Below are 129,749 nucleotides of genomic sequence, written 5' to 3'. Positions count from 1 at the left end.
CCACCATAAGAAAGAGACTGAGCAAAAATGGCCTGATTTAAAAACATGATTTCCAGATTTCCAAGACGAAAAACGCTGCTTAGCAAAAAGAACATAAAGGCTCATCTCCGTTTTGCCAGAAAACATCTTGATGATCCCCAAGACGTTTGGGAAAATACTCTGTGGACTGACGAGACAAAAGTTGAACTTTTTGGAAGGTGTGTGTCCCATTACATCTGGTGTTAAAGTAACACAGCATTTCAGAAAAAGAACATCATACCAACAGTAATATATGGTGGTGGTAGTGTGATGGTCTGGGGCTGTTTTGCTGCTTCAGGACCTGGACTTGCTGTGATAAATGGAACCATTAATTCAGCTGTCTACCAAAAAATCCTGAAGGACAATGTCCGGCCATCTGTTCGTGACCTCAAGCTGAAGCGAACTTGGGTTCTGCAGCAGGACAATGATCCAAAACACACCAGCAAATCCACCTCTGAATGGCTGAAGAAAAACAAAATGAAGACTTTGGAGTGGCCTAGTCAAAGTCCTGACCTGAATCCTATTGAGATGCTGTGGCATGACCTTAAAAAGGCGGTTCATGCTCGAAAACCCTCCAATGTGGCTGAATTACAACAATTCTGCCAAGATGAGTGGGCCAAAATTCCTCCACAGCACTGTAACAGACTCATTGCAAGTTATCTTGCAAGTTATGTTGCTGCTAAGGGTGGTCCAACCAGTTATTAGGTTTATGGGGCAAGCACTTTTTCACACAGGGCCATGTGGGTTTGGATTTTGTTTTCCCTTCACAATAAAAAAAACTTAATTCAAAAACTGCATGTTGTGTTTACTTGTTATCTTTCATTAATATTTAAATTTGTTTGATCTGAAACATTAAAGTGTGACAAACATGCAAGAAAATAAAAATAAAAATCAGGAAGGGGGCCAACACTTTTTCACACCACAGTATGTATATATTTTACATTTGTTTTACATTACATTTTTACAATTTTACAGTTAAAAGGAATCTGAAGCACTGAATAAAGCGGGAGTTACGCAAATATTTCCACATCGTGACGAAGACATGTGGGGGCGTGTTTGAATGAGCCGTTTTAGGGGGGGCGTGGCAGAGTCTTAACTTTGATAAAGAATATCTCTTTGGTTTTGAGATTTTAGTTTTTGCAACTTCAGGGATCTTATCTATGCACAATCAGCTTGTAACACTCCGAAGAGAAAGCAAAACTTAAAATCGCATCATATGACCCCTTTAAATCATTTTGCAGGCTAAAATAGCATGCAAATATGGTGCACTAATCAGCATCTGCTAGTAAACTCAGCAAAAAGAGAAACGTCCCTTTTTCAGGACTGTGTATTTCAACAATAATGTTGTAAAAATCCAAATAACTTTACAGATCTTCATTGTAAAGGGTTTAAACAATGTTTTCCATGCATGTTCAATTAACCATAATCAACATCTCACAGCAAGAACTGACAAATCTGGTCCAGTCCATGAGGAGGAGCTGCACTGCAGTACTTCAAGCAGCTGGTGGGCCACACCAGATACTGACTGGTACTTTTGATTTTGAGCCTCCCTTCATTCAGGGACACATTTCTGTTAGTCACATGTCTGTGAAACATTTTTAGTTTATGTCTTCTGGTGTTGACTCTTTTAGTGTTCATACAAATATTTACACATTAAGTTTACTGAAAGTAAAAACAGTTGAAAGTCAGAGGACGTTTCTTTTTTTGCTGAGTTTATTTGTTCTCCCTGCCCTAATCCAATCAGCATAAACATACCATTTTGATACTTCATTACCATAAAGATATAGAGAATTTCACATCTCCGGTATTTCTGATCACTAACAATGGCTACAACTTCAAAGAATGCGGCAGGGGCACCAAGAGTGATTACAAACAAAAGGTGATAGCCTGAGTTATCATGATGCAGAAAAATCATCTTCACCGTATGTAGTGTCCAGTACTTTACTTTTTAATGTGATGTTATGGCAAGACCGGTTCAGCGGATCTAAAAGAGATTTTTAAATTTACATCTCCACATCTGAAATTACATATAGAAGCATGAAACATACAGACTTATCTTACACAGATCTTTATACAGTGCGTTTATGTGTGTTTTTGTATCTCTGTGAGGTTGTGACCTGGTTTTCACCCCTTTTTTTTATTAAATGATAATAGTGTGACTTGAATGCAGTCTGGACTCAGGTAGACCTGTTCCTGGTAGTTCATCAGACATGAATGCCTGGGACATAACTGCAGGTTCCCTTTTATACCAATGTCTGTTGAACTGAAGTAGGTGCGGGTTCATTGTCACTGACTGGGCATTAAATGTTGCTGATTTCTTCTGAGTACTCCAGTCTCAAATTTGAATAAGCTATGGCCGTAGTGTTAGATCATTCTCTTCCATTTCCAATCCTTGACCTTCACGATCGCCATGGAAAGCCATTTTGCAGTGTGCACACTAGTGCTGCATCCTCTTTCAAGTTTTCACTTTACTAATCCTAGTTCACAAATGCAAATAGGTTGGAGCCCTTTAGCATCTTAATCACACCCATTTCACTTGATTTATCACCATTTTTACATAGGACTCAGTCACCACAAATGCTTTAGAACTATACTGCCTTTCTTTAAAAGTAGTCATAGCTATGAATTGTCCAGTGCAAAATACGCCTGTGCTCTCAAGTTTCAAATTGACATTTTTGAGTTGTGGCTTGTACTTCAAAACAGAGGTTCTCAGAAATTAGACTTATGTCAGCGTCTGAATCCATTTCAAAGTCTATGTGTGTTCCTTGAATCTAGATTGTGACTACTCATCCTCCACTTTTAGCATCAATGTGAGTTAACAAACGAAGGAAGTGTGTTATGTTGCGGCATTCCTGGGGTTTGCTGGCATCATGGGCGTGGGTTCTAACTGCAGCAAAGTGACCCTTTTCCTGCATTTTCAGCACTCCACACTATTTTGGCTGTACACACATCCCCTTTTCCATGATTTCTTCTTCATATTTTACATCCCCACTTAGTTACATGCTCAGTGTGGTTTAGGTTTGAGCCACAGTGCTGTCTCCCTCCTTCTCTGTGTAGCATCTGGACCTATCAGACACACACCTATTTGTTATATTTAACAAATAATCTCTAACACCCCCTCACCCAAACAACAAGCCAACTATAGCCCCATTTCCACCGCAGGAACTTTCCCCAAAAACTAGGGACTTTGGGCTCGGACTCGGTGTGTTTCCACTGCAGGAACCAGGATCTAAATAAAGTTCCGGGTAAAAATTTGCCCCTCAGAAAGTCCCTGCTTGCGAGGTAGTACCTTTTCAAAGGTCCGGAACTTTTTGGGGTGGGACTTTGGTGCTGAACATGCTGATTGGTTGAGTTCACCCAGCATAGTATTTCAACCACCATTTATTCGCATATTTTTTTAATTTTTTTTTATATATATATAAATATTACTGTTATTGTCATGAAATGTAGTTTTAAAAGTATTTCAGCCGAGAATGTAGTTATTTAAAACTCAAATCTGCGGTTTATATATAAAGCGCCTATTTGGAAATGTGTGTTGCTGATTTCGGAGATGTGAGATCCATGCAATCAGCGGGTGTTCAGTGCTCATGTTTCCCGACGAGAGCAGCTTCAGCTCGGCTAGTCCTTCTGACATTTGCCGCTGGCTCTGATGTCTCTGTGGTGGTTAAACATAAGGTATAATTTGTTTTGGGTAAATCTAACAGGTAATCTTTGGTCTTTATTCTATTATTCTATTAATCTATTAATATGTTAAAATGAAAAGAGGCAATACTGTTTGATTATAATATTTTGTTTCATTGTAATATATGTAGGCTACATTCCCTGAACTACATTTCTGCGGCTATTAATATGTTTAAATGAAAACGAAAAGATGCAGTGGTGTTTGATATCATATTTCGTCTAAATACAGTAACGAAAATTGCAGTAGCCAAGTCGAGCTGACTGATGTTATCAATTACGCTGCTGTGTTCAGAATTACCGTACTTGCGTCGTCCAGTCCCCGGGAGTTCACACTCCCAAGTCGAATTCGTGAAGTCTGAAATTTGCGTAGCCTACTTGGTATTGAGAAACGCGTGCAGACCTTTGTCACCAGACTATTTGCCTATTCTTCATGGTACTTTAAACTGCGATGGAAACGCAGCCAGCAATAGGTCTTGGGGGAAAAAGTTCCTGGGACAAATTGTTCCAGGTAATTTTGGTGGAAAAGTGGCTTATGAGGGTCTATGGACCCTTCCCCCGAAATGCATCTAACACTTCAGAAAAGCAGAACAGGCCTCAGGTTTCATGGCAACCAAAGACAAATAATCTGATAACATCAGTTTTATTGCTCAAAGGAATGCAGGCAGAACAACTCTCACTACGTTTTGCCTATAGGAAAGACATTATGCCCATAAAAATGGACTCTTCTCTAATTAATTCATAGAAAATCCTTTCTTTGAGTGAACATACAGCCTTCAGGTCATTGTGTATATTATAACTCTCTTGTATAGTGTACTGTACTGTAATTTGCATTGTATTTTGTTTTATGCATGCTTTATGAGTGAAGTACTAGTTAATGTAACCCGACCTATATCGTGTCTCCTATCAAATTAATGCTCATTTAAAGATGCACACTTTGGTGTACACCACCTCCTCATAGAATGCCATGTGAGTTTGTAATATTAATCAGAGTATAGACTGCCATTCGAACCATGCTCTCAGACAAAGGGTCATAGAACCCAGGCACGTGCAGAAGGGGGGGGGGGGGGGGTGCTTTGGGGGCTTGAGCCCCTGCCCTTGTTCAAAATTATACAAAAGTGCCCCTCTCGGATAAATAGCAATGATATTGTGGTCAATAAAACAAAATGCATTTGAATTCTAATTAACATGACAATTTGTAGGAAAAGTAACTAATCGCTCAAAAGTCGTAAAATTCCAGTTTAGTTTTTACATGTCAATCTGAGGCCTAGCTATGGGTTGCGTGCATTTTGCTCGACTGAATGATATTTATGGAAGCAGAAGAATGCCAATAGTTTTTGAAACATAAAGCATGCTGAATTCCACAAATCGAAAAAAAAAATGCATTGCAATTAACAGTGCTTGCATTTTAATGCCTTGTATTTCCAGGGCGTTTTTAGGTCCTGAAATTGAACATAGTTGTTTATTTAAACTGTGAATATTTCAATTCTAAATATTTCACACACATTTTCATAATTAAAAAATAAATAATTCATATTCACCTTACAGAATTCACTTCCAAAATATTCAGTCTAATTTCTGTCATTTTATTTCACTTTCCGAATTCGCTGCCACAAATTCTGTGGTTAAAATTCTGCAGAAAATTCAGCGTTGCACATCCGGGACCCGCAGGAATAGCAGTAGAGCACTGATGCATGATCTCCAGCTGATGTCAGCCGCTCACCAGCAGGTGGCGCAATCGGCTGTTGATGAAGGCCATTCATTCACAAAAACTGATTTGCAGAAATGGAGCAAGCGCTAAGTAGAAGTTTTGATTATTTTTAATACTTTAGTTCGGTTGCTTGGTTTCTGTAACTTTGTATCATGGCTTGTGTGACTGTGCTGTAATACTGGGGTTCCCCGTCACACTCCAGCATTCCCCGATGACGCGTAACCGCCTCAGTGATACAACTAATACAGTGATACAAGACCTCAGATCTCAGAACACTTTACTGATGATTATGCCAACTATATACAGGCAAGCAGATGAGGTCAGAAGAACGCAACGCGCTGCATTTTTGTTGCTTTCCCTTACCAGTGATCTATAGAGTCGACAGTCCTACAAATATATCAATAACACGATTAGTTTTAACAGTAAGCAACCACTTTATATCGACATTAAAAAAGGAGTTCAAAACTGCCTAGGTGTATTGTTGCTGCAAATGTAGACCAGAGAAAGCATTGACGCACGCGCTTTCGCACGTAAGGGGCCATCTGACAATTCCACCGACTGGGTTAAACCGTCCAATGTATTTAAATTCAAATTACTTAACATTTAAAATAACACACTTTCAAACTGTAAAGCTTGTATTGCTCATAGTGATTTATTACAGATGAGATTGTGCCAATACCGCCCTTTTTATATATGTACAGTACACAATTATTTACATATAAAAAAAAAATCCCTGGAAAGATTTTTTATTTTTTTTTCTCATCTTCCAACAGTAGTACGTTGCTAGGTACAAAACTGACTTACTACAGGTTAGATTTTGCCAATATCTCCCTTATGGTATGAACAGTACACAAATATATTTTTTGAAAAAACTACATAAGGGTTTTTCATGTTCCACAGGTTATAGTGGGTTGACATTTTGCCAATATCTCCCTTACTGTATGTACAATTTACAATTATTTAAAACAAAAACAAAAAAAAATCAGTAAGAACCCAAAAAAGGAATTGTTCATGTTCCAAAGGTTGTAGTATAAAATATCGATGAACATTAAGGGAGGTGTTTTCAAAATTTCACCTATAGTAAATCAGTCTAGTCACTAGGAATGTACTACAAACTTTGGAGAAAAAAAAAAAGCTTTGTGAATTACAGTAATTTCTTAAGAATAATTATGTAAGAACTCTACTCTGGGTCACTGCAGCTTTCTTCGTCTGTCGAGTGGATTAGCAACAAGCGCTTGGAATAGACAACAACACTCCAGATGTAAGCACAAGTGGTTTATTGTTCTCTACATCTTCAACAGTTAACCGTGAACGGTCTGTTAACTGCAGTTTCAGCAAGGGCTGAAACTCTGGTGAGCAATTGTTGAGGAAGGTGGAGACAAAGAGGCAGTCAGGCTCATTTTCCTCTAATGCGAATCCACCTAAGTGAATCCACGCATCTTTAAACCTCTTAAAGAAAACGGGCACGGGTTCTTTCTTTTCCTGTTTACAGTTAGTCACATGTGAAAGGTCCCGATTAGCGTGTCTCTCCTCTATAAGAAATTTAGTCAGCTGCTTCTGGAGGGTGGCTAAAGCGTCAGGGTTGTCTCGCCAGAAAAAATAAATTCTACTCGCGGTCCTCTTAGCGCTCGAGGGTTTTTTACTCTCCCCGTCTTCTTCCTCATCCTCTACCGCCCTTGTATGGGACTCGTCATTGTCTGCGTGTAGACAGGGAACTACATCGAGTAAGCGCGTTTCATCGTACTTATTGCCCATTTTTGACATGATTATAAACTTATAATCGGCACCAGTAAATTGGCTGTGGCGCGACAATTTTATCAACATTTCCACGAAGTGTAATGGTTTGTCCACTTCTGGTAACATGCTCAAAATATCTTTTAAAGTCGAGACGGACGGCGGAGTTATCTCTATATGGCCCTGCCGTTTTGCTATCCACAAATGAGCTTCATTTATTTTCTCAACGGGTGCTGACGGGGACGCGGGGGCGCGCGCGGACGTAAGAGGCGCGGGCACGCTAGGCGCGGGTGCAGGGTAAAACGGCGGCGCGCATGGCGGGAATGAGGAAATAGACGGTAATTCTGGATAGAGTTTAGTTGCTTTTGTCAATTTGGTTTTCTGCAAATTCGACTCAGCCTCGACTAACAATTGTTTCTCGCTCTTCCCCTTAGGCTTTTTTGGCACGACATTCTTGACCGATTTCGGCAGCGAAATGCCTTGTTTATCATTCCACACAGTTTGCATCTTCAACCAAACATCATACCCGTCTTTCATATACTTTTGATCCCAATCAGGGTCGCCCTCGCCCTTATATGTCAATCGAAAGGCTTGTGCCATATGATTTGGGTCAAAAGAACCCGTTCGCGGATATGTAGGATACATCCCATTGGCTTCGGTCCACCCCGCCAAATTATCTACCCAGAGATTTGTATAAAACCCCCAACTACATCTATTCATCCAATCATTTGGTGTTTCGCCAGGAGTTGGTTTAGGATAGGTGGTTCCCATGACAGATATTAGCCTCCCCACAAGACAGACCGAAACTCGTGACGATCCACACTTTCACTTTTGATTTCGTTTTCTATTTGTTTAGCGCGCTCTTCCCAGCTTCTCGCTGAGGGTATTCCTGCGTCAGTCCACAGATAGTCAAACTATACTTTGTCTTATCCGACTACGCATCAAAACAATAATGTCACTAATCAGGTAGTCAACCAAACTTGTCTTACCTGATCAGAGACATCACGTCGGGGTCACCAAATTGTAAGAACTCTACTCTGGGTCACTGCAGCTTTCTTCGTCTGTCGAGTGGATTAGCAACAAGCGCTTGGAATAGACAACAACACTCCAGATGTAAGCACAAGTGGTTTATTGTTCTCTACTACTAAAGAAGGGGCAATCCCATCTTTTATACATCACACTCACATAAGCCTTCATGTAGGCGTGTTCATACAAAATTAAGAAGCACTTCTATACACGGTATGGAAGAATACAGATAGTCCAGAGCAGCTGGATGAGAGAATAAACAAAAAGAAGAGAGTGCAGCCGCATCCAACTGGTTCCCTGCCGACAGACAACCCTGAAAAAGGCAGATAACACACAGGAGAAAACATTCTTATCTAGAACTAACTCTTTCTAACTCTTAACTGAAGTAAACTGCAAAACTATTAACTCAAGGAAACTGCACTGCAAAACACATTAATTCTTATAAATTATATACTGCATGTACAGTGAGGAAGATGTTGGGAAAATTTCAACTGTAGTAAGTCAGTCTGGTTACTAGTAACACAACATTTGGAGCAGGAAAATTACATTTTGGTGAATTACTGTAATTATTTCTTAAATATTTGTGTAGTGTACATACTTAGGGAAAGTATTGTCTAAGGTGAGATACTTGCAATATTTATTTAGTCAGTTTGAGTAACTTGTTCATTTAATGTAAACATGTTTGAATAAATAATTTGAACAAATTATTGAAATTTAATAATTGCATTTAAATTAAATAAATTATTACTTCGGTTTGTACTGTGAGATAAATGTGCAGACGGTCCCTAAAGCAGCCTAGGCGAATATCAAACCTAAAACTACGCGCTTGGTTTTCTGTGGGAGAAAAAAAGTTTGGTGAAACTTGTTGGTTGTGGGGCTTATATTCTAGGCTCATCTGCTTAAATGTACATAATATACAGTAACAAATTTGATTAATTAGATGCTGAATTTAATCATCACTGAGGCAACAAACCACATTAAGTGTTTTCTTTATGGGAAATTAACCCGCGGTTTTGCGCGTTCAGTAGCTTGCGTTCATATCCTCATCTGTTTGCATGATCAGTAAGATCTGAGTTTGGTCTTTTAATAGGCTTGTTTGAGATGAGCAAAATCTGCATCACCATTGATCACCGCGAGATGCATGCCAGTTAGAAAAGTGTCCGAGTTTTTTTTACTTTTATTTTTTTATTATTAAACATATAACATTCACAGGGGAAATAGTCAAAGCAATAAAATACATACACAGCCAGAATACAAAACAGTAAATACCTAAATAATAGTAATAATAAAAAAGAAATATAAAGAGAAAAACAAATAAATAGTTACCATAAACACATTTTAAAATAAATAAAAGGTGTCCGAGTTACTCCGCCTTGTTCTGATGTCATGCTGAAGTGTGCCAAAAAACTCTCGGGACGATGAGGCGGCTGTGGGTTTGCTCTCCACCGACTGTGCTCAAAAAAAAAGTAAAGTAAAGTAAAGTCGTGACGTATTGTCAAGTATGGTGACCCATACTCGAAATTGGTGCTCTGCGTTTAACCCATCCAAGTGCACACACACAGCAGTGAGTAGGGAACAAATGCACACACACACACACACCGTGAACACACACCTGGAGCAGTGGGCAGCCATGCTGTGGCGCCCGGGGAGCAGTTGGGGGTTCGGTGCCTTGCTCAAGGGCACCTCAGTCGTGGTATTGAGGGTGGAGAGAGCGCTGTACATTCACTCCCCCCACCTACAATCCCTGCCGGCCGGGGACTCGAACCCGCAACCTTTCCATTACGAGTCCGACTCTCTAACCATTAGGCCATGATGGGAAAAAGCATGATGGGAAACGACTGACTGAGACACAGCTCATTTGTTCACACAACTGTGATGCTGCGTTCTCTACTAAAATGTTTTATTTATTTTATTTTTTTATCTGATTTCTTGTGATTGTGTATTTTAAATTATTCTTGAATATTCCCAAACACTATGACAGTGCGATCTCTGTGTGAGATGTTATTGTTGTCATATTTCTATAAAAATTTGTATTAAAGTAGAAATGGATGATAAATACGCCTTTCTTTCGTATGGGATTAAATAGCAAGCACTTTGAGTGTCTTGTTCATTATATCTATATAGTTATAAAAACAACAGAATTGAAAATATATCACGTTTATCAGCAGCACAGCACATGAGTGAGAATAACGCGATATCCGCGATGATCTCAAACAAGCCTAATAATAGCTGTCATTGCTACGCGTTTTCTTTAACCGATTTCTGAGGAAAATAGCGTGAAACCTTGCGCGTTAGTTCATATTCTACATCTGCTTGCCTGTATATAGTTGGCATAATCATCAGTAAAGTGTTCTGAGATCTGAGGTCTTGTATCACTGTATTAGTTGTATCACTGAGGCGCGTTACGCGTCATCGGGGAATGCTGGAGTGTGACGGGGAACCCCAGTATTACAGCACAGTCACACAAGCCATGATACAAAGTTACAGAAACTAAGCAACCGAAATAAAGAATTAAAAATAATAAAAACTTCTACTTAGAGCTTGCTCCATTTCTGCAAATCAGTTTTTGTGAATGAATGGCCTTCATCAACAGCCGATTGTGCCACCTGCTGGTGAGTGGCTGACATCAGCTGGAGATCATGCATCGGTGCTCTACTTCTATTCCTGCGGGTCCCGGATGTGCAACGCCGAATTTTCTGCCGAATTTTAACCACAGAGTTTGTGGCAGCGAATTCGGAAAGTGAAATAAAATGACCGAAATTTGCCTGTCGAATATTATACATCGCATTTTTAAACAGACTGAATATTTTGGAAGTGAATTCTGTAAGGTGAATATGAATTATTGAATTTTTTATTATGAAAATGTGTGTGAAATATTTAGAATTGAAATATTCACAGTTTAAATAAACAACTATGTTCAATTTCAGGACCTAAATATGCAAGCCCTGGAAATACAAGGCATTAAAATGCAAGCACTCTTAATTGCAATGCATCTTTTTTTTCGATTTGTGGAATTCAGCATGCTTTGTAACTATTGGCATTCTTCTGCTTCCATAGATATTCCACAGTCTGTTCGGAAACCATAGCCTCTCAAGCCATATATGGTTCTTTCAGTGAGTGCCTTTGAGTCGACGGAAGGAAAAAATAAACCAAACAATATTTGAAACATTTTTCATCAATAATCAACGCTAGTATGTCGATTTATTTAAAAATCCATATATTATATATTTTAGAATATTACATAATTCATCAATGCCCATTAGTCATGTAGTTATAATACACCAACCAATCATGATCTGGCACAAGAAGTTCAAATTTCATTGGACAATATGTGAAGTGGAGCGGTTATTTTCCGTTCTTATTCATAAATTGGTTGAAAATTACATGGGACCGACGAGCTTATTTGCTACATCTGTGATGGGATTTTTTCCCTGATGCGTGATGTCCACGAGCTTGTTTTTGAGTGAAAAAAGAAAAATGGTATTTGTTCCCCTCATGCTTTAAAAGCAAAAACTCCAAAGTATAAAAGTCGAGTGTTATCAAAGATAATATTTTGGTCAGTAATTTGAATAATAATTAATATGACAACATACACAAAACAGTTACAAATCACACAAAAGTAAAAAATAAAATAAAATCCTATTTATTTTTATCTGCTGTCATACAGTTTGTCAGTTTACTCTTATTTATGTACTGAATTTTGATTTATCAGAGTTTGTTAAATGAAATCCAGGTGGCACCTGCAGGCTGTTAGGTCAAGAACACACTGAGTTTAGAAAATAATGCAACAAATAGGAACTACTCCATAGTGATGATATATATATATATATATATATATATATATATATATATATATATATATATATATATATTTGAGCCACCGAAGAAGCCTCTGCATGTCAATGTATATCATACTCCCTTTAAAAGCCACAAGATCATCTTATTATTTTCATGACAATAAAACTTTTAACTAAAAAAAAAGAAAATAAAGAAGTTGATTACTTCAATAAAATGAAAATAAATAAATGCATGCTTAAAAAAAATAAAAAAAACTTTTGCTGCTATTGAAGTGGAAAACGGTTAAGGTTAGGAGCAGGTTTGGTGATATGGTTAGTTGTAAGGGTGGGTCAGACTAAGTGTAATTATAGATGTAACTACAGAAATAATTACAAATGTGATTACAGGATGGGGTTTTCAAATATAAGTACAATGCAAAAACATGTATGTACATTTGTATTAAATGATTAATTTAAATTTAAGTACATAGTTAAGGACACTTAATATAAAGTGGGTCCATGTGTTATCGTTTAAAATCCATAAACTCTCTAGACCAATCACAGCAGCCAGGTCCTAAAATTTATATGATTCCAGGAATTCTTCTTATCAGGAAATTAATAAATATAATATTCTATAATTCCTTTACCAAGGTTATTGGTGTTTCCCAGTCATGGCGTCTGAGTTTCTGGTGCACCCCTGCTGCTGCTCTCTCTCTCTGTCTCTCACTCTCTGTAATCCTCTTACATTAAGCCACAAGAGGCGGAGCAAGTCTCACTCTGCGTGTTTAGTTGCTCTGGGGTTTATTTTGAGTGGAGCAATACAAGCAGTCACTGTGGAAATGCAGCAGAACAGAGTCATGATGATTTTGTCTATAAAGGTGGATGTATTGATGCGCAGAGAGTGACAGATGTCATGTCTTATCTCAGGTGCTCAGAAACGGCGCTTTTGCTCTTCACATTAGTGCAACTCACTGCAGGTACAGTTTCTGCTTTTCCAGTTCACTCTGTACTCTATTAAACATGTTTTTAGACCAAAAAGTGGAAGAATATTTGTGACTGCAACAGCTTTATTTACAGTTGCAGCTTTATTTACTGAGTTCATAGTCATAATAATATGTTGTCTAATCTTCTTACTGTATTTAGATGACGTTACACTCCTGTGAACCTAATGACCGCCTCATTCTGCTATGATTATGCTTAACTTACTTTTTTTTAGACGGACTCTGAGCATTATGTAATGAACTGGTTAAAGTCAAAAGATCAGACCAGTGCCTGGTGAAACAGGTGTTCACAGGTGCGTCCAGATCACTTAAAAGTAGAGACTCTGGTGTTTACTTAGGAAAACACATCTCTAAAGGCTAATTTACACTGCTCTGACTGACACTTACCAAGGGGACTTGCTTTTATTGACTGAACATGTTTAATCTGCATGTATAATGAAGTGATGTTCTGTAATCTGGTGATTGTCTGCATTGGTTAGCATCTGTCGGTACAGTGTGAATTAGCTCTAAGAAAGCATTTACTATTCACAGACATGAGTAAATGGCCAAATACTGTATGCTATTTTTATTTCAGTGCAGCTGGAATGAGAAGCAGCAGAAATACATGAAAAGAGTTGTTTGAACTTTGTGAGGCAAAGTGTTTGTGAATGTTTAATCTAAGTACTCAGGTGTTTCAATATAGATTGCCATATAAATGAAGATTAAGATAGCATTAATAATAATTACAATAATGTAGTGTAAATTACCATCATATTTCTTGTTTGTTTGCCTTCTGCAGTTTGTCAAGCCCAAAACAGGCAAAATGAGGAGCTAAACAAAAAAGCATGGCATGGTGCACCAGATTCATGATTTGGCAGGCTTTAAGTTTCATTGCAGTAAGCAGTAGTGTTGTCAAGATATTTCATAAAACACTGTGCAGCTCCTTGATTTCAAATTTGGTAATTAGTTAAATGAAAGCTCTTTGAGATATCAACAAGTTTTTAGCATTTTACCAGCATGGTGTGATAATGATCTGTGTAAAATTGGGTGAAGGTTGCACAAACAGTCTAGGAGTTTCAAACAGAGCCCTGGAGCCCTAACATGCCTGGATGATCTTGCGGGGAGAAATACATGTAACAGTCTTAGCACGGTTATTGCCACATAAACATTTGATTTGTTTCGATTAGCAAAATACAATCAACAGCATATCTCACAAATGAGCAGACGCAAATGACCACAGTAAGTCTTGGTAACCCTAAGAAAGAACAGTATTGTGAAAAGTATTGTAATCTGCATAATTTATTCATGTTGCATAGTTTTGTTGGAGTATTGATACTATTATCCACAGATTCAAAATCTTGGAAAGGAAAGGATTTCTTTGCAGCTATTTAAGATTCTTTCTGTGTTCAAATCATGTTTGGATGGCAGAAACAGTGCTTCTGTTGCCAAAGGCTTGTCACGTATTCTCAATAATAATCTTGACAACAAATTCAAAGATTCAAAATAAAGATGCAAAAAATCATTTTGCTTACATGAGAGAGCTGAAAATCCTTTGACTTGATATGCCATACCGAATGTAAAGAGTTTGTTTCATGATTTTGGTTAAACTATTAATAAGTTATCAGTCGTGCATTATTCTGTGCTCTGCTGAAACTCATTACAGGTTATCAGTCTATGAAGTATACCAAGTTTCATCTCAATATGCCAAAGCATTGTGGAGATACAGCCTCATATCCACTTTGGCATGCTTGCCAAATTTGTTAAAGCAATAAATGAGAATGGTTTGGTCAAAAAACCTCTTGATACATTTTTGGCAGGATTGTCTGAAGATGATCTTAGTTCATTTTCATGAAAATTCGACAAACTATCTAGGACTAGTTTGAAAAAAAAAATATATATATATATGTTATATGAAACATTACGTCAAATTAATCATTTAGCAGTCACTTTTATTTAAAGTGACATAAATGAGGACCATCAAAAGAGAAATAAGTGCAACTCTGAGCTGTTGGTGGCATTATAGGGCTTGAGACAGAGACTCCAAACTTGCTATAGTTAGGTTATGGTTAATGATCAGACTGTCCACTGTGTGCTTATAACTTTACTATAAACAGTTCTATAGGCTGCCATAGACTGAAGAGCAGGAAAAAGAAGAACACTAACAATAACAATAACAATAGGTGCGTACGGAACTTCTGTGCTTGGACGCTAATAATTTGCTCAAAGATAGATACTCAAAGCATTTTACATTGTCTTTTAAATTGTCACAGCATTAACCTTGTGTTGATACTTACATTCTTAGAGGCTGCACTGATTCTCTTGATTTGTCCTGCCTTAATTGCCCAAACCCAGACTTACATAACAGAATAATAGTTAAACACCAAAACTCCCATGACCATGGCTTTTAGTTTAGTGGTTAGTGATCCAAACTCCTGAATCTGAAGATAAGAATTTGGTTCTTAGGGGCTGTTGCATTGCATTGTAACTATTAAATTGTAAAGCTTTACTTAACCTCTCCTTTGGGATTTATAAAGCACATTTGTTTATCCCAGATAATATACCTTCACATAAAATGCAATAGAAGATATTTGAATGCTTGATTTTGCACATTTCAACTAAATATAGTGATGTCTTCTAGATTCAGAGTGTTTATAATTTGTTCCCTGTTTAATGTTTCAGTTGAGGTATTCATCATAGTGTATTATAAATGGAGACGTGCTTCATATTTATAATTCTGTAGTTGATTTAACTCCTTTTTTAGATATTAGAGCTATGAAAGGTAACTTCAGAATGCAGTTATATGCTGCTGTTGTCACATACTGAACAGTACCTAGAGTTATGTACAAATATTTGAAATATACTCCCCTTTTAGTTTTAGTGAGCATATTTCAGATAGCATCATCAGATTTATGAGCTTGTTTTCAAGAGTAGGCTACATCTGAGTTTTTTTGGAGAAAGAGCAGCTTCAGTTAGATGGGGTGGTTGTGTTAGTGTTGTATTTGACATCTCTTTGATGAATGAACTGGTTAACTGGTATATTAGAGCAACAATTTTGTAACAGAAGTTCTGTCTAAAATAAAGTATACATTCCGAAAGACTATATGGTAGTGCTAATTTTGTCACAATACAGTTTAAAGTTCCTCTACATCTCAACAATTATATTAGAAATAAATACATCTATATTAGGGGGAAAAAAGTTTTTTCTTTCTTTTACAGTTATTAAGAATTATATTATATCAGTCCTCCTAGATTACATTTGTAAACCTTCGGTTGAAAAGAAAGACCTTAGAAAGAGGCAGCGCACACACATACAGCCATGCAGGTGTGTTACAGACAGCCTTAGATTATACTAAGCTGCATTATAGAGCTTTTCGCTGCAGTCTGAGAGTAAGAACTTGCTTACATAACCTAAAAACCTCCTGTCACATAGCACAAATAGCAACTGGCCATGGGTTCTAAAAGTATATAGGTTAACAAGATTACTTATGTATTCCACTGGTTTGTTTAAGGTTGTTTGTTGTTAGGCAATATCAAGACAATACTTACAAGCTACTTTGTACTCACTGATCATGGTGTTTGGGTTTTGGACACAATGTCAAAAGGCTCAAAATTTTATCATCTCTCATTATTAAGTTATTTTAAAAACTAAAATTATAATGAAAAAATAATAATTTAGATATAAAACACAGAACCCCCAAAAAAATCAGACATTCCAAAGAGGCGTGTAAAGGGCGGGTTTTATTGAAGCGCTGCTGAGCTTCTGGCCCAACGGTGGGGAGACAGCATGATTGTGGGCTCGGTGCTACAGGTCTGGGTCTATTACCCCACCTGGCACATTAAAAGCACTGGATCACACTGGCCTGGCAGTGGAAAAGCAGCTAATGAATGCTAGTACTTGAGGGACATTACTAGCCTGTTGTTTCAAATTAAATTATCCTGTGGCTAGGAGATTTTGTAACTTAAATGATTGTGCCCTGGCTTCTTTGTGGCAAATGAAACTCTAAAGTAAGTTGTCCACATAGAATGACTTATCTATGCTTCCTCAGACACATTCACCAGGGTGACGACTTTCCATTCGTATATTTGTGGGGGGACTGATCTCGGGCGAGGAATTGTAAGAGGCAGTCCTCTGGTAGTTGTCGCACCGTATGAAACATGCCTCTAATGTCACCACTCAACATTAAACATGGAACCTTAGGAAGACAGACATCAGAGAAGGTCCTATTATGGGACCAGGGAGTAGCAACTGGATGAGATTATTTTCTCCATGTTGGAATAAACAGTTGACGATGACTCTGTTCTTGCCATATTTTGTCATATTTCCACCTGGTAGGCTGCTGCTTGTGGATCTCTGACTAGCCACCGCTCTATTCTTGTAAGACAGGGCAGAGAGGTATTTGAGAAGACTGGTTGGAGAGTCATGTTTCATTCATAACGAGGGTGTGGCATTTCTGGCTTCTCCATCTACCATAACTCTAGTAGTCTTGGATTCGAGCAGTGAAATGGCCTCTTGGGGCCCTATTTTAACGATCTAAGCGCATGGTCTAAAGCACATGGCACAGGTGCACTTAGGGTGTTTCCGAATCCACTTTTGCTAGTATAACAACAGGAAAAACGGTCTGCGCTCCCGGCGCATGGTCTAAAAGCGTTGTCCCTATTCTCTTAATGAGTAATGGATGTGTTTTTGGGCATAGCGTGCAATAAATAAGAGTCTCATCTCCCATTCCCTTTAAGAGCGAGTTGCGCTCGTGCCATGGCGGATTCGCTATTTAAACGGCAGAATTTTATGCGAAGCTGAAATTTGTGTGAAGCTGTCATTTTAGTTTTTTTTTAGTTTTAGTCACGTTCATACTTTTTTTTAGTCTAGCCAAGTTTCAGTCAACTAAAAGTCTGAGCATTTTAGTCTTATTTTAGTCAGAATTAACCATGACTATTTTCGTCTAGTTTTAGTTGACGAAAACTGATGACATTTTAGTCCCGTTTTAGTCGACGAAAACTGATGACATTTAGTCTCGTTTTAGTCAATGAAAATTGTATTTTAGTCTCTTTTTAGTAGTGCAATTCTATTTAACCTAGTCAATATACAGTAGTATAAGTACCTAGTGCAGACGAAACCCATTTAAAACAAGGTTATCTTATTATATTATTGTTACCTTATAGACTCAAGAATACATCCATTCCAGACAAGGAAGACGCTCTGATTTGAATTTGCAGCATTTATTTTACCAACCAAACACGTTAACATGTTTGTTGTCGTCTTCTAAATAATGCCGCGAGTGGGGCTTGAGGAAGTGACGTCGCCTGCGTCTGCGCAGTGCGACCTGATACAGCCCCAGAAGTGAGACACAGGAAACAGAAATACTGCAAAATAATAATGGGAGCGTTCGACGTGAAGCGGCGCTGCACAGAATGATCAGTGTATGACATCAAAGTACCGCGAGAGAGATAAGAGAGCAGACGGATCCTTATGCTTTCTAATCGCTCTCGCAGTACTTTGATGTCTAAACTGATCATTCTGCGCAGCGCTGCTTCAAGTCGAACGTGCATAATAATAACGCAACTAAACGAGACGAAATAACATTGTAACATTTATTTTCGTCTCGTTTTGGTCAACGAAAATGAAGAGACATTTTAGCATAATTTTTATTTTGTAAACCACATTTAGTCTCATTTTTATGTCAACAATATTGCATTATACATTTAATTATAGTCATCATCACATGACCGGCATTTACGTTGCACCTCGTCTCGTTTTCGTCACGTGATAAAGGTTCGTTGACGACGATATTTAGTCATAATTTTCGTTGATGAAAGCAACACTACCTGTGTGTAATAAGCAAAGTGAATGCGTGTTGTGGACCCGCCCAGAGGCGCATTTTCTACTAACGCACTCTTTAAATAACAACAAAAATATTGCACCATTGACTTTAGACTTTAGACCAGGTTTGAGTTGGTCTATGGCGCAGTCTATTTTCAGTTCCTCAAAATAGAGCCAACAATGCGCCTGAACACACCTCTTTTTTAGACCCATGGGCGCACAAATGGGCACAAATGCATTTGCTATTTAAACAACGCGGCGCAGGACGGGAAAATGAGAACTGCATCGAGCTGAAACTAGCAAAAACACTTGCGCCATGCCTTGTGCCGCATTGCGCCAGGTGTATGATGTCTTGCTTCAAGTGAGGAATGACTTTCTTTCGGTTGTAAGGGAGCACATCTAGTTGCATTCTCTCAACTTGTCTGTACAGGTCAGTATATGAGCCTGGAGTAGCCAAACTAGCTGGGAAGGTGATGCTTAATGTCTTGAGTAGTACTTGGTGGTTTAACCTAGATGCATCTTGATGGTGGCAGTGTTGTTAAGTGCTATGGTGGCAGTGCTAGATGGACTGGCATATGGGGTAATAAGGTGAGGATAATCCAACCCAGTAAAGGAGGAGTGGTTGGATGGCTTCATTCTGTGGCAGCTGTGTACTTTTAGGTTTTGTCTGACTGTATGTAGGATGAGGTCTTCTAGTTGACCAGTCAATCCGGCTGCCGAATAAAGGAAGACAGTGTGGTCGGACTGAGCATCCAATTGGGCATAAGTCTCTAAGCAGTGATTGCCGTTTCTAAAGAGTACTGTAGAGATCTTCAACAAAACTTGTCAGCTGCTGTCAAACCCATCTTAGTACAGCACGTCTATGGCAGTGTTCATGAAGCAGCTCTCAGAATATCCGACCTTAGGCATCCTTGTGATGACTCGATTTTTAATCTCATGGAGTGTTAGGTAGATTGTTCAAGAGTTTGGGAGCTAAATAGGAAAAAGGATCTGCTGTCTGCAGTTGATTTGGTAAGTTGATTTGATTGTTGAGCATTCTGTTCACAATAAGTATCTTTGTACCTACATGTCAACTAACTCTCATTAGAGTATTATTAGACTGTCTGCTTAATATCTGTGAATTATTTATTGTGATGGTCACCCACATTCTACTGACTATAAGTAACTTTGCAAGTACATGTCATCTTATTCCAACCCTAACCCTACAGGTCTACAAATACTCTACTAACACTCTAATGAGAGTTAGTAGATATGTAAAATAAATATTACTTAGTCAACAGAATGTGTTAAAGGGACCATCAAAATAAAGTGAAAGCATTGATTTTGATATTCTAGGTATTATAAAATGGCCAGACTTGGGAGATCATAGCGGACATGAAGGAATATAATGCAATAAAAGCATGCTCAAATACTGAGGTGCTAAACCATTCAGGGCTTTATAGGTAATTTGCAAGATTTTAAAATGAATACGATGTTTAATAGGGAGCCAGTGCAGTGTTGACAGAACTGGGCTAGTATGGTAATATTTGTTGGATCTAGTAAGAACTCTATCTGCTGCAGTTTGAACCAGAGCAACCACCCAATAGAGCATTACAATAATCTAACCTTGAGGTCATGAATGCATGAATTAATGCGTCTGCATTTGCCATTGAGAGCATAGGTCATGATTTAGATATATATTTTTGAGATGGAAAAATAAGGTTTTACAAATGCTAGAAATGTGGCTTTAAAAGGAAAGATTGCAGAGAGATGGTAGTATACGTTGTGTCAAAATGGTTGATTTATTACCCTCATAAAAATTCCACCCCCTCCCATAACTGGACACCTGTTTGGACACCTGTTTTGTACACCCCCCAGCCCCCGTCTAAGTGGCCATCTGGTTATTCACCCTATAGTGAACTTAAGGAATTTATGACAATGTGTTTGTGTGTGTGTGTGGGACCAATGTTATGTGCTTTAAACTTTAAATGATGAAACTGTGTTAAATGGGGTAAAGAGAAGTTTTTATTAAAGTGTTTTCACATACATATCAAGAAAAAACATCAAACGTACGTAAAACGTACAAAGACTGTTTATTTCCCTACAAGTCGAGACTAGTGTTGTTAAAACAGGAAAAATGTAGAAAATAAAACAAAAAAGCAATGACATGTTAGTTAAACAATGCGCTAGTTTTTCCTATCATTAGAATTTAAAACTAGTTCGTTTGACAAAGTTAAATAAAAGAAGTGAGCGCGTTCGTTTATCAAAACCTATGTCGTGGTTTTTAAAAAAGTTTTGAGTTTATAACAGATACGAAGTTAAATAATATAGAATCGTTTTTATCTTACCATGGTATGTCTGTTTTTCCCTACAAGTCAAGACGCACTAGCGTTGTTAAAACAGTTTTAGGAAAAACGTAGAAACTAAAACAAAAAAGCATTTACATGTTAGTTAAACAATACGCTAGTTGTTCCTATCATTAGAATTTAAAACTAGTTAGTTTGACAAAGTTAAATAGAAGAAGTGAGCGCGCTCCATCTAAAACAAAAAAGAATCGGACGCGTTAGTTAAAACAATAAGATATATTTATCAAAATCTATGCGTGCTTTTTTTTTAAAAGTTTGAGTTTATAACAGATACGAAGTTAAAGAAAATAGTCGACTTCTCTTACCGTGGTGTGAAATAAAAAATATCAGACCGTTAAACAACAGTATAAGATACCTGTAAAAATCTTCTGACATTACAATTTAAAAGCTAGCTTTTGTCCCAACTTCGAAAATTAAAAGAACAGACTATTTTATGCAGCGTCCGTCAGATAACCTCTCGCTTCTGTGTCAGACTCAGAATGAGTTTACGACCGCTGCGGTCAGACCACACCCACTAACACCCCCCTCTAACGCTGTAAGGAGAGACCGACACGAAGGTTTAATTGTTAAAAAAAATAAACAAAGTAAAGTTTTTAAGTTATTTTTAATAAACCTTTAGCGTTTCTCAATTAATGAAACCATTCAGTATTCATCTTAAAGCTTTTCACTTTAAAGGTTACACAAGTTTTCTTCTAAACAAACGCCCCCGCAGGAAAAATGTTTGTTTGTCTTATTTTATTTAAGTGCCATAATTCCTTTAATAGGCTTTTGATTTTTGTCAAGCTTAAGACTTCTATCGTACTATATAACCCAGACTTTTTTCGTTTTAAAAATTAGGTTACACAAGTTTTCTTTTAAACATTCAACTCTAACCCGCAGGAAAACATTATTTGTTTTGTCTTATTTTATTTACTCGTTGATTTTGTCAATCTTAAAACTTCTAGGGTGCTATGTCAGTTAAAATACACATGCGCACATAAACTGGAATGAAAGCGAATGTTTTGGCGGTGGTCTTTGGATTTCAGTCATAATTAGACGACTAAACTTTCTACAACATCTTACGAAATGTACTAAATGTTTCGTCTCACGCAGTGGTGTGAAATGAGAAAGTGTGCTGCGCGTCTGGCCGCATGACCACTGAAACGGTCTTATCTGATCAACAGAATCGTCGTAAAACATCTAAAGTTTCTGGGGATTCAACTCATTTACAATCTAATGAGTTTTTGAGGGGATCTGGCGTCGTAAACTTTGTTAGAACGTGGTTCATTGATTTAAAACAGATCGTCTTTCTAACATGTTCAGCGATCAAAGCATCTCTATGGCATCTATTTTATGACGTGCACCTGCGCGTGTGTCTGTGCACCTCTGTTGAAGGTTTAGGCAAAAGTTCGCTGACCGGTCAAAGGAAGTGTGCCCTATTGAACCTTTTCATGACAGATATCTGGTGAAGTTAGGTATAGTTGAGAATTGAGTATTTATAATGTATGTATAATCTATTCGAATGGCGGGGTTTAAACTAACGTTCAGGATGTGATGAGATAGAAAAAGAAGATAACCACAAACTTAAATAAATACAGGTGATTGTTTTAATAAGATGGATGTTGGAAAATCTTGTTTAATTGACTTCATTTTACCTAGTTTTGTTATTTATTTTTTTCACTCATATATTTTTCAACCGTACACACACACACACACACACACACACACTCTCAACACATCTACACATAAACAACCATACAGTTAAATATTTAGAATTTTATGATGTCTCATACAAACCTTTTTTAAAAAAAACTTTTAGAATCACTCTGAGTATCTTTACAAGGTGATGAAAAGCAGCATGATTAAACAATGATATAACTTTTGTTTTAACAAATACGTTTTTAGATCTTTCAAACCTAAAACCACAATCCTTTAGACTAGAGCAAGGATTAGAAGCAGTCAAACGATCCTCTGAGTAACGCAAGACACTTACAGAGATTTTTCTTTAGGAATTGGACCAAAATTAGATAGATAAAGAAGGTAGGAATTAGATAGATAAAGAAAACACACACACACACACACACACACACACACACAAATATATATTTTTTTAAATACGAGCAAAATCATATATGTTGTTTTTACTTTTTGTTGTTATTTAAGAAATGTTTTCATTTTAATCTAGACTGTAGATAGTATGTGTAGGCTACTGTAAAAGAACAAATATACATTTCACTTAAAACTTCAGTAAAATAATTACACCGACAGTTTTAAACATGATTAAAAAAGTTTTAAACACTTTGTGTGTCACTAAAGTAAGTCATGATGTCAACTGTCTTTAAATTAAACTTTAGTTTTATTCTTCAATTTCTTTAAAATAGCCTGATGATAATGTGCCCAAGTGGTTTTCTCACATGAGTAGATAACTCTTTGGATGTCTTTGTGACAAACACATAATTTTTACTTCAGAAACGTTTTCGAAACGTATGACTGAACTTTTACTCATTTGAAAGACCAACGTTTCAAATTATTTACCCGAGGCGTTTAACAGCCAGAGGGGATACATGTTGTTTTCTAATGTTCATGGGAACCTTTATTGGTGTAAATTTCTCATCTAGAACACAAAACTTGTAAATTTTTTGGATTGTGTATGTTTTTAGGTGAAGACAGCTCTTTGCGAAAGACAGCTCTTTAAGTCTTGCTGTTTTAACCTTAAAACATTACAGCTGAAACAAATCAAACTATTGCACTGAAAGCTGCACATTCATTCAAGTTTGAACATGTTAAAATTTCCGCACTCTTGTAAAGAGCATCGATAAATTTCATCCATAACCTTTCGTACATTCAAGAGACAAAATCACTAAGAAAGAGAGTATAGCAATACAAGAAAATGTTTATAATGCAGATAGAATTCAGAAAATCTGTTTCAAAAATAATTGTGAAAGTTTGTTAAACGTGGATTTGTAAATGATATTTTTATTATAGTGTGTGCACTTGCTTGGCCATTTGTAGTTGATAAACAGGAAAGTGGGTTCAAGCGCCAGCAGAAGGCAGTGTAATGGAAGTGGTCTTTAAGAGAAGCAGTCTATCAGCGGAAGTTTAAAATCAGCTCGTAAGTGTATTTACTTGACTCAGTGTTTAGCGCATTTGCCGTTGCTAGGAAACGCTTATTTTGTTTACTAGGATGAGAGTTGCTGAAATCGCGTTTGGTCTCGTACTGTATCGTGTATCTTGTCAGTGTGTGCACTTGCTTGGCCATTTGTAGTTGATAAACAGGAAAGTGGGTTCAAGCGCCAGCAGAAGGCAGTGTAATGGAAGTGGTCTTTAAGAGAAGCAGTCTATCAGCGGAAGTTTAAAATCAGCTCGTAAGTGTATTTACTTGACTCAGTGTTTAGCGCATTTGCCGTTGCTAGGAAACGCTTATTTTGTTTACTAGGATGAGAGTTGCTGAAATCGCGTTTGGTCTCGTACTGTATCGTGTATCTTGTCAGTGTGTGCACTTGCTTGGCCATTTGTAGTTGATAAACAGGAAAGTGGGTTCAAGCGCCAGCAGAAGGCAGTGTAATGGAAGTGGTCTTTAAGAGAAGCAGTCTATCAGCGGAAGTTTAAAATCAGCTCGTAAGTGTATTTACTTGACTCAGTGTTTAGCGCATTTGCCGTTGCTAGGAAACGCTTATTTTGTTTACTAGGATGAGAGTTGCTGAAATCGCGTTTGGTCTCGTACTGTATCGTGTATCTTGTCAGTGTGTGCACTTGCTTGGCCATTTGTAGTTGATAAACAGGAAAGTGGGTCCAGCTGAATTGAAATGATCATTTGTTAGATTGGTATAATGAAGGTTATTATACCGCGGCAGCGGTCGCGGCAGTCGTCGTGTGAAGCCCTCTTAGTGTGAAGACCAAAGAGTGTAAAGACCATCGACTCTACCGTGCGACTCCACCGGGCAGGGACACCGGCAAGGGATAGTAGTAGCTTTTTATTTAATTTTTTCATTGATATGTTTATTATTGAAATGTTGTTGTTATATGCATGTGTTAATTTTATTTAATTTCTTTATTTTCTTAAATATGTGGGTAGATAGTATTTATAGAGTTGTAACTTTTTAGTTTTAGTTACTTTTTCTTATTTGTAAGTCGCTTTGGACAAAAGCGTCTGCTAAATGACAAAAGTAATAAAGTAAAGAGTGTAAAGACCATCGACTCTACCGTGCGACTCCACCGGGCAGGGACACCGGCAAGGGATAGTAGTAGCTTTTTATTTAATTTTTTCATTGATATGTTTATTATTGAAATGTTGTTGTTATATGCATGTGTTAATTTTATTTAATTTCTTTATTTTCTTAAATATGTGGGTAGATTTCATTGGATAATAAGAATTTAAAATGGGGGGAAATATCATTATGAAATAAATGTTTTTCTCAAACACACGTTGGACACAATTATTGGCACCCCTAGAAATTCTTAAGAGTAAAATATCTCTGAAGTATACTCCCATTCATATTCACAATTTTGAGCACTCTAGGGTGATTATGAACATGAAATTATCCAGCCATGGCTTCCTGTTTCACAGAAATATAAATAGGAGGGAAAACAAAGCCCAAATTCCCTTAATCATCCATCACAATGAGAAAAAACAAAGAATATATTTCTGATGTGCAGCAAAAGATAATTGAGCTTCACAAATTAGTGAAGTGGCTTTAAGAAAAGAGCTAGAGCAGTGAAAATCCCCATTTCCACCATCAGGGCAATAATTAAGAATTTCCAATCAACAGAAAATGTAATGAAACTGCCTGGAAGAGGACGTGTGTCTATATCGTTCTAATGCACGGTGAGAAGGAGAGTTTGAGTGGCTAAAGACTCTTCAAGGATCACAGCTGGAGAATTGCAGAAAATAGTTGAGTCTCGGGGTCAGAAAACCTTAAAAAAAATTGTCAAACAGCCCCTACATCACCACATGTTGTTTGGGAGGATTTCAAGAAAAATTCACCTAGCTCATCCAAAAACAAACTCCAGCATATTCAGTTATCAGACAGGACTGGCACTTCAAATGGGACTGGCTTCTATGGTCAGATGAAACTAAAAAATGAGCTTTTTAGCAGCAAACACTCAAGATGGGTTTGGTGAACACAGGTATAAAAAGTACCCCATGTGTACAATGAAATATACTGCTGTATTTGTGATGTTGTGGGCCTATATTTCTGCTGGAGGTCCTGGACATCTTGTTCAGACACATGGCATCATGGATTCTATCAAATACCAACAGATAAAAAATCAATAAGTGACTGATTCTATTAGAAATCTTATAATGGGCCATGTTTGGATCTTCCAACCGTACAATAATCCAAACACAAACCTCAAAAACAACACAAAAATGGGTCACTGAGCACAAAACCAAGCTTCTGCTGGCCATTCCAGTCCTCTGACCTGAACCCTGTAGAAAATGAGTGAGGTGAACTGAAGAGAAGAAGCACCGTCATGGAGCTGTGAATCTAAAGGATCTGGAGTGATTCTGGATGAAGGAATGGTCTCTGATCTCTTGTCAGGTGTTCTCTAACCTCATCAGGCATTATAGGAGAAGATTTAGAGCTGTTAAACTGACAAATGGAGGTTTCAAAAAGTATTGAATAAAAAGGTGCCGTTAATTGTGACCAATGTGTATCAGAGAAAAACATTTATTTCATAATGATATTTCCCCCCATTTTAAATTCTTTTTATCCAATGAAAGGTTAGCTTTTTGTGATTTTTTTTTTTAAAATAAAAGATCAAAAGGATTAACAAAGCAGGTTAATTTTCACAGTCTTCTTTGATCATATTTACCAAGGGTTCCAATAATTCTGACCACAACTGTATACACGTCAAACCTGTTTTACCATAAGTATATCGTATTCTTCTTATATATATATATATATATATATATATATATATATATATATATATTTGTTTAGGCTAAATACGTTTTAACAATTGTTTTTGTTTTTACAAAGATGTTAAATTGAACTCGTGTAACTAATACCTCATTCAAACTTTGCGGCCTTACAGGTCAGCGAACTACAATACCCAGCATACACCTCAGACTACAAACGTGGCCGTCGGGGATCCATATCCCAAAATGCTTGCGCGTGACAGCACTCTAAATCGCTGGACTTCTGATTATACGGGCGCTCAGATGGCCTATATAAAAAGATACGCATTTCCACACTTTTTGTGAAGTACACGCACTTTTCCGTGTTGTGATGATACAAACCCTTTTTGTGTTTTCTGTTAGCAACCTGAAGCCCGATTCATTTCTGCAAAACGATTCTTTCCCACAGTTCGGTTCAATGAATCGGTTCAAAGAACCGATTCATTGTCTCATTAAGTCATCTCGCTGTAATCAAAATGCGTGTGAAAGGTCGGATAAAATATTAACGTGATGTTTTGGTACGTGTCTTACACAACTGCGCGTTACTTAACGTTTTTATTAAGTTTTAATATAAAAGGTAATAGTCTGTTAACAATTTAGACGCTTTTATTATGAAATCGCACAAAGAAACACTGAAGTACGCACTGTTTGTTAACACGGTATTAATCGAAATAATAACCTACTACGAGCTTTATTTACAGCATGCTGAATGTAATACAGTTAAACAGAAACATTACAACATTTCAAACTTGTTAAACAACAGGTTCAATACATTCCTCTTATGAAAACGGTTACAATCGAATACCGTCAAACAGAACGTTGTCTGCAAGTTCCCAACGTGTAAATTACCAACAAGTTCTCAAAGAGAAACATGCTTATGCCGAGCTTGAAAATATGTTCAAAACACATAAATAACCATCACGCATATAGTTTGTGCGTCGATCTAACGCATTCTGTACATTTAATAAAAAACACGACCGACAGACAGACAGACAGACAAAACCTCAACGATAGCTGAGATGGATCGGGAGGGAGGACAAAATTATTATTATTATTCGCCACAATAACATACCGGGTCCGAGAAATTTGATACCCTTACTGTAGATTTCCGCGACATTCTTTATTCTAGTTGTTATTTTCCTCTTATTCAATTATAAACCTGCAAGAGTTAAAGAAAATTCCTTAATTGATAACATTTTAACAAATTCTCTAAGTGGAAAAAATGAAATCCTGTGTTTTACGTTCAGATTTGTCTGATCGTTTCCCGATATTGCATTATTCTGTAATTAGGGTTAACAGGGTTAAATTCTCAAAAGAAATACAACAACGATTAAATGACAGTCCTTCTACATGACACCGCTTAAGACTAAACAAATTATATTTCTTTTAGGACATCTTTCTGGTCTGTCTAAGATGTGTGTGCGTTCACAAGACAAACCGAGCACGAAAAACGGGACGTTTGTGTCTTTCTGTAAGCTACATACAACTATTTCACTTCAAACTTTTCTAACTATTACGCTTGAAGCTACGCATTTCACAGTACATACGCAGTAGTTAGTTAGCAAATGCGACTGTTTATTACTGAGATAAGTCACATCAGAGCTGCATTCTAGTTTATATTTAACATTTTTCATCTACTTACATGTTTAACGGCGCTACTGTTCTAGGTCTCCTCACGCCATTGTGAGATATAAACCGCAAAGTTTTTCATAGCGTTAAGCTTTGAAACCAGAACAATTTAAGTTTCCATGACTTTGTGCGCTCTTTCTGCTTGAATTTGTTTAGCGCAGTTTCACCATCATTATCTTATTTTCCCCCGACTAATTGTATTTGTTACCCCTTAAGCTTGCTAGTTTTTTTTTTGCTGTTCATATAATTTGATATTTCTGCTATTTTTTTGATTCAATAAAATATTGCGTCTTCATTCGAGACATTTACGTTACATTATTGTATCAGGTATAAGATACAAGATCCTTTCTTATGAAATGGATAACAAACAAACAAAAAAGCTTACTATCTGTACCTCGTAAATCGTTACATTTAAACGTTTTAAATAAAGACATTTTTATGAAGTCAGAGAACAGAATAACGAGTTGAGACAGCCTTTTATTTCAACAATATATCGTTGAGTATACAATCATACATTGAAGTAGTGACGAAAATTATCAAATTGACAAACAAACAGTAGTAATGACATTAAACCGGTGGTCTAGCCAGAAAAGAAAATCTCTGCAGACAAACATGTTTTTCTCAAATATCAAATCAACCAGCGATGCAGCAATTTCACATGTCATAGAATCACAATTTTTTGCAGCCAACAAGACACACTGATCTGTTACAGACGTACACAGACAGAGAACCTCGTTAATGTCCATCTCATCCTCATATTCAGACATCGCATCCAGAATTTTTCTGGCTATTTAAAAGGCAGACTCTTTGCTGGTGAGAAACATGATAGTCAAATCAGGCCATGGATATTTCAGTCTTCTTACAATTTTCATTTCGTTCTTGAGATTTTTTACACGCTCTGTATCCACCGTACAATCGTGATTTGGATCACACGCCGCCGCTATGATCTTGCGCATCAGACCGATCATTTGTCCTCTGTAATGTAGTTTAAACGCGGGGTCTATGACGTCTTTTACAAGACACGTTTTTCCAGTACCGTAGTCGCGCTCCAGTTGCCCATCTAACAACATCTCCAGAACTCCGGTCACGATCCATTAGCTTTTGCTCAGCGTCAGACGACTTTTTCAGAATTCGATTCTTTCCAAGATATACGTTTTGTCCCCTAACCGATATAGAGCATTGTCGCCGTTTCCTAGAATCTTGATTGACTGTTTTAATCCGCGACGGTCCTGCGGAATTTCACTTTCAGTTGGAGTTTCCGGTTTATGGTTCAGATCCGCCGAAGCCTTATTGATTGAAAATTGCAGAGCACGTCAGGCTTAGACTAATTGGATTCTTGAAGCTGATTCTGTCGATCCATTTAGATAACGTTTTGATTGACAAGAGGTAGCTCGCCTTCTGCACTTTCAAACCTGGTAGCAACGCCGTAACTGACTTTGTCAGGCCAGTCATCGTCAGTTTTAGATTACGGACCCGCCCTCAACCTGTTGCGTGGTGTACAGGGTGGGTTGTTGCCAGGAAGTCATAAACATCGGTCACGACCAAGTTAAGTCACGTTTTTTGTGCTCAGTTTGTCTTGTGAACGCACACACATCTTAGACAGACCAGAAAGATGTCCTAAAAGAAATATAATTTGTTTAGTCTTAAGCGGTGTCATGTAGAAGGACTGTCATTTAATCGTTGTTGTATTTCTTTTGAGAATTTAACCCTGTTAACCCTAATTACAGAATAATGCAATATCGGAAAACAATCAGACAAATAGCAGAAATATCAAATTATATGAACAGCAAAAAAAAAACTAGCAAGCTTAAGGGGTAACAAATACAATTAGTCGGGGGAAAATAAGATAATGATGGTGAAACTGCGCTAAACAAATTCAAGCAGAAAGAGCGCACAAAGTCATGGAAACTTAAATTGTTCTGGTTTCAAAGCTTAACGCTATGAAAAACTTTGCGGTTTATATCTCACAACGGCGTGAGGAGACCTAGAACAGTAGCGCCGTTAAACATGTAGGTAGATGAAAAATGTTAAATATAAACTAGAATGCAGCTCTGATGTGACTTATCTCAGTAATAAACAGTCACATTTGCTAACTAACTATTGGAATTTATGACGTATTAAAACGCATCGGTATACTGCAGACGAGGACAAAAACTGTTTACCACATGTTTTCATAAAAGAAGAAGAAAATATTGAGACATCTGTTTTCTGGTGTTAGGCTTAAAAGACAGACGTCAAAAACGTGAGTATCAAAGCATTGGTGTGGACAAAATAAAAAAAGACATGAATCGCCCCACCTTAAAATGACGTATCGCCTGTAAGTCATTTATCTAACTATTGTTTAGAGACATACGCAAAAGAAACGCGCATCTGCGTATGTACTGTGAAATGCGTAGCTTCAAGCGTAATAGTTTGAAAAGTTTGAAGTGAAATAGTTGTATGTAGCTTACAGAAAGACACAAACGTCCCGTTTTTCGTGCTCGGTTTGTCTTGTGAACGCACACACATCTTAGACAGACCAGAAAGATGTCCTAAAAGAAATATAATTTGTTTAGTCTTAAGCGGTGTCATGTAGAAGGACTGTCATTTAATCGTTGTTGTATTTCTTTTGAGAATTTAACCCTGTTAACCCTAATTACAGAATAATGCAATATCGGAAAACGATCAGACAAATCTGAACGTAAAACACAGGATTTAATTTTTTCCACTTAGAGAATTTGTTAAAATGTTATCAATTAAGGAATTTTCTTTAACTCTTGCAGGTTTATGATTGAATAAGAGGAAAATAACAACTAGAATAAAGAATGTCACGGAAATCTACAGTAAGGGTATCAAATTTCTCGGACCCGGTGTGTTATTGTGGCGAATAATAATAATAATAATAATAATTTTGTCCTCCCTCCCGATCCATCTCAGCTATCGTTGAGGTTTTGTCTGTCTGTCTGTCGGTCGTGTTTTTGATTAAATGTACAGAATGCGTTAGATCGACGCACAAACTATATGCGTGATGGTTATTTATGTGTTTTGAACATATTTTCAAGCTCGGCATAAGCATGTTTCTCTTTGAGAACTTGTTGGTAATTTACACGTTGGGAACTTGCAGACAACGTTCTGTTTGACGGTATTCGATTTTAACCGTTTTCATAAGAGGAATGTATTGAAGCTGTTGTTTAACAAGTTTGAAATGTTGTAATGTTTCTGTTTAACTGTATTACATTCAGCATGCTGTAAATAAAGCTCGTAGTAGGTTATTATTTCGATTAATACCGTGTTAACAAACAGTGCGTACTTCAGTGTTTCTTTGTGCGATTTCATAATAAAAGCGTCTAAATTGTTAACAGACCATTACCTTTTATATTAAAACTTAATAAAAACGTTAAGTAACGCGCAGTTGTGTAAGACACGTACCAAAACATCACGTTAATATGTCAACGTATTTAGCCTAAACAAATATATATATATATATATATTGTCACGGGCTGAAGAATCACACAACGTGCTAGTGAGGGAAATTCCCCGGAGGGTGAATTTAATGAACAGGAAAAAAAGACAGGTGCAAGTAACGGGTCGTGCCGGTGGTGTGCGGTGTCCTTTTTCCTCTTCTTCGGTGACGTGTGCTCGGTGAGTTCGTGCTGGTGGCGGGCGGATCGCTAGCCAGAGCTGTCTGGGGAAGGACAGAGAAACACACGTTAGCTTCGTTACTGCCTGGAGACATTGCTCACCCATCTCTGTCTTTCCGTGGGTTTTTGTAGCCTTCTCCAAATCCGCTTCAGCTGGCTCCGATCAGCCCGCCGTGATGAGGAGCAGGTGTTTCTCCTCCGTTGCCAGGGCGACGCTGATCGGATCCCGGGACAGGTGTCACACCCCCCCCCCCCCCTAAGTGTCGCCCTGGTCCCTCGGGCTAGGGGGGAGGTTGGGGCTGGAGGAGGAAGACTCATTGACAGACCTGAGAAAGCTGTCCCCATGCGGGAGAGTCCGTCTGCGTTGGCATGGGCGGCGCCGGCCCGATGGCGCACGTCAAAGTGGAAGTCCTGGAGCGCTAGGAACCACCGGGTCACTCTCGCGTTGGTATCCTTGGCCCGGGCCATCCATTGCAGGGGAGCATGGTCGGTGACCAGTGTGAAGGTTCGTCCTAGGAGATAGTACCTTAGCTCCAGGACTGCCCAGTTGACTGCCAGCGCCTCCTTCTCGACCGCTGCGTATCGTTGTTCGGCGGGGGACAGCTTCCGGCTGATATAGACGACCGGGTGTTCCTCACCGTCCTGTATCTGCGATAGCACGGCTCCCACCCCGGTGTCAGAGGCGTCCGTCTGCAACAAGAAGGGGCGGCAAAAATCCGGGGCACGAAGTACCGGTTCTGTCGTGAGGGCCACCTTGATCCTCTGAAACGCCTCTTCCTCGGCTTCATCCCACCTCACCGTCTCTGGCCGCCCCTTCTTGGTCAAGTCTGTCAATGGAGTGGCTAAGGAGGAGAAGTTAGGAATGAAGCATCTGTAATATCCCGCCAACCCCAGAAAGGCCCGTACCTGTTTCTTCGTGACCGGTCGGGACGCCTTGCGGATTGCTGCCACCTTGTCTTCTTGGGGCCGTATCAGACCCCGGCCCACTAGGTAACCCAGATACCTGGTTTCGGGTAGGGCCAGATGACACTTCTTGGGGTTGGCGGTGAGCCCAGCCCTGCGCAGTTCCCTCAGCACTCTCCGGAGCCGCTCGAGGTGGTCCTCCCAGGTCTCTGAGTGAATTACCACGTCGTCGATGTAGGCGGCGGCATACTCCTGATGGGGCCGCAGAAGGATATCCATCAGGCGCTGGAAGGTGGCTGGTGCCCCGTGCAGCCCGAAGGGGAGAACCCGGTACTGCCAGTGGCCACTGGGGGTCGAAAAGGCCGTCTTTGCCTTGGCCCGGTCCGACAGGGGCACTTGCCAGTATCCCTTGGTTAAATCGAGGGTGGAGATGAACCGGGCTCTCCCCAGCCGATCCAGGAGCTCATCGACGCGTGGCATCAGGTACCCGTCGAACTCAGAGACCTCGTTCAAGCGGCGGAAGTCATTGCAAAACCGGAGAGTGCCATCTGGTTTTGGGACCATGACGATGGGGCTACACCAGGGACTGCGGGAGGGCTCGATCACTCCTAACCTCAGCATCTCCTTGACTTCCCCCTCGACAGCCTGTCTCCGGGCCTCCGGGATACGGTAGGGTCTCTGCCTTACGATGGTTCCGTCGGGAGTGCGGATGTCGTGCTGGAGAACTTGAGTCCGCCCGGGGAGGGGAGAGAACACATCCGAGAACTGACCAACCAGGTGGAGCAGCTCCGTCTTCTGGGCGGCCGACAGATGGGTATTGACGTCCACAACCACGGGAGTAGAGGTGGCGAGGGCCGTCAACTGGGGCCCGGTCCCAACCCATCGCTTCAGCAAGTTGATGTGATATATTTGGCTTTCTTTTCGATGACCCGGCTGGCGGACCCGTTAGGTGACCGGGCCGATTTTTTCTGTGACCACGTACGGGCCTTGCCACTTCGCCAGGAACTTACAGGTGGACGAGGGGACCAGTGCCAACACGTAATCTCCGACCTGAAACTCCCGTGGTTGGGCCGCCCGGTCGTAGTTCCGACGCTGAGCTTCCTGGGCCTTGGCCAGATGGTCCCGGACTAGGGGCATGACGCGCTCAATCCGCTCCCTCATCTCCTTCACGTGCTCGACCGTGGACCGATGGGCGGTGGGCTGCTGCTCCCAGGCCTCCCGGGCGACATCGAGCAGGCCCCGGGGCTGTCGCCCGAACAGCAGTTCGAAGGGGGTGAATCCGGTGGAGGCCTGGGGGACTTCCCGGATCCCGAACAGCACATATGGCAGCATCTGGTCCCAGTTCCGTGGGTCGTCCGCAGCCACTCGACGGAGCATCTGCTTCAACGTCTGATTGAACCTTTCGACCAGCCCATCGGTTTGAGGATGGTAGATGGAGGTGCGGAGATGTTTTACCTGTAGGAGGCGACAGAGGTCCTTCATCATCCGGGACATGAACGGCGTTCCTTGGTCGGTCAGTATCTCTTTTGGGATGCCGACCCGGCTGCACAATAAGAAAAGCTCCTGGGCGATTGCTTTGGTGGTGGCTTTTCGTAGGGGGATGGCCTCAGGGTACCGGGTCGCATAATCCATGATGACGAGGATGTGCTCATGTCCCCGGGCTGACTTAGGCAGAGGCCCTACCAGATCCATCCCGATTCGCTCAAAGGGGACCCCAATAATAGGTAGTGGAATGAGCGGAGAGGGGGGTGGCCGACGCGGGGACGTGCGCTGACATTCAGGGCAAACTTGGCAGAACCTTTTCACGTCTCCCTCCAACCCTGGCCAGTGGAAACGATCGCGGATCCGTTGGCTGGTGTTGTCCGCCCCCAGGTGGCCAGCCATGGGGTGTGAGTGGACGAGTTCCAAGATCGTCTCCACCTTCACCTTCGGTACCACCAGTAGTTTCACTTCCTCCCCTCTCCGCTGTGCAACACAGTAGAGCAGGCCATCTTGAACTATGAAGTGGGGGGTCGGGTGTGGCGGTGGTAGTGTCTCTTCTCCTTCGACCACCCGCGCTTGAGCCCAGCAATGTTTGAGCCGTTCGTCCTCCCGCTGCTCCTTGGCGAAGTTCCCTCCCCCCTTCACCTGCTGGAACACATCAAAGAATAGGTTAGAGGCTTGGGGGGAAGACTCACCATCACGGGCACTGTCCGACGTCAGGAGGACTGCAGGTCGGTGGCGCCTTCGGCTGGGCTCTCGTTTTTGGCGGTTCCCGGCAACGCTAGCCGTCTGTGCAGTGTGGGAGAGGAGTTGGGCCAAGCCTGGCCAGTCACGGCCCAACAGCACGGGGACCGGTAGGTCCCTCACGATCCCGACCTCCAGATGCCAAGTGCCGGGTTCCGCCGTAATGGCCACGCGCCGGGTTGGCACTTGTCGTGTGTCGCCATGCACGCACGTGATGGGCATCCTGGCTTTGGAGTCGGCGCGTGGGGGTAATACCGCCGGCGAGATTAGGCTGACTGCGCTTCCGGTGTCCATCAGCGCCTGGAAGGGGCGCCCATCAATCTTCACAAGGGCGTATCGAGCTTCCTGTGGTAGGGCTTGATGCACTGCACAGCCAGCTAGCCAGGAACGAGTCGGTGGAAGTGGTGGTTCCGTTGGCATAGGTTCATCCTGGTTGCCGGGAACCGCTGGCCTGCTCCCCGGTCGCCGGGGCCCCTCTGGCAAGCGTCGCTCCTGGTACACCCTCCGGGGAAACGGCGGAGCTCTCTCCCCGGCCTCCTGTCGCAGGGTTGCCTCGGCCAGCTCGACAGCCTCCACCGCCTCGCCCACGGTGCACGGGTTCCTCATCCCGGCCGCCTGCCGGAGAGGGCGTGGAAGGGCTCTCAGGAACCGGTCTACGACGACTCGCTCCGCCACCTGAGAAGCGCTGGGATTTCCAGCGAGGAGCCAGTGTTGTGCCAGGCGGGACAATTCGGCGGCCTGGGCGCGGGCTGGCACCTTTCCATCATAGTGCCACCCGTGGAACAGTTGAGCTGCGGCGATCGGGGAAAGGCCCACCCGGCCCATTATCTCGTTTTTTACCTCGTCGTAGGAGTTAACGAGTTCCGCCGGCATCGAGAAGTATGCCTGTTGGGGTTCACCTGTTAATAAAGGTGCCAAGATCCGCGCCCAGTCTTCACGCGGCCATCCCTCTCGTCCCGCGACGACCTCAAACATTTTTAAAAAGTTTTCCGCGTCGTCGTGACCGGTCATTTTCGGCAACAGCTGGGTCGCCTGTATCCGGGGATCGGGCGTCGGAACCCGTGGGGCGGTGGCGGCGCGGAGGGCGGCGATCTCTCTTTCCGTCTCTCCTTGGCGGGCGGCCATGTGCTCCACAATTTGTTGCTGTCGAATGCTGACCTCGGTCAGGTGTTTCAACAGTTCTTCCATAGCCGGGGAGGAGTCGCCGCCTAAATCCATGGGGAATACACAGAAAAGAGAAACAAAGAAAAAAGGTTAGTTCGGGGTGCACGAGTGTGGCGGTGATTCTTCAGATCATGCTCGCATTCTCCACCAGTTGTCACGGGCTGAAGAATCACACAACGTGCTAGTGAGGGAAATTCCCCGGAGGGTGAATTTAATGAACAGGAAAAAAAGACAGGTGCAAGTAACGGGTCGTGCCGGTGGTGTGCGGTGTCCTTTTTCCTCTTCTTCGGTGACGTGTGCTCGGTGAGTTCGTGCTGGTGGCGGGCGGATCGCTAGCCAGAGCTGTCTGGGGAAGGACAGAGAAACACACGTTAGCTTCGTTACTGCCTGGAGACATTGCTCACCCATCTCTGTCTTTCCGTGGGTTTTGGTAGCCTTCTCCAAATCCGCTTCAGCTGGCTCCGATCAGCCCACCGTGATGAGGAGCAGGTGTTTCTCCTCCGTTGCCAGGGCGACGCTGATCGGATCCCGGGACAGGTGTCACAATATATATATATATATATATATATATATATATATATATATATATATATATATATATATATATATATATATATATATATATAAGAAGAATACGATATACTTATGGTAAAACAGACTTGACGTGTATATGTTCAAACGGAGCACCCGTTGTTGCGTTATTTCGTGAAATAGCGTTAGGATCTGGTTGTGTTCTTATATTTTTCTAGTTTCATCATAAACTATACGCAAGGCCTTGTAATAATATGTTGAACATCTGATAAGTCGATCGATATCACATCCGGAGTTTACTGCGGTGCTATTTTCTGCAGCGGTTGTACTTGTTTTTAGAATGCTTAAAATCGGTTCCAGACTTGTTTTATGAGCATACCCTTGTTTGTTAAACTAGTCGTAAGCGACATTGTTCACATTTTTAGAGTTAAACAGGTTAATGAGCTCTTTCAGCATCTATAGTATAACTCCGTTATTGGGTTTTAGCTACAGCTGAATGATAAAACAAAGTTAAGAATTTTGTTGGCAATTTGCAGCTGTCCGGGAAAAGCTGTGTGTGTGTGTGTGTGCGTGAGAGAATTTGAATAAAAAAATGTTTTAGATAAAGACAGGTTTTAGGTATACAGGTCCTTCTCAAAAAATTAGCATATTTTGATAAAGTTCATTATTTTCTGTAATGTACTGATAAACATTAGACTTTCATATATTTTAGATTCATTACACACAACTGAAGTAGTTCAAGCCTTTTATTGTTTTAATATTGATGATTTTGGCATACAGCTCATGAAAACCCAAAATTCCTATCTCAAAAAATTAGCATATCATGAAAAGGTTCTCTAAACGAGCTATTAACCTAATCATCTGAATCAATTAATTAACTCTAAACACCTGCAAAAGATTCCTGAGGCTTTTAAAAACTCCCAGCCTGGTTCATTACTCAAAACCGCAATCATGGGTAAGACTGCCGACCTGACTGCTGTCCAGAAGGCCATCATTGACACCCTCAAGCAAGAGGGTAAGACACAGAAAGAAATTTCTGAACGAATAGGCTGTTCCCAGAGTGCTGTATCAAGGCACCTCAGTGGGAAGTCTGTGGGAAGGAAAAAGTGTGGCAGAAAACGCAGCACAACGAGAAGAGGTGACCGGACCCTGAGGAAGATTGTGGAGAAGGACCGATTCCAGACCTTGGGGGACCTGCGGAAGCAGTGGACTGAGTCTGGAGTAGAAACATCCAGAGCCACCGTGTACAGGCGTGTGCAGGAAATGGGCTACAGGTGCCGCATTCCCCAGGTCAAGCCACTTTTGAACCAGAAACAGCGGCAGAAGCGCCTGACCTGGGCTACAGAGAAGCAGCATTGGACTGTTGCTCAGTGGTCCAAAGTACTTTTTTCGGATGAAAGCAAATTTTGCATGTCATTCGGAAATCAAGGTGCCAGAGTCTGGAGGAAGACTGGGGAGAGGGAAATGCCAAAATGCCTGAAGTCCAGTGTCAAGTACCCACAGTCAGTGATGGTCTGGGGTGCCATGTCAGCTGCTGGTGTTGGTCCACTGTGTTTTATCAAGGGCAGGGTCAATGCAGCTAGCTATCAGGAGATTTTGGAGCACTTCATGCTTCCATCTTCTGAAAAGCTTTATGGAGATGAAGATTTCATTTTTCAGCACGACCTGGCACCTGCTCACAGTGCCAAAACCACTGGTAAATGGTTTACTGACCATGGTATTACTGGGCTCAATTGGCCTGCCAACACTCCTGACCTGAACCCCATAGAGAATCTGTGGGATATTGTGAAGAGAAAGTTGAGAGACGCAAGACCCAACACTCTGGATGAGCTTAAGGCCGCTATCGAAGCATCCTGGGCCTCCATAACACCTCAGCAGTGCCACAGGCTGATTGCCTCCATGCCACGCCGCATTGAAGCAGTCATTTCTGCAAAAGGATTCCCGACCAAGTATTGAGTGCATAACTGAACATAATTATTTGAAGGTTGACTTTTTTTGTATTAAAAACACTTTTCTTTTATTGGTCGGATGAAATATGCTAATTTTTTGAGATAGGAATTTTGGGTTTTCATGAGCTGTATGCCAAAATCATCAAAATTAAAACAATAAAAGGCTTGAACTACTTCAGTTGTGTGTAATGAATCTAAAATATATGAAAGTCTAATGTTTATCAGTACATTACAGAAAATAATGAACTTTATCACAATATGCTAATTTTTTGAGAAGGATCTGTATAAATTAAATATTTTATTATTGATTAATATGATAGAATCACGCTGAATTTATGAGGTTATGTATTAATACTGCTTCGTGTACTCACCGGTTACTGTATACATGTACGAGAGAAATGCATACAGGCAATTGTTTTATTCTAAAGAAAAATCTCTGTAAGTGTCTTGCATTACTCAGATGATCGTTTGACTGCTTCTAATCCTTGCTCTAGTCTAAAGGATTGTGGTTTTAGGTTTGAAAGATCTAAAAACTTATTTGTTAAAACAAAAGTTATATCATTGTTTAATCATGCTGCTTTTCATCACCTTGTAAAGATACTCAGTGTGATTCTAAAAGTTTTTTTAAAAAAGGTTTGTATGAGACATCATAAAAGTCTAAATAATTAACTGTATGGTTGTTTATGTGTATGTTTATGTGTAGATGTGTTGAGTGTGTGTGTGTGTGTTTGTGTTGACGGTTGAAAAATATATGAGTGAAAAAAATAAATAACAAAACTAGGTAAAATGAAGTAAATTAAACAAGATTTTCCAACATCCATCTTATTAAAACAATCACCTGTATTTATTTAAGTTTGTGGTTATCTTCTTTTTCTATCTCATCACATCCTGAACGTTAGTTTAAACCCCGCCATTCGAATAGATTAGACATACATTATAAATACTCAATTCTCAACTATACCTAACTTCACCAGATATCTGTCATGAAAAGGTTCAATAGGGCACACTTCCTTTGACCGGTCAGCGAACTTTTGCCTAAACCTTCGACAGAGGTGCACAGACACACGCGCAGGTGCACGTCATAAAATAGATGCCATAGAGATGCTTTGATCGCTGAACATGTTAGAAAGACGATCTGTTTTAATCAATGAACCACGTTCTAACAAAGTTTACGACGCCAGATCCCCTCAAAAACTCATTAGATTGTAAATGAGTTGAATCCCCAGAAACTTTAGATGTTTTACGACGATTCTGTTGATCAGATAAGACCGTTTCAGTGGTCATGCGGCCAGACGCGCAGCACACTTTCTCATTTCACACCACTGCATGAGACGAAACATTTAGTACATTTCGTAAGATGTTGTAGAAAGTTTAGTCGTCTAATTATGACTGAAATCCAAAGACCACCGCCAAAACATTCGCTTTCATTCCAGTTTATGTGCGCATGTGTATTTTAACTGACATAGCACCCTAGAAGTTTTAAGATTGACAAAATCAACGAGTAAATAAAATAAGACAAAACAAATAATGTTTTCCTGCGGGTTAGAGTTGAATGTTTAAAAGAAAACTTGTGTAACCTAATTTTTAAAACGAAAAAAGTCTGGGTTATATAGTACGATAGAAGTCTTAAGCTTGACAAAAATCAAAAGCCTATTAAAGGAATTATGGCACTTAAATAAAATAAGACAAACAAACATTTTTCCTGCGGGGGCGTTTGTTTAGAAGAAAACTTGTGTAACCTTTAAAGTGAAGAGCTTTAAGATGAATACTGAATGGTTTCATTAATTGAGAAACGCTAAAGGTTTATTAAAAATAACTTAAAAACTTTACTTTGTTTATTTTTTTTAACAATTAAACCTTCGTGTCGGTCTCTCCTTACAGCGTTAGAGGGGGGTGTTAGTGGGTGTGGTCTGACCGCAGCGGTCGTAAACTCATTCTGAGTCTGACACAGAAGCGAGAGGTTATCTGACGGACGCTGCATAAAATAGTCTGTTCTTTTAATTTTCTAAGTTGGGACAAAAGCTAGCTTTTAAATTGTAATGTCAGAAGATTTTTACAGGTATCTTATACTGTTGTTTAACGGTCTGATATTTTTTATTTCACACCACGGTAAGAGAAGTCGACTCTATTTTCTTTAACTTCGTATCTGTTATAAACTCAAACTTTTTAAAAAAAGCACGCATAGATTTTGATAAATATATCTTATTGTTTTAACTAACGCGTCCGATTCTTTTTTGTTTTAGATGGAGCGCGCTCACTTCTTCTATTTAACTTTGTCAAACTAACTAGTTTTAAATTCTAATGATAGAAAAAAAAACTACCGTATTGTTTAACTAACATGTCAATGCTTTTTTGTTTTAGTTTCTACGTTTTTCCTAAAACTGTTTTAACAACGCTAGCGCGTCTTGACTTGTAGGGAAAAACAGACATACCATGGTAAGATAAAAACGATTCTATATTATTTAACTTCGTACCTGTTATAAACTGAAAACTTTTTTAAAAACCACGACATAGGTTTTGATAAACGAACGCGCTCACTTCTTCTATTTAACTTTGTCAAACGAACTAGTTTTAAATTCTAATGATAGGAAAAACTAGCGCATTGTTTAACTAACATGTCATTGCTTTTTTGTTTTATTTTCTACGTTTTTCCTGTTTTAACAACACTAGTCTCAACTTTTAGGGAAATAAACAGTCTTTGTACGTTTTACGTACATGTTTGATGTTTTTTCTTGATATGTATGTGAAAACACTTTAATAAAAACTTCCCTTTACCCCATTTAACACAGTTTCATCATTTAAAGTTTAAAGCACATAACATTGGCCCCACACACACACACAAACACATTGTCATAAATTCCTTAAGTTCACTATAGGGTGAATAACCAGATGGCCACGTAGACGGGGGCTGGGGGGTGTACAAAACAGGTGTCCAAACAGGTGTCCAGTTATGGGAGGGGGGTGGAATTTTTATGAGGGTAATAAATCAACCATTTTGACACAACGTATACTACCATCTCTCTGATTGCTATCAAATAGCATATCTAGGTTCCTAACTGATGACAAAGAATTGACAGAGCAAACACTGAAGCTCTGCAAGGACTCCTGATGACAGCTTTGGGAGGGGGAGATATGTGCCTGTTGTTGTTCACCCTCTTTTCTGGAACTCCACTTCATCAGAGGCTCCATAATGTCTCTATACTCAGGGGAGGTGATGGCTATATTGAGTGAGACCATGCCTTGAAGATGTACATGAGACCACTGACACCATTACATCTTATATAAGTTTTTGTGAAAGTAATTGTGTTCGAACTAAAACAATTCAAGTGTATTCAAATAATAGGTTATGGTTTACTAAAGATCTTAAAATGTGTTTAAATGAGAAAAAAAGTTGCCTTTTCAAATGGGGATAAGGAACTGGTTAGAGACAAAAGGAAGGAATTTAGTGGTCTAATTAGGAAAGCTAAACTATCATATAAGGATAAGATTGAAAATAGGTTATATACAGGCAATGCTAAGATGGATGCTGGTTGAGGATCTGGGACTGTTTGAGGCCGAGGGGGTAACAACATTTATACTGACCTACCCCATCTCCTCCTACCTTCATCTGAATTTACTGAAACTGCCATGCCCGAGCTCAGCCCTGAGAGGGCTTCCTTACCTGAGTTCAGCCCAGAGGAGGCTCACAAATGATCACTGTCCTACCCGCTCCTGTCTCCTCCTCCGCAGTCGTCTGGCAGTCCTTCTGCTCACCCTCAGCCCTCCATCTGTGCGGTGGACTCACCTGCCAGTCTCCATCGGTGTCACGGCTGGAGGATCCCCTGTCTGCCCCCAGCCTCATAGTCCAGGACTCCACCTCAGCCCGTCTCCACCATGGCTCCTAGCTCCATCCTCTCCGCCGTGACCCGGCAGTCCACTGGCTCCGCCGGGTTCCCTCATCCCTCTGGCTCTGCCTTGGTTTGGCGTCAACCATCCTTTGCCCCGGGCCTCCACTCCATCGGCTGCACCTCGTCCCTCTGGCTTCCGTCAGGCTCCTCCATCCCTTCAGCTCTACCTTTGTCCTCTGTTACTCTGGCTCCACCGCGGCCACCCAGATCCTCGCCTCCGCATCGGTTGCCGGTGCCATCAGCTCCACCTCCGTCTTCCGGATCCTCCTCGTCACCCTGGCCCATCGGCTCTCCGTCTCCACCTCGGGCTCCTCCACCACCTGCTCGCCACCGTCGGTTGGCCCCCTGGAGTCGTCAGCCCTGCCTCCTCCATGGCTTCTCCCTCCGTCAGCTCCACCATGGGCCGTCATCATGGCTGTGGCCTGGGTCCCGCCTGGCTCCTCCTGCTCCAAGCCTCTCCTATTTTGTCCCTTGCTCCTTCCTTTGTCTGATCCGCCCTGGTTTCCCCTGTTGTTTCCCTGGCCCCCTGAACTGCCCTGGGAACTGTCCTGCACCAGCCTCCCAGGGCGTAGACCCCCCCTAGTGGAATCTTCCTGTAGTGCCTTCCAGGAGAGGGGAGTAATGTCACACCCATGGACTGTTTTTGTATGCGTTTCCCCCCCCCATGTGCTGCGTGACCCAGTTTCTCCCCAGTTTGATTATGATCCCATGCACCTGTGTTTTCCCGATTATCCCTTGTATTTAAGTCCCAGCCTTTGCGTTCTGTGTTTGTCGGGTCTACTAGTTGTATATCTGTGTCTGCTCAAGCCTCTGTTGTGGATTATCTCCTGTGTTCGAGTATTAAAGACTGTTTAATGGTTCTATGCGTCTCCAGCTTTCCTCCTAAACAGAGTTACGGGACAATGTGAAAGTCACTATATGCATTCATTGTGGTAGTCAGGTACATGGCAAAAGGGCTAGACCCTACCCTTTAAAAACCTTGTTGTTTTTACAGAATAGTTGGCAGAATAGTTCTATAAAACTACAGCAAAAATGTAAACATATTTAGGAAAGGCAAGTGTATTTATATAGCACATTTCTTAGACAATGGTAATTTAAAATGCTTTGCATAAAAAGGAATTAAAATAATCGTAAAATAAGAACATAAAAATCGTAATAAATAATAAAAATAAAAATCGTAAAATAAGAGTGAACCCTTGGTATTTATACCTGACTTGATCTGAATGGTCTGCTAGTTTTCAAACTGCAAATTTTACAGTTTAAAATTGTAAAAATAAATGAATGAGTGAATAAAATAAATACATACATGCATACAATACTGTACATACACAAACAAACCACTCCTTTTCTGATGTTCTCACAACATCAACCATGGCCATATTGAAGTGTCTGGTCCAAACAAGGCTTCAGCTGAGGAGGACCAATTATCTGGTCATGTTGTGTGAAAAAAAAAATAATAATAATAAAATTCCCTAACATGTGGAATGCATTTTATAATCTGACAGACATAGACTTATTTCTTTAAGTTGTATACTGTCAAAACAATCAACACAACTATCAGAAAAGGATTTTATTTCCCCATACAACACCACAAAATGGCTTAATTAAACAGAGACAATTTTATATAAAAAGATATGAATGATTTAATAATAATAATTGACATTTTTCAATATATTGAATAAATTAGAATATTCTGGGAAATTATTTTTTCTCACACAATGGTCCATAATTTAATAATTACAAATAAATAAATAAAAACAATTATTATATTTTTTTATGAAAATAGCAGTAACAACAGTTTTTTTAGCAAGTAATATGTATGTATGTATATATGTATTTATCCATCCAAATATCAATCTGTTCATCTTTTTTCTCAGCCTTAAAGTGTGTATGTCACTTGTGTGTAAACCACACCTGTGAGACAGAGGCAGAAGGAGCATGTTGGAACTCAGTAATGCTCATAAATGGGAAGGAGGAGGCCGTGAAGTCTTGCCTGTCCCCATCAGAGCTCAAGGGTCAGGTGTTCTGCTACAGCTCCCGAAACGTCTCCAAACGCAATTGCTGCTTTACAGACTTCTGCAACAATGAGACGCTACACCTCAATCCAGGTATGACACCCATTTGCATCTCATTCTTAAAGGGGTCATCGGATGCAAAATTCACTTTACAAGTTGTTTGAACATAAATGTGTGTTGGAAGTGTGTGTAAACATTCATCCTTTATTGATAAAAATCCACCCAGTGTTTTTTTTTTTAAATCCCTATTTTAAATTCCCCTTTCTCAAATCAGGCTGTTCTGAGACTCCTGTCAGAATCACATAGTTCTGTACAGGCCGCTCCCACGATAGTTGATTGACAAGGCCGTCTTACCTTAGACCCACCCTGAGTGAGCTGTGAGCTGTCCGCCATTGTGTCAACTTCGGTGTAGGGGAAGACAAGATGTCTCCGATTAAGCGATTGAGGCGTTTTGTTGTTGGATGTAATAATGAATATAGCAGTTGTCATCTACTCCCGACATCAGAGCCGCTGAAGACGCAGAGGATTAATGTTACATTAATTTTGGAATGAATCGATCCCCGATCTGCCTAAATATGTCTATGTTCACTCTAATCATTCGTGATCCAGCTTCATCTATAGAAGAAGTATGTATAAGGGTTTTTATGAATCTTTCCAAATCACCTTTCCTAATATTGTGCTAGTTAGCCAGTTTCTCGGATGAAGCTTACAGTCTGCTCGTCACCCCACGGAAGAGAGGGGCGGGCTGAGCAGAGCTCATTAGCATTTAAATTCATTAGCATTTAAATGGCTCGCTGAAAACAGAGCTGATTTTGACAGTGTAAAAAAGTGTTTTTTACACAACCATTGAGAAATTTTAACCAATGTTATAGACTTTTCATTAAGACCCTAAAGAATCATATCAACTTGTGGAAAATGGGCATCCGATGACACCTTTAAACTGTCTAGTTCTAAAGAGTACTATATAGCATTAAGTATTTTGGTAACACTTTGCATTTAAAGTTCCCTTTATAAAGGTTTTCATAAATGACTAATAACTCACTTACAAATGCATTATAAATCATTGATAAACAGTTATAAATGGATGAGTAAAAAGATAATTTTAATGCAATACCTGCCAAATGGGGAAGTCGTGGCCTAATGGTTAGAGAGTCGGACTCGTAATCCAAAGGTTGCTGGCTGGAGTCTCGGGACGGCAGGGATTGTAGGTGGGGGGAGTGAATGTCCAGCGCTCTCTCCACCCTCAATACCATGACTGAGGTGCCCTTGAGCAAGGCACCGAACCCCTAACTGCTCCCCGGGCGCCGCAGCATAAAATGGCTGCCCACTGCTCCGGGTGTGTGTTCACGGTGTGTGTGTGTTCACTGCTGTGTGTGTGCACGTTGGATGGGTTAAATGTAGAGCACGAATTCCGAGTATGGGTCACCATACTTGGCAGTATGTCACTTCACTTCACTTCAAATAGTGAGCCATTTTTTACTCAAATTTTATACATGCTTAACAATTAATACTTATTTCACTCAAAACCAGATTCCCGATTTATTTCATGATGCAGCAAAAATTTACTACCGGTATTATAGCAAGACTGAAGCGTGTTGTATTTATGGTTTTCTCATTTATATCTCATGACTCGTGTCACATTTATTACAATGTTTCTTTCCAGAATTTACTCTGCACCTTACCCATGATTCTCAGCAAAAGTCCATGATCGCTATCGACAGGAATGATTAGAAACTGATATATTTTATCAAGATGAAATTTTCATCTTGATTTTTATTTTGGGGAAAAAATATAAAAGCACAACCATGACTTGATGAGATATTAATATTGAACATTTTAATTCCAATATTACCTGTGTACCTTAATGTAAAGAACCATTTATTAATTATTTATAAAGTGCACCTTAATGTAAAGTGAACGTCTGTGAACCATTTACTAATGAATTATAAATGTTAGTAAACTGTGAAAGTGAACCTTAATGGAAAGTGAACACCTGTGAACCATTTACTAATGAATTATAAATGTTAGTAACCTGTGAAAGTGAACCATAATGGAAAGTGAACACCTGTGAACTATTTATTAATGAGCTAGAAATGTTAGTAGCCTGTGAAAGCGAACCTTAACGTGAACACCTGTGAACCATTTATTAATGAGTTACAAACATTAGTAACCTGTGAAAGCGAACCTTAATGTAAAGTGAACACTTGTGAATCATTATGAATTCTAAATGTTAATAACCTGTGAAAGAGAACCTTAAACGTGAACAGCTGTGAACCATTTGTTAATGAGTTATGAACATCGTTAACCTGTGAAAGTGAACTTTAAAGTAAAGTGGACATACTAACGATTTATTAATTATTAATGCACACACAGAAGGTGTTTTTTTTTTCTCTTGGTTAAATGCAGGTGCGGCTCGTTTATATGGGCAGATAAATATATATCCACAACACAGACCTCTATATAAACTGAAACAATAATAAATTGTAAATGTATTCAGCTTTCTGCAACAAATATTTTTCAGATTTTCTATAGTATTTTAAGTCGTAAAGTAAGCAGTATATTAAAATCCCGTGCATGGCTTTAGCAGGTATACATGATACTAAGGAGGGGGTGGTGATGGCGCAGTGGATAAGACACATGCCTTTGGTGTGAGAGACCCGGGTTCGAATCCACTGTGAGACACCAATGTGTCCCTGAGCTTAACCCCCTAGTTGCTCCAGAGGCGTGCGACCTCTGACATATATAGCAATTGTAAGTCGCTTTGGATAAAGGCGTCAGCTAAATGAATAAATGTAAATGTAAATGTAAGCGGGGCAGATGGTGCCTGAGACCTCCCGAGGTCAACAGCGCCCCACAATTTTGCAACGTAAATCTGTGGTGAAAAGGGGAACTGCAGCGCACTCTAATTGAGAGCCATTGGGGCAGATTTGAGACTGCCCCGCTTATTTTCATGTTACTACGGTGGCCGAGAGAGCTCAACGCGCTGCAAATAGAAAAAACACCTGCAAATTAAGAAAACAACTTCCTCAATTTTACAACGCACATGCTGCAAATGCTCACAACATAACCAAAGAAATGCACTGCAAATAGAAAAAAACACCTTTGGTCCACTTTGGTCAGTTTGACAAGACATGCTGCAAATGCTCACAACACAATAAACTAAACAAACGCACTGCAAATAGAAAGAAAACACCTGCAAATTAAGAAAACAACTTTCATCAATTTGACAACACACGCGCTGCAAATGCTCACAACATAACCAAAGAAATGCACTGCAAATAGAAAAAAACACCTGCAAATTAAGAAAACAACTTTAATCAATTTGACAACACACACGCTGCAAATGCTCACAACACAACCAAACAAAGAAACACACTGCAAATAAAACTTACTTGGTTGTATTGTGAGCATTTGCAGTGCGTTTATTTGTTTGTGTTGTGAGCATTTGCAGCACCTGCTGTCAAACTGATGAAGATGTTTTCTTGATTTGCTGTTGCCTTTTCTATTTGCATGTGTTTTCTGAAGTTGCAGCGCGTTGAGCTCTCTCGGCCACCGTACGTTACCTTACGCGAACCTCGCTCCACCAAGATGATATCAATCTATGGCGTTTTAATAGTGTCCAATTACACGCACATAAAAACAAGATGCGCGCAAATGATATGAGCGCACAGAACAGTATTCGCGCGTGGAAAACCATCCTCGCGAGGGAGCATTTCTGCACCGCAAGAGCACAGAACAGTATCCTTGTGCAAAAATGCGCTCTCCACGCCCTCTCAACTGCTTAACCCCTGCTTGCTCGTTAAGTTGACTTTTGAGACTTTGGAGCCGGGGATCAAATGTCAGATGTCTCCGCTCCTTTGATTGGTCATTTTCAACACATGCCGCTTGTTAAGTCATGACCTTGGGAATATATATATATATATATATATATATATATATATATTTTTTTTTTTTTTTTTTTTTTTTAATAATTAATCGTGTATAAACAACAATGCAACACCAATACATATTTGCATTAGAATATAAAAAACAGGTATGAAACATAAGGAATAGTCTAGTCATTTCAATAATTGAGAATCAATTTAGAATACTATAAATCCGTTTTTGACCATTATTTAGTCACACATTAAGTCAATCTGGCGTACACTATTTGTCCTCACCTCACTCGTCCTCACAGACATCAATGAATGATTGCTAAATGATTTTTATAAAATACATGCTGTCTGGCTATCTGAGAATTGCATATAGATATGTTTTGTGATCAATATTTTTTCGGTAGTATTACAGCACATAATGAGGATGTTAGAACCTTTTTTAGGGTTTCCTTTTCCAGGTACATTTAGGGTACGTTTACATGACACTGCTTTCAACTAAAAACAGATTTTTTTTTTTTATGCGTTTTGGCTAATCATTTAAACCAGTGGTTCCCAAACCTGTCCTGGAAGCCCCCCTGTCCTGCACCTTTTGTATGTCTCCCTTATCTAACACACCTGATTCCATTCATCAGCACGTTAATAGAGACCCCAAGAACTAAATTGGGTGTGTCTGATTAGGCCAGCGAGACATACAAAATGCACAAGGCAGGGGGTCATCCAGGACAGGTTTGAGAAACACTGATTTAAACAAACTTTTGAAAAAAAATAAAAAATTAAAAGTGTTAGTTTTTGAAAATGATACAATTACTGTCTGTATAAACAAGTTTATATACACACTGGTGGTTAAAAGTTTGAAATAATTAAGGCCTTTTATTTATTTATTTATTTATTTGAAAGATTGAATTTATTTGATCAAAAATACAGTAAAACAATAGCCTAATATTATGAAATATTACACTTTAGTTTTAAAATGTAATTTATTTCTGTGATCAAAGCTGAAATTTCAGTACACTTTTTCGTGTGAAAGGGCTTTTACAGTTGCTATATATAGAATTTCTTATATTAAAAACAATCAAGCCCGGCTCATATTTAAAAAGTAACGCAAAAGTAATGTAACACATAACGCAATATTGTAATGCATTACTTTTAAAAGTAACTTTCCCCAACCAGTCGTGACCACGGTCATTTGACTGCTTTCATTGGGATAAAACCACCTAAAACACCAATCAAGAATAGAGTAATAATTATTATTTGTAATAATAAAATAATATATTTCCTTGCAGCAAGAGTGAATGCATTATACTCGCAGCTCCGCAGCAGCTGGCTGGTTGAGCTTGGCTGGCAGGAGCTGCCACTGACAGGTCACGTGACCTGCCTGGCAGCTGGCAACACTATAGTGAACCATTGATGGCAGATGTATGTTTTACTCTCCTTCCACTGTAGCTAGGGGAATAAAATTATTAGAATTCCTTGGAACGAGGGAACGTGTTAAACACGGAGCGGTCTTGCGGCCATCTGATTGAGCGGCCAGTGGAAGCAACAATCAGCTACCAGTTGGGATCACGGCCATTTGGGCACTTTATTTGGGATAAACCTCCCTAAAATATAGATCATGTAATAGAACAGACCCATAGGAATAAATTTATATTCATAAAATAATATGTTTCCTTGTAGAGAGTGGTAGAGAATGCGTTAAACTCGGAGCACTCTTGTGGCTGTCTGACTGAGCAGACAGTGGAAGCGACAATCAGCTGCCAGTTGGGATCACGGCCATTTGGGCACTTTATTTAGGATAAACCTCCCTAAAATATTGATCATGTAAAAGAACAGACCCATAAAAATAAATTTATAATCATAAAATAATATATTTCCTTATAGAGAGAGTGGTAGAGAACGCGTTAAACATGGAACGCTCTTGCGGCTGTCTGACTGAGCAGCCAGTGGAAGCGACAATCAGCTGCCAGTTAGGATCATGGCCATTTAAACACTTTAATTGTGCTAAAATCCTCTAAAACATCAGCGATGTAAAAGTAAAGAACTGAATCAGTCTTTTTCACAGTTCATTATCAGACAACCGAGACCGCTCACCTTTCCCATCCCCCCATTTTAAAAGTATCCGAAAATTGTTCATTGTCCACAGGTGTGCTCGAAAACATCATTCCTTCCGTGTTTGTCCGTAGCAGTGACGTTACGCACCGTAATCGAATCATAATCATTACAGTAGGTAGTGCTGCATCTGAATCCTTCTTCCTCACTGCCCTTCGCTACAATCTGTGACAAATATGATTTTTTTTTTATTAGAAGTAGCTACTATTACTACTAATAAAAATAATTCATTGCATATAATGCACTTATTATATTATTTATTATATATTATATTATTGTTTATTATTATATTCTTTCAGGATCACATCACCAAAGCCTGTGTGTCTGTAGTTGCCTGTGTGCCACCAAAGCCTGTAGTTGGCACTAGCGAGCATTCGATATAAAGTCACGTTTTCAAAGAAGTAGTCACGATTGTCCCAACCAAGTGGCAACCTCCTGCCCTGCATCCCAATGTGCATACTATCCACCCTATCTGTCCTAAATAGTATTGAAAATTACTAATATCACATAGAATTTAGGATGGATAGTATGCACATTGGGATGCAGACCTGGTCTCTGTCTTGAAACTAACACTGAAGTGACTTAAACTGCAATTCATCGACTGGCCGCTAGAGACTGGCTCCAAAAGGGAGTCAGTCCCATAGACTCCCCATGTTAAAATGCCCAACTTTACAGCAGAAACAAATATATGTTTGCCTGGTACAAAAAGTGGTTTTGGTCTATATAGCTAATTTTCCCTTGAATGAATAGTGAATTATAATTTTTTTATAACTATAATTAAATAATTTTTAAAATTAGATTAATCCTTAAAATTATATGCATAATTAAGGTTTTTTAATTAAACTAAATAAGTTTGGCATGTTGGTCAAACGGCCTCATGGGCAGGCCTTGGCCAATGAAAGTGGACATATATTCCAGACCTTCTGCCATCAGTCTGAAGGTCTGGCTATGCGAGACTAAGTGCATACCTGCAAACTTGTCGCTTTTCGGCGACAATCGCCGCTTTTATTGTCAATTGGGTCATTCACGTGAATCGTGTAGAACCGGAGAGTTTTGGGGGGGGGGGTCTTGCGTTAATTGACATCTGGGCCGATCGGAATCTCTACTGAGCTCGCGCCTGTCAAGTGAGGGAGGTGGGGGTGAGCTTGCGTGTCATGTAGGCCATTATTGGACAATTCTTATAAATGACATTTTTTTCTGGACCAATCGGAATCTCAGCGCTTGCTTCAGGATCTTGAAACACACTGCCATCTGTGTTCGCGCCTGTCAAGAGACACCTGACCTAATGTGGAAACTGATGGAAATTGAATTCAAGGTAAATCAGTCTTTTTGGAGCTAAACAACAGATATTTGTTTGCTTAAGTCAAATAACGTCAGCTAAGTTAGCGTTTTTTTTCATACAGTTAGCCTATGCTTCGATCAAAATGCTTAATAGCAAGCAATACAAGCGGATCCAATGCTGGAATTTCCGTTAGCAAGATAGCAAATTTTCTAGCCATCTAACATTGTTAGCTAGTTGTAATGTTAATTCCTGCATTGTCTGACCGTCTTGCTAACTAAAGTTAACCATTTAGCTTGCTACGTAAGTATATAGTATTTCAGATCAGTACCTTATCATTAGCCCCTAACTTAAGCCAGGTGCTCTGCCCTGAGTTCTGGCTACTACTACAATTCTGAGCTACCCTGATTAACGACACGTTATGGAGGTTGTCGTGTGCGCAGCAGTCATTCAAGTCAGCTGGATGTAGCCCTACTTTTAAAGCGTTTTTGATGTGTTGATGTGGGTAGATGTGACTGTTTAGACAACAGCTGATGCGAGAGTAATACAGTGTAACAAAGCAATTTTGACGTCTTGTTGCATTGGATGCGCCGCATTACTTGTAAACAATGTCTATTTAGAATCTGGCGAACGTGCAAGGCTAATGCGTTCACAGTGTCGGCGTCGCCCATTCTGCCCCCCCCCCCCCAAAAAAAAACACTGTCACCTTTTTTTCTCTGATGAGTTTGCAGGTATGTAAGTGACAAGTGGATTGCTCTGCTGTCACCACCATCACGTTAGGTGGGGGTGGTTTCAGCAACCAGCTCCACCCACATCCCACCTTTTTGCCCATTTTCGATTATCTGGGAGTGACACGCTGCCAAGATGGCGACGGCTGGCTCCACGCACTTTGAGCTTCAAAAATGCTCTTTAGAAACCTACGGGTGACGTCATGGACACCGTCCATTTTTTTACAGTCTATGGTTCCAACATGCTCTGAAACAAAATTATAATCTCAAGGCTTGTGCACACCGGGACGAATATCGCGTGTGATTATCGCCAACATTTAATGCCTTGTGACTAAACAAAGGGCACAAATGTGAGTGTACACATCGATGCGCAAAATGGCAGGCATAAAAGCGGCATTTTTAAAAAAACAAAGACGCGTTGAAAAACGCTGGCGATAAGCACGTGCGATAATCGTCCTGGTGTGCACGAGGCTTTACATTGTGTTTGTTAATTTTACGGGACAGCTAACTGTGAGGTGACACAGAGTATATTTTTCAATATGTGTAATCGCTTTGCTAGTTCAATTAATCCGTTACTATACAAATAAATAACCGCGCCGGTGCTTCCGCGGACGGTTCACTTGCGCGCAGGTAACGGTACTGCGAGGATGAACAAATACTGAAGTTATAGTAGGCTTTATCATGATATCATTAAATAATTACTGTTTGCTTATTAATATGATAATGTTCTGTAATGGTTCTTTCAGTCATTGATTTCATTATTTTTTCAAAACTGTTAAATTATAAAATAAAAATATTTAGGTGCCTTTATTGAGCTAGCATTTATCAAATATTTTTGTTGTATATATTAGATGCTTAGTTATAATGTGAGTTTACTTGTATAAGCCAATTTTTTTGTGTGAAGTTATGCTCAGTAATGTTCCAGTATGCTGTAAAAGAAAAGATTAACCTTTTTGTTTCAAGTTGAAAGTTGTTTACTGATGTAGTGCAACAATAAAATATAGTTCACCAGAAAATATTAACTTTTTCTGTGTGTGCAATAATAATCAATCAATCAATAAATTATTAGTGTGTCTACTTTACATTAAAGTTCACTTTGACTGGTTACTTTATTATTAATGTTTGCTTTCACAGGTTTTTAATGTTTATAACTCATTAATAAATGGTTTATAGGTATTCACTTTACATTAAACTGTTAACCTTTGCCAGAGCGACGGCGCACTGAACGCTCTGTTTGCATGTGTCATTGTTTTCTAATAGAATAAATGAAACGGGACAAAGTTAATCTTGACAAACTATATATCATTCTGAAAGTCTAAGCCTCAAGCATTGACGACAGATCGCTGTTTTTCAATGGAAAGCTTAGAAGGAATGTATTTGCTACATTTGTGTAAGCAGTACACATCAAAACATGCAGAATAAAAAAGCAGTACATACCATCATCATTGTAATAACGAGTCCCAGTTTAGTTAGAGAGGTAAGGGTCCACAGAACAACATCCCAGCGAGCACTTTTAGTCCAGCGAAACAATAACATTGTAATAAGGATGAATATTCCTTTGTTTACATTTAATTTCTTCTGGAGAGTTATTGTTCGCGTCCGTTATAGAATAAATTACGCTCAAAAACAGCGTAAAAACACCACAGTCTTGGTGGTAAAAAAAACAACACGGTGCTGTAGCATACAGTTTTACAAACAGAATGAGACCGTCCACGGAAAAAAAAGTCTCAGAAAAACGGAATATTGATTATTTGAATTTGGCGCTCTCTCCTGAGTGACGCACGCTGTGACTTAGCGATCTGCTTTTTTTTCCAACATTTTTTATATGTGTGTGTGTGTATTGTGTGGGGAATGTGGCCGTATCTGCATGATTATCATATGTATGGACGCACATCAGCGTGTTTATTACCGACTCTATGACGGCTATCATTGTGATTCATTGATCAGCTATTATTGATTATATGGCCCATCTGTATGATTATCATCATACAGATGGGCCATATATGTCTGCCAATATCAGTTTATGTCTGGCAATCAGAATATATACATACATACTATATACAAAGCATTTTTTTCTATTTATTTTACTTTTTTATTACTCAAATAATTATTTTTGTATTTTTTAATGCTCAAATAAATCACTTATATGATGTCTAAAATTCTGTCTATTATTTTATAATTGAAAAACTATGTAGGAATATGTATAATGACTAAAATTGTTTGTATAATTCTGCAATACATTTGGTGGTTATTTTTCCTCAAACGTGGGTGGGAGGACTATAAATAGTTTCAGAAAAAATATTGCAGGAATCTCATTTTTCATGGTATCTTCTTCAAATTTGAAATATAAACTCATGAGACACGTGGCTTTCAATCCATTACTTTTCTGGATGGTTCCAGGATTTATTTCATGTATGAAATAAAAAAACATTCAGTGTGGAAAAATATTTTTCAAGGCACGTCAGTGTCTATAACCTTTTATCTTTTTGAGCATTATCAACTCTGGATGATGGATAGTAAAGCCTAGAGTGTCTTCTTTCCAAAGATACCTAATTTGTTTGTGTAGCACACTTTGTCAGGAACTGTTACCGTTTTTTTAATTTAGCTAGGTTATTTTCACCTGTGAGGCCCAAAATGGGGGGCGAAGGTTAACAGGTTAAGGTTCGCTTTCACAGGTTAATAACGTTTATGGCTCATTAATAAATTGTTCACAGGTGATAACTTTATATTAAGGTTCACGTTTAGATGTTGTTAACGTTTATAACTCATTAATAAATGGTTCATAGATGTTCACTGTAGGTGCACTTTCACAGGTTATTAAGTAGATGTGCTCCGATCAGGATTTTTGAGGCCGATCACAAATCACAGAAACTGATCTTTTTAAAGCCTTTTTGTCATTTAGAATTATTTATTGTGATTCTCCAATCAGGATTTTTAGACATTTATTCAGGGCCTGAATTTCATTTTTGAAAATGAATTCCCCTCTTAGGTGACTCTTGTGAGACAGTTTTTTTTGTTTGTTTGTTTTTTATTTGAGGGGTGGATGGGGCATTTTTTTTTTTTTTTTTTTTTTTTTTTTTCAAAAATATATTTATCTCACCTAAATGTTTGATCATGCACTGCATTTTTGTTTAGACAGTCGTACAATTGTTGCACAATATCTTACACACAGCACAAACCTGATTTCATGAGCTGTATATGAGGCGGCCTTACACCATGTTCACTCCATTTGCAGTGCGTATGCAGTCCATGTGTGGTACAGAAGTGGTACAGAATCAGCACAGACTGTGCATGCTTTCACACAGGAGTCCATACTGATCTGTGGTTGTTTACCACCAACAACATTTATCCATTATTTTGATTTCAAATACAAACATTGTTACTGAAGATGCTTTTGCAGCATTGTGACTTTTTTTTTTACACAGTATCGGTAGTACAATCTATTCTGTTTAAACGCAATAGATATAAGCAACATTATTCAATACGTTTTACTTTTACATTTACTTCTAGATTTATATATTAAGTTGCTCAAGCAAGTGGCAAAACATTTAAACTACTTTTCTTACATTAACACAAATATTCTAAATTAAAACTTGCAATTGACAGAAACAGTCAGCTTTTCTGCCTTTTCTTTTGTATTTAAATCTTTATTACAAGCAAACCTGCGGTTAATAAAGAACTTTGTTTTCCTACCTGGATTGCCATCTATTATTGCTTTGTTTATCTAAAAGTGTTATTTTCCTTTAAACGTAGCCAAAAAGCCATGTATGTTGACTTTGAAACACAGTACTTTATATACTATAGTACTTTACTATAAATTATAGTACTTTACATACTGTAATTATATGCATATATGGTGTAATTACTACATTTTCATGTCAATCCATGTTCATATTTACTTCAAACAATGCCCTGTTAATTAAATGAGTTTAGCGGAAACGATTGCTGCTTTGCTGCAGACGCACCGCTCCTGTCCGCACTGCCGGACCGCAACCATGTGCGAACGCTTGTGTGAACCCTTTATAAACCATGCTTATAACTGAGAGCGCTTGGTTTTGTGTGAGAGTAAAGGAAATCCACGCGCGCGAGAGGGGAGATTCGCGCTCGTGCATTATATTAATCTACTTTCGCATTACAACAATGCACTCTCAGCATTTGTCACTAAAATAACGCCATATTTAATCCGTTAACATGAGCGCAGAAAAAAATACACACTGCAAACAGAGTGTGTGTGAATCTGGCATATGTGTGCACTGCGAGTGTGAATTAGCACACAGTCTCCAGGAAAGCAGGAAAAGAGTGCTGCCTGGTTTAAACGTTGGCAAGAATTAAAAGTTAGTGACGATGCGACACTGCCTCCTGCAAGTGACAATTGTGTGTCAACTGTGCAGCTCACTTATAGTGCAGACGCGATGTGATTTGAAGCCATTTGTGCATTATGAGAGAGAAAGAGAGCACGCGCGGTGATTCACTCACATTGTTTGTGAAATTACGTCTCACATGATGTTTTAAAATTACTTAAGTTATTTAATGAAGAAATATCAATTGTACCTCACCTTCAGCATTCTAATTATTTCACCTGCGCTGAACAGTGCAGCTACATGACATGCAAAATCTCTGACGGCAGGCGCATCATCAACCTGAGATGGGTTTATGAGATCCGCCTTTTTAGAGATCACCGATCAAACATCCCAAAGCGATTATCGGCCAATAGTGATCGGTAGCCGATCAATCAGAGCACCCCTATTATTAAGGTTTATAAATCATTACTAACTGGATTACATTATGGTTCACAGATAACATTGGCATTAAAATTTTCAATAATATCTCATCAAGTCATGGTTGTGCTTTTATGATTTTTCCCCAAAATAAAAATCTTAAACTTTTCATTGAAACTTTTTTTGTGTGTGGATAGGCATCATGAAATTTTCCTGAGAATCTTTGTTAAGGTACAGAGTAGATTCTGGTAAGAAAAGTGACGAGTCATGAGATATAAATGAGAAAACCTAAACCTTCAGTCTTGCTATAATAGTACATTTTTGCTGCATCATTAAATAAATCAGGAATTTGGTTTTGAGTGAAATAAGTATTAACAAATATATTTGTTAAGCATTTATAACATTTGTGTTAAAAATAGCTCACTATTTGGCAGGTATTGCATCAAAATCACCCTTTTATTGATGTATTTATAACCAGTGTTGGGGAAAGTTACTTTTAAAAGTAATGCATTAAAATATTGCGTTACTCCCTAAAAAAGTAACTAATTATGTTACTTAACTACTTTTTATGGAACATTATGCATTGTTACTTTTGCGTTACTTTTTAAATATGAGCAGGGCTTGATTGTTTTTAATACAAGAAGTTCTAATTATAGCAAATGTAAAAGCCCTTTCACATCAAAAAGTGTAATGAATAAACCTCTGGCTGAAGGAAAAGTAAATTCATGTCTGTAAAGTAGAACGCATGAGAAGAAGGTTCAACACTCTTCAGCAATAAAAAAACAATGAAGCACAATTGTTAGTTTATCTAAAGTAATTTTTGCTTTTTAGTATGGTTGAACTGGATCATCAAAGGTCAACAGCAAAGACATTGGTTAATAAAATGGGATTAGATACATTTGTGTTGTTTAACATATTTAATTATTGTAGGTTTGCGTCATATTTTGAGTTTGCATTTCACTGTTTTAATTAATTTTTATGAACATTAAATCTAGTTTTTTGTGAGTGGGATGAATTAATGCACATTCACATTTTGGCTAGAACTACAGTAACAGCATGTTCACACAGCGCACTGTCAGTCAATAAATGGGAAAAAAGTAACTCAGATATTTTCTTGTAAATTAAAAATGCGTTACTTTACTAGTTACTTGAAAAAAGTAATATTACGTAACTCGCATTACTTGTAATGCGTTACCCCCAACACCGTTCATAACTGCATATCAATTAATTATAATGCATTTGTAAATGAGTTATTAGTCATTTATGAACACCTTTATAAACCCTTTATAAAGGGAACCTTAATGTAAAGTGTTACCAATATTTTTAACAGCTTTGTTTTGACTGAAAGGCTTTTGTGTACAGAATAAAAAATCTAATCTTTTTTGCTCAGTGAATGGAAAATATCAGCGTCTTAAAACCATCATGTCTTGGTCACTCGATCACAATACATTTGTAGTGTCGATCCTCTTCTTCCACCATGACATAACAAGGCTAGCAGATAGCCGAAGGATATTAATACTGTGTGTATCCTATCCAGGCAGTTAAAATCCTTTGAGCAGCTGTCTAACAGGTCACACAAGACTGTTGGCTTGAGACTGGTGCACCAGAGTAAAGGTCAGCAAAGGGCGTTCTTTGTGCCTGACCATTTCAGAAAAAAAGCCATTTTAACAAAATCCCTTAAAAAGATGATTATATTTTCCCATTTCATAGCCAAAGCAGCATAGCCACATAACATCATTACTACATTCGGGGTCTCCAGTGTTATGGGGTTTTCAGTGGCTGAACTATTAAATTTGAACCGAAACTGGATGATGTCACAAACATAATGTCAAAGATTAAACCATTATAATTAAACGGGAAAATGTCAAAGACTAAAGGGTTTAAATCAGAAGTTAGGACAGTGAGCTTTTGTTTGAGACTGTCTATGGATCAACAATTTTAATGACATCATTCTGCACTTCTGCTCATTATATTTTCTGCCCTATCAAATTCAACACACACACACACACACACACGCACACGCATGTTTGTTTCTGTGAATTGTGGGGAATTTCCATAGACTTCTATTAGTTTTATACTGACCAAACAATATTTTCTATCCCCGAACCCTAAACCTAAACCTATCCCTTACAGAAAACCTGTTTGCATTGTTACACTTTCAGATAAACATAATTTACTATTTTAAAAAAAAAAAATTCCTCAGAGAGACCGCAGGCCGGTCACAGTACATATAACAAATTCAAAACAAATTAAAATAGAAAACAGTTAATTTAAATTGTAAAATATATTCCACGATATTACTGTTTTTGCTGTATTGTGGCTCAAATCAATTCTGCCATGGTCAGCAGAATAGACTTAATTTAAAAACATTAAAAACTTTTATATATATTTGGCTTTATTTTAGTAGTCCAATTTTAGACGTTCTACTCACAAAAAGTAACTGTAATTTTCTAGATTTGGGCACTTCACCACCTGCCTCTATATTAGCCACAGCTGCTGAAAAGTCAAGATGACCATTTTGCAGTAATTTACTGCATTTAATGTGTAAAAGTGGCCTTGCTTGATTATTGCTTGACAATTATGTTTTCTTTCCTGTTGTGATAAAATCTGAACGAAATTGCTTAAACATGATAAAATGTTAGGGTGGAATTTGATTTTGTCCACTGAAAATTGATTGGATTGTAGATCTGTTTTCTAATTGCTGCACTCTCATCTGAGTGACAGGTTGCCCAGCCCTTGCACAGGTGCAGAGGTCAAAGTAGAGATCACAGAAGATATTGGCGGAAGGGAATGATAAAATAAATAAATAAATATATACTGTATATATATATATATATATATATATATATATATATATATATATATATATATATATATATATATAAAATGATGCACATAGATAAATAGATAAAATTTATAACAACTGCAGTTATCCGTTAAAGAAAAAAATTGTCCACTTTGATTTCATGGTGACTTTAAAGGGCTAGTTCACCCCAAAATGAAAATTCTGTCATTAATTACTCATCCTCATGTCGTTCCAAACCCGTAAGACCTTCGTTCATCTTCAGAACACAAATTAAAATGTTTTTGATGAAATCGGAGAGCTATCTGGCACTCCATAGACAGCAACACAACTGAAATGTTCCCAGGTCCAGAAACGTAGTAAATACATCGGTAAAACAGTCCATGTGACATCAGTGGCTCAACTTCAGTTTTGCGACGCTACGAGAATACTTTTTGTTTTGCGCAAAGAAAACAAAAATAACTTACTCAACCATTCTTCTCCCCCCGAGTTACGTCGTCCGCCATTTTAGAGAGTATCACAATGCATACGCACGCTTTTGCCTAAATGTAAACAACTCTTAATACCAGTGATGGGCAGTAGCGTCGCTACAAGTAGTAACGCTACTAGTTTAACTACATTTCTCAGTAGCATGGTGGCAGCGTTGCTGTTTTCTGAATCAAATAGCTTTTCAGTAGCTAAGCTCTTTTTTGGATCAAGTAGTGGGGTAGCGTCAACAAAAGCTAACGTTACATTTTCCAAAGAAAGCATTCTGAAACTCCGCTCAAATCTGAAATATAACTGCTACGATCACTGATCCTGGATCAGTAAAAGTGACGCCACAGCCACTAAACCTCGTAACGCCATTGGCTCCTCAAACTGTCAGTCAAACCTCATTAGTCCTCCTGCCTCTCTCATCAAAGAATTGCAGTGCGCATTTTAGAGCATCTCAGCTTGTTTGCTGTCTGAAGGTAAACAAAGAACTGTTGATTGAATAAGTACAGTGCTTTCTTTACTCAAAAACACTATTTATAACACTATCAAGTGTGTCAAGTCACAGCCAAATAGCTCGTGCGAAGCGCTGAATCTTTCATAATGTGATACTTTGATAACTGAACGCCCACATAATGACAGAAAACTAGGGAAAACGGGACACGAGTCAGAAAAAAAAAAAAAAAAAAAAACATTCGCTGGTCAAAAGCTTCGTATTTGAACTTGATTTTGGTCAAATGTTTATATTAATATCTAATGACACATGCAACGATGCAAATACGTAGCCTATCTGTAGGCCTAATACATCTATATGGTAACACTATACAATACGATTTCATTAATGTTAGCTAATGTATTATCTAACATGAGCATACAATGTATAAAATACATTCATTCAGGATTACATTTATTATGGTATTTATTAATCTTTGTTAATGCTAGGTAATGAAAATACAGTTGTTCATTGGTAGTTCATGTTAGTTCACAGTGCATTGTGATTTTAATAATGCATTAATAAATGCTGCAGAAGTATTGTTCATTCTTATTTCATGTTAACTACACTAGTTAACTAATGTTAACTACTGAACCTTATTGTGAAGTGTTACCATTTATATAAATGTATCTGTATACAATAAAGCCACAATACCAGCTACCAATAGGAGGTTTCCGTCCGACAGCAAAAATTCATTTTGCCTATGTCACAATTTGAGGTAAATCCGGCCCTCTATTTGATACTGATTATGTAGACAAATTGGTTTGGAACAGTTGTTGAATAAACAATTAAACTGAACATGCCTATCTATCTGCTTGACTGACAGTTTTATTGATCACTGAGAGAGCATTGACTTGGTATGATGTTGGTTCAATAGATTTTTTTTTTTTTTTTAAATAGCTAGGATGTAGTAAACTACTTTTGCCATGTTGCCGTAGCTTAGCTTGCTACATTTCCCAGGGCTGTAGCTTTAGTGTAGTGAAGCTTCATTTAAAGAAGTGTAACTGTTAGCTTAGCTCACTACATTTTCCAAGTAGCTTACCCAACACTGCTTAATACGCAGATTACGTTCATGCGCGCGCTTCTCCCCCGAACATAAACAACGCTGATTACGTCAAATACGCTCTTAGGTACTCTCCAAAATGGCGGAAGACGTAACTCGGGGGAGAAGAATGGTTGAGTAAATTGTTATTTTTGTTTTCTTTGCACAAAAAAAAAGGTATTCTTGTAGCATTGCAAAACTGAAGGTAAGCCACTGATGTCACATGGACTGTTTTACCGATGTATTTACTATGTTTCTGGACCTGGGAACATTTCAGTTGTGTTGCTGTCTATCTGAGTGTCAGATAGCTCTCCGATTTAATCAAAAACATCTTGATTTGTGTTTTGAAGATGAATGAAGGTTTTACGGGTTTGGAACGACATGAGGGTGAGTAATTAATGACAGAATTTTAATTTTGGGGAGAACTAACCCTTTAACTCATTTATTTTCTATTTATTTGATTTTTTTTTATTATTTGTTATTTGTGACCCTGGACCACAAAACCAGTCATAAGGGTAATTTTTTTTTTATTGAGATATATACATCATATAAAAGCTGAACAAATAAGCTTTACATTGATGTATGGTTTGTTAGGATAAGACAGTATTTGACTGAGATAAAACTATTTGAATATCTGGAATCTGAGGGTGCAAAAAAAAAAAATCAAAATGCAATGCATATTACTAAACAAAAATTGTTTTAATATGTTTACAGTAGGAAATTTACAAAACATATTCATGGAACATGATCTTTACTTAATATCCTAATGATTTTTGGCATAAAATAAAAATCAATCATTTTGACCCATACAATGTATTTTTGCCTGTTTCTACAAATATACCCCAGCGACTTAAGACTGGTTTTGTGGTCCAGGGTCACATTTGTGATTCTTTAATAAAGAAGTGTGACATATCTAAATCTAAAATCTAAAACAGTCACTTATGTTCATAATTAGCACTTAAATGTTCTTAAAGATAAATTATAGATTAATTTTCGAAAATAATATTCCCATAATTCTGTTGTTTAAGAGTGATTCCAGATTATTGTAAAAAATTCAAAGGAATTTTATAAAAATTCTTATTACATTTTTTAAATACTTTTTGACTAGAGTGAAATCAGTGTTATGTAGTGGGAGCATTCTGGAATATAAAGGTTCGTTTCCATTATTTGCTTGTGCATAAGACATCGCTTGTGTTTCTTCCAATTAAAGTACTGGCTAAAATGTGATTTTCCATAAAACTTTTCCAGTCTTGGCCAATGAACAGTGTATGTTCTGCCTCTGTTGTTGTGCAAATACATTTGAACAGTTATCGGTGCTGGAGTTCATCAGGTTGTAGGTCAAACATTGTGAAACTTAAGGCTTTTTTGAAAATGTGATCACAGGGCACATAACTACAATTACTGTTACTATGGTTACTGCAACTACTGCATGTTTTGGGCTTGCATATGATCTGAACGTCTCTAAAATAATAAAGCAAGAAGGGGAAAATAAACATTTTAATGAAGGTTGTTTATTTACAGACTAAAGGTCGTTTTGGTGCAATTCTGACAAGTAAGTTGTAAAATTTCAAAACTATTAGTACTCATCTCACAACAGATCATTAAAATTCGAATTTTCAAACATTTAAGCATGTTCTTAATTGTGTTAGTACAAAATAAAATCAGAAAGTATCACAAAGAGTTTCACAGTATAAAATAAGTGTTAACTATATTAACTGTAATGAAAGCATGAGGTCAGGTTTTGAAAGATTGACTAGCAGTGTTACATGTATGATCAATTTTGATTTTTGCATTAAGAGTTTTGAAGATATACAACTTTGCCCGACATTTACAATAAACACCATAATAAAATGTTGCCATATTCACACTCATCATAAAAATCATAGGATAAAATTGAATGCAATTTTTAGTGCCACTCACTGGACTTTTCACTTTAAAAGTGTCCCAAAACATCTAAAAAGCAATGTTAATATCGTTTAGTAGAATGTTTTTATTTTCTTTGGTGTGCCAAAATGTGCCATTTATTTCTGATGATGACAACGTACTGCCCAATCAATTTATTTATTTATTTATAAATAATATAAGCTTTGGTTCACATGTCAGGGATGTGGGACTGTCCTGCAAAGTTTCACTCCATCCCTAATCAAATAAAATCACACCTTTAATTTTCAAGCAGTTCTCAAGAATTTGCATACATTTTCTCCAGGATCAGAGTTGCCCATTTCTTTGTTAGACATATACAGCATTTACACTTTGTTGGCATTAGTGGAAGTGCCTTAGCATGGTTCAAATCGTACTTCTCTAACCACCATCAATTCGTAGCAGTGAATGAAGAGGTATCATATCGATCACAAGTGCAGTACGGAGTACCTCAAGGCTCAGTACTAGGGCCGTTACTGTTCACGCTTTACATGTTACCCTTGGGAGATATTATCAGGAGACATGGTGTTAGCTTTCACTGTTATGCTGATGATACTCAGCTCTATATTTCTTTGCGGCTCGGTGAAACACACCAAATTGAGAAACTAACGGAATGCATAGTCGATATAAAAAACTGGAAGACGAGTAATTTCTTACTGCTAAATTCGGAAAAAACAGAAGTGTTAATTATCGGACCTAAAAACCCCATATGTAATAACCTAGAACACTATCTAACACTTGACGGCTGGTCTGTCGATTCTTCGTCATCAGTTAGGAACCTAGGTGTGCTGTTTGATAGCAATCTTTCATTTGAAAGCCAAGTTTCTAGCATCTGTAAAATTGCGTTTTTCCATCTCAAAAACATATCTAAATTGCGACCTATGCTCTCAACGTGAAATGCAGAAATGCTAATTAATGCGTTTATGACCTCAAGTTTAGACTATTGTAATGCTTTATTGGGTGGTTGTTCTGCACGCTTGATCAACAAACTACAGCTGGTTCAAAATGCAGCAGCTAGAGTTCTTACTAGAACCAGGAAGTATGACCATATTAGCCCGGTTCTGTCAACACTGCACTGGCTCCCTATCAAACATCGTATAGATTTTAAAATCTTGTTAACTAATTATAAAGCCCTGAATGGCTTAGCTCCTCAGTACCTTAGCGAGCTCTTATCACATTATAGTCCTCCACATCCGCTGGATTCTCAAAACTCTGGCCATTTGAGAATATCAAAATCGACTGCGGGCGGCAGATCCTTTTCCTATTTAGCGCCCAAACTCTGGAACAATCTACCTAACACTGTTCGGGAGGCAGACACACTCTGTCAGTTTAAATCTAGATTAAAGACACATTTCTTTAACCTGGCTTACACATAACACACTAATATGCTTCTATTATTCAAATCCATTAAAGGATTGTTAGGCTGCATTAATTAGATGAACCGGAACCGGGAACACTTCCCATAACACATGATGTACTCGTTACATCGTAAGAAGAATGGCATCTACGCTAATATTTGTCTGTTTCTTTCTTATTCTGTTTCTCAGTCCGTGTCCGGATCAGATGATGTCTCCCTGATCGTCGGCAGAGGCCGGGTCACCTGGATGAGCCCCGGGGACATATCCCCAGTGAAGACCTTGTCTTAAATGCAATAAAACTAAAACTAAAATAAAAGAAAATGGCTAAATATATAATAAAATACCTAACTACATAATACTATTATTGTTAGAAATAGCAACAATATAAAATAGAAATAAATACATTTATACATTTAAAAATTTTAATTAAAACAATAAATAAACATTATCTCCTGGCCAGAGGAGAACTGGCCCCCCATCTGAGCCTGGTTTCTCCCAATGTTTTTTTTTCTCCATTTTGTCACAGAGGGAGTCTTGGTTCCTTGCCGCTGTCGCCTCTGGCTTGCTCAGTTGGGGACACTTCATTTCTAGTGATTATCGTCAATTTGATTTTGCAGATACTATTTAAACTAAACTGATCTAGACAATGACATCTCTGAACTCAATAATGAAATGCCTTAACTGAAAATTGAGTGTTTATTTTTATTTTTATACATAACTGACACTCTATCCTCCAATTTGATACTGTTAAGTGCTTTGACACAATCTGTATTGTTAAAAGCAATATATAAATAAAGGTGACTTGACTTTAGGGCACTGACACACTGAAACTGGCACGAAAAACCAGAGGTCTAGAATATCCAGATTGGTTTGCAAAAATCATGCACAAACATCACACATTCACATGTTAACTCGGTGTGAGACATGCAGTTTATAATAATAGAAATCAAGGGCTGTCAAAAGATTAAAATCATCACACATATTTTTATACACATAAGAGGTCATTGAGCTATATAAAAAGTACTGTATATTTTCAGACCATTTCCTTTCTACAAAAATAGAATTTGCATAAGAAACCAAGCTTTCATAATGACTTGTTTCTTCTTCCTCCACATTTTGATTCCACCTGTGGTAGATATTTGCATCTGACCATCTCCGCAATGGCACATCAACACCTACTTATCAGTTCAGTAGCCCACCTAGCAGCAGGCCAGTCTAGAGCTCATATAGTCATGTTAACAGTCACCTAAAATAGCAACTAGCAGACTTGATCAGTTTATGATCACGGGGAAGATAGTCAGATGCTGTACTATATGTGAAAAATTCCTTTTTTAAATAACCCAGTAGTGTTCAGTTTACATCATATATGAAGCTGGTACTACTGCAAAATGATAATAGTTATGGTGATATGGAAGCAGATTAGACTCATTAATAATTCACGCAAAAAACACAATGCACACGTGTATCCAAATTTACATGCGTGAAACTCAATTCACGTGCACAAAATGGGAAAAATATTGTCACATCCTGGACAGATGAAATGACCAGTCTATCACAGGCCCACAAAAAAAAATCTGACGATAAACTGAAGTGCAGAATGATATCATCAAAGTTTTTAATCCGTAATGGTGCCTTTTGAGATTGACTCCAATTTTAAAATGCATATATATTCTAAATGTAAATTTTGTCTTTGTTCAGGAGCACACTATCTTATACATTCTCAAAAAAGTTGCCAGATGGTATTTGTTTAAAAGGTAATTTTCAAAAAGGTACAAAGGGTTGTTCAAAAGGTACTTGTTCAAAAGGCCTTAGTACTTTATTTACCTCTAAAGGGTGTGTATTACCTTAAAAGTTTACATTAGTATCTAAAGTGTACATATTACTACCCAAGGGGTATAGTAACTTTTAAAAAGGTACTGCCCCAGAGACAGCTTTTGTACGTGTGTAAAGACTATGCGTTCTGTGCAGATAATATGATGGTTGAGCTGCTGAAATGAGGGTTCATTGATTTGATAGCTCAATGCTTTTCACTGCGTCCAAAACATATTTGTTTCACACTTGTGAATATATCATTCAGCATAGATTTTTTTGTGCATTGCCTTTGGTTGTGAAAGGACCTAAAGTATGAACAATAGTAATAGTGATCTTTCTTTCCTTAGCAGACACCACTAAATATCAATACGATGGTTATAAATTACTGAATTCTTAAAGCCCTGTATGAGATTGTATTTTAAACTGTCTGGTGTTTATTGGTCCTATAGGCACTAGGCAGCTGAGCTCATCTTTGAGATGCATCTCTCTGAAACGTGCTGACACCCTCTTCTCTCCATTTATCTCTGAAGATACTCTATGAAATTTCCTTCATTGGCTAAAAGCCATTTGTGTCCCAAGTGGACTGACTTACCCGCTGTTTTAGTAAACAGGGGAGGCAAAAGGGAAAATGTGTTTTGAAATACCTTACTCTGGTTGTAGTCATTGGTGACCCTGTGCAGATGTGGTCAGGTCATGGACCACTGGGCAATTTCAAAAACTCAACTTTTTCAAAGACTCACATTTAATGCTCACATAGTCTGTATAGTTGCTTATAGAACATATTGCAATGCATTTATGGCAGAAGGTTTTGACCAAATATATAAACAGTTTTAATATATATATATACAGTATATATATATATTTTTAGATGTATTTTTGCTGAAAACTACAACATATTTGTGTTGTTCAAAACTGACCCTTCGATGTGTTTCTAGTGAATAATTTATTTACTTCTTTGTCTTACTAATTATAATAAGTGTTGAGTGTGAGTTTGTGAATGAATAATTGAATGATGTAATTTGAATAAATTCTGTGGTGCTTTGGAGGCTGAGATGCAGAGGTTTAGATGATGATAAATGTCATTCACTGTTTGGCCTGACTGGAAAGAGTTCAGATTTCATATCCAGTTCATTTCGCAAACAGTTGTCTAACTTTTCTCCCCTGAGCCTCTGACACTCAAGCCAAGGGTGTGATCAGACGGGGTCATAGTTGTCTGGGATGGACAGGCCATAGGGTGCTTTTGCCAAAGCTGTCAAAAATATGTATTTATAATCTTATTATGCTGGCTTGTCTGTCTTTCTATCTGAAAGACTGTGTAATGAACAACACATTCCAGGCCCCTCTCTGACTGCAAAAGTGGAGAAAGATTTGCTACATTTAAATGGATCTTGGTGGATCTTTTTTATGGATCTTTTTAAAGAAACTTCTTTTTAAATTGACTAAACCCGTATATGCAATCATTTACTTGTAATGTAAAAGAACACAAATATATGTATAACTCTGGGAGGATCAGTCCTGATCAATAACTGAGGGTGCTTCTGAAATTAGTGAGGGTGCTTTAGCCTTCATGCACATCTATTTTGACTCCCCAAAACTTGCAGCGTGTACCGTGGCCATTGGTCTTCTTAGTCAAGTCAAGTCACCTTTATTTATACAGCGCTTTTAACAATACAGAGTGTGTCAAAGCACTTAACGGTATCAAATTGGAGGATAGAGTGTCAGTAATGTATAAAAATAAGATTAAACACTAAATTTTCAGTTAAGGCATTTCATTAATGAGTTCAGAGATGTCATTGACTAGATCAGTTTAGTTTAAATAGTATCTGCGAAATCAAATTGACGATAATCAGTAGAAATTAAGTGTGCCCTACTGAGCAAGCCAGAGGCGACAGCGGCAAGGAACCAAAACTCCCTCTGTGACAGAACGGAGAAAAAAAAAAAACCTTGGGAGAAACCAGGCTCAGTTGGGGGGCCAGTTCTCCTCTGGCCAGGAGATAATGTTTATTTATTGTTTACTTATTGTTTTAATTAAAATTTTAAATGTATAAATGTATTTATTTCTATTTTATATTGTTGCAATTTCTAACAATATTAGTATTATGTAGTTAGGTATCTTATTATATTTTTAGTTTAGTTTATTTAAATTTTTATTGCATTTAAGTCGAGGTCTTCACCGGGGATATGTCCACCGGGGCTCATCCAGATGTCCTGGCCTCCGCCGACGATCAGGGAAAGACATCATCTCCCGGCGCCGATCCACCATCTGATCCGGACACGGACTGAAAAACAGAATAAGAAAGAAACAGACAAATATTAGCGTAGATGCCATTCTTCTTACGATGTAACGAGTACATCGTGTTATGGGGAGTGTTCTCGGTTCCGGTTGATCTAATTAATGCAGCCTAACAATCCTTTAATGGATTTGAATAATAGAAGTGTATTAGTGTGTTATGTGTAAGCCAGGTTAAAGAAATGTGTCTTTAATCTAGATTTGAACTGACAGAGTGTTTCTGCCTCCCGATCAGATTGTTCCAGAGTTTGGGTGCTAAACAGGAAAAGGATCTGCCACTGGCAGTCGATTTTAATATTCTAGGTATTATCAAACGGCCAGAGTTTTGAGAACGCAGCGGACGTGGAGGACTATAATGTGATAAGAGCTCGCTCAGGTACTGAGGAGCTAAGCCATTCAGGGCTTTATAAGTAGTAAACAAGATTTTAAAATCTATAGTCTCTAGTATTAAAATCTATAATCTCTAGTGTTGATAGAACCGGGCTAATATGGTCATACGTCCTGGTTCTAGTAAGAACTCTAGCTGCTGCATTTTGGACCAGCTGTAGTTTGTTGATCAAGCGTGCAGAACAACCACCCAATAAAGCATTACAATAGTTTAACCTTGAGGTCATAAACGCATGAATTAGCATTTCTGCATTTGACGTTGAGAGCATAGGTCGCAATTTAGATATGTTTTTGAGATTAAAAAACACAGTTTTACAGATGCTAGAAACATGGCTTTCAAAGATTGCTATCAAACAGCACACCTAGGTTCCTAACTGATAACGAAGAATTGACAGAGCAGCTGTCAAGTGTTAGATAGTGTTCTAGGTTATTACATGTGGGGTTTTTAGGTCCGATAATTAACACTTCTGCTTTTTCAGAATTTAGCAGTAAGAAATTACTCGTCATCCAGTTTTTTATATCGACTATGCATTCCGTTAGTTTCTCAATTTGGTGTGTTTCACCGGGCTGTGTAGAAATATAGAGCTGAGTATCATCAGCATAACAGTGAAAGCTAACACCATGTCTCCTGATAATATCTCCCAGGGGTAACATGTAAAGCGTGAACAGTAACGGCCCTAGTACTGAGCCTTGAGGTACTCCGTACTGCACTTGTGATCGATATGATACCTCTTCATTCACTGCTACGAATTGATGGCTGTCAGATAAGTACGATTTGAACCATGCTAAGGCACATCCACTAATGCCAACAAAGTGTTCTAGTCTATTCAAAAGAATGTTGTGGTCGATAGTGTCGAACGCAGCGCTAAGATCCAGTAGAACTAATAAAGAGATACAACCATGATCAGTTGATAGAAGCAGGTCATTTGTAACTCTAATGAAAGCAGTCTCAGTACTATGATACGGTCTAAATCCTGACTGGAATTCCTCGGTTACCATTTTTCTCTAAGAAGGAATATAATTGTGAGGATACTACCTTTTCTAGTATCTTTGACAAAAAAGGGAGATTTGAGATCGGTCTGTAATTAACTAGATCTTTGGGGTCAAGTTGTGTTTTTTTAATGAGAGGCTTAATTACAGCCAATTTGAAGGTTTTGGGGACATATCCTAATGACAATGACAAATTAATAATAGCCAAAAGAGGATCTATGACTTCTGGAAGCAGCTCTTTTAGTAGTTTAGATAACAAGTTTATACAATTCTTACTCCCCTATAGTAGAGAATGAGTGGAATTGTTCCTCAGGGGATCTAAAGTGCTGATGCGATACTGTAGCTGACGGCTGCATGATTACAATTTTATCTCTGATAGTATCGATCTTGGAAGTAATGTAGTTCATAAAGTCATTACTGCTGTGCTCCTGAGGAATGCCAACACCTGTTGATGCTTTATTTTTCGTTAATTTAGCCACTATATTGAATAAATACGGGGGGTTCTGTTTGTTTTCTTCTAGAAGAGACGAAAAGTAATCAGATCTAGCAGTTTTTAATGCTTTTCTGTAGGATAGGGTACTTTCCCGCCAAGCTATACTAAATACCTCTAGTTTTGTTTTCCTCCAGCTGCGCTCCATTTAGCAGCATGAAAAACAAAACTTTTATTCAAATTCTAAATTGATTAGCCTATATATAGCCAAGAAAGCTCCCTTTATTATTACTAGAAAGCTGACACTCTTTTCAGTTTTCTGTCTGATCTCAGGAAGTTCCAGTATAAACAATAAATTTACACTCCACAATGGATCTTATTATTATGTATTATTCATATCTACACCTTGTTTGTTACAATGAGTGGATTTGCTAGCTTGCATAACTCAGCACTGAACAAAACTCCAGCATTTTAATTTGTGCATTTTGAATTTACACACCTCTAAATGGCAATTGTGTTCAAGAAATCAATAGATATGTCTGTGATTGGCTACATTGCTCAATGCTGCAAAACACATTGTAAATAGAAACATTTGAAGCTCTCCAGAGTGTAAACACAAATACGCATTGTTGTCTGCTGCTTAGGACCTCCGGCTGCAGCAGTAGTGACTGAAACAGAGAGAGACCACAAGGATTTATCTAAATCACATTTATAACTATGTTTGGAAACTTTAACATTTATCTAAACTACACATTCTACAAATCTCGGGTATGCTCATAAAAAAAAGACTATTTATAATGCAGTGCTAATAGACATAGCATTTAGTACTGTATAGAATACTATCAAATATTTTTTTTTATGATAAGAAGCCACATCGGACCACAAAAGACAGGTATGTCAAACACTTGACTGACATTATAAAGTGAGTTTGGAGTAAAAACATGTTATTAAATGTGTATTTTAGTGTTTAGGCTTCCTATTATACTGTGGTGTGCATGAACTCACTGTTGGAGAGGTAGTAGTATTGGTGTATCAGTGTTACGATATTGTGGAAAAAGAGTAATGTAACTGTCTCAGCGTGTGCTTACACAGCTTTTTTTATTATTTTGTGACTGTTTCGTATGGCATGTGTTCACCAATCTGAAGTAGGAGCTAATTTAGCCCCTCCAAAATTGAAAGGCATAAATGTACCCTTCAACACAATCCTTTTCGGAGTCTCCGGCTAGTCCAGTGAGACAAATGATATAACCATGCTCTGAGCCTACAGTCTGTCTAGAGAGACATTAACACAAACAGCCAAGTTCTGAGTCTCTGGCCCATCCAGTGGGACAGTAGGAGAGAGGTAGAAGATGTTAACCATTAATTAATTGATAAAGTTCTGGATCTCTGGCTTATGAGACTGCAACAGATACAGCCTCTTTCTGATCCTTCAACCTGTGTGGAAACTGACACACTATGTTCAACTTATGCAGCATGTCTCAAGTCTCGCATGTCGCAGATTGACTAAGTTTTGAGTCTATGGCCCAGAGAGGCAGAAGACATACAAACACAAGGTTTGCAACAAAGTTAAGCTCCAGCAAACAAACCTTCACTTTAAGGTACCTTCAGTAACATGTTCCACATTATAAAGGACCTTCTGCACCTATACTTCAGGGCCGCATTCGCATGTTCTAGATTTTTGGACCTTAGTAGCAGATTCCATAAGATAATATAACTCTGCCATAACAACACCCAACTTGCATTTTATGCATCTTTTGAACTTTATGGACTAGCCATATTTCAGCAACACAACATTGTTTGCTTTAGTATGCAAACAGCTGTACATTTCACTCTGGAAACTGTTTAGCCATACCCTAGCAACCATTTAGAGGATCTTAGAAACCATGTCTCTTAACAATATGATACGTATGAACAAGCCATATCTCAGGATCAGAACATGATGTGTTGATTTCCTGACTGGGGCAGGGAAGTAGGTATCGCTCTATAAACGATCGGTCTAACGATCCATCTAAACAACCACATGACAGCATAAATAATTGCCAGAGGAATATAGTTTACATAGGGTTTGCCTCTATTAACACTTAATTTCTGGCAATATTGTCAGCTTGAGTGCACACACTATTTGAAGCGAACTGAAACTGAGCTGGATGATGAAATCACTGAATCAACACTGAACTGACTTTAACTGAAAAATTGACTGTTTACAATTGTCCTCTTGCATTATCCACACACTATTTTCCTCTTTAACACTGTAAAGCTGCTTTGACACAATCTGTATTGTATAAAGCACTATATAAATAAAGCTGACTGAACTTGACTCTATTGACCTAGCAACTAAGATTCACTAAGATCACAATAGCAACTGCCTAGAAACCCTCTTACGACTGCCAAGCAATCACATATCTATGCCCTAGCAATCATCCAACATGCTAACAACTGCCTAGTAACCACATATCAATGGACGAATTCCAAACGGCTTTTTTGAGCCCTTGAAGGGCATTTTGGGAAGGGGACAGTGTAGGGACGTTCCAAACAAAAGTGAGCAACTGAATCCCTTCACGGTGTTGATTTCGACTTCATATACAATCGTAAGTAGAATAGGCTAATTAAATTTGTCTTAATTTTAATGTAATACAAAATATTTTTCATCAGAGTTAAAAATATAATTTAAGACGGTAGTGTAAGCAAGTTTAAGCAAGTTTAGTTTGAAAAAGTGTAATAATAGCTAAATAAGACACAATTAGACAATATTTGAATAAATTAATAATAAGAAGAAATATTTATTTGCAACAACTGATGGAGCACTGAAAGCTGGACGCAAGTGCAGCGTTGTCAAGATAACACCTGGTCAGTCATTCCCTTTGCCAAGGGAGTGCCAAACGCTTATATGAGACAGTAATGCCCTACACCCTTCAAAGAACTCACTTCAAAGTGCTCTGCCCTTGGAAGGGAGTAGGGCATGGGGTGCTCACTTCCATTTGGAATTCGCCAATGTCTCAGCAACCATATACCTAAACCCTATAGCAACCTCCCAAGCAACCAAATACAACAACCTAGCAATTGTTAGTTTGCTTCTTCCTCCATACAAATGAGGTGTCAGATAGTCTGGCTTATTGAAGAGAAGATTGATATGATTATGACTTATATAAATGATAAGGCAACCATAACATTTGCAAGGAATTTGTAAGATGAATTCAGATTCAGAATGTTACAGAGACCGGTCATTTGACTCTGCCTAGAAAGCAGCCAATAAGTAGTGACATACCAACTTCCTAACCATGCCCTTGCAACCAGTTACAGCACTCCAGAAACCACCCCATAGACTTCTATTGCAAAAAAGGTGATGGGGATATTGTCTCTGTTAAATATGTAACCTTGATTTCCTGAGTAGGGAACGAGACACTGCATCAATAGCTAACACTATGGGAATGCTGTCCAGGTGTGACAATTATCTGAAGCCATGAATCTTGCCAATTTGTTGGCTGGTGGCACATGCAACACCCACTAAGGCATATCACTAGTGTCATGACGCCTATGATTTCCAGATAAAGGAAGCTGTAGCAGGACTTAATATGCATTCAAGAATAATTGGAACTCCTCCTAGTGCTATAAACAGCAAAATAAGGAAAGAAAGAAAAAGAGAGAAAAAAATACATATAAAAAAATCTCATGGGTTTACATTAAGAAATTCTCATGATTTCAAACACCAACTGTCAAAACTCACTTTCTCTCACACACACACGCAGTGACTCTACCATGTCATGCATCGTGTCATGGTATATATATGCTACTTCACATGGCCACGTCTCTCCACAAGTGTTGTGTATTCGCTCAGCACTATATCCACCCTGGATTTTGGAAAATGTCCTCACAAATATAGTTAAACTTGTCAAAAACTTGTTACATAATTTGACATGCTCAAATATCATCACTGTATAAAAAACATTGCATGAGATGACCAACGTATTTGTATGTGTGTGTATTTGGTGTAGAACCACCGCCTGATGGGTCTGGGTGGAGTCAGCTGGAACTAGCAGCCGTAATTCTTGTGCCAACATGCCTGGTGTGTGTAGGTGTCATTCTGGGAATGTGTGCCGTACAAAACCTGCGGTGCAACCACATAAAAGCCCACAAACAGGATCCAGAGGAACCCCTGGATGACCAGACTCTGGTGTCATCTGACAAATGCCTAAAAGAGCTTATCTATGACATGAGCACCTCTGGCTCGGGATCAGGTAAGAGCTGTCTGTGCTCATCAAAACAAAAAATGATTACTGTCAAATGTTAGTTAGTGTATGTTTTTTAACCCTTTAACTCACAGCTTACATGATATTCTTTTAGGATTGCCCCTATTGGTCCAGAGAACGATTGCTCGAACTATTGTCCTGCAGGAGAGTATTGGGAAGGGGCGCTTTGGGGAAGTGTGGAGGGGCAAATGGAGGGGGGAGGACGTCGCTGTGAAGATCTTCTCCTCACGAGATGAGCGTTCCTGGTTTCGTGAGGCTGAGATTTATCAGACCATCATGCTACGCCATGAGAATATTTTGGGTTTTATCGCTGCTGATAACAAAGGTATCACATTTTATGATTTTGGTGTCTGAATGCATGACAATTCATGAAGAACAATGGATGATTTTTTTTTTTTGCATATAGTTTATTGCATTTGTTAAATAAGTCCATTATAATCATAGAAATTCACACATAATGAGTAATCATATTATTGTATTACAACATTTTTGTAAGATTTCATGACAAGAATTTCCTTTCATTGGTTTACTTGGTGATGCTTCAATAGCTGACATTATGGTCAGCGGCCAGGTAGCATATTCTTCTTTATCCTATGAGTTTGTTGGGCATTGTTTCCCATGTTGTGAAGGCAGCTCTCCCTCAGACTCAATCCAAGATGGATGAGCGATTCTTGGCTGGCCTTTGCACACATTTGCCTTAAAGGCTTTTAATTTTCTTACAGGATCTCCATCAGGTAATAATAAGATCCGGAAAACAGCTTTTTGTTTCTTTTGGTATGGATCACAAACCCAGGTGTTTCTGACTTGGTGGAAAAGGGATATGATAAGATGCCGGTGGTCCGAGATGCTTGCTGCTTATCTGTTGACAGCTTTGGCACCTGCTTGGATGTTGTTCGTGGACTTACAGTAATCAAGTTTCCATTCAGATTTTGCGCTGTTTTGTTACCGACAGAGAGATATGCGTTAAAAAAAAACTTAGCGAAATTTGCTGTTTCCATCCAACTGGCCTTTTACCGATAAAATGGTGTGCATCATGACGTCATCTCTAAAAAAAAAAAACGAATTGTCACATAAGTTTTGGTGTATCGCAAAATTTTTTTGCCCTTGAGCTGTTTTGATACATAATTTATCCTTTTGCGTAAATTATAGGCTAGGCTAGCTGTTCTTCATCCATTTGAAACAAACAAACAAAAAAGCCTATATTAAATTGTATAGGCCTACATAAAATTATTTTTAAGTGTTTTATTAAGTTTTTTTTTTTTTTTTGTACTTTGTTATAGACTAGATAGATAGGCCACTGTTGATAATCAAGCAATGATCATAAACAGTTGCAGTTGTATTATTATCATTTTTCTGATTAACGTTTATAGGAAATAGGAATGTTCATTACGGTTATTTTATTTCTCCTAACCGACGGTCGTTGAGCTATATTAACCGTTAATCGACAAGATTATGTTAAATTACAATTAAATTAAATTTAAATTGATAGGTGGCTTGACCCATTACAAATACCTAAATTTGTTTTCCAGGGATTCATTTTATACACGCAAAAAGCAGCATAAACAACATGAACGTGACCTGCAGCGCTTCTGTGAATGGAGAAAAACATAAGCTATTATATATAAAAGAAACAGGCCCATATGCAAAATGTATTTTTCTAAATAATTAATGAATTAACAAAACCAAAGAAAAGAAAAAAAACTGCAACAATTAGCAGCCTATATGCAGAATTTCGGTTCATTTTTGTGATGCACTCTTGAGAAAACGGCAGTTTTCCTTTATTTTGCAAAAGTACGTTTTGTTTTTTATTGTGAATGTACCCAAATAAAATAAACATTTTGAATAGTTTTGAATAATGTGTTACTCTTATATGACCACAAATGAAGGAGTAGGCTAGTGCAAGTTTCCACTTTTACAAGGGGAAAAAAAATACACAAGCGATCGTACCGGCGCCTCGCGCGCAGTTAAGCATAGCCTGTTCATGTCATAATAAAATACAGTCAGCCAAAAATATTGAAGAAACATGAAACAAATATTTTATTTCCCCTCACTCCATCAACAAATTTAACGGTAGAAAGAACTCAGAACAAAGCAAGAATAAAAATATAAGAAGCTAACAAACCAAAAGTAATTAATTTAAAGTTTTGTACTTCACGTTCGTGTAAAACAAAATGTGCTTGGCATAATATCACGGGGTTATGGTGGTCAAGCTGAAAGGCACGGACTACAGGCTATTTAAACTGAACAGTGCACTTTAAAAAAAGATTAATAATAATCATGTAAATGTAGGCTAGCCTACTAACACCAAATTAAGATAGGTATGTTTGAGAGGCAACTCGTCTTTTTCATACCATGTATAAAATAATTTTAGATACAATTTAATAATATGAATATGATTTAATGCTCTTTTGAACTACAGGGAAACGGTGCTTTAACTTTAGCAACACCATGAACACGGACGCTACCTAGAGGCTAATTCTGTCATGTGACACCACATTTATTTGCGTTAAAGCCCCTTTTCTCGACAAAAAGTGTTTCCAAACTAATTTTTGCGAAACATTTGAAGTATTGATATGCAATTTATGTGCTAAAGTTAAACGGAAAAAGATTTTGTCGACACAGGAGAAATTTAATCGATAATTGGCATTTCCATCAGCTATATATAATATTTTTCTGCAAAACAATCCTTGGATGGATACCTGGTTAGTGACTTACTTCTTGCGTTGTCATCCCTGCGGGAGGTGTGCTAACAGGGCTTGCAGCAGGTGAATCGATCGTGCCATTAAACTGCCTTGTGTTCTTTTTGCCATGGTGGCTATATGATGCGAACTGCAGAATAGATTTCAAGGACTGGGCGCACAGATCTACGGCCAATGTTGAATCCAACGTTTATATTTTTCTACGAATCTTTTAGTTAACGTACTAAACATGAGTGGAATGAATTTGCACCGCAGCGCCCCCACATCTTGATGCTCATGACAAGAATAGCATGTATAGTTATCTTTATTGAAGTGAATTAGGTTTAAATCGCCGTCATGCATGAATGAATGATATTTTTGCAATTTTACACATAATAATCCACGATGATCACATTACACAAAACTGAAATTGCACGTCAAAATAACACATTGTCAATATTTTTTGAGACCCCCCAGAATTTCTCAAATCACGTTTTCAGGGGAGCCCATATCTTATTAAGGGGAGCCGAGCTCCCCCTAGCTCCCCCATAGTTCGCACCCTGCATGTGGCGCAGCTGACACAGAACAGCATACGCTGTTTGTTCAGTGGATATTTTCCAAAATGGCGCTAGGGTGGAGGAGACGAATTTGAATAAAGGCTTTTTTTTTTTCTCTTTTGCGCTCAAAAAGTATTCTTGTAGCTTCGTAAAATTACGGTTGAACCACTGATGTCACATGAATTATTTTAATGATCTCCTTGCTGTGTTTCTGAGTCTTGATTGTGTAAGGACCCTTGCTGTCTATGGAGGGTCAGAGAGCTCTCAGATTCCTTCAAAAATATCTTAATTTGTGTTCTGAAGATGAGGGTGAGTAATTAATGACAGAATTTTCGGTGAATTTTTGGGTGAACTATCCCTTTAAGGCCATAGATGAGGGCTCTGGCTTGACAGCCGAGGCAGTCAATTAGCTCAGGCAAGCTACTGACTTCGCGCTGCAGGCTACCAAGCACACAACCTTCTTTATGGACACTCCAGACTTTCAGAGTGGCGTTTTTGGCTATGCTGTTACAACTGCTGTGGATTGTCTGAATCCTGTTTCAGATTGTTTGGCATGGTGACTTCTGCCAATGAATATCTCATTGGTTTTTCCGGTCACACTTTATTTTAAGGTCCAATTCTCATTATTAACGAACCATTAACTATGACCTTTGCCTCAATAATATCAGAATTTGCTGCTTATTAATAGTTAGTAAGGTAGTTGTTAAGTTTAGGTGAGTAGGAATGTAGAATATGGTTATGCAGAATATGTGCTTTATAAGTACTAATAAACAGCCAGTATGTTAATAATAGGCATGCTAATAAGGGACTAGTTAATAGTGATAATTGTTCTCTATACTAAAGTGTTACTGGTTCTTCTAATTATACAGCAAGTCAAGTTACAGAAGTCAAGTCAAGTCACCTTCATATAGCACTTTATACAATACAGCTTTACAAGGATAAATAGGAAAATCATGATTCATGCAAACAGAGATCAATTCTTTGTTCAATAACTGTGTAAAGATAGTCAGTTATGAAAGTAGTTAATTTAGCTGTAAAGTAGCCCTGTAGAAAGTGATTTCATCATCTAGCTCAGTTCAGGTTTCATCTAATAGTGTCAGTACGCTCAATTCAATAATATTGCTGTATATTTAGTGCCCCCAACTAAGCAAGCCAGAGGTGACAGCAGCAAGGAGCCCAAACTACATACAATCCAATTCTGGTGCAGTCTGCCTCATTTCAACAAAGTGCTCCTGTAACCCCCAGGTCCTAACCACCACACCTCGTTCTTGTTCCGAGTGGGTCTCGAACCTGGGTCTCCGGCATGGGAGGCGGGCGCACTAACAAAGAGTCTAAAGACTGCAGTCACTAGAGTCAATCGCTAGTGCGCCTCTTGAGATCAGGGGAGTGAGGTTTACCTGCACAGCGCCTACCTGCTGGCCTCCGTTACACTCCCCACAATTGTTGGTTCTTTGAAAGCTCAAGTTTTGATGCATGATATGCTTTCCCTGTTAGAGAAAGGAGCCATAGAATAAATGTCTCCTTACAGGGACGCCGGCTTCTACTGCCGGTATTTTCTGGTCTCGAAGAAGGATGCTTTTTTTGTGTCTGATCCTTGATTTGTATCAATGAAAGAACTTGAAAGAAAAAACTGATCCCTTGCACAAAAAGTGTGCAGTTTAACAATTCTGACACTGAAGATCATTCTGTCTCGGATTCAAACTATAGATTTGTTCATTTTGTTCATGATTTGTTGTTGCTGCATATTTTTGTATTGAGATCATCCAGAGACACAGGAAGTTCCTCAGGCTTACCAGTTTTGTGTTCTTTCATTTGGATTGGCCCTGGCTTCACATATATTCATGAAATTGTAGTAACTTGAGCTCTTATTTGTAGCTTCTTAGAGAATCAAATGGGAATTGGATCTGAATTATCTGGTCCGATTGGGTTTGATGGAACTGATTCAAAATTTATAATTTATACATTATCAACGGTTCGTCCAGCTAACTTTAAAATCTGTATATCTTAACAAATTTTATATTTATATTATGCCCTTGGCCAAAGGTCACAATAACTGTTAATAATCTTCTTAGGCTGAGCTATAGGTAATGCAAGATCTGGGCAAATGTTTAGACTTGAAAATTACACAACACGAGACAAGGATTCTTTATAAATGAAACAGATCTTTATTTAAGCTACTCTAATACGTTCCTAAGCTAAACACATGGAACTAAAATCAATGGACACACACACACACACACACACACACACACACACATACTGAAGATGAGTTTTACGGAGTTAGCATGAAGTTCCCAAAATTCTAGTATCTGCGACTAGATCTTTAAATTCACCCTGAGAAAACTCATAAAGCAGAGATTCTTAGCTTATCGTCACAGCTTTAATATCAATTCGCCCAGTTCAGCAAAATATGGTGATTTGTTTGTTACTTGCGTTCAAGTTGACAGCTGATCTTTTGTTTTCCCGCTTGCTGAGGTCAGGGAATCCCGGGGCTGCTGAATGGCTGCTGAGCGTCGTTGGGTGACGTCTTTCGTGGGAATCCTTTTGGTGATTGGCTGTTGCGTGGTTCCTTGAGAGTGATGGGCTTAGCGTTCTTAAGAAGTCTGTTCACAAAGACTAAGCTCTGAACATTCCTGGCAGTCACGAAGATTCACAAAGAGTTTGGGTTCTGGGTGGCACAATCGCACGATGGTGTGGCGAGTGAGCGCAAGTTGGAACGCTATCAAACAAAGACGAAAGAGCCAAAGATCGAGAGAGCAAGCCAGCGGAGGCTGTGTGTGTCACATAGTTTTAAGCGGCCTGATTTAGTCCATCCCACGGGCGATTGTCCTAATCAGATTGTCCCTGCAAGGCTTTAACCATGCCCCATACTGTTCCTCTTTTGGATACAAATTAACCTAATATTTAATCTTCCAGGTGGGGAATATCTCTGCAAGTTCTGCTAAAAAATTCTATAAAGTGTTATCACACGAGAATGATACCGAAAATCAATTCTTTCATTCACACCAAGTTATTGCTGATAAAACAAGCTTCCACGCAACACTAAACATCAGTTAGTTCATACGCATGTTAATAGCTTTTCGCAATGTTATACAACATCGGTTAGACTTTATTGGTATAATAACATATCAATCATATAAAAGACATAAGGGACATTACTTGTGGATAATTTTGCTCTGATACTCTAAATGATTTTAAATGTTTCTCTTTTAAAATCATCATGCAAATCATCTGTGCCCTTTTGTTTGCAAAAGAAAAGAGTTGAAAACGCAGAAGAGCAGGAAGCGAGTCATGGGATGGTCACGTTGTATGATTTCCTGTGCCTGAGGGTATCACGAATTGTCCTTTTCCGGTGGATATACTGGTCCATACATCGTGACCACGAGGTTCCTCTCTGGTTGCGAAAGGACTCTTTCAGTTCTTGATACAAAATATCTTTGTCGTTCTCCTGATTGAGTTAGTCATTATCACTTCTTCTAAGTGGCTAAGATAAGAAAACCAACTCAGAATATTGACGTCACATGATAGTGTGATTAGTTTAGACCTCGCGATGAGTTGATTCAATGGCGTATCTGTGTCTGTTCGATAGAAATCTTACAAAATGCATGGATTCCACTCTGGCCCCATTAAGGCTTCAGAGTGTGCAGGTTTTAAATTTCCTCAAAGATTCTGAGGTGTAACAGATGTATTTATTTTCTAGAAGGGACTCTGGTCTAATGCACAATGCAGTTTATTCCCTCTTTCCCTCTAGGGCAGAGGGCATTCCCTCTAAGGGCAGATGATCCAAGTGGGTTTATGTCACATACTATTAGGTATTATGGCATATATTATGGCATATGGCACAGCATCCTCAGGAGTTTCATTTGACCTGCTCAATATGAGGCTCTTTAAATGGTGGATGAACAGTCAGGAGGTAAGCCTGCTGGCATTACATGAATGTGCTATTGGACTCTTTTACCATGAAAACAGCCCCACTACTTTGTCATTGCAAGATGATCATCACAGATGCAACTTTGTTGAGTTGGGGTGTGGGCAATCATCTCATTTGTGATGAGTGTGTGGTTGACTCAGCTGTGCGCAGTGTCAGAAGCACACGCTAATCGCGGTTATATCCACAGACTGTAAAAAAAAAAAATGGACGTAGTGTCCGTGATGTCACCCGTAGGTTTGTGAAGAGCATTTTTGAAGCTCAAAATGCGCGGAAGCGGCCGTCGTCATCTTGGCAGCGCATAATCGAAAATGGGCAAAAAGGTGAGATGTGGATGGAGCTGGTTGCTAAAACCACACCCTCCAAGCGCGACAGTAATAATGTCACTCAAGTGGCCACACCCTTAATTATGCAGTATTTTAAGGCTTAATATAATTTAAACGGATGAGTTATAAAAAATGTTTACCCCCCTCACAGTTGTCATGAAGGGCAAAATTAGCTATACAGACCAAAATCACTTTTTGTACCAGGCTGTAAACATTTTTTTCAGCTGTAAAGTTGGGCATTTTAACATGGGGAGTCTATGGGACTGACTCCCTTTTGGATCGATGAATTGCAGTTTAAGTCACATCCATGTTGGTTTCATGACGGAGGTTGCTGCCTGGTTATATCAATGACAGTGTTGCGGGAGAAGATCCCTATCTAGAACTGTTGTAGTCCCAAGTGAAATGCATTATAGATAGCGTAGTTGTTGAAGAAATGTTGTTCGTGTGACGTGCTCTCGCTGTGCTATATAGTTCAGAAACTAGGGCTGATTGTATTTTAATCTCGATAACGATTTCCACCTTTCTCGATTAATTAAAAACAATCCTCACGATATCGGCTGGCTCGTTATTTATCATGAAAACGTGTTTTAAATTTGGCATTTGCGCAGGGTCGGCGCTAGCTATAGGCAGAGCAGGCGATCACCTAGGGCCTCGGCTTTGAGGAGGGGCCTCCATAACCGTAACATAGCCTATATGCCAGTCCACCAGTCAAGACGGGCAGAAATACTAGACTCATTGTTCATTGGATATAGTTGTCACACTTTACCAGGGAGCAAGGAACGAGGGAGCGAGGAGTACTTCAAAACACAGTCTTTAATAATCCAGACATTCATGAGACACAGGAACACATGGAACAGACGTTCAGAACCGAAAAACACTAACAGAAGGACTGGAGCTTTAAAACACAGGATAATTGGGGAAGACGACGAGGCACACCTGGAATCAAATAAACACAATCAACATGAGGAGAAAACCCGGGGAGCAAAACACACACGAAACAGTCCACAATCCTGACAATAGTTGAATTGTCACTCATCTGCAATTAAACCAATTAATGTTGCCATTTCAAAGCATGTCCCGCCTTCTGAATGTTTGCGTAACGAACACATCCTCCAGGTGCTGCGAACTGTGTCCATGCAAAGGGCTTGAAATCTTTTTTTTTTTTTTTTTTGAACATATTGAACAAAATATACATATACAATAGCACTGATAAATGTAAAACAATAAATATTAAGCAAGGCACATATACAACTTAAATGCAAAGTACCAATAAGCTTACACATATTCTGAGAAAGAAAACAAGAAAAAAACTAATATAAATAAATAAATAAAAAAGGGGGTAGGGGTCTCTTCATTCCTCTTCAAATAAATCAATTTCTCTTATTATTCCAATAAGTTTCTTATTATGAAACATAATGTGTTTTCTAACAAAATTGGGCAGTGACTGAATTTTTGTCTCCAACCAATAAGACATATTTTCCCAGAACATTTTAGAACATACAAAAAAAGAAACGATGATCAGTTGTCTCTATGTCGACTTGACAGAAAGTCCAGGCATTTTCTTCAAAGTTAAACCGATGTCTTAAAAACTCAGATGAGGGATATATACTGGTAAATATTTTAAAATGAGTTTCCTTTGATTTAGGAGCCACTGGAAAGCTAATATACTGTGTTCGCAATTTTTTAATAGACGGCTTATCATAAGCTTGTAAAATACTGTTTTGGTACAGGGATGTCGGCTATAGTACAGAATTGAAACGAGCGAATAAGTTTGTTGGGAAGCATTGCTTTGAGATCATTACCATTAAAGAGAAGTGACGGAAGTTCACATGAACCATCTGGTATGTTAAGAAAAGTGTTTTGTACTAGATTTATAAAACTTTTTGGAATAGCATTTAAAACGCGCTCAAATTGTTTACGTCCACAGTGCAAACTGTATTTGGAACAGAAGTCACTGAAGGATAACAAACTCCCATCCATGTTCATTAAAAGAAAAACTGACCAAACACCCCTTTCAAGCCAATCAAGAATACATAAAGACTTATATCTAAATAGATTAAACCTATTGTTCCATATTGGGGTTCTATGTGGAGTGAAATTGTGATTGTATAATAATTTCCAATATAGCAAGACCAGTTGGTGAAAGGTAGATAATTTGATTGGTAGTCTGGAAACAATAAAATGCAAACGGCTTAATAGCCAGTGACGCAAAGTGCAGTTCCTAATGAAGGTTTGTGAGTTGTCGTCATCTATTTTAGAGTGATTGCAGTGTATTCTAAATATAAACTTCTTCTGTCGATCATTTCTGGAAAGATCATTCTCAACTTTTTTTTTTTTTTTTTTTAAATAGCACAGGTTTACATAGCGCGAGCGCCGTTAATGCGCCCAGACACGACACTTTGAATTTGCGCGTACAATGACATCGCGTCGGAAGCTGACTAGCAAAACAGCTAGAAAAGTAAAAGCAAAGAAGTTTGTATTCAAAATCAAAAAGCAAACACACTAGAACATGTTTTATTGTTTCAAATAAAGGATCTCAGATGTGTGTTTCTTCTAAATTCTTAAAATAACTTTTTTTTTCTGCTTAGAAGTGATCATGTCTTTCTCTTCCACTTGATTTGTGCCCATCTCATATTTAAGGTAACGATGCAATAAAAAATATCATATATAATACTATGACAATATCTGTAGTCAATATTGCTTAAATTGGAGGGGGAAATCCTGCCCAAACCCAGCTATGTAAAAATGATAAACACACTTATGTTCTTCTACTGATGTGGTATTCTGGAATTGTGAATAAATTGAATTAACAACAACATCTTCATCAAACCAAAAAAAGAGATTACCTTAGATAAAGTTTTATTAATATGTACATACAGTACCGTTCAAAAGTTTGGACCATTACTGTTTTTATTGTCGTGGTTGTAGTAAAATAAAATAAAGGGTCAGGAGAACGAAGTAGCATCAACACACTTTTATCTTTTAATGAACATTAAAATCAGACAAAGACTAGGGGAGAACTCAGGACTTTTAAAGGAACAAACAAATGAGCAAACAAGATGATTAATATTATACAGATGAATGGAATAAATGATGATTAACAAAACTAGAACAAGAAGAACCAAATAAGGGCAAACAGGAACTAAACAGAAATCAACATTTATTGTTTTTGAGAGAAATTTCTTATGCTCATCAAGCCTGCATTTATTTGATCAAAAAAAACTAAAACAAACAGTAATATTCAGCAAGGATGTGTTAAATAGATAAAAACTTATAAAAGATTTTTATATATATATATATATATATATATATATATATATATATATATATATATATATATATATATATATATATATATATATATACACACACACACACACACACACACAGTATCTTTTTTTTTTATAATGAAGAAATTATCCTTTTTTTTTTTTCTTTTTCTTTTTAATTATGCAAGTAAAGAGTGTGACAATGTTTACATGTACCAAATACAGAACCCCATGGACCTATAAGAGAAGAAAACAAACAAACAAACAAAACAAAAAACACTAAGTAAAGAAGGTGACCATGTGCTAAAATGCAGAAACACTTGGACAAACAAACATATATACTGATGGCCAGCATGACAAGTCCGTTCTGATTAATTCATTAAATCTATGAGCTAGATTTAGAAAAAGTATTTGCATTCATATGTCTGTGAGCATGCGTTCATGTGTGTGTGTGTGTGTTTGCCATTGTGTCTAGGGTTGGGAAAGGAAGCATTCAACTGAAATAGCATCATGATAGATTGATAACAGATATAAGTAGTGTAAAAAAATAAATAAATAAATGAAGACGAATAATAATAGTAGTAATAATAAAGACAACAAATGTTATTAGCAACAATAATAACCATAATAATATTAATCATGATGGTAATAATAATGATTTCATCAAAACTCGGAAAGGGTGGAGGACAATGAAGAGGGCAAGTAAAAATAATAATATTAGTATTGAATTATTAATTATTAAATGTTTAATAATTGGGGGGGGGGGGCCTCCGATCCCACCTTGGCTACGACATACTAGAACTTAACTCCCCAACACATGTCACGGGCCAGGGAAGGATGCTGCTGGGCAAAAGGTGACGGATAGTGATTCAGTGACTTTTTCCCAAACATTTTTAATTGGGGTACAATACCAAAGGGCGTGAACATATGTATCTGTTTCATTTTGGGTGCAATGTGAACATTTCTGAAGTGAATCCCATTTTAAACTATTTCTGTCTGGTTACAAGTTGCAATTTGGCATTTTTTGTCATAAAGTAGAGATATAAATATATATAGATATAAATAGATATTTTTGCAGATTTGTGTCCATAAATCGGCATCAGGAGCAGGTCTGATTCCCATTTAGCATGTGGTAAACTTAATGTGTTGTCTGATTTTAATATTATTCTGTATATTTTGGAGAGTAGTTTTTTTGAGGACGATATATTAATAAACTCTGAGATTAAAGGTGAAAGTTCTAGATTAACGGTTCAAATGTTGATTTTTGATTGGATAGATGATTTGATTTGTAGATATTACAAAAACTATTACTCCCGATGCCGTATTCCTGGACCAAATATGAAAATGAGGCCAGATTATTTCTATGAAAGATGTGTTATGCCCTTTTTTTTTTTTTGGATATTGTGCAGTTGCTTTGACACAATTTACATTGTTAAAAGCGCTATATAAATTTCTGCCCAAGTGTGTAATTTAAGTGGCTTTTTATTTTTTATTTTATTATTCCAAATGGAGGTGGAGAGTGTTTGTGATTTGGTGAAATTTCCACCAGACTGTCAGAGCTGCTGCTATAGTTGATGCTTTAAAACAGGAGTGTTTTTTGATTGTCTGACTATAGAATGGTAAATCTGAAATTAGAATATCCTTACAAATTGTTTGCTGATTAGCCAGAGAGTAGTGGTAGAAATGTAGTGCTTCCAATCCTCCTTGTGTTTTTGGTTTCTATTGAGTAGATAGTTTAATTCTTGGGGTTTTATTTTTAAAGTAAAATTTGATAATAATTGAGTCTAAATGAGGGTGAGTTGTGTTGGGATCATTGAGAATAAATAGTTTAGTTTAGGGAGTATAGTCATTTTGATTACTGATATTCTGCCCGTAATGGATAATGGTAAATTTATCCAGTGTTGAAGATCATCATTTATTGTTTTGAGTAATGGGGTGAAATTAAGACTAACCAGCTCTGACAGCCTGGGGGGAATATTAATGCCTAAATATGTGATGTGATTGGTGCATAGAGGAATAGGTGATATCTGGGATGTCACATCCAAGCTATTGTGATTTAATGAAAGAATAGAAGATTTACTCCAGCTGACTGAATATTCAGAAATGTTCGAAAATGAATCAATAAGTTTAATTGTTTCTTGTTATGATGATGAGAGATCTTGTAAATATAGTAATATGTCATCTGCGTAAAGATTGATTTTGTGTTGTATGTTTAATGTTTGAACTCCTTAAATGCAGCTGTTTTGGTGGATGGCTGCTGCTAACGGTTCGATAAAAATTGTGAATAATGAGGGAGAGAGTGGGCATCCTTGTCTAGTCCCGCAGTGCAGTGTGAAGCTACGTGATGTTAGTCCATTAGTGATGACAGTGGCTGAAGGTGATGTATATACTAGAATTTTAATCCAATTAATGAATGACTCCCCAAAACCAAACCTCTCTAATGTGGAAAACAGGAATTTCCAGTTGACCCTGTCAAAAGGTGATGATTTTAATGTCAGCATTGATCAGAGAAATGGGACGGTAGCTTGATGGTAATTTTGGATCTTTATTGGGTTTGAGAAGAATTGAAATTGTGGCAGTATTCATATTAGCTGGGAGTTTTATTTTTTGTTGTGGCTCACTTAAAATTCTGATGAAGAGTGGTGATAAAGTGGACCAAAAGTGTTTGTAAAACTCAGCGGGGAATTCATCAGGACCTGGTGCTTTATTATTAGGCATGTGTTGTAGTGCTGTAAGAAGTTTGGGTTCTGTGATGGGTGATTCTAGGCTATTTCTTTGGTGTTCATTCAGTTGTGGCAGATTGATATGGTTGAGAAATGAGTTGATGTCATTTTGATTTGGGTCTTTTTCTGATGAGTATAATTTGCTATAGAAAGTTTGAAAAATTTGGTTAATTTCTTCCGGCGAGTTGGTGGATTTTCCTGCTGGGTCTGTAATAATTGAAAGTGTTGCTTTTTCCTTGTTTCGTTTGATTTGATTTGCCAAGTATTTACCAGATTTATTACTATGATGAAATTCTTCTTGTCTGAGCCTAATTCGAATCAGGAATTGAGTATGTTTATTAATTATTGCATTTAATTTAAATTTATATTCTCTTAATTTATTTTGTGTTTCTTCTGTTGGGTTATTTATTCAGGGAGACAATCCAGGGATGTCATTCATTTCTAGAAAGAATGCCCACTCTCTTTTAAAATAGTTGTCAAAATCTGGGTCTTTCAAAAGAGATATGTTAAAATGCCATCTGGTAACAGGTTTATGAGGTTAAATTCTATTCCATTTCAATGTTACTGGAGCATGGTCAAATACAATTGGATGAATCTTTGATTCGGAAATGTTTGATATGATAGAATTACTGGTGAGAAAGAAATCAATGCAGGAATATGAGTGATGGACTGGTGAAAAAAACAAGTATTCTTTAGCATTTGGGTGTTGTAATCGCCAGCCATCGCCAAGACCAAAATCACTAATGAACTGTTTTATGGTTTCTGCAGATTGCCAAATGCGTTTATTACTTAAACTAGATCTATCTATTGCTGGGTTGAGAACTGTATTAAAATCACCTGCTATTATGACTGGACAATCAGAAAAATTTGAAATACAGGAAAAGAAGTTTTGAAAAAAAGATGGGTCGTCTGTGTTTGAGCCGTGTAGATTACCAATTGTAACTGTGCTATTATCGATTGAAATGTTTATAATAATAAAACGTCCCACGGGGTCTATAACAGTGGTATTATGAATAAATTAGATTTTTTTTACTTATTAAAATACAAAGTCCTCTTTGTTTTGAATTATATTGAGCTGAGAATAAATGACTGTACTTTGATGATTTCATTTTATCTTGATCTGTGTCTGATAGATTTGTTTCTTGCAAAAGGCATATGTCCGCTTGTAGTTTATTTAAATGATTCAAGACTTTGACCTTCTTTGCATGAACAAAGAAAGAAGGTCAAAGTGGAATTGTTCGTGGAACAATTCCACGAACATTCCAGGTTAGAAAATTGGTAGAAGACATGTTATGGAAAGGAAATGAATATTACTGTATGAATGTATGAGTGCCGTGTATGTATAGGTGTGAGTGTATATATTTATGGAGTTTTGACTGTATGTACATGTGTGTGCATAACATGTTAAATGTTGTTGGCAGAGAAGCAAAACGGAAGAAACACAAATGACAGTGTGTTTGAAGCAAAACAACAACAGCAGCAGCAACAACAACAATATAAGGAACATTAAATACTGGCATAGTGTGAAACAATGATATGTTGGGGGGGGGGGGGCGCGAGACCAAGGTGCAACATGAGAGCTAATTTCATGACTTAAAATGTGGTAAAGAGAGAGAGAGAGGAACTGGGGAGCGAGGTAAAGGTGATCTATTTTTAAATTCATGAACAACAGTTACTTATTCGGAAATGAGAAGAGCTCAGAAGAGCCAGGGGGTAATGTCTTTATCACAGTTTAACTGTCCATTTATGTAAAGTTTGTCCACAGAGATGGTTGCCTTTCTTTCTTCTTCATTTGTTTTCAGATTGGGAAGAGATGTATTCGACGCTCGATAATGTTCTTTGGATATTGATCATTGAGTCCGTAGTTTGTGCCTTTGAGTTGTCTACCTTGCCCCTGAACCAGTTCTTTTTGCGATGATTGGACGTGGGGCGATTGTTGTTGTTTTGGGATCTGATCTGATGCACGCGGTGAAAAGTGATATCCTGTACAGTTGGTAATTTGAGTTGTTTTATCATGAAGTCCTAAACTGATTTTTCGGGGTCGTCTGGGATTTGTTCCAGAATGCCTGTGAACACTAAATTGTCCCTCATGCTTTGCGATTGTAGGTCCAGAGTGCTCTCTTTCATGGCTTTGTTTTATGTGACAACGGAGGTGAGTTGAGCGGTAAGAGAGTGAATGGAGTCCTTTAAAAAATAATTTTCTTTGGTGAGAGTGTCTATCTATTCTTGGCTGAATTCTAAGCTGTGCCGTAGTTTTTTAATGTCCTTGTGTATTACTTCTATTAGCGCAAAGATTGCCAAGACCCTGAGACTGAGCTGCAGCACGGTGGCCAAGACCATACATCGGTTTAACAGGACAGGTTCCACTCAGAACAGGCCTTGCCATGGTCGACCAAAGAAGTTGAGTGCACGTGCTCAGCATCATATCCAGAGGTTGCGTTTGGCAAATAGACGTATGAGTGCTGCCAGCAATGCTGCAGAGGTTGAAGGGGTGGGGGGTCAGCCTGTCAGTGCTCAGGCCATACGCCGCACACTGCATCAAATTTGTCTGCATGGCTGTCGTCCCAGAAGGAAGCCTCTTCTAAAGATGATGCACAAGAAAGCCCGCAAACAGTTTGCTGAAGACAAGCAGACTAAGGACATGGATTACTGGAACCATATCCTGTGGTCTGATGAGACCAAGATAAACTTATTTGGTTCAGATGGTGTCAAGCGTGTGTGGCGGCAACCAGGTGAGGAGTACAAAGACAAGTGTGTCTTGCCTACAGTGAAGCATGGTGGTGGGAGTGTTATGGTCTGGGACTGCATGAGTGCTGCCGGCACTGGGGGGCTACAGTTCATTGAGGGAACCATGAATGCCAACATGTACTGTGACATACTGAAGCAGAGTATGATCCCCTCCCTTTGGAGACTGGGCCGCAGGGCAGTATTCCAACATGATAATGACCCCAAACACACCTCCAAGACGACCACTGCCTTGCTAAAGAAGCTGAGGGTAAAGGTGATGAACTCGCCAAGCATGTCTCCAAACCTAAACCCTATTTAGCATCTGTGGGGCATCCTCAAACAGAAGGTGGAGGACCGCAAGGTCTCTAACATCCACCAGCTTCGTGATGTTGTCATGGAGGAGTGAAAGAGGACTCCAGTGGCAACCTGTGAATCTCTGGTGAACTCCATGCCCAAGAGGGTTAAGGCAGTGCTGGAAAATAACGGTGGCCACACAAAATATTGACACTTTGTGCCCAATTTGGACATTTTTACTTAGGGGGTGTACTCACTTTTGTGGCCAGCGGTTTAGACATTAATGGCTGTGTGTTGAGTTATTTTGATTTACACTGTTATACAACCTGTACTCTCACTACTTTACATTGTAGCAAAGTGTAATTTCTTCAGTGTTGTCACATGAAAAGATTTAATAAAATATTTACAAAAATGTGAGGGGTGTACTCACTTCTGTGAGATACTGTGTGTGTGTGTGTATGTATATATATATATATATATATATATATATATATATATTTATTTATTTATTTATTTATTTATTTATTTATTTATTTATTTATTTATTTATTTATATATATATACTGACCAAAATTATAAATGCAACAGTCTTTTTGCCCCCAATTTTCATGAGCTGAACTCAAAGGTCTAAGACTTTTTCTATGTACACAAAATACCTATTTCTCTCAAATATTGTTCACAAATGTGTGTTAGTGAGCACTTCTTCTTTGCCGAGATAATCCATCCACCTCACAGGTGTGGCATATCAAGATGCTGATTAGACAGCATGACTATTGCACAGGTATGCCTTAGGCTGGCCACAATAAAAGGCCACTCTAAAATGTACAGTTTTATTACACAGCACAATGCCACAGATGTCACAAGTTTTGAGGGAGCGTGCAATTGGCATGCTGACTGCAGGAATGCCCATGAACTGAGTGTTAGTTTCTCTACCATAAGCCGTCTCCAAAGGCGTTTCAGAGAATTTGGCAGTACATCCAACCGGCCTCACAACCGCAGACCACTTGTAACCACACCAGCCCAGGACCTCCACATCCAGCATCTTCACCTACAAGATTGTCTGAGACCAGCCACCTGGACAGCTACTGCAACAATCGGTTTGCATAACTAAAGAATTTCTGCGCAAACTGTCAGAATCCGTCTCAGGGAAGCTCATCTGTATGGCGTCTGGCACTTTGGAGAGGTGTTCTCTTCACGGATGAATCCCAGTTTTCACTGTACTGGGCAGTACAGTGAAAACTGGGATTCATCCGTGAAGAGAACACCTCTCCAAAGTGCCAGACGCCATACAGACAGCGTGTTGCAGCATCACCTCATGTTGCAGCATAATAATGCCACGGCCCCATGTTGCAAGGATCTGTACACAATTCCTGGAAGCTGAAAACATCCCAGTTCTTGCATGGCCAGCATACTCACCGGACATGTCAACAATTGAGCATGTTTGGGATGCTCTGGATCGGCATATACGACAGCGTGTTCCAGTTCCTGCCAATATCCAGCAACTTCGCACAGCCATTGAAGAGGAGTGGACAACCTGATCCAACCTGAACCAACCTATGCGAAGGAGATGTGTTGCACTGCGTGAGGAAAATGGTGGTCACACCAGATACTGACTGGTTTTCGGACCCACCCAATACAGTAAAACTGCACATTTTAGAGTGGCCTTTTATAGTGGCCAGCCTAAGGCACACCCGTGCAATAATCAAGCTGTCTAATCAGCATCTTGATATGCCACATCTGTGAGGTGGATGGATTACCTCGGCAAAGGAGAAGTGCTCACTAACACAGATTTAGACAGATTTGTGAACAATATTTGAGAGAAATAGGCGTTTTGTGTACATAGAAAAAGTCTTAGATCTTTGAGTTCAGCTCATAAAAAATGGGAGCAAAAACAGAAGTGTTGCGTTTATAATTTTGTTCAGTGTGTGTGTATATATATATATATATATATATATATATATATATATATATATATATATATATATATATATATATATTACAACTTCTTAATAATCAACAAATCCTGAAAAAAGTATCACAGGGTATAAAATAAACATTAAGCACTGTTTCTAACATTGATAATAAATCAGCATATTAGGATGATTTCTGTAGGATCACGTGACACTGAAGACTGGAGTAATGGCTGATGAAAATTCAGCTTTGCATCACAGAAATATATTTTAAAGTATAAAAAATAGAAAACCATTATTTTAAATTGTAGTAATATGTCAAAATATTATTGTTTTGTTTTTGTTTTTCTGTATTTTTGATCAAATAAATCCAGGCTTGGTGAGCATAAGAGACTTCTTTCAAAAATGTTAAAAATAGTAATGTGTCCAAACTTTTGTATTTTATAAGTAAAAATATACATACTTTAAAATTAAGGTTAGGAATTATATTTGTTTCAAGTGCTTTTTATTGGGGGTAGGCAGCAGCAGTACATATGTCTTGGCGATGGAGCTGCTTGTTGGGGGGGGGGGGGGGTGCTTTGTTCTTGTTTTGGCTTGTATTGTCCCTTCTATGTCTCCTGCTTTGTGGGGGGGTTATTTCATGTATGTATGTTATATTTACAGCAGCAGTATTTCTTACATGCTCACAGCAGCATGTTGTGCATGTATTGGCAGTAGCAAGTCTCGATATTTGCTTTGCCGTAGCAGCAACAGCGTAGCAGATCTAAACCCGCCAAGACCAAATATATTAACATTGTCATGTACATTACCATGCCAATCCCTCCAAGAGTTGTCATGACAGAAGTACATTTTCTGCTGATATGGCTGAGCTCAGCAGTTCTTTTTGAGAATGAAGACAGAGTGCATCTTCTGTTAGTTGCTCCATTTTGGCCATCCCAGGTGTAGTAATCAATCATTAGAATCGTTATTCTAATTTTAGCTTTTAGGGAATCACTCTTAAGATTCAATATTTATATGATTAATTGAGATTAATCAGAATGTCCAACTTATACCTTGTTAACGACACCTTATTAACGACTTGTCCAGCAAGTATTAAAATCAGCACGTCATCTTTTAACCATTTTGTTTATCTCATTCGCGGCCAACGATAAAACAAACCAAATAGTTAACTTTAGTTATCAAGCTCCTGAGCGTAGATAACGTGATCTTTTGGCAAGTAATTAAGATTTGACAAATCACATAGCAACAGACATGAGATTTCTTAATAGAATCAAAGTTTATTTCACTACTCTAAGCTACTATACTAAGCTAAGCAACACAAAACAAAAGACGTAAACACACACATTCGTTGCAATGGATTGTTTTGATCTGAAGAGAGTCTTAGGTTCTAATGCTCATTTTCAACCTGAGGGAAATCACACACGGAGGGAACTCTTGTATCTTTACTCTTAAAAGATAAATACAACCAGTTTCAGCAGATTTAGGAGATTTTGCCTTACTTTGCCTTCAGTTGAATTCAGCTCATTTTTCAGTTCGAGACGGACCGTTGCGGATTGGCGGCTTGGGAGGTCATCGTCACGAGGGTACTCTTCAGTGGTTGGTTGGCTTCGTTCTGACTTGGTGACGCTCTCAGGAAGTCATTTCAGTTCTTTAGCTTCAGATGTTAGTTCTCTCGAAGTTTAACTGAGTCTTGATCGCTGTTGCAATGCTCGGCCGTGATGTTAGTGGCAAGAAGCACTTTGCAGCGCGGGAGCAAACGAGAGACGAGCGAGTTGAGCTTAAGCTTCTCTTTTTCAGTTTCCAACAACAACCTCTTTTTCAGTCTGCCCACGGGCGCCTGATCCAATCGGATTCTTCCTGTGGGGCGTTTGATCCAATCGCAAGTGTTTCTCCCCAATTGTAAGTCGCTTTGGATAAAAGCGTCTGCCAAATGACTAAATGTAAATGTAAAATGTAAATGTAGGGCAGAGCTCCGCCCCGCACAGCCTTTTGTTTTTCTATGCATACATTGTCTGTTCAGTTATTTTATCACATTAAGAACTTATCGACAGCAGATTTCTATTCATATTATGATCATACCTTGCAGAGAAAAGATCATTTTCATTCACACCATATTATTACTCATGAAATCAGCTTTTATCTGAAACCAAACACCTACGTTTTTGATATGCATAAAAATACATATATCCTTTGTATTCATTACGCGGTTAAAGCCATAGATGAAACAATCCTTAATTCTCAATAACCACATCAATCATGTGAAAATGAACAACTAGTGATCAGGAATATTATGCCTCAAAAGATTACAACAATATCATAAGTTCAATAACACAACAAGTCTTCTAAATGACCTGAGAACAACCTTAATATATATTGTGAATATATTGTAGATATTGTCTGGAATATATTGCTTTAATAGCAGAAACAAGTATAATCGTCCTCTTTAAAATACTTGAGCAAAGCATTTTGCTCTGTGTCTATTAGGGAGCAAAATTCTATCCTGGAATGTGCTAATAACGCAAGGTCATAGGAAGGTCACTTTCGTGGAGATCTGGAGATTTTCTTAGTTGGACGTTGATCGTAAAAGAAGTCTTCTTCAGCGATACTTTTCTTGAATTACTGCGCTGATGTCAAGGAGTATCAGAGGGGCCTGTGGCACCACTTTTTTTCCAGACGCCGAAGTCTTTGTCCCGTTCGACTTTATTTATGATACAACCAGCCAAGCATTTAAAGTTGCTCTTCTCTTAAAAGCATCCAGATGTCTTTTCCCCAATATATCCTGGTTTTTATGGTCCCAGGAGAAAAAGGGTGTTCGGAGCGAGCCATGGAATGCGAGCTTTTATTCTTGCTTCAGGCATGTGTGTGTGTGTGTGTGTGTGCATGTTCGTTTAGGGACCCAAGCACTACACAGGTTTGGTTTTCGGGCCTATTGTCCCTTCTGGAGGGATTTCCTTGGGAGATCCAGATGCATTTCTCAGGCATGGGGTACTATAAGGCACCCACATCCATGGATGAATCTTTAGGTTTGGCCTCTGAATCTCTATTCTGACTAATTCTGATCTCTCTTCAGGGATAACTGAATGCCTTTAAGTGGCAGCGTTTTGTTTCATGGTGCAGAGAGCAAGGGTTGGATCTGGTTCGCAGGGTTGTGTTGACTTCGTATTGCTCCCAAGCTGTTTTGTTACAGTCCTCTTCCTCTCTGCCCTTTGAGTCTCTGGAGAGTGAAAGGTTGCACAGTCTTTGCCCAGTTAGGGCATTAAAGGTTTACTCTGACCATAAAAGCCAGTGGAGCAAGTCTGAGCAGCTATTTGTTTGCTAAGGTGGCTGTAGCAGGGGAGTTGCTGTTACCCTGCAAAGGATATCTCATTGGGTGAGAAACATAGTCATACATACATAGTCGCCTATATTATATATTGTGTATTTTTTATTTTTTTGCTGCTTTGTACATTGGTTATTGGCTATTTCTAGTTATTTTGTTTTATTACCTGTGTCCTGTCCTGTTACTGTCTTTCTGTTGCACTGTGGAGCTTCTGTCACTACAACAAATTCCTTGTATGTGTAAACATACTTGGCCAATAAAGCTCATTCTGATTCTGATTCTGATTCTGAAATGCTATTTGTAAACATTTTTGAGGTGGGTGGTTATCTTCACCTATGGGAATTTTTTGGACACTCTACTAGGGATGTAGCTTTTCCCCAAACTTTGCTTAGAAAAGTGTCCTTGGAGCAGTGTTAATTTTGGCAGGCATTTTTGATGTAGTCTTAGTCTTTATCTTGAGACGAAAATGCTTAATAGTCTTAGTCACATTTTAGTAATTTGAGTCTTTCATAGTTTTAGTCTAGTTTTAGTCGACGAGAAGTCATTGCATTTTTGTCAACTTTTAGTCATTACTTTTAGTCAAACTGCAGTTACCAACATTTATTTTGGAAGCTATTATATATGTAGTATTCTAACAAAAACAGTCATTAATTCTTCTCTCTTTATACCAAATCAATTAAGCTTAGTTATGAGAAATTTGAATCAAGGATTGAATTTGGAAAAACTGGAATAAATTTTCATTTTTTGGTAGAAATATAAATTAAACTAATTTTTCAGATACAGTAGGTTACTTAACAAGTATACATTTATTTAACATCTTTTGTTGGTTAACATTTATGACACAGATAATTAGGAATGCTGTCCATTTAAGACGGAAGGTATGCATGTAATAGCCTACTGACCAGGGGCGTAGCCATCATTTCAAAAGTGGGGGGGGACGGAATGTCTAGTGTTATACCTGTTTTTTTTTTTATTTAACCCTTGTCTAATTGACAGGTTTTATTTTTAATCATACCTTTTTGCTTAATATGCTTTATGATTATATTATTATATATGATTATAAAACAGAAGGAAAGAAAGAGAGAAAAAAGAAAAAGAAAGAAAGAAATACAACAGCTTGTCACTGGGACAGTACCCTTAAAAGCACATCTTTGTACCTTATTTACCCCAAAAAGTTTCATAGTTGTACATTAGATTCAAGATTTTTATTCGTCACATACACCATTATACAGAGTATAACCAGCAGTGAAATATAAGTCAAACAGTACAAAAGTCATTACGGTACATATTGGTATTCTAAGGTACTAATGTGCACCTTTTTGAGTATAAGTTACAAAGATGTCCTTATAAGGGTACTATTATTTACATATTTCAGATTGTATTTTGTGTGTGTTGTATGTAGAGTACATGGCACACAGTAATGGATACTTGCACATTCACATACTCCTTTATTGTATTATTTATTATCATTTTTATCCTAAATATTTTTTTAACACTTTAGAATGATAAACACATATTCACTATTAACTATGACTTTTGCCTCAATAAAATCTTCATTTACTGCTTATTAATAGCTTGTAAAGTAGTCGTTGTAGTTGTTAAGTTTAGGTATTAGGTATAATTATGGGATGCAGAATATGGTCATGAAGAATACAGAATTAATATGTGCTTAAGTACTAATAAACAACCAATATGCAAGCTAATAATTACCTACTGTAGTTAAAAATGATAGCTGAGAAGTTGTTCATCATACTAATGTTATTTTTTATTTTTCTATATTTGACTAATTATTTTCTATGATTGGTCCATATATAATCCTACAAACGATTGTGTATTAATAGATTGTATACAATGTAAAAACAGCCAGGTGTTAAAAGCCACTCTATCAGTTCTTCTCACCTGTGAAGTTTGTTTTTCTTGCGTGTCGTCCTGATTCTGCTAACAAACCTAGGCTGACTGTTTCTTGTTCATTCTTGACAACACATAAATACGTCAAATTAGTGCAATAATGACAGAGCACCCCTAAATTAAGATCGATCCTGTATCAGATCAGTGCTTGCATGTTTGATTGAAATACATCATGTAGATTTGGCAGAGTGTCACAATGCTGCAAACGCTGTAAAATCTCAGTTCGACATTATCTTTATTCTTATTTGAAGGGTTCTGATAACATACATGCGTGTTAAAATAAAAGACGTTACAAAAGAGTTACGGAAAAATACACTGAAAATAAATAAGTGCATGTTTGTCCAGGCAGCTTTTTTCCCCTCCATATAATGAACATCAAAACTGGCTAATTATTCAACAAGAGCAATAGGCAGAGTCACTGAACACCGTGCAACACTATTCGGATCCCACATGCCAACTTACGCTGCTTGACTTCTTCGTAAAAAAAGATTGAAGAGTTTTTTGTCGCTTTCAACTCATCTCGAGCTCTAATGAATGATGGATATACAGCGCGGGACCGCGGGCGCGAGACTGGGCATGTCGTGACGTCACAAACTGAGTGACTGATTGCCATGGAAACGTAAACGTCATGTATAAATTATCTTGTCTTTTTGAATTTTAAATCATTCTGCATTTATATACATTGCTCCATTAAAACCTCAACATGTCGAGAACACAACTGTCCAATGAAAAAGTGCGGGGGACGACTTTACTTTTTATAAAAAGTGGGGGGGGACACGTCCCCCGCGTAATCTACGCCCCTGCTACTGACATACATTCAGTTTTCACCCACCTGTTTAAGCTCACTTAAACCATAACGGACTGTATTTCCGTGAGATACTCTACATGAGAGACATTTGGACTGCTGTGTGTGTATTTGAGCACTGAGAACTGATCGCGCGCTGTATGAGAACTGAATAAGTGGAGTGCACGCGAGAGAGAGCACTTCTATCAGCGCGTTTCCGCCTATCGCACCTTCACTAACTTTAAGTTAATCGACAATGAATTGTGACTCCCGGGAAAAACGGGACGTCTGGTCACCCACTCCCTAACCCTTCGGTTGCTGAGGCCATTGTTTCAGATGCTAGTTCGCGTTTTGGTAGGTTATCCGTCCACTGCGGCTGCCATACTGAGACTAGATATGCAAACGCCCCTTATCCAATGACAGATACGCACATTTTGAAAGACAAGACAGTTAACTTAGCCTATAGGATGTATTTTGAATGTCCAGTAGTCCTCAAATAACATTTTAGTCCCGTCTCGTCTTGTTAACGAAGACGCGCATAAATTTCGTCATATTTTTCGTCATATTTTTTATTATCAGATATTAGTTTTAGATATTAGTTTCGTCGTCTTCGTCAACAAAATTAACACTGCCTTGGAGAATATGACTGCAGTGGCAGACACATAACCCAACAGTTACCTCATTGTTTGGTACTGTGGTATACTATTCTCATAGCCGAGATGTCTTGGTTACATTACATTCATTTAGCAGATACTTTTATCCAAAGTGACTTACAAATGAAATGAGTACAGTGGAAACAATCAAAATCAACAACAGAGCAATGATATTCAAGTGCTATAACAAGTCTTATTTAGCCTAATGCAGTACACACAGAAAGTTTTTTTTTTAAATTATACAATGAATAAAAAGGAAACAGATAGAATACAAAAATAGAGCAAGCTAGTGTTAGAGGCCTTTTTTGTTTATTGTATAATAAATAAAAAGAAAACAAACAGAATACAAAAAGAATAGAGAAGCTAGTGGTTTTTGTTTTTTGTTTTTTTAAGAAAACAAGTAGTTAGTAAAGTTAGAGTGCAAGTCTAAAAGGGGCCAGTTTTTTAGAGAATAGAATTGAAGAATAGAATTAGAATAGAGAGTGCTAGAGTTAGAGGGTCAAATAAAGATGGTGGAAGGGATGTGTTTTTAGCCGACTCTTGAAGATGGCTAAGGACTCAGCTGCTCGGATTGAGTTGGGCAGGTCATTCCACCAGGAGGGAACATTTAATTTAAAAGTTTGTGAAAATGATTTTGTGCCTTTTTGGGATGGCACAATAAACTTTTATTTTTATACTTTTATTTTTGGTACTTGCCGATACCGAGTACCGATACCCAGGGGCGCCGCTACGGATTCTGGGCCCCCTGGACAGCATATTCACTCGGGCCCTCCAGGAGGGAGAGAGGGGGTGGGGGTAATTGGTGTGGCTAGGGTCTCAAATTAGACGCTCAGGCCCTAGCCCGGCCTGTGTCCGAGAGCTTGACAGAATTAACAGCCCGAGTCCGACCCAAGTCTGTCTTTTTTCCCCCTTCTCCCAAATCAGATTATACTGTTTCAGCTATTAAAATAGTTCAGTTTTGTATGTAATGGCAAAGTGATTATATTTAGTTTAGCTTTTTTTATTAAGTTAATTTAGAAAAACGTTTGGAGCATTTTTTTTTTTGTTCGTTAAAAAACTTTTTTTCTTTCTTAAAGTAACGACCAAGCGGCCAGCGGCAGACCTGCAGGCTGATCATAGCCATGTTTGATCAATTTAGCCTTCTCAGATCATCACGACTTGCCTAAAATAAAATCTATAGATATACTAAAACAGTTCAAGCATATAACAATGTTTAAACGTTAAACCTAGATAAATGTGCATTGCATCCTAGTGGAGACTCTCCTAGCGGAGAGTGGAAGCTAAAGCGCAGGACATGGAGGCACCAGCGCAATCAATTGCATTTTTTTTCAATGGAAACAACTTGCGCCGTAATTTTTGCTCATAAAAGTAAGAGTAATACATCATTCGGAACTGTAAATGGTCTACTTTTATTTGTGTGCACTCACAATATCAACAAAACTTTTTAGAAAATATATAAAATAATTTTATAAAATAAAGAAAACGATGCGCCGTCTCGTCTTGAACAGGAGTGCTTCACAAAAATGAACCGAAAGTCAGTGAATACATGCCTCACAGACATGATAAATATATCTATAGAAAGCTTTAAATTACTACTTAACAAAATAAATCAAATCGAAAACAGTCAAGATCATCATCTTCATCTTTGCAACACTGACACAGACACTAGTTTATTAGTAAATAATTCAAATATCTCCTTACTATTTCCCCCCCAACGGATTCATGGTAATTATTTTGCTGGGGCTTTGCAGCAAGCTTCAGCCTTTTATGTGCATTTGAACGCAGAGACGGTGCTCGCTGCTGCTGCGGGACTCTAAACACCGTCTAGCCGGTTGTCAGTCGTGGCACGGTCTCGTGTTGTTTCCACCAGCGCGGCAATTTTTTTCATCACTAATTGATGGATGTCTAAAATATAAAAATAAGGAGAAGCCTAAAACAGGCCCGAGGCCCGGCCTGCATCTGAACTATGAGTGAAAATTGGGCCGTAAAACCAGATACAGTAAAACCAAAATATATTCAGACACCTTCAACATTTCTCACATTATCACAGTTTATTCGCTATAGTTTAGAAAATGGTAATAAAATATGACAAGAACTCCGGGTTAAACTCTGTCAGAACAAATTCAGCTTGATAATGCCAGATAACTTTGATAGAAAGGTACATAGTGGATTACAATCAACCACAAATTATTCAGACAGCTGTTAGTATGACAGTACACAACTATCAATACTTTGTTGGGCCACCCGTAGCCTTAATGACAGCCTGTAGTTTACTGGGCGTGCTGTCAACCAGGTTCATGTAAACCTGAACTTAATTTTTTTTTCCCAGACTCGGTCTGAATAATTTTTGGTCCCAAATTTGTATAAATTTTACTGGTAGTCCACTGTATGCAGAATTTTTGGTTATAATATGTCCCATTTTACTTTATTTTGCTATCTTCACTTACTTAAATGAACTATAGTGTCCTGCACCCACTAGTAAAAAAATATCAAAAATTATATCTGATGTCTGAATGATATTTAGTTTGACTGTATATCATTCGGTTATTTTCACACTTAATTATGCCCATTAAAATGTATTTTACAAGTTTGTGTTACTTTCACAAGCACAGTTGCTTTTGGCAAACGCATCCCAGAACCGTTTGACATAAAGACCGCGAGTCGAACCGCACCCGCATTAATCTACAACATCAGGTGCGCAACATTATTTTCTCATGTAACACAAGCAATCAAACCAACATTAGGAATTCTAAGTTGGTGCTTTGAAGAAAAACAGACACGCAGAGCAACATGATAGTTAACAGAAAAAAAGATGAGAGCGCGCAATCCTTTCTGTAAACAATACAAAACTTCTAGCATCTTGTGATCACTCTGCCAGGCTTTTGAACAAATATGCATAGGCTAAATCACATTGTAACAAAGTTCGCAGAACGGGAAGGAGGAGGCGGGAACCGGCAAACATTTAAATACACTTTAATAAATAAAATAAACACAAAAGTAAAGCGGCAGCCCCTCACGGATGACTGCCGCACACAAAACACAAAATAAAGTCCAGGCCTGGTCCTCTCTCGTCTTCCACTGTCGTCACTCCTCCTTTTATCCTTCCAAAGCTCCTCCGTGGGACTCGAGACCGGTGAGTGGTGCAGGTGTCGCTCATTATCATTAACTCCACCGGCCTCGCTCCGTTTCCACGGCTCTCGGCCCCGCCCCACTTACTACACACATCATGCACATGCAAATAATTCTTCATAAGTAAAGAAAAGAACATATTCAAATATGAGCCTTTACTGTTAAATACGATTGCCATTATTATTGAATTTCATTAGTCCCAGTTATGATCTATGCGCGGCTGTTCACGGAAAAGAGTGCGCAAGACACGACAATATCATGATTATGGTTAAATAAGAAAAAAGACATCTAATATAACCAAATTAGGCTACATTTATTTTCATATTAAATATTTCAACACACCATTAGATATGACATTAAGCGCAACTTGAAACTGAAACTAAACTATATAAAAACTAAATAAAAATATGTTCACAAAATAAAAACTAAACTAAAACTAACAAAAATGAAACTAATAAAAACTAAACTGAATTTTATAGCAAATTTGAAAAAGATATTAAAATAAAACGAATTTAAAAATTAAAAACTATAATAACCTTGGTGGAGAATGAGAGGGATAAGTACAGAACAGCCCAGTGCATTTCAAACAGGCTGTTCATTGTGTTTTTTTTTTTTCAGTTTTTATTTAATTTATGAAGGTGATGTAAACTGAATAATTATATTATATATTATATTATATATTTATATTATAATTATACAATAATATAATATTTTGTATGTGTAACTTATATAATTTTATTGTACATTACAAAAAATAATCATTTTATTAATTTCAACAACTTTACTGACACTCCATATCTTTAGTCTTTGGCTGCATCCATTGCATCTGACACGCCCCAAACTCGGAAACTTGGGGCTTAAAGAACATTTAGAGTTTCCCACTCATAATAACTACTTTGTGGTGGTGTTCATGTGCCTTCAACTTGTAAATATGATGTATCCGACATGACTTGAACACACCATTAGCCCATCTGCTCGCGCACATCAGCAATACAGGCGTTAATACTGAATGTTTAACACTAAATTCACTGCATACATATACTTCGTAGACATCCTTAATCTCTAATAATGTTACGGTTCTGTGGTTGTAGACAAAGAGCGCTCGACGAAGGAGTAGTGAAATAGGAATCTTTTAATAAGCTTCAACACACTAACACCATTAGACAACATTAAGCTCAGACAAAGACTAGGGGAGAACTCAGGATTTTAAAAGGATCAACCAAACGAGGAAACAAGATAATTAATATAACACAGGTGAACTGAATGAACAGTGATTAAACTAATGACAGGAAAAAACAAATAAGGGCAAAACAGAACTAAAAGGAAACTGACACGTGACAGATATCGCCCCCCTCCCGGAAGGTGTGTCCCGCACCGTAACATACACACAGGGGAGGGGGGCGGATCAGGGGATTCCGGAAGCCATGGCGGGACAGGAGACTCGGGGAGCCATGGTGGGACTGGAGACTCGGGAGGCCATGGCGGATCTGGGAGCCCAGAAGGCCATGGCGGATCTTGGAGCTTGGAAGGCCATGGCAGATCTGGAAGTTTGGACGGCCATGGCAGAACTGGAGGCTCGGGGAGCCATGGCAGGACTGGAGAGTAGGGAAGCCCTGGCGGGGCTATTTTTCCAGGAGGGCTTGATCGAGGAACCATAGTGACCATCCCCATGGTCAATATGGTTATCCAGGACAGGGATATATAGCCCCCCCAAAAAAAAATTGGGGGGGGAAGTCCTCTCTGGAGCACCAAATAAGGGCAAAACAGAACTAAAAGGAAACTGACACGTGACAAATAACTCCATTCTGCTGTCTGTTGTTCTGTTGTCTGTGTTTTTTTGTCTGAATACGGCACTTATCACATGCTGTGTGTTATCGTCGTTTGGTATGGGTCATTTTAACGAGTACAGGAGCTCAGTATTGGGCCTGATACCGATACCAGTATTCCCTAGTGTAAACAGACCAAAACGGAGACTTTTGAAAACGATGGCAAAAGAAGACATTATATAAATTTTTTTTTACACTTGTCCATTTAATGAATTGTAATCTTCAATCTTTTTCCAAAAGTGATTAAATGGTTATCGTGATACGCAACGACTTCAGGAGTGTGGATTTTGACATGGGTGTTCCCTTGCCAAAATCCCACATTCACAACGTCTTTGAGCCGGTAAATGTTATTAGCGTCGATAATGGGCAAACTGAGGAGAAAGGCCCAGTCACCTGGATCGGTTGACAACGGTTCTCACAACGAGTTACAATGACTTTATTGAAGGGAGTCAATCTTAATTTCGGACCTGAATTTAAAGAATTGGTAAAGGGAGTTCCCTGATGAGGGGACTAGAGGGGAAAATAAATTATAGTGAGAGAGGAAAAAGGAAAAACAAAAAAGAGACACAACGAAAAACAAAGAGATACACAAAGAGACACAAGGACACCGAATGAGATGAGGCAGTGAACGAGTGTCACGTGTGGAGTAACTCCTCCCTACTAGAGGTTGGCCCTAGTAGTGCAGCTGAGGAGAGAGTGTTAGTGTTGTGTTTAAGCAAGGTCGCAATATGTTTTCTAAACGACAGAGGTTATGTTAGTGTGGTGTAGAGCATATGATTGTCGGTCTGTGTCAGTGTGTTTGATCTTCCCCCTTTCCCGGTCGACTGGAGCTCTGGTGCCTTTTTATCTGGTTTCGATGGATCCATCGAAGGACTGGCTCGCTGCGCCCTTGTTTGATTTTGATTCGGTAGGTGACAGGTGAGAGCTTGTCTACGATCTCGTGGGGTCCTGTCCAGTGAGGTAGGAACTTCTTTGACAGGTGATGGGGAGTGTTCTGCTTTGGTTGGGCAAAGCTCTAGTACCACACTTTGTCTCCGACATTGAGCTCATGGTGAGAGGCCTTTTGGTCGTAGTAGGCTTTACGACCTTCCGCACTTCGTTGTAGTTGCTGTTGCGCGAAGGCGAAACTCGTTCTCAGGTGCTGATGCAACTCTTCCAGGTACTGGTGAGTGGTATAGGCGGTGACGAGGTTCAGGTCACCAGGTTGGTACAGCAGATGTAGCGGTAGCGTCATGCTTCTCCTTGCTTCTCCTTTTGATTAGCGGACACATACTTCTTCAACATGCTGACCACTGTCCGGTTGGCCTGTTCAACTTGACCCAAGGAAATTGGGTAATGGCTTATATGGAGCTTGGCCTGTATACCCAGGAGTTTCCACAGTTCCTGCATGATTTAGGCGGTGAAGTGGGTTCCGCTGTCAGAGTTGACCCTTAAAGGCAGTCCAAATCTTGAGAAGATGTGGTTCATTAACAGGCAGGCTGTTGTTTCTGTTGTATCATTGGGAGCTGGGAGGCATTCTATCCACTTCGTAAATTCGCAGACCACGGTGAGGAAGTAATTGTTAGCCCGTGTTGACCGTGGCAGGGGTCCTACCCAGTCTATTTGGAGGTCCGATCATGGGAATGTCATTCCTTTCCTTTGCAGTGGGGCTCGGTGGTTTGGGTTTGCCGGTTGGAACTGGCAACACACCAGGCATCCTTTTACGTATTCTGCTACGTCTTGCTGCATGCCAGGCCAGTATGCTACTTGCTTGAGGGTTTCATATGTGGCCTTGCCACCGTGGTGTCCCGCGCATGGTGCATCGTGTGCGTGTGTCAGCATTATCCCCCTTTGGCCGTGAGGTACTACGAGCTTTGGCGTAGTGAGGGGCTCAGGGACATACGCGAGAACACCGTCTCTTAGAAGCAACATGTGCTTGATTGAGTGGAGCGTGCGGAGCTCGGAGGAAGCGGTTAGGTCGGAGGTGGAAATAGGAGGAGATAAGGGTTCGGCAATGTGAGCTGCCATAGTTCGCAGTGTTGGATCCACAATTTGGAGGATGAGGAGATCGTCAGCAGCGAACTGAGGTGATAGGGTAATGTGGAAGGAGGCGGGGGTATGAGCGCCAGTGGCATGCTGGCGGTGGGTTATGGCTGCCACTGATGGGTTGGTTGGGAGGGTTTGAAATGTCCAGGACTCTCCGTGTAATGCGCCTGCTTTGGCGAGGGCATCGGTTTGGTCATTGAAGTCTTTGTCTTGTCCCGGTTCATGTGAATGACCTTGAACCTTTTTCCAATAAACGATAATGTCATGTCCAGGTACAGCACGAGATGACACTTCCATGAGAGGTGTGGCTTCCAGGGTCAGTCCTAGTTTCAGGCAGGTCCTGGAAGGGTGGAAGAAGCCTAGCTTACTGTTGAGAGTTTGGCCAGGTCGCATGTTGAGGCGGACACTAACACTCTTGCTGTAGGCAGGTATTGTGGCTTCTTGCTCTGTGATCATAGCACATGCGTCTGGCATGGTTTGACCAGATTGGAGGTTCTTGAGGTTGACTGAAGTTGTCTGTTGGTGTGACAGAGGAGCCCATATGATGTCGTTCATGGTATCAATGCAAGCATTGAGCCGGACCATGATATCCGCTCTAATGTAGATGTCATGAGGCAGGTCTGGGACAATGAGCAAATAGTGACTCAGATGTCTGTTGTTCCATCGCATGTCCAGAGCGCAGATGATCTTGGAGGTGGCCATGGTTGTTGACCAGGGACTGAGAGGGAAGCGGCTGTGCTTAGTGACATGTGGTAGACTCTGATGTCTTTGCTTCAGTGTTCTGAATATCTTCAGGCTGATGGCTGAGTTCTCTGCCCAAAGGGCTAGTGCCGCATCAGACACTGATGTGCCTTGGACATCTATTGCAGTCATGATTCGAAGGGGGCCTGCGTTTGATTCAGGCTCCTGCAGTGAGCAGAGGAGAGGGTCCTGGTCTTTGTTGCTTGTGCTTGATCCAGGTACAGGCTTTGCTACTGCATCATCAGTCAGTGAATTAGGGGCGGTGTCTGTTACTTGACACTGCAACTCGTTGGAGTCTAATGACTGGCAGGGCAGAGGTTCACGGACTTGTGTCCACATCTTTAGGTGCTTGAAGTCTATTAGAGGTTTGAAGCGATTAAGCAGATCTTTCCCAATGAGAAGTGGATACGTCTTGAGTGGTGAAACGTATACTGGATGGACGAGATCCATTGATCCCACCGTTAGGTGGATTGGGGCCACATGTTTCAGTTGGAGGCCCGTGTGGGAATATGCTTGGAGGTTCAACTCACACCTCTGGAGGGTTCTGTTAGTCCTCTTTGTTCTTTCTTGGACTTTTTCGAGGAGCTCGGTGGACATTAGAGTGATGTCGGCTCCCGTATCAAGAAGGGCTTTGACTCTGATGTGTTGTTCAACGATGATGATGAGATAAAACTTTCTTGCTATACCTTTCTCAATGAGATTGCCTAGAATTGAGGGACTGGAGTTTGGGAGGAAACCGTTAGGATATCAGGGCTGATGTGGTGTTTTTCAGAGGAGTGGCAGACGACCAAGACAGCACTTTCAGGAGCTTGAGGGGTTTCGTCAGCAGGTGTTTGTTGGACGCTGCTGTGATCTGGAGCATTGGGTGTTGAGTTAGTGGTTAACTCTGTTGCTGGGTTTTCAGGTGGGGTTTCGTGTCCATCTGAAGTTATTGCGATTGCGGTTCTCTGAGAGTGAGGTGAAGGAGTGCAGTTCTCCATGGCTGGTTGGGTCAGCTGGTCGCTGCCTTCTCGTCCGGCCGCTAGTCAGGCCGAATCTGGTTTCTCTTTCTTTTCCCATTTCCAATCCTCTTCTTTTCGTTGGAAGAATTCTTTCATCATCATTTTCAACAGTTCTTGTTCTTCTTGAGTCAAAACACGGTGGTGTCTTTTGTTCTTGCGTGGATTCAGTTTGCACTCGGTCAGCTTGGAATCTTTGTGAATTCGTCGATTCCTTGGGCTAGTCGCTCCAGGGTGATTTTGTCGTTTTCCCTTGGCGTTTCCGTTGAATTCCCATGAGTTTTATTCTCTTGAGTTTCCAAATGAGCTTGGCTGGTTCCACGATCTCTCCCATTGACTCTCATGAGGCCTTGATTTGTCCCATGTCTTTTCCCAGTGCCGTCCAGGTGAGCGTTGATGTCCACGCGGCCCACCCCAGCGTTCATACCTCTGTTTATATCTGGTACTAGCGTGGGAGTCTTGTTCTTTGTTGGACGAGGGTGCATTCCACTCTCTGAGTGGCAGCTTGGCATTGTCTTGGCGTTGGGCGCCCTCTAGAGCAGCCCTTGACTTTGAGTGTTGAAGTCAAGAACTGCTGGGGTTTTGGCGCTCTTTTCTGAGGCCATCTTTTGTTTGTCGTAGGCTTTCTGCGCCAGCTCTCGCAACTGCTGAGCATTCATTGTTCGTGGACATGCAAGAACGCGAAGATGGTGGCTTACGCCGGGGTGAAGGTTCCTTAGGAAGAGAGTTTTGAAGTTTAGTTCATCCTCCATGTCGGGTTTGTTGTGAGTTCCGAAGTATGTTCGTCTGAGTCGGCTCCAGGCTTGAGGAGGTTCATGAAGTCCTTGTCTTGTCTCCAGGGCAGCCACTAGGCCTTGTTCGGACTCAGGGTTGGATAACTCTTTAATGAGGGCTTCTCGGAGCAGTTGGTAATCAGTCTTTGTGTGAGCAGGTTACCGGTCCAGGAAGCTGCGAACTTCAGGACTGGATGTCATTCGGAGTAAATAGAGTCTATTTTTGTCCGGAACGTTAGGTCGCATTTCCAGATGGAAATCGGTATCTTGGAGATAAGCTTGGACATTTTGGCTATTTGGCACGCTCGGGTTGAATTTGCCAATGTTCCTGGTGAGCTTGTCGAGGTCTTTTAGGTCCAAGCCATGCAATGATCTGTGGCTGGCTGCAGCAGATTCTTTTGGCTGAGGTAACCTGAGGCAAAGTTCTCCAGGTTGGGGAATGTTTCAACACCACCCCTTCCACCTTTTTCTCACGTGTCAGTCCAGGAACAGGTGACCCGGTCCTGCTCGGCAGGGGTGAGGTCGGTGCGTGTCGTGTCCTCGATGGCTCACGACGCAGTCCGTAGGCGTGCTTGAGTTCCTCTTGGAAACTATCAGACATAGTCTCGCTGTCATGTTAGACAGCTAACCTCACTTCTTGACTCATCCAGGTGAGCTTCAAGGGCTTTGATTCTGCCGTTTTATCTCTGAAGACAGCTTTTGCTTTCTCCAGAAGCTGTTCGGCATAGTGTAGCTTTTCGGACCGCTCAGTGCAGTCTGCCTTGACTTGTTGCATTTCTTGGCTGTTAGCTGCTTGGGCCTTTTTAGCCTATTGATCTCTTCCTCAGCACCTTGTTCCACCCCATCGGGTCCTTCCCGTCATTCCTGAGCTTCCAGTTCCAGCTGCTCGATGCGTCGTTGTGCAATGCGTCAATGCAATGTGCTCGATGCGTCAACTCCTGCTGGAGCTGTGCAGCATGCTTGTTGCTCAACTTGAGGGTAGCAGTGAGTGTGTGGCTTAAGGAGCTGGTGATCTTGGCTAATTCTTTTTGCGTGTAGCTTTGATTCGGGCCTTGTGCCATGAGCCTTGTTATGTTGTCATCCAGCTGGTCCTGTGTCTGGTGTTTCAGTGCTTCAGCGGCTTTAGGGAGGAGGCTGTCTGTCGCAACACTTAGCCATGTTTCCAGATCCTCCCAGTGACCGACATATTCTGTCGTGCGAGACTGTGTTCTGACGGTGTGAGGGAGATCTCAAACCGCAACTGATATGGACCTTGAGAAGGAAAAAACAAAACAAAACAAATCAAACAAACAAGGGGTGTAGATATGCACTGTACTGTGTGTACTAGTGTTGAGTGTGTATTAAAGCAGGTGAGTGTGATTCTCTGTGACTGTGATCCTTTGGGAGGCGTGCTTCTAATTTATTGCCTCTGTGGGGAAAAATTGAGCACACACTCAGGTAGCACAGCTAGAGAACAGATGAAGGGAAGAAGAACACCAACGGAGCAAGGAACTGGGTGATAATTGAATGCTTCCCCCTTTTCCTGTAAAGGAAAGCCCCCTTTTTATTAATTTTCTCCGGGGTGAAGGAGACAATAGCAATGACAGTACTGATCCCTTAATGGCAAGATTGACACCACAACGCTAGTTAGAGTGTCCCTCGTGCATGCTGGAAATCTTGCAGATGCCTACCTTTTCGTTGACCTGCCTTAGCCTACCAGGGTAGGATTTCACAAAAGAGGAAGGTAAATGAAAAACAATTTTGAAACATCGTTCTCAAGTTTCACAAATACATGTTCAATTGCTAAAGTTCTCTTCTTATGCTTTCCCTCAGGCAAAATCCCAGCAAACAGTAGCAGTAGTCAATTTAAAAGATATTGGCAGGGAGAAAAGAGAAGAAGAGTGAGGATTTACTCCCAGTGTCAGGATTAGTAACAAGTGTGGCAGCGCGGTGGCGCTGTCGAGTCAATACACTTAGGGGTTTGGCTTTGTTGTTTTAGTAGGGTAAAACACACTGGCCTAAGTATTGAGAAAAACCTAATTTTCTTTTGGAGTTTGGCTAATTAGAAGGTTAACTTATGCCCTTGGCAGGGTGAGGAATTAAATTCCTCCAACGGGGTGGTGATGGCGCAGTGGATAAGACACATGCCTTTGGTGTGAGAGACCCGGGTTCGAATCCACTGTGAGACACCAATGTGTCCCTGAGCAAGACACTTAACCCCCTAGTTGCTCCAGACATATATAGCAATTGTAAGTCACTTTGGATAAAAGCGTCAGCTAAATGAATAAATGTAAATTGGTCCAGTGGAGTACAGCAGCAAGGCCCACCACTCGAGCTCACCAGGTGAGCTCCTGTAAGGGTTCTGTCAAACACTCTGTCCCCACCGTATTGCCGTGAGCCTCTCAGACAGCTTTGGCTTTTGGTACAACCGGGCTGAGACACGGGTGAGGCACGTCACCGACTACTGGCCTGAAGAGGGGCGGGGCTAGATCTCGGGAGCTATCCTGTCAGCGCGGACCCGGAGTCCGACGTACCTCAGTCAATAGCTAGCCGAGGTGGTATATCCGCACCTTCGCCCAGTCAGCCTGTTGACTCCTCATCCGATAACCGATTGCTAGGCCTGCTGTGGACCTTCACTGTGCAACACTAGAACAGAGATATTCAGTTTTCCCCTCCAGCCTGCACCAGGCTTAAGTCGGAATGGGTGGCTCCACTTGCTGTAACCTGCACTGGAAACAATGTCACTTCACCAACCAAGCACTAAGGGGAGCCCTATTTACTATTAGACCCAAGCAAAAGGAAACTTAAATTAACTTCCGTGTTAATTAAGTAACTACAGGATTGAAAATAAGACAGATTGATCCAAATGATTACGAATTGAATTTAGAATTTCAAATTATAAATCGTGATTCCCAATTAAATTTTAATGATGTCATGATTAATATTGATAGGATCGATTCAGATTAAATTTTCAGAGGGATATAATTTTATTATAATATTATAATGGTTTTCAAAATCAAACAACAGGTATTTGGCATACACAAAATACATACCTTAATTTTATATACTACCTGGGTTAATGCATCGATTTATATACTACCTGGGTTAATGCATCGATTAACATCCTACCTTCTAAATAATCACACCAAGCATATGAAAGACATAAAATAACATACAACCTTAAGGTAGCAGCAACAATTATTATTTGTCCTTTTGGAACACTTATAAAGGTCTGATTTTCTTTGTTCTGCCAATAAGAAGAAAAGGCACATTTCTCTGCTGGAGAGAAACAGGAGGTCATGGGAATGTCACTTTTGTGGAGGTCTGGTAATTTTCTTAGCTCGGACGTCTGTTATAAATACAATCATCTTTGTTGATACCATCATTGAATTACTGCGTTAAACGATCAGGAGGTATCAGGGAGGGTCTGTGCTGGAGCCTTTCCAGATGCCACATGCTTTGTACTGTTGATTATGCGACTTTTATTTATGGTAAACCGGTCAGGAACAACATTGAAGGTTCTGTTCTAAATACATTCCAGATTTACTCCACAAATCTATCCTTGTTTTAGGGGTCTCGTGAGACGTTAAAGAGAGCAGAGCAGGATGTTTAACGACCACAGATAATGAAAAGAGGGGGGTTCCTCAGGAATGTGCTGTCCTGTTAATAGGTGTGTGTGTGTGTTCTTGTTTCGACAAGGTTCTACAATGTCATAAAATTATCCGATTCAACGCGTTTCGTATTCCAAGTGTTCTTAAGGCATAAGATAGGGTTTGCCGAGAAACAAATCGAAAATGTAATCTATTAAGTGAAAATCTCCAGTCATTGCATTCGTGCATTTATACACATTTTTAGTTTATAGATCATTTGCATTCATTGTTCGTGCTGGTGCGCCTAGGAAAAACACACAAGAGAGTAATTTTGAAACATCAAGCCAAATATAACTGTTCTGAGACAGTCAAAACAGCTTAGAATGTGTGCAAAGAGCTCTCTGTCTATAATCACTACAAGCTGTCACTCACTTCAGTTCATCGCGATCTCACGACGTTCCGTTAATAAGCTCTCTGCACAGTGAATCTCTTATTTACATCTTATCTACAAGTTGTTATAATGAGAGGATTCACAACCTTGCAGAACTCCGCACCTGACAAAAACTCGCCATTTTGAGTGCTGAGTGAAAATTTGACGCTCTCCATAACACAAATACATACTGGTGCATTTGCCAAATATGTTTTGCAAATATCAGACGGGGCCACCTGATTCCCGGGCCCTAAGCAGCCGTTTACCTCGCCTATTGGTTAAGTCTTCCCCTGGTTGTACATGCATGAATGGTCATGTGACATGCATTTTCATGCAGATCGTTTCTGAAACTCAGAGGAAACGCCAGTGTAGATGAGGATCGTTTTCATTCTAAAACGCCATTTTAAAACAAAAACGCACTAGTGTAAACGGTGCCTTAGGGCATCAACAACTGAGAGCAAGGCGGTCTTGGTTGAATGTTCTGAAACCAGGCTCATTGCTGTCCAAGAGATTGTTCTGTGTGAGAAAGGCAGAGTTACGTATGTATTACATATGTATTGCCATATTGTCAGTTACTGATGCAGTGTCTTGTTCTCTACTCAGGAAACCAAGGTTGCATACCTTACCAAGATGTTTTGTTCAATAAGTTATTACTCCTCATCCATCTTGCTTTAGGTTACCAAACCAATGCAAGCTTAAAAGGAAAGTTTACCCCAAAATTATGAATGAATGAATGAATGAATGAGGCATTTATATAGCGCTTTAATGCGTATTGTTGTACACCCAAATCACTTTACAAACATATAGGGGGTCTCTCCTCAACCACCACCAGTGTGCAGCATCCACTTGGATGATGCGACGGCAGCCACAGCATAATTGGCATAATTTACTTCCCGGAATGTCATTCCAAACCTGACTTTCCTCTACATACGCACACATATACATATACTGTACATATTTGATTTTGCTGCCAAGAACAACATTTTATGCAAAAAATTCAACAAATGCATTAGTAAACTATTAGAGAAAGTTTATTAAAACTAATTTGAGTGATTGTGAGAACGCAAAGTTGAATAATGGAGAAAAAAAAAATCTAATTGTCCCTAAACTTCCATGTACAAAATTATTCAACCCCCAAAGGTCAAATATTTTATTCTTTATAGCAATTCAATTGCAAGTGCTTAGAAGCTTATGTCACCTCTCTACTGCAATCTAGGCCCATTCCTCACTTGATAAAGCTTTGAGTGATAATATCACTGATAATCTTTGGTTTTCACATTACCACTGCTTTCTTTCAAGTTCAAGTTCAAGTCAGCTTTATTGTCAATTCTTCCACATGTACAGTACATACATACAGAGAATTGAAATTGCATTACTCTCAGACCCTTGGTGCATACAGTTAACATTAAACACGTTCAGATACAGATAAATACAGTTTAAACATATGTACATACAACTATACAATTATACAAATGAGGATATTGTAGAAAAAAATAAGAATTAGATCGATAAAGTGGCATAAGGCGCATGGCAGATAGAGTGCAAAACCAGTTAAATAAACAACACTGTGTAGATATATTTGTAGTGCAAAAGAGCTTATCAGTCTGAGGACATTGTAGAAAATAAAAACAAGAGAGATAGATAAAGTGCATAAGGCACATGGCAGAATAGATGGAGTGCAAACCAGTTGAATGTACAAAAACAAAAACAAAACTGTGCAGATGTTTTGTTTTGTTATGAGTGTAGTGCAAGAAGAGCTTATCAGTCTGTTAAAGTGACAAGTCGAAGTGACTGTTCGGATAGTTTTTGTCAGACTATCCGAAGAGGTAATTTGCAGTCAATGTTGGATGGGTAGTGATCAGCCAATGCTGCACAAGTGACAGGTGCCGGTCACAGTTTGTTGGTCGGTGGGGGGGAGTGTCACAGAGTCAGAGTTCCTAGTGTGTTGCTGTGTTAAATGGGGGTGAAAGAGGGTAGGGGGGGCAAGGACGGGAGGGAGTTCAGCTTCCTGACAGCCTGATGTATGAAGCTGTCCTTCAGTCTGCTGGTCCTCGCCTGGAGACTCCGCAGTCTCCTCCCTGATGGCAGCAGACTGAAGAAGCTGTGTGTCGGGTGGGTGGGATCGCCTGCAATGCGGAGGGCTTTGCGGGTGAGACGGGTGCTGTAGATGTCCTGGAGGGAGGGGAGAGAGACACCAACGATCTTCTCAGCTGCTCTCACTATGCGCTGAAGTGACTTGCGGCAGGATGCGTTGCAAGCGCCATACCACACAGTGATGCAGCTAGTCAGGATGCTCTCGATGGTGCCTCTGTAGAAGGTGCACATGATGGGGGCCGGGGCTCTGGCTCTTCTGAGTTTGCGGAGGAAGTAGAGACGCTGCTGTGCTTTCTTGGCCAGTGCTACAGTGTTGTTAGTCCAGGAGAGGTCCTCAGTGATGTGCACACCCAGGAACTTGGTGCTGCTCACTCTCTCCACAGTCGCACCGTTGATGGTCAGAGGGGCATGCTGAGTTCTTCAAATTCCACCAAATATTTTCAATGAGATTTAAATATGAAGACTAAACAGGCTTCTCAAGAACATTCTATGATCAATCCCTGAACCAAGCATAGATTTGGATGTTTACTTTGGAGAGGTTGTCCTGCAGGAAAGTCCATTGATGATTAAGAGTTAGTCTCTGCACCAAAGGCATCACAATCTTTCCCAAAATAACATGATACTTGAATCCATGATGTCCTTCATACAGTCAACATCTTCACTCCTAACAGCAAAATTGTACTATTATCTCAATAAACATTATAAATCATTTACAACACTTTCTGCATCCCCTAATCTAAAATGTGAACTACTCATCACTTGTAAATGTGTTATACATAATTTATAGATCTTTCTTACCTGTTGCAAATTATCTGTAGGTATATACAAGGCATTTACAACACTTTCTGCATCCCCTAATCTAAAGTGTAAACTACTCATCACTTGTAAATGTTTTACAAACTTTATGGTTTCCAGTTGTGTGTAAATATATATATATATATATATATATATATACACACACACAAACAACCTGTAACCGGAAGGTTTGTAAAACATTTACAACTGATGAGTAGTTTACACTTTAGATTAGGGGATGCAGAAAGTGTTGCAAATGCCTTGTATACACCTACAGCTCATTTGTTACAGGTAAACAAGATCTACAAATGATGTGCAACACATTTACAAGTGATGAGTAGTTTACACTTTAGATCAGGGGATGCAGAAAGTGTTGCAAATGCCTTGTATACACCTACAGCTCATTTGTTACAGGTAAACAAGATCTACAAATGATGTTCAACACATTTACAAGTGATGAGTAGTTTACACTTTAGATTAGGGGATGCAGAAAGTGTTGTAAATGCCTTGTATACACCTACAGATCATTTGTAACAGGTAAACAAGATCTAGAAATGATGGGCAACACATTTACAAGTGATGTGTAGTTTACACTTTAGATTAGGGGATACAGAAAAATGTGTAAATTATTTATAATGTTTATTGAGATAATAGTACAGTGTTGTAGGGCTGTGCAATTAAATCGAATTAGATTATCATGTGCATCTAGTCAGTAAAGGCGGTTCAGTGATTTGCAGTAAATCGCCATCACCTGCTTTCAAATTGATTACGTTCATAATCGCAGACGAATCACCTTCGATTATGAACACGAAATTGCCTAGCTTGTCAGTGAATTACGGTTCTGTGTAGTAATTCCCGCTCCATTTGAAAGCAGTTGATGGCGATTACCTACTAATCAAGAAACTGTTTTACTGACTAGATGCGCATGATAATCAAATTCAATTAATTGCACAGCCCTACAATATTGACATTTCAATGATTTATAAGTGATTAATATTATATTTACTAGTAACCTAACTAAACTATTAACCATTAAGGATCTGTTTGATTATTTCATGATGCTATTTTTTAAAGATAACTTATGACAGATTTGTAAATCGTTAGCATATTACTTAATCATTTGTGAATGTATAGTCATGTTTTGTAAATGGTTAATTCATCATCATCTAATCACTTGTAAATGATTTATAACTTAATCTACAAAACATAAAAATATTAACATATCACTTATTAATCATCTATGAACGCATAGGCATGTTTTGTAAATGATTAGTTCATCATTAGCTAATTACTTGTAAATGACTTGTAAATGAATTAACAAAACATACACAAATTATTAGCATATCACTTATTAATTGCTTATGAATGTTTTGTAAATTATTAGTTCATCATTAACTAATCACTTATAAATTACTTATAACTGAACGTTTTTATAAAGTGTTACCAAAAATGAGTGACTTAAAACAGCAATGTTGCATAGGGGATGATATATGACATAGCTGTGTTATTAAAAAATCCTGTAACTCAAAAATATTACATTACCTATAAACATTATTACGTGTAATATGCCAGAAAACTGTTATAGATGCCTTTTTATACAATTCTAGATCTTCTGATAATTTCTAAAGTACTACAGTCTCTTGCGGTTTGAATCAATTGGATTGCATATGTATATCTGAAATACATTTGTGAAATAATAATAATGATAATGATTATGAAAGTAAATTATTATTACATGTACAGTCACATGTACTGGTGTGAGGAAAATACTTAATTTTAATCCAAATAATTTTTATTTATTTATTTATTTTTATTTATGAACCCTGCATGAATACAAAGAGTACATTTTTAAGAACTTGGCATACATTTTGGCATACATAGGTTTTCAAATAATCTGGTATGTTCTTCTTCATCTTGTTTGAATGTCCTGCATTGTAATCAATCTATCTATCTATCTATCTATCTATCTATCTATCTATCTATCTATCTATCTATCTATCTATCTATCTATCTATCTATCTATCTATCTATCTATATTTTTTTTTTTCTTTTTTTTCAGATAATGGCTCATGGACACAGCTGTGGCTGGTGTCTGAGTATCATGAGCACGGGTCTCTCTTTGATTATCTGAACAGATACACAGTATCAGTGGAGGGGATGCTAGTTCTGGCACTGTCCATTGCCAGCGGCATTGCCCACCTGCATATGGAGATTATTGGCACTCAAGGTATTGATCACACACAGTAGGAATATGGGAATAGGCAATGAATCATCACATTTGATATATTTTTTTTTTTGGTCTTGTTTCTCTGTGGGAGAAACACGTTTAGTGGGAGAAAAAACACTGTGGAAATCCATGCTCCTTTGGCAACACAGTACAATAAATGTAGTCACATCTTAAGTGTAATACTGATCATGGAATAAATGTAATTAATATACAGAGGTGGAAAGAGTACGAAAATATTTTACTCAAGTAAAAGTACCATTACATTAAGTTTTACTTAATTACAAGTACCAGTCTAAAAATCTACTCATAAAAAGCAGCTCATATACAATTTATATCTATACTGTGGCCCTTCAGTTCCTGAAGGGCCACAGTATAGATATAACCCTAATTAAACACATCTGATCCAGCTAATCTAATCATTTAGGCTTATATTGAAAACTACATGGTATATAACTAAACTTTGCAGGGCTGCGGCCCTCCAGGAACTGAGTTTGACACCCCTGGGATAGGCCTATATATCTCAGACTAGTTGTTTTTAATTAAAGGAATCAGTTATTTAGAATAATAAGACATTTGGGCTGTTACCATGCAAATTAAATCAGTATCAACAAAATTCATCTTTGCAACGCAGAGGAAACACAGAAGCTTCATCTGAAGTAGCATTTAGATGTATTTACACACTGTTTCATGCAGGACATGAAATAATTTAACCTGCAGTTACAAATGCAGAAATAATGTTTTGATATATAAGACATAAAATGTTGAATACTCATTTGAAATTATATATATAAAAAAAAAAAAATCAGAAGATACTTTAAATGTAAAATTAAAACTGCCAGTAGGTGTCACCAAGTCACTGTTAATAAGTGAGAACCGAATCATTTAAACGGTTGATTCATTGAGGAACGAAACACTGTTATGTTGCTCAGAGATGCAAAACAGTGCTATGGCTGTGTTTGGGATTATTTTTGTAGTTGAAATAGAGCAAAAACAGGCAATATGGTGTCTAAAACATGGTGTCTCATTAATTAAATTCTTGTTTATTGAACTATTTAAAAAAAATCTATATGTAATCATGCTGATTTTTGGAGAATCTGCCCCTATATATTCAATTTTGTGATCATTTGAAATGCATTTTGAAACACGTAGTGAAAGAACACACTCTAAATGCGCACGCACTGGTCTAATCTACTAGACTTCAGGGCACTCTATAGGAGTGTTTTGTTTGGTTTTTGGCTAAACACTGATAATGTCAAATCGCACATCGTTAAAACAACTACGGTATTATCACAGGCGATATATATTGCACACCCTGCACCACTGTTTTTTTGGCTAATTTGTGCAAAACCTTTTGCTAAACTGCCAAAGCTTCATTTTAACCACCAATGCAATGATGCAAGTATTTACCTTACCTCTACATTCTTGCGAAGGGTTGATGTTGAGATTTTATAAGCTGCTTGTTTGGTCTCCCTAGGCAAACACAGCTTACACTGCATAATAGAGCATAAACATGGTCAGGGGTTCACTTGATTTCCTTCGAGTTCAACTTCAGCAGAATACGACGGGGTTTGGTTTTCAGCTGGGTTCACCATAAAGCCTGTCTTGTCCGTCTGCATCTTTCTTGTGATTTTAGCGCCAGTTTGTTCTCCTGCCCATTATTTACTGCAGTAGTTTCCAGGGAGCGATTCTTTTTTTACTCAGTAATTAATATGTTTTAAAATGTAGCGAAGTACAATACTTCAAACAAAATATACTTAAGTAAAAGTAAAATTACACATTTTAAAAATTACTTTTAAAAAGTAGAGGTACACAAAAAAGCTACTCGATTACAGTAACGCGAGTAAATGTAATTCGTTACTTTCCACCTCTGTTAATATGTATAACCCGGAAATGTTGGGATGTTTTTTTAAATTTGAATAAAATGAAAACTAAAACACTTTCAAGTCACATGAGCCAATATTTTCACCATGGAACATAGATCAAATTTGATGCCTGCTACAGATCTCAAAATAGTTGGGACGGGTGCATGTTTACCATGGTGTAGCATCTCCTCTTCTTTTCAAAACAGTTTGAAGACGTATGGGTATCGAGGTTATGAGTTTCTGGAGTTTTGGTGTTGGAATTTGGTCTCATTCTTGCCCGATATAGGTTTCCAGCTGCTGAAGAGTTTGTGGTCGTCTTTGACGTATTTTTCGTTTAATGATGCGCCAAATATTCTCTATAGGTGAAAGATCTGGACTGCAGGCAGGACAATTCACCCGGACTCTTCTACTACAAAGCCATGCTGTTGTAATAGCTGCAGAATGTGGTTTTGCATTGTCCTGCTGAAATACACGTCGTCTGGAGGGGAGAATATGTTGCTCTAAAACCTTTATATACCTTTCAGCATTCATAGTGCCTTCCACGCAGTGTTAATTTCGTCGACGAAGACGACGACGAAACATATTCGTCAACGAACCTTTTTTCTGTGACTAAGACGAGACGTTGACGAGCTAAAACTAATATCTGATGATAAAAACTATGACGAAATTTATGCACGCTTTCATTAACAAGACGAGACGGGACTAAAATGTTATTTGAGGACTACTGGACATTCAAAATACATCCTATAGGCGACGTTAACTGTCTTATCTTTCAAAATGTGCGTCTCTGTCATTGGAAAAGGGGCGTTTGCATGGCAGCCGCAGTGGACGGATAGGCTACCAAAACGCGAACTAGCGATCTGAAACAATGGCCTCAGCACCCAAAGGGTTAGGGAGTGGGTGACCAGACGTCCCGTTTTTCCCGGGAGTCACAATTCATTGTCGGATTAACTTAAAGTTAGTGAAGGTGCCATAGGCGGAAACGCGCTGATAGAAGTGCTCTCTCTCGCGCACGCTCCACTTCTTCAGTTCTCATACAGCGCGCGATCAGTTCTCAGTGCTCAAATACACACACAGCAGTCCAAATGTCTCTCATGTAGAGTATCTCACGGAAATACAGTCCGTTATGGTTTAAGTGAGCTTAAACAGGTGAGTGAAAACTGAATGTATGTCAGTAGGCTATTACATACATACCTTCCGTCTTAAATGGACAGCATTCCTAATTATCTGTCATAAATGTTAACCAACAAAAGATGTTAAATAAATGTATACTTGTTAAGTAAACATACTGTATCTGAAAAATGAGTTTAATTTATATCTCTACCAAAAAAATGAAAATTTATTCCAGTTTTTCCAAATTCAATCCTTGATTCAAATTTCTCATAACTAAGCTTAATTGATTTGGTCTAAAGAGAGAAGAATTAATGACTATTTTTGTTTGAATACTACATATAAAATAGCTACCAAAATAAATGTTGGTAACTTTTGACTAAAAGTAATGGCTAAAAGTTGACAAAAATGCAATGACTTTTCGTCGACTAAAACTAGACTAAAACTATGAAAGCATTTTCGTCTCAAGATAAAGACTAAGACTAAATCAGAAATGCCTGCCAAAATTAACACTGCTTCCATGGACATCCAACAGAGGTCTTCAGCCTTGTCCCTTATGCACAGAGATTTCTCCAGTTTCTCTGAAACTTTTGATGATGTTATGCACTGTAGATGATGAGATTTGCAAAGCCTTTGCAATCTGACTTTGTGTAAAAAGATTGTGAAATACTTTAAAAACAACGTTCCTCACTCTTTCACAGATTGGAGAGTCTCTGTCCATCTTTACTTCTGAGAGACTCTGCCTCTCTAAGTCATCCCTTTTATTTTACAGACCTGATGTCAATTAACTTAATTAGTTGCTAGATGTTCTCCCAGCTGAATCTTTTCCAAATTTCTTGCTTTTTCAGCCCTTTGTTGCCCCCGTGCCAACTTTTTTGAGACCTGCAGCAGGCATCAAATTTGAAAATTTGATAAAAGTATAAAATTTATCCCTTTAAACATTTATGCTATCTATGTTCTATTGTGAATAAAATATTGGCTCATGTGATTTGAAAGTCTTTTAGTTTTCATTTTATTCAAATTTAAAAAACGTCCCAACATTTCCGGAATTCGGGTTGTAAGACAAGTCAGTAAAGCAAAACTCATTGTCTGGGTTGTAGTTCAACACATTGTAGTCTTTGAAGCCCATGCTAGAATAATTGTTAGAGATGCAGGCAGTGGTTTGCGAAGCATCCCTCACTGTCTGGCTGGTATTACCAAATTTATTATGGAGCTTGTTTATGGAGACAGCAAGACATCCTGCCAGTTTTGCATTACAACAATCTAGTCTTGAGTACATTAATTAGCTCTACTCATCTCTTTGAAGCTAATTTGATATTAATCCTCATGTTTTTGCTTTAATTACTTGCAAGTTAATACAACTAACACAATTAGCCACAGCTAATTAGTCATAAATAAATAAATAACACGGAGTAAAATTGTCACTTTTTAGGACTGGTTGTCCTAAATATACTTGAACACTAAAGACTATCTTTCTGCATGAAAATGCCTTCTCAGGCATATGATGTGAACTGTTATTAAATTGGCATATTGCTCTTGGTACAGGGAAGCCTGCCATTGCTCACAGAGACATAAAGTCAAAGAACATTCTGGTTAAGAAGAATGGAACTGCTGTGATTGCTGATCTTGGACTGGCTGTCAAACACGACTCCAACACCAACACTATTGACATCCCCGTTAACCACAGAGTGGGCACCAAGAGGTTAGACAATATTTTTTCTTACATAAGGTCATTATTACTTTAAGTATTAAATCATAAAAACTTCAGTGGAAGAGCCAGTCACTGTATTTGAGTCAGCTGTCTCTTAGTAAATACATACAGGATAAGAACATTGGTTGCATGTACAGACAGGTGCTATAATCTGACTATTAAAAGACTTTATATTTACTGTGTGTGTGTTTGTGTATTCAAGATTCTTGAGTGATAAAGAACATGTGTCTTTGCGTGTTTGACTATAGTTTTAGTATGTGTGTGTGTACATGACCTTGTATAAGACACGTCATTGTTTGCTTTCAAGTGTATGAGGACATCTTGATGGAGGTTAATGCGTTCATGCGGTGTGGGTACATTACTCTAATTGGAGTGTGTTTGTTTCTGCAGGTACATGGCTCCCGAGATCCTGGATGATTCCATAAACATGAGCAGCTTTGAGTCATTTAAGCGTGCTGATATCTATTCACTTGGCCTGGTGTTCTGGGAACTTGCTCGCAGATGTTCCGTCCAAGGTGCCTTCCTGTGTTAAAGAGTGCTCAGATCCAAATAAATATACACCAGCAGTAGACTGATTTAAATGATGTTCTTTTTCATTGATGTTTTGAGTAAAGAATATATACAGAATATATCCTTATATACTGAAATGGCTTGTGTGTGTTTTTTCATAAAGAAGTAAACGAAAGATAGATAGATCATTTATTTTTTAGCTCTTATGTTTAACTGTCATTATTCAGAATTATTTGCCTGCTCACTACCATGATTGTCCAATCAGAATAGTATTCCAAAAAGCCTTGTAATGTATAACAAGTTCATGCAGACAGTCCTTAAAGGGATATTTCCCTTCAGAATGAAAATTCTGTCATTATATACTCCCCCTCTTTTTTTCAGCCTGAAAAATGTTTCACTCTTGTTATGAATAGACCAGTCATACACAGTTTATTTTTGTTTCATGTCTGGTCAATGATGCCTATTCAGTGTTCAGAAACATTGCCCCCTAGGCACAATAAGATGTAATAGGAAGTATTGCCTTAGCTAATAAAGATCACCAAACTTTGTTTGAAGTTTCGTGTGAGAGAGTCTTATTGAAGGACAAGGTGGTGTCACTATTTTAAACTACAGTATTTTATAGACCTAGAACCCATAGCCTGTGTGCTACTACTACTGCTACTACTCATATCACATGTGAAAAGGTTAGCCAATCGAAATGCACAGCACTTACACATAAGTCTTAAAGACACATTAGCATACAACAGCTTGTTCAATTGTTAGGGTCAGAGATAGTGAGAAAAATGGTCATGAGATATAATATTATGTTTAAGTCTTAACTAACATATTTTATTTTATTTCCCAAGGAAGACCATAATCTAAAATATTGCATACACCATTTATCCACACATCCGCACCCAAATTTTAGATTTATTTTTTCTATCAATACTTCTTTTCAATAAATTCTTATGAATGCTTTGTTCTCTGCAGGGATTTATGAAGATTTCCAGTTGCCTTATTATGACCATGTGCAATCAGACCCATCAATGGATGATATGAGGAAAGTGGTGTGTGAACAGAAACTCCGACCCAATATTCCCAACCAGTGGCAGAGCTGCGAGGTTTGTGGGATAAACCTACCATTCAGATGACATTTGATAATATGTAGTATTCACTCATATGAGGAATCTATTGAGCAGTTTACACGGATGTAATAATGCTTCGAAAGTTGACATTTTCCTTTCGAAAACATTTTAAATAAACATAGTAAAAGCAAATGCTCCTCATCATAAACCTACTTCTTGATTATTTGTGTTTAAAGAGTTAGTTCACCACAAAAAGTAAATTATATCATCAGTTACTCACCCTCATGTCATTCCAAACCTGTAAGACTTTTGTTTATCCTATTTTGTTTATTCTTGGTCATTAAATATCAACTTTAAGAAATATTATTTAATTGGCCACAGAAAATAGTCCTGGCCACTATTGTAAATAGTCAAAAGTATAGAATCACCCATGTGCTGTATGTTTGTGTTTATTCCAGGCACTGAGGGTTATGGGTAAGATCATGCGAGAGTGCTGGTACACCAATCCAGCTGCTCGTCTGACAGCACTACGTGTTAAGAAGACTGTGTCTCAGGTAACTGTGGTCAAGGACGTTAAAGAGTAACCCAGTGGCCTGGTGCCCCTCTTGACTCTATCTGTCAGTGATACTGGGACATTTCAGATGCTCAGTTGAGATGCCAAAGATTCCAGAAGTTTAAGAGGGAAATGTTATCTTGTGATGACAACTGAGCATTAGAATAATTAATGAACAAGAGTGTATGATATACTGCTACCTCAACTGATACTGTAAGTGCCAAATGCTTGGAGTTGCACTTGTTATGCTTTGTGCCATTAATGTTTTGCTTGGTGTAACTTAAAAATATAAGTCGAAATGTCTATACACACACACAGACCAACAAACAGGACCAATATTTTTTTTTAAGAACATATGTTGACGTCAGACAGCATAATGTGGTCTGCAAAAGTAAGCTTGTTTTTTTAGCCAAGCTTTGCACAGATTGTGGTTTCCTGGCACTATTTTTTTCTACTGTTTTACACAGCTCTCATCATTTTTGATTGTATCGTGTACCTGTTGAAACCTGAAGGATGATTTCCTGTAAGTGCTGTCATTTCAAAGAGAATAGTTTGCGTTTTGTGCATGTGCAGATGTCTGGTCCAAACCCTGAAGTCTAAAGATGGTGGGGGGTGGGGGTGGGGGGGGGGGGCGGCTATGTAACTGATCATTCAAAGCCTTTTTACCAGATTCTTCTCAGAGCAGGGGTCTCCAACCTTTTATACACCACAGACAGGTGAAATTGTTTATGTGGATCAGCTGGCTATCAACGGGGTGTTTGAGGTGTAATCGGAGCAATCATTACTTATTATTTTTTAACATTTAATTTACATGAAATCAGCACGATTATGATTCACAAAGCTATTGATGTGATTTTAACAACTTCATTCAGCACAGAGTTGAGTTCCAGACATTTTACACTTAGACTGGTGTGTAGATTCAAATTCAGGTGCGACTTCTTTGACTCAAGTAGTGAAACCAGACAGCTGTCCATTCATAGAAGCTACTCTGTCTGCATATTCCAATACAAAAGGATCAAATTTGCCTGATATGTAGTCATTCAGAGACTTGAAAATCTCTGCCCCAGTTTTACTAGTTGACACTGAACGCACCCACATACTCATGCACTTTGGCTTGAAATATATTGCACATAAACCAGCAGTATTTCAATGTATTTCCTTTGTTATCAACATTGGTCAGTTTGTCGAGCTGCAGTGCATACCACAGTGACTTGTTTAGCCTGTCACTTCAGTGTCATCTATTCTCAGTCTGAAAGTGGTAGCTGAAAGGGCTTCTTTAGTTAGATGGTCAGCCAACAAGTATGACACTCTTAGTGCAGCTATGTTTGTAGACGTCAACCCATTTGCTATGTGTATGTGAATTGCTCATAGCCACAAAACCATATTTTAGATACAAGTCATCACATTTTTGGTAAAAGGTGACTTTCCTTTTTTTTATCAGTAGGTGCATTATTGCCATCCTGTGTACTTTTCCTACCTTCTGAACTAAAGAATCTTTTAAGGGACGTATAGCCTCTAGGTTGGGGACCTCTGATCTAGAGGACTTCTGAAAGCCAATGTGAAATATATGACTGTGAAGAAAGTATGCATTTTATACTGTTATTTCTCAAGTAGTACTTTATTGCACTAAAGGCTCCAAGCTGATGAAGAATAGTAATCAACATTCAATTTACATATTTAAAATTATGGAATAGCCCAGCATATCTGAAACCAAACATAAAATATTTTGTGTATCAATAGTCATGGGAGTGTATTGGAGCATTGTCATTTCTTAAAGTTTATAACTGCATAACTACTTGTCTGCTAAATATTGTGCTTTAAGTCTGTGTGGTCTTCATTGAGATGCAAGGCTGTTCACTAGGGATTTCTCAATTAGCAGTCTTGAGATGTGTGTTTGTGTAACTGAATGTGTGTGATTTATATGCTTTGTGAGGTTCCTGTGCATACAGAGTTCTACTTTTTGTGCAGCTGTAATCTGGAATATTCTTTTCTGTAAATTATATCACTTTATATCACTTCGAATGTCTTATTTGTGTTAAAATTGCCTCTGTTGTTGTGACACTAACAAAGCTTGTATTTATGGGCTTTTACAAACTCTATGAAGTATATGCATATGATGCATGTTATATTTTAGTCTTAATAATCTTTCATCAGACATGGACATAGTTTGCTAAATGCTTTGCATAAACATACATATTAAAATATTTATTAAATCTGTACCAAAAATAAAGTAATTTCATTAATTTTGCCTGTTGAAGAATGGTCTTGTTTTATCCTGTTTCAGTCATTTGCAGAAGCATTAAATGCTTAAAAATGGATATGTCGCTGTTTCAGACTACAAAGTGCTGTCTGTAAAAGTGCTGTCTTATGTTTTGAGACAGAACAGATACATTTATATGAGGAGGGTGGAATAGATTGTAATATATGTCCACTGACATGTCTTTTTGTGAGTTGCACTGTGTTTTGTCCGTGTAAGAGTACTTAATTTTCTGAAATGTTAACCATAGAGCAATAAACAACTTTTCATGATTCATCTTTTTTTTTTTCTGTTGTTTGGGGGAAAAAGGCTTACAACAGTTCCTTTTTTATTTCCGCATTCTGCATAAATATTGACTGTGTTATTTTGACGTGCAATTTCAGTTTTGTGTAATGTGATCATCTTGGATTATTATGTGTAAAATTGCAAAAATATTAATTCATGCATGACGGTGATTTAAACCTAATTTACTTCAATAAAGATAACTATACATGCTATTCTTGTCATGAGCATCAAGGTGTGGGGGCGCTGTGGTGCAAATTCATTCCACTCATGTTTAATACGTTGACTCAAAGATTCGTAGGAAAAATATAAACATTGGATTCAACATTGGCCGTAGATCTGTGTGCGCAGTCCTTGAAATCCATTCTCCAGATAGCATCATATAGCCACCATGGCAAAAAGAACACAAGACAGTTTTTAATGGCATGACCGAATCACCTGCTGCAAGCCCTGTTAGCACACCTCCCTCCAGGATGACAACGCAAGAAGTAAGTCATTGTAGAGCCCTGGATTTCTGCCTGGGCCCGCCGGGCCCCGACTTTTTTAACGCCTCTAGGGCCTGGCTTCGGGCTAATTTCCACGTCATAGTTCAGACGCGGGCCGGGCCTCAGGCCTGTTTTGGGTTTCTCATTATTTTTATATTGTAGACATCCATCGATTAGTGATGAAAAACATTGGCAGGCTGGTGGAAACAACACGAGACCGCGCTGCGACAGAGCAGCTTGATGGTGTTTAGTCATGGGGAAGTCGTGGCCTAATGGTTAGAGAATTGGACTCGTAATCGAAAGGTTACGGGTTCGAGTCCCCGGCCGGCAGGGATTGTAGGTGGGGGGAGTGAATGTCCAGCGCTCTCTCCACCCTCAATACCACGACTGAGGTG

General features: G+C 38.8%; 1 protein-coding gene across 1 annotated transcript; it reads left to right on the top strand.

Moving 5' to 3' along the window:
* The first annotated feature begins 12,749 nt into the window (after positions 1–12,749).
* Positions 12,750–129,082, top strand: LOC306876397 (activin receptor type-1C-like). The gene is made up of 9 exons (XM_079427519.1): positions 12,750–12,920; positions 44,751–44,981; positions 75,583–75,825; positions 75,932–76,162; positions 119,353–119,520; positions 124,038–124,194; positions 124,594–124,718; positions 125,683–125,813; positions 126,236–129,082. The coding sequence occupies exons 1-9, from the start codon at positions 12,857–12,859 to the stop codon at positions 126,359–126,361; spliced, it is 1,476 nt and encodes a 491-aa protein (XP_079283645.1). The 5' UTR covers positions 12,750–12,856; the 3' UTR covers positions 126,362–129,082.
* Positions 129,083–129,749: the final 667 nt, after the last annotated feature.

Source organism: Barbus barbus (assembly GCF_936440315.1).
Source record: "Barbus barbus genome assembly, chromosome: 10".
In the NCBI taxonomy this organism is placed as follows: domain Eukaryota; kingdom Metazoa; phylum Chordata; class Actinopteri; order Cypriniformes; family Cyprinidae; genus Barbus; species Barbus barbus.
Note: the sequence above shows the minus strand (reverse complement) of the source record. Positions and strands in the feature narration are given on the sequence as shown.

Coding starts and splice junctions, on each gene's coding strand:
- LOC306876397 (XM_079427519.1), top strand. CDS start 12,857: ATGTCTTATCTCAGGTGCTCAGAAACGGCGCTTTTGCTCTTCACATTA. Junction 76,163..119,352: donor TATCGCTGCTGATAACAAAG/GTATCACATTTT, acceptor CTTTTTTTTCAG/ATAATGGCTCATGGACACAG. Junction 125,814..126,235: donor ACCAGTGGCAGAGCTGCGAG/GTTTGTGGGATA, acceptor TGTTTATTCCAG/GCACTGAGGGTTATGGGTAA.